The following is a 138815-nucleotide window of genomic DNA, read 5'->3' as shown; positions in this document are numbered from 1 at the left end:
GTTTAGCTCATATGCAGGGCCTATTATGTGGGAGTTTCCTTGTCTAATAGAACTGGGTTGTAGTACCTCACTTGGCCAGCAGGAGATGCTGTGGGTAAACGATACGGGACGTTGAGCCGTGCGGTGGTTTTTGGCTTTGGGTTTCCTCACCAGCTGCCTTGCCTGTGCGCTCGGGCCTTGTGGATGCTGCGTGTCATTTAATGTAATCGAGGTGCTGTGCTCTGCTGATTCTAACCAACGGTGAGAGGCAGGCAGTGGGGTTTGCGGGGCTCCCTTCTTCATGACGGGGGGGGAAAGTGCCCCAGAGGCAGGCTTTCTCTGCTGGCGGGCACGCGTAGCCTTCCGGCTTCTCTGCGGCTTTAGAGTGGGGTTTCTCCGGAAGACAGGCGGGACGTGGCTCCTGGGAAAGATCCCAGAGGCCCCGGGTTTTGGGGGCCCATCGCGTCCCCTCCCCCCGCTCTGCAGGAGCAGGTGTTTAAAAGCCTCGCCAGGGTGCGGTGGCGTGGGGGGCTGTGACCTGCTTGTCCTGCCAGCCCCTGGCGCCGCCTCCAATCTGGGGGCTCTCGGGCCCTCTGTCCCAGCTCTGCTGGTTTCACCAGAGGGTGTCGGGCGGGGTCCAGTCCCCCCCTCCCCCCGGGCCCTGGCGCTGGCTCGCACTCCTCTTCCTTCCTCCCGGCACGGGCTGGGAGGCCGGGCACGCCCAGGCAGGTCTGCGCAGGTGGAGGCGGCCCGCGCTCTGCAGAGAATGAAACGTAATGAGGTGGCCCAAAAGCCGACCGGGCTTTGGTGCCCACTCTACGCCCGCAGTTCTGGCCGCCTCCCTGGCCGTGTCCTCTCTCCTGCCAGGGCGGGCGCCCCCACCCCCTCCGCCCCCTGGCCCGCCGCACCCCTGGCTCCAGCCGACCCTGCCCCTTGGGTTCTGGAATATTGGGGCTGGAAGGCACCTTAGGGCCGTGAATCCAGTGGAGCCCAGGGAAGAGAAGGGTCTCCCGGGCCAGCATTCGGATCCCCCCAAAGCTGGCACTAGAGCTCTGGGAGTGGAGGGGTGGGCTGGGACGCTAGCCTCGCCTCTGCCCCCCAGGGGCGCCCCTTCCCAGCTGGGCTCCCCTCCCCTCCTTGGTATTTGGGAAGGGCCTTCTGTGGCCTCCACGCCCCCCCCCCCCGGGTTATCTGAGCAGAGGCCCGAGAGGACAAAGGGGAGGTTTGGCTGCGGCTCTGTCCCCAGGCCTGCCCAGGGGACGTCACCGTGCAGGGTGCTTGCCCACAGGCTCCGGTCCACGGTCTGTGCCCACTGGCCTGGAACGTGGAAAGGGGAGGTGAGCTGGGGGGGCCCCGGGCAGCCCCAGCTCAGCGAGCAGAGCAGCCAGAGGGGAGCACCGGAGAGTGTTAGAAACTCCCAGAGAGACGAGGAAACAGGGACTGGAGAGTCCCATCAACGGAGAAACCAGAAGGGAGCGCGCCACGGGCACAGCGAGAGCAGAGATCAAGTCCAAAGCCCAGTGTCCAGTTCTTCATCTGTTTGTTCAACAAACCTCTGCTGACCCCCTCCGGGGAGCCGAGCTCCGTCCTGGTGGCTGGGGGCGAGAGCGCGGCCCCCGGCAGACACCCGTCCTTCCAGGGGGCCGCTCAGCACCAGGCCAGCCAGGAAAGGAAGGTGCCAGGTAACGCCAGGGCCAGCGGGGCGAAGAGCACAGATGGGCCGACCTGGCCTGGGAAAGCCCTGGGAGGCGGCTGGGGCGGGCAGTCCCGGAAGGCTTCTGGGAGGAGGCGATTGTGGAGGAGAGGCCGAAGGATGGAGGAGCTGGCCGTGGGAGCTGTGCTAGTCAGCGTTCTCTAGGGAAACAAGCAACACGAGATACTCGTGAACAGGGGGAGATTCCACGAGTCCCTCGTGTGACCAAGGGGATGCACAAGTCCAGGTCCCGCGGGCAGGCTGCAGCCGGGGGCTCCAACGCCAGTGCAGCGAAGGTCCCCGACGAGTCCTGGGCGATGCTGGCTGTCCAGAGACGAGCCGGGACGTTCTCTCGACCCTGGCGCCACTTCGCCTTCGAGGCGTCCGGCTGATTGGGCTCAGCCCGCTCCTGCTGACGGCCCTTTCCCTGGTTGATGTCGTCAGCCGTCTATGCAGTGAAGTCACTGGTCACTAAAGTCCATACACGACCTTGGACTGCAGGGAGCCCGGTGCTGGCCCAGCCTGGGCACAGTTCCCCGGCGGAGGGGACGCGGCAGCCTGACCATCGCGGGCGGCGAGCGGCCGTGTCCCAGGCAGGGGTGCGGTCCGAGGCAGGGCAAGCGCAGCACCTCGGGCGTCAGAGGAAGCCAGAGCCGCTGGGGCGCGGGGGGAGGGCGGGGAGGGGAGGCGGGCTCGGGGGTCCCGGAGAGGCCGGCGCGGGTCGCCCTCGCTGCCCGGGCCCCCTCCCCCTTCCTCCGCCTCCGGGGAGAGTGTGCTGCGGCCAGCACTGGCCAAGGCCTGGCCCGTCCCCTCCCTCTCGGAGCGCGAAGTCCAGAAGGGGGGACGGGGCGAGGGGCCTGGCTCGCGCCGGCACAAGCCCTGAGGAGGGGGCTCGGGGGGCAGGGCCATTCCGTTACATGACAGGTCACCATGCCCCTGCCGCACCGGTCACGTCATCAGGGAAATCTGGGGGTGACTGGGGGGCTGTGACCAGCTCCTGCTGTGGGCCTCAGTTTCCCCCCTGAAATGTGAACCGCTACCCCGAAGGACCTTTGGGCTGGCCGGGTCTCAGTGGACGTCGTCCTCAGCTGGGGGTCCTGAGGGGCCCGGGCCGCCTGCAGGGCCAGCTCTGACCACTCTGGTAGCCCCAGGGGCGGCCAGACTGAGGCCCACACGGGAGCGGCACGTGGAGCAGCGGCGGACGGGACAACTCGGGCCCAGGGCTGCTGTGGGACAGGGACAGTCAGGGCCCGGCGGCCGGCTCGTCTGGGCTGGCCTCGGGCCGTCGGCAAGGACCTCGCGCCTTGGGGCCGCAGCCCTGCACGTCGCCAGCTCCAGGCCGCAGCGGTCCCCTGGCCAGGAGACCCACTCTTCCCATTCCGTGTCACACAGGCCCGTCCTGCTGCGCACGTCATCGGCCGCCTCTGACCTCCGGGTTTTTATCCGTGAAATGGGGAGAGCAGGCCCGTCTCCCCAGGCGCGCTGTCGGCGCGCTGGGTGAAGCAGATGCTTGGGAAGCGGCGGCTGGCTGCCACCGCCGCACGGTGACAGCTCCTGGCAGGACCCTGGGTGCCCCGGCTCCTTCTTTCCTTCTCTTCTGGGGCCCGTCCTTCAGAGCCCCCACTCCAGGTCAGGCTGCTGGGGCTCACCACAGCCTGGCAGGGCTCCCCCGGGGCCTTCACCCGCCCCGGCCCCCTGGAGATCCCGCGGCCCGGGCTCCCTCGCTGGACTCCAGCCCGCCGCTGCCCGCTCGACGCCCCCTGGGCCCGGCCGAGGTTTGTTGAGTGAATGGATGGGACGTTCCCACCTGAGAAGGCAGGTGGCAGAACAGGTGCCCGCGGCGCCCGTGGAGCCGACGGAGGAGCAGCCGCGTGCGAGGGCGGCCTTCCGGGAGCTGGGGGGCGGGGACACGGTGTTTGCAGGTGGAACGTTTTGTCGTCCACTGGGGTTATGTTTCTGAACTTTAAAATCCCGGCGCCCCCCTCCGTTGCCGGCCCTGGGGCCTCGTCCCTGCAAGTCGTGGCTTTTAAGCGATGACTGAGACCCAGAGCGGGCCTTGGGGGTGTGGGGTTTGCGGCCCCGAGGCCGAGCCCGGGCGGCCCCAGGGGGCTGGGCGCCCCTCGAGACACCCGCCCCAGGGGAGATGCGGGCGGTGCGAGCCGGGGCAGGTGACGGCCCGGGGCGGCCCAGCAAGGCGTCCCCGCCAGCGCCAGCGCCCTCCCCGGGGAGCGGGGCTATTTATCTGCCGGACGGTGACAGGCTGCCCTGAGCGTGTCAAGCCGCTGTCCAGAAATCAGCTGGCGGCAGCAAAGCAAACAGCCGGAGCTAATTAGCGAAAGGTCACGGCGGCTGCTGGAGCCCCCGCCTTTGAAGCGCCTCCCGCGGGCGGGCTGCCGGCACCTGGGGCTTTGAGTTAGTGCTCGGTTACCAGGCCAGCCTCCGAGGCCGGGCGCCCTGCCCCCAGCCCCCCGGGCCCTGCCTCCAGCCCCAGCCCCCCGGCCCCTGCCTCCAGCCCCCCGGGCCCTGCCCCCAGCCCCCCGGGCCCTGCCCCCAGCCCCAGCCCCCCGGGCCCTGCCCCCAGCCCCAGCCCCCCGGCCCCTGCCTCCAGCCCCCCAGGCCCTGCCCCCAGCCCCCCGGGCCCTGCCTCCAGCCCCCCGGGCCCTGCCTCCAGCCCCCCGGGCCCTGCCTCCAGCCCCAGCCTCCTGGGCCCTACCTCCAGCCCCCCGACCCCTGCCTCCAGCCCCCCCCGGGCCCTGCCTCCAGCCCCCCGACCCCTGCCTCCAGCCCCAGCCCCCTAGGCCCTACCTCCAGCCCCCCGGCCCCTGCCTCCAGGCCCCTGACCCCTGCCTCCAGCCCCCCAGCCCCTGCCTCCAGCCCCCCGACCCCTGCCTCCAGCCCCCCAGGCCCTGCCTCCAGCCCCCCGGGCCCTGCCTCCAGCCCCCCGGGCCCTGCCTCCAGCCCCAGCCTCCTGGGCCCTACCTCCAGCCCCCCGGCCCCTGCCTCCAGGCCCCCGACCCCTGCCTCCAAGCCCCCCCGGCCCCTGCCTCCAAGCCCGACGGCCCCTGCCTGCAGCCCCTCCCCGGCAGCAGGGGTCCCACCTCAGCCTCCCCCGCGGCCCCCGGCCCATCCCTGTGCCCCAGGTGGGGTCCTGGCGAGCCTCCCGCTGCCGTTTGCCACCTCGACTCCTATTTTTTTTACCACTTTCCTCTAAATCAATTCACTTTTTAGAAACTTAACTACATTTATTTAAAAGGGAAGCTTTATAGCTCTACTACAAATGGAAAACAAGCCTCACTTTGCCATAAATAGAATTCATAATCATAAAAATAAATTCAGTGGAAACAAAACAGTGTTATTAAATTCTGGTCGGGTGCCGTGGCCTGGGGGCGGCGCGAGCCCACGGCCGCGGGGGCTTTATTAGAAAGGGGAGCCGCACGCGGGCGAGGCGCTGGCCACTCACCAGCCCCAACCCGAGGCCGCCCTCGCGTGCCATCGGAAGCGTCGAGAAGAATCGGAATGAGGGTAGCTTTCTGATGACATGATTCAGCGTTATTTTATGCTGTGTCAGATGGAGATGGAGCCGGCTGAAGCGGAAACACGCCCTCGGCTGTGGTTTAGCCCTGTGTAGGGCTCGTTTTCCTCACGGTGCGCGGTCCGAGGATGTCGTCAGAGCGCGCTGGCCAGGAAGCGTCCCGTTCTCCGTAGCCCGCGGTGTGTCGTCACGGCCTCAGCATGGCTGCTGCCCCTCCAGCCATTGCGTCCACGTTTCAGGCCCCCCCAGCTGGCTTCACGCGTCTCCGGGGCCCACGGCACCCCCACGCCCTCTGGGCCTGCCCTTTGGGGCCCCCTCCCTGAGCCCTCCTGGCACTGGCGTGGGTGCGCCCGTGGGCGCAGAGGTGCCACGTGCCCGCCACCTGTGCTGGAGCGCGGGGCCCGCACGCCTGCCCGCCGGTGAGTGCCCGCGTCCCGCCGTGGGCACAGTGCCCGCGCCCTGTCCACGCGTGCCCTTGGCGTGTGCAGCTGTGCACGTGACCTGTGTCCGCCCCTCCCCTGCAGACTCGGCCCCAGAGATCCCTGCAAGCAGGGATCCAGCGGCCGGAGGGGGCCGGAGGGCCGCGGGCGGGGCCTGGGGAGAAGCGGGGCGCAGAGCGGGCCGGGCCGGAGCCGAGCGCTGCGCTGTGCTCTCGGCGATGTGGTGGGAGAGAAGGGCTGGGGCTCAGGCCAGGACACGCCGGCGGGAGGCGCGGGGAGAAGGGCGTTTACTGAGCGCCTGCTGTGTACTATCTGCGCAGTCCCTGCACGTGCCGAGCTCTGCAGCCGAGGGCGGAGGGGCAAGTGTCTTGCAGAGACCGTCCCTTGCAGCGTCGCTGCGCCAGCGGGGGACTGTGCGGGCAGAACGACTGCTGGACGGCTCTGCCTGTCCCCGGCCCCGCCCGGCCTGACCCCAGCCCAGCGCTGGGCCCTGAAACGCCACGAGCGCGCCGCAGGCTGGAGCGCTGGGCACGGGCCCCGCTCAGCAGAGCCCCCGAGGCCGGAGGGGGCGGGGGGGGCGGAGGCCACTGCAGGGGGAATGGCCGGTCGTGAGTGGCAAGGGTCCCTAGAGAGGGGGGGCTCTGTAACATAGCGACCAAACCGGAAGGCTCCGAGAGTCCAACGAGGAGGTGGAACAAGGCTCCCCCGGGGCTGGCTTGTCCCCTGGGCGGCTGGGGAAACCGAGGCCCACGGTGACTTTCCGGTTAGCAACGGAACCCAGACGTGTCTCCCTCCTCCGGCCCCTCCCCGGGCCTCGGCCGCCTGGACCGCCCCTTGCTGGCCGGAGGCCTCAGCTGGGCCCTGCCCGACGGCCCGCACCCTCCTGCGGCTAGCGCCCGCTGCCCCGGCCCCAGGGGCGCCTCGGGCCAGCCTGTTGCCGTCCAAGGTCGAGAGGCACTGAAGGATGCCTCCCCCCCAGGGTCACCCTCCCCGCCCACACGTGGTGCCCCCCCACCGGGGCGCCGCCTAGAGCCCCCCGAGCCCCTCCCCCACTCTCGCCCGCCCACCCCTGGCCTGGCCCCCTGTGGCTTTGCCTGTGGGTGGCTCGGCCCTCAGCCCCCGCCCCCAGCCCTCCGTTGTGCTCGGCGGCCAGCGGGGGCGACCCACGGAGAAGGGGCTGCGCAGGGGGTGGGGGTGGGGGGGCTGGCCCGCCGTGGGGTTGGAGGTCTAGGGTTTGATCCCAGTTTGTCTACAGAACCGGGATCCCGGTCATTGCGGCCCCCCTTAGCCTGTCCCACGGAGATGCTGCCAGTGTCCCCACGAGCCGGCTCGGGAGCCGCTGGACCCTCACGCCCTGCCCGGCCCCGGCCCGACGCCCCCACCTCGGGCGCTCAGCCCCCCGTGGGCTCTGCCTTCTCAGCCCCTGGAGGTGTCGGCTCACCCACGGTTTCTGTCCCTCCTCTCTCCCCGCCCTGCACCCAGGACCGCCCCCCGGCCCCGCGCGGCCGCCCACTTCCCTGTCATCGCATGGTCCCCCCTGCCAAGCTCCGGGCCAAGACCCAGCAGCTCCGCGGCGTCTGCCTTTGTCCTGCGTGGCGGGCACCCCCAGCTCGGCAGGGCTGCGCCCGAGCCGCCGTGCCCGCCCCCGCCCTGCTCCCCGGCGCTCCCAAGCCTGCCAGGCAGGGTCCCCCCGCCGGGCGCCCGATCAATTCCTCCTCTTTCTCCTCCCAGCAGCCCCTAAGTCGCCGATTGACAGCGATTTGACCTCTTTGGTGCCTTCTTCTCTTTGAGTTTTTTATTGGAGCGCGGCGCACGCAGCCAGGGCGCACAGCAGTCCAGCCCGACAGCCTTTCACGACACGGGCCCACCCACGTCGCCGGCACCAACGCCCGGGGCCCCCCGCCCCTCCCACTTACCGGCCCCGTCTTTGAGCGTTGGTTAGCGGTTTGCTCGCCGCGTCCGTGCCACGCGCCCGTGCTGCTGCGTCGTTACTGTTGGCTCGTGGCTGGGGCTGCAGTGCCACGAGTGGCCTGCGTGCTCCCGCCCACGCGCCTTTGCACGGTGGCCAGGCTGGGGCCCTCGTGGGGTGCTGCGGCCGTGGACGTCCTCGTCTTCCCCTCCATGCCCCGTGGCCCCACCCGCGTCTCCCCCTTTCCTTCCTCCTCGAGGACAAGTCCCCGCCTCCCCCCTCAGTGGCTCTTCTCGGCCCATTCGGCGGCGTCTCGCGGCAGCCCGTTCTCCAACCGCCCGGGCTAAACCCACTACAACCCACCATGGCTCCCCGTGGCCCCTGAGATGAGGCCCTCACAACTCACCCCTGCGCAGCCAGCCTGGCCCAGGCCCCGCGGCCCCCCCTGCCCTCCCCGCCGTCCAGTTCCAGCTCTCCCGTCCCACCACCGGCGTAGGCCAAGTTCTTTCTCTTGGGGAGGCCCCTGGACCTCCGGGTGAGCGTGGGTCCCCAGCCGCCCTCCTGCGCCACGTGCCCCCTGCTCGTCGACGATCCACGCCGCGCTCGTGGTTGTTGAAGCGCCGTCTTCCCCACCAGACTGGGAGCTCCAGAGGTGGGGGTCCTGCCAGTCTCATGCTCCCCTGCACCCCCAGTTAGTACGGCGTCCGTCTGTTCACTTCAAGTGGGTGGGCAGGGCAGGGTAACGCCCCCCACTCTGCAGGTGGGAAGCCAGTCACCCGTGCTCAAAGCCCCCACCCGGCGCCACCGCGCAGATGGGGCGTCTGGTGTCGTGGCCGCGCTGCCCCTCCCAGGAGCGCTGGCTTCCCGAGAGTCCCAGAGCCAGCCGGGCCGGGGCGCCCCGCAGGTGGGGTAGCGCTAGGAGCTGCGGCCAGGGGCACGCCAGGGCCTCCTGCGGCGCACCCCCGCCCGCTGCCCCCCGCCGTCCCCCGCTCCCGCCAGGTCCTGGGCTCCTCTCGTCCCTCAGCCCAGGCGTCCCCTCGGGAGGCCGAAGCCTGAGCTGCCCGGGTGGACGCCCCCCCCAGGTTTCCTGCTCGTGCCAGTCGGGGAGGCCGCTCGCCTCGTCCCCCCCCGTACCCCACCCGCTCCAGCGGTGAGGCCGTGAGCGCCAGGGTTTGTGACTCAGGAACCAGCCGGTCTCGCCAGGTGGCTGTGGACAGGCGGCCCCTGCCACGGTGCATGCCAGGGCCCCCCGCAGGCTGAGGGGCCCTGCGGCGTCCTGCTCCGGGCAGGGTGGCCCTGGAGACCGCCTGCCCCCCGCCCGCCGCTGCCTCGCCTCCCCCCGCCTGCCCCGGACCTCCCCCGCGCGCCCCCTGCTCCCTCCTCATTCTGCGGCCTGGAGCGCCATCGCCCTGGCAACGGCCAGAGCTGCCCGCGGTGAGCGCGCGGGGGGCTCGGACGCCGCCTGCTCAGGTGACAGAGCTGCCCAGCGGTCAGGAGCGCGGCCCGTGGCGTGCCGCTGGCCTCTCTGTGCCTCGGTTTCCTCACCTACGAGATGAGAGCGAAAGTGCACTTCTCTGCCGTGCGCTTCACCACGTTTCATAAGCGTGTGTCGGTGCTGAGAAAATGAGCAGCCAGTCGAGTCCCCCGCTGGTGTCACAGCTCCTTGCTCTCCGGCCCCGGGCAGTGGGGGGCAGCAGTGGCGGGCCCGGAAGCATCCTCCTTGCGAGCTGGGGGCTGCAGCCGGGCCCACGTCAGTGGGAAGGGCTCCCACCCCTGCAGGCCTGTGACTACGAGCGCAGAGGCCAGAGTCAGGGGTCTCCTGGGACCCTCAGGCTCACCGGGAGCAAGCACAGTGTGGCCAGGACTTCTGCCCGTTCCGCCCCTGGCTTCAAGGCTGGCGCACAGTAGGTGGTTTAAACTCTTGGCCAGAGTTGGGGGGTTCTCCTGGGACCCTCAGGCTACAGGGAGCAAGCACAGCGAGCATGGCCAGGGACCTTCTGCCCATTCCGCCCCGGCATTGCGGCTGGCGCACAGTAGGTAGTTTACGCTCTTTGTCGTGTTATACAAAAGGTCAGAAGCAGCAAAGCGTTCAGCCTTGAGAGACGAGGATTGTGCCGTGCGCGCCAAGCCCGCCTCGTCCAGCTCGTCCAGCGCAGCCTCGGTGCCCGGTGGACACCTGCCTGGCCGGGCAGCTCCGCTCAGGGGGCCCTCGAGGCAGGGCTGCCCCCCCTGCTCTGTCGTCCCCACCAGGGCTCTGGGGCACACGATTCCGCGAGGGCGGTCGTAGCTCTGCCCGCGATGGGGGCGCAGCGTAGGTTTCGAAAGGCTCGGCAGTGGCGCGAGGAGGCTGAGGCAAGGGTCCCCCCGCCCGCTGCCCCCGCCCGCGCCCCCGCCCGCTGCCCCCCCGCTCCCCCGCCCCCTGCCCCGCTCCCCCCCCCCGCTCCCCGCCTCCTTCCCCGCCCCCTTCTGCCCCGCTCGCACCCCCGCCCTCTGTGTCCTCCCCCCCGCCGCTGCCTCCCCCCCTGCCCCCCCCTCCCCGCCCGCTGGCCCCGGTGTTGCCGGCCGCGCAGGGTGGGCTTTGTCTCTGCGGTTTAGGGCCCCTTGTGCGCAGCCTCAGGAGCAGATCTCACCCTCTGGGCCCCGCTGAGCCGGTCGGGGGGCAAGTAGCCCCCGGGCCAGAGAAGCCGGGGTGTGGACCAGGGAGCCGCGCTAAGCGGGTCGGCGCGGGGCGCTTGGCGGAGCTGCTGGCTCGGCGCCGGGCTCGGCCCTGGAAGCCCGTCCGTCACAAGCCCGGGCCGTGCACGCGCCCAGCACGCGGGTGCCCTCTCGGACACCCCGCCTCCCGCGCCGGGGAGCTCCATCTCACGGGGCACCCGCTCGTTTTCAAAACGTTTTAAAATTCGCCATAAAATATTTAAGCCCTCTGAAATATTTAAGAAACCCTTGATAAATATTTCACTAATTATAAAATATTTAGCAGTGCCAAAGGTGTAAAGAATAATACGGCGGATACCTGGGCATTCACCCTCAGCCGGAACTCCCCGAACGCCGGCAGCCGTCCCCGTGCGCCGCCGGGACCCCGCCCCCCCGGGGGGCCCCCCGAGCCTTGTGATCGGTGTTCCCACGTTTTCACACCCTGACTCGTGGTCGCGGGTTCCGCCGTTGCGGACGTGCCCCCTCCCTGTCCTGCGTAGCCTGCGTCAGTCCCCGTGGCCCTTCTGCAGCCACGCGTGGCGCAGCACGAGATTTGGGTCTCGGCTCGTGCGCCCACCCGAGGTGGGACGGCCCCCCGCTGCCTCCTGGCCTCGGCTCTTGGGCCGTAAGCGCCTGTCCTCTCCGCGGCCCGCGCGCCACGTTTTTCACAGCTTTGCGTTCTGGGGCGTTTTCTGTGTTTGACGTGCCCCCGGCGCAGTGCCGGGGCGAGGCGCTTCCCCGGGGAAACGCGGCGCTCGAGCCTTCGGGTGAGCAGGCCCCCCGGCATGGCGTCGGTGGCGTGCCAAAGCCCGCGTGAAGCGGGGCCCATATCGGTCGGCTGGTGAAAGGTGGTGAGAGGCTGCAGGGACCGCGCCCGCCTCTCCGGGGACCGCATTCGGCAGGCCTGACCCCGGGTGTGCGGGGTCTGCACAGAGCAGGGCGGCGCGGAACCCCCGCGCAGGGCGGCCGTGCGGCTTCGGGGCGCAGCTGCCGCGGCTCGGCGTGGATCCAGCGCGTGCTCGGTGCCCGCCTCTCCACGGCCACGGGGTTTGCCCCGTGCGCCTCCACCCGGCTCTGGGCCCGCCCTGCCGGTGCACACGCGGTGTCGTCTCCCGCTGCCGCCAGCCGTGCTGTGTGTCCTTGCGAGATCTCCAGGCTTCTCCAGGGAAACATCCAGGCCTGGAACTCGGGGTCCGGTTAGGGGCTTCTGCCTGTCCGAGGGGCTGCGGATTGTTTTCCAGCTCAGCGGGAGGGTCCAAGAATTTCTCAATTAGGATGAAAGTCTTCCCTGCGTGGTGCCCCCCCCAAGGGCTTGGGGCGTCCCTGGGGCCGCTCTGCCCCCTCCTGCTCCTCGGGCACCCCCGTGCCCCCGCCCTCCCTCAGCTGGCTCCTAGGAGCAGAGGCTGGGGTCTCCAGAGGCGCGCTGTGGCCAGGGTTAGGGGGTGGAGCGCAGGGGTCCCCTGGCACCCAACACTGGGGTCCGCAGCGTGGCCGCAGCGGCGCAGGCAACAGGGCGGGCGCCGCATTGAGGATGGCGTAGCTCAAGGCAAGGCGGCGCCTGGCAGCCATCGGGCGCCCAGAGGGGGCCGCCTTGCCCGGAACCCCACCCGCCTCTGGTCTGGCGGTGACGGGAGCGGGGGCAGGGGGTGGCAGCAGGCCTGGCCGGGAGAAGGGCGTGGGGAGAGCGGCCGTGCCCCCCAGCCGCGCCCGGGGAGCGGCCCGCGCGGCGCAGGCGGGTGGCAGGTGCGTGTGGCCCGCGAGCTGGGTGCAGTCCTCGGGGAGACAGACGGGCGGGCGGCGGGCACCGAGGGAGAGGGCGGGCGGCTGCGGGGGAGGCGGTGTCAACCAAAACACAAGCCTCCCCCCGCGACGCGCAGGTGATTCACCCAGCCAGCGCCGAGCGCTCCCCGCGGGCGCGTCCTCGCACCCCACTTGGGCGGCGTCCAGCGCTGTCAGTTGCACCAAAAAATTGAGTGTCCTCCAGCTGCCTCTGCCCTCGACGTCCCCGCCGCGCCCGCGCCAGCGAGGCCCTCACGTGTGCGCGCGCGTGTGCGTTTGGAGTGGGCAGTGGGGGCTGGCGGGGGCCGCGGCTGGGGGCGCCGGGCCTGGGCCCTCGCCCGCCCCCCCTGCACACTCGTCGCACGCTCGTCCATGCGCACGCTCGCACGTGCCGCCCCCTCCCTCTGCCCTCCGTCCAGCAGGTGCTGGGGGCGGGCTGCGCTCAGCTGCCCGCATGCGCTGACCCCTGCCCGGCAGCGCCCCGGCCTCGCGCCGCCCGTCGCCTCGGCACAAGGACGCGGCCCCTGCCCCACCGCCCCCCTCGCCTCCCGCTCACCTTGGCCCGAAACTGAGGATCTATTTATAGCCACCGGCATATGGCTGCGGCGTCGCCTTCCTCAGCCCTGGCGCGGGAAGCGCAGCTGACAAGCCCCCCCCCCCCGCCTCCCGCAGCCTCACGCCGCGTCCCCGGGACCCCTGCGTCTCCTTGGTTTGGGTGAGGGGGCTGCTGAGGGGAGCTCAGCCTCTGGGGGATCCGGGGGGCCCCAAATTCCCTCTGTGCCCACAGAGCAGGGCTGATGGGAAGTGGTGCCCGAGGGGACGGGGCGTGTCTGTGTGGCCAGAGGCCTCCCCAGGGGGTGTGGACGGCGGCCCGCCCAGGCCTCAGCTGGCCGGGACCCCGAGCTGTGCCCTGAATGCCCCCCTCCAACGTGGAGTCCCCTCCCTCCCGACCCGGGCCTGTCACCCTGCAGCGGGCCTTGCTGTCCTCGTGAGGGACGTGCGCCACGGGCACCTACTCGAAGCTGGGCTGTGGCTGGTTTTACTCCTCATTGCACAGGTGCAGACACAGCTCAGAGTCGGAGAGTGACTTGCCTGGGGACACACAGCAAGACTTGCACCCAAGTTTGCGCCCCCTCCCAGGATGATGGCACTGAGGCGGGGACTCACCTGTCCCTCTGGTGCCACCAGGCACACACGGAGGCTGGCACAGAGGACACAGGGAGCCCGTGGAGGGGGGGGGTCAGAGGAGCTACAGAATGTTCACAGACGAGGGAACGAATGCGCGCCCTCGTTCATTCGTGGTGGCCTCGGCTTCGGGGCTGGGCTGGGGGTGGCCGCCAGCGGCACCAGCTCAGGTGTCCGGTCATGGGACCTCAGGAGGACGCAGCCCCAGGCCTCCCCTCTGGGCGGCTGAGGCGAGGGCTGCGCTGTGAGCACAGCGGCCCCAGCTTCCCTGGGGCTTCTTATTCTGGCGGGGAGCCTCCTTGGGCTCCGGCGTTTCTGGGGCGGAACCCTCGCTTGGCTCTCCTTCCTGGAGTCCCATGGTGACCGAGAGGCTCCCCCAGGACCGTCGGGCGGCCCCCCAACCCGATCCCTCCCTCCAGCGCCTGCTCCGGTCCAGTCGGGCTGTGGGTTCCGGTCTCCCCGCCAGCACCGTCCTGGCCCCGGCCCCCATTTGCAGGGGAGGGGTCCAGCATCCAGACAGCCCCCCACCCTCGAGTTCGTTTGGGCCGCAGAACCTGTGGGCGGGGGTGGGGCTAGGTGGGCGCCAGGCGCTCTGCCCCCAGCCCGGGGCCGCAGCCTCCTGCTCCCAGCCCTGGAGCGGCGAGGGGGCCTGAGAACGGGGCCCTCCTCGGCTGGGAGCCGGGCGCCTTCCCATCCCCCCAGGGCTGCTGGGTGACGCGCGGGCAGGCGCGGTGCCCCTGGACCGTCCCCACCTGCGCCTCTCGGCCGTCATCCGTGTGGCCGTGGCTAGGCCGGCCTGTCCCGACGCGGGCAGCGGGAGGATTTATGGTGCTGACGGGGCGCGCGGAGGGACAGCTGCAGGCGGCCCCAGGGCCCCCTCGGGTGGGGGTCCTGCCGAGAGGAGCCCCCCAACTCCCAGGCCCCCCTGGGACCCTCCCCCACGCTGCCTGCACTCCCCTTTGCACCCAGGTGCCGTCCTCCCTAGCCCGGCCCCCAGTGAACGTAGTCGTCCCCCGTTCCAGGAGCCGAGGCTGGACGGCTGAGCGCCGCGGCCTTCAGGGAAGCGGAAGCGGCGGGGGCCCTCTCCCACCCCCCAGACCAGCCTCCTGGTGAAGGGAGACGGGGGGTGGGAAAGGGTCCTCCTCGGCACACAGACATTGCCCACGCCCGTCACGCCCGACGCTCACGGCGGTCCTTTAGTGGGTGGGAACGGGGCCATTTTCCGGAAAAGTAACCCAAGGCTCAGGATGCTGCAAAACCGCCCACCTGGTCAACGGCAGGGCCGGGGGTCCGAGGCATTTGAAGCCCCCTCCCTTAGGCCGCCGCCTGGGGAAGCTGCATGGACCGGCCTGCGCCCCCCTAGGGCCCCGCAGGTGCCCCCTCCTCTGGCTCCCGCTCTTACTGCCAGCAGCACTCGCAGACCCTCCCCGTGGTTTGTGGGGGGTTGAGGAGGGAGGCTCAGGCAGGGCTGGGCCCACCCCACTCTGCTCTCTCTCTTGAAGGTGGCCTTGTTCCAGCTATCCATTGCTGCGTAACAAACAGCCCCAATCCCCGACTTTGCACCTGCCTCTCTGGGGCAGGAGCGCAGGAGGGGCTCGGCGGGGAGGTCACTGAGCTCGCGTGGCGTCCCCGCGGCACCCTCGCTTGGGCTCTGTGCGGCCCCTTCGCCCCTCTTTCTAGAAGGCCTCTCGTCCCGCCTGCTTGAGGCTCTCGTGGCGGGCGGTGTCAGGGAAGGACGCTGCCAGGCCAGCAGCGAAGGCTGTGCCCAGCGCGGACGCGGCGCCGCTTCCACCAGCCCGCCAGCGGCGCGGTCTCAGGCCGCCCGATGGAGGGTGTGTGAGGCAGACCCCTCCACAGGACCCAGGCCGCGCCGCAGAGGGCACGCGGGACGCGAGGTAGGGCCGCAGCCGTCCTGAGAAACAGCCGCCGGCCTCGCGAGCCCGTTGCTTCCCCGGGCGAGGGCGTTCGGCCTCTCCCCTAACTTGCCTAATGCGAGCTAGGCAAGGCCTGAGGCGGGGATTTTTACTCGTTTTATCTCCACTGTCCCCCAAGATTACCCTGCGAGCCTCTGTCCCCAGAGACACGGCTCAGAATGTGGAGGCTGGGGGGCTCGGGGGGTCTCAGCTCTGCCCCAGTGGCACAGAGCTGGCCTCTCCTACCCAGGCCCCCGCAGCATCCCCGGGGCCAGCGTTCTCGCCCCCTCCCGCGTCCCCTGCTATGCAGAAGCCGGCATGGAATTCACCGTGTGAGGCGTAAAGGGTCTGCTTCGGGCAGACCCCACGTCATCAAACCTGGATGGCCCAGAGACAAACTGGGGGCGACGTGCCTCTCAACAAAACGTCCACTCACTGCACAGAGCCGGCCGTGGTCTTGGCCCCGTGGCTCTCCAGGAGGGCGCCCTGCCCTCAGCTCACAGGCCCACGAGGCCGGCGTCGGAAACGGTCCTTGGCCAGTGTGTGGCCGGGTGCCGTTAGAACGCCCCGGGCCCCAAACCGGCACGGCCACCCAGGAAACAAAACCCTGCACCCCGTCTCGCCCGGGAAGTTTGCATCAGAAATCCTCAAGAAGACACAAGCAAATCCAATTCTGCAGAATATTCGAGAGATAATCTGCCGTGATTATGTAGGATTTATCCAAATAATTCAAAGATGGCTTAATATTAGAAAAAACCCATTAATACAATACATGTTATCAGCAGGCCTTTCATAATACCATGTTAAGAAATTCTAAAAGGCATCTGATAAAATGCAGGGCCAATGCCTGATTTTAAAGTAAGTGCTAAAAATAGGACTAAAAAAGATACTTTCTTATCGCAGTAAAGAGCTGTCTCAAGACAACAGCCAGTATCTTTCTAAATTAGGAAAGCCATTGAAACCACCACCACGGCCCCCATCGAAGTCCAGAAGGCCTGGACACAGCAATAAGACACGAAACAGAATTAAGCAGGCGTCTGTTGGAGAGGGTTGTAGTTATTTGAGGACAATAGGACTCCAGGTCCTAAGAACCCAAGAGAACCAACTCAAAAATCTGCTGGGTCAGATAGAAAGCAAACATACAAATCGGTATTTCCAACTGTACCAGCAGCAACTAGTTGAGATCATGATGAAACAAACAGTCGCGCCCACAAGGACAGCCGAATACCCCTCAGAATTCCCAGGAATAAAGTGACTCGAAGAACAGGAGGTCGTTGGGAAGAAGTCCGCCTCGTTTTCCCAGGAGAGGTGGAAGGAAGCCCCTCTGCAGTGTTAGAAACGCCGAAGTTCTGCCGAAATTACCGTACAGGCTAAGTGGAAGTCCATTGGCAAAACGGCCCTACAGTTCACGTGAAGAAGGGCCAGACAGAAAGAGCCGAGAAGCCGGGGGACAGAGGAAGGACAGAGGGTTTCCTTAGGAGACGTGGCGGCTTCTTGGCGCGTTGGGGTCATCTGCACGGAGTCGTGCTGGTGGGAGAGGGGAGGGGAGAACGTTTGCTCCTGCCGGGAGCGGCCTCAGCTTCTCACCCCCTGGGTGCTTGGAGGGTGACGGGGCCTGTTGCTAATTACGGGGTGCTGAGCACAGGTGGGGCTTTCCAGGAAAACGACAGCGTTGGGCCTCCGCCCTCACAGGTGACTGTGGATTGAACTTTCTTTCGTTCATCCGGCCTGCTCGGCACTGGAGGGGCGGCACGGAGAGCTTGGCGCCCGGGAGCCAGACGCTCCGTGCACTGGGCAAGGAGTCGGCTGGTCAGGGCCCCGGGGGGCAGAGAGCGGCAGCTTTGGGGTGACGGGCCAGAGGTGGAGCAGAGCCCAGCACCAGGAGGGGCGCGGCCAGGGCAGGCGAAGGACACGGCACCCTCGAGAAAGCACAGGGACCCTGGGAAGCGGATTTGGTTCAACGGATAGAGTGTCCACCTGCCACGTGGGAGGTCCGCAGTTCAAACCCCGGGCCTCCTTGACCCGTGTGCAGCTGGCCCATGAGCAGTGCTGATGCGCGCAAGGAGTGCCATGCCACGCAGGGGTGTCCCCCCGCGTAGGGGAGCCCCACGTGCAAGGAGTGCGCCCATAAGGAGAGCAGCCCAGCGCAAAAGAAAGTGCAGCCTGCCCAGGAATGGCGCTGCACACACGGAGAGCGGACACAGCAAGATGACACAACAAAAGAGACACAGATTCCTGGTGCCGCTGACAAGGATGCAAGCAGACACAGAAGAACATACAGTGAATGGACATAGAGAGCAGACAACAGGGGGTGGGGGTGGGAGAAGAAATATAAAATAAATAAATCTTTTTAAAAAACACAAAAAACGCAGGGACCCGGGGAGACCGTGGGTTTAGGGCCAGGTGGGGTGGGGGGTGGGCAGGGACCACACCCGGGGCCTGGCTGGCGTTTAAAACGCGGGCTTGGGGGGTGTTGTGGGGTTGTGGGGGGCAGCACCTCACAGAACAAGGAAGCAGGGAGGAGGCTGTCGTGCCCCGGGGGCAGTGGCTCCTCCACGCCTGTCGGATGCTTCCCAGGAGGACTGAAGAGCTGCCGCGGGACGTCAGACCTCAGGGTGGGTGGACGCGGGGTCTCGGGTGGGGTCCGGCGCCCCGCTCTTCAGGCAGCCTCGGGGGGCAGCATCGATGGTTCTGGTGACGTAAAGATTTGAAAAACAGCCTCTCTGCATCCAGGCCTGGCTGTGGTGTGGGCATCCTTCCGGAAACTTCCTTCTTGCGGGGCGGGTGAAGGCCACGGAGGAGACGGACTCCAAGCGCTTTGGGAAGGCTGTGGTTCTGCATTGTCGCCCGGGCGGCCCGGGCGACCCCAGCGTGCTCAGCGGCAGGACACCCGCGCCCACCCGAGCGCACGGCCGCCCCCGGCAGGCGTCCGAGGTTGCGGCCTGGCCTGGCCTCCCGCAGGGGCCGCCGCCGAGGGGGAGCAGGGCGGGCTGCAGCCACGACGGTAAGGGGCGACACAGGCACGTGCAGCGCCGAGGGAGAGCGGACCCCTGGCCGGGGCCGGGCCCCGCCTCGTGCCGTCGGGACGTGCTGGGCGACGGGGCAGTGAGCGCTGCCTCCCAGGTGGGACGTGGCGCGGCTGCCGCGGTGAGGCCCGAGGCCCCCGCCTCACGGGGCGGCCACCTCGACGGGGCACCGGGCGGTGTACGGCCCCGGACCGCGGCTCCTGCGCACGCGGGCTGTCCGGTGTTTTATTTCCCTTTAGCTCCTTCTGCACGCTCATCGCTCGTAATCGGCCGGGTCTTCAGTGGCACTGCTGGGAGAGGGCCACCAGTGCCGTCACCGTCGCGGTGTCCGAGCCGCCCGTGCGAGGCCGTCACCGTCCCGGTGCTGCCGGATCTGGCATGGGAGGATAACGGGGGGCGGTGGCCGACAGAACCCCTGGCTCGGGGTCATTGGTCAGCTTCCCAGAGTTCGGGGCGCTTGGGGGGACGATGGTTCACTAGGAAAAGCCGAACCAGCACATCTGTCTTCAGCCGCAAACCAGCCGTTCTCAGAACAACTAGAGAGATTCAGGCCAGACTGAAGATAGAACTTCCCTGCTGCCAGGGCCGAGAGGCTGCGATGGGGAAGAGTGCTAGGCATTCCCCGGCCGCCGAGACCCTTGCCGGGCCCCGACAGCGCGCTGCCCCACTGCCAGCACCGCGTCCCTGCCAGCCCCGAGCAGGGGACCGCTGCTGAGTGATTTCTCCCTCCGCCGCCCCGCTGTACGGCACGTGCTTTTAATTTAGAAAGACGCCTGCTGCAAGCACGGCCGCCAGTCCCCATCAGCGCCCGTCATCGGCCGCGGCGCAGCCTGGAGCCGCAGGCCCGGGGCGGGGGGGGGGGGGGGGGGGAGCCCGCGAGCTCGGCTGCCCCAGGAGGCAGGCCACCAGCCCCTGGCCCCACGCCGCTCGGGGAGGCGGGGAGGCGCTCAGCACCATCTCGCGCTCCACCCCAGGTTCTAGGGACCCCCGGGAGCTCCGAACGCCCGGCCCCCCGACCTCACTGCCTGGCGAAGCCTCCATCTCCCCATCCGTCTGCTTGGGGGGCGCCGGTGCCACTCTGCACCGGGGCAGGGCTTGGTATACAGTAGGCACTCGACATGGCCGGCAAGTGGCAACGTAAGAGGCCCCTGTGTTGGTGGAGCGCTCTGCCCCCCCAGGGAGGCCCCCACCTGCCACGGTCACGCCACCAGCACACAGGGGCGCAGCTTTCCTCCCACCCTCCCTGGCGCCCTCTCCGTCCTCGTGGGGCGGGCAAGAGAGCCCCCCGCCCCCTCCCAGCCCCGGCCTCTTGTGGGACGAGGTCAGGGCCGGCCGCGCAGCCAAGTCCCAGAGAGCCAGTGCCGCCGGCCCCCGGGCTGCCGGGCAGGTGGGGAGGGGCGGGCGGGAGGCGAGGGCAGGTGCCAGGTGGGCGGCGAGGAGCGCCTAGGCCCAGAGGGCGCCCGCGGGCCCTCCTCCGCTGCGGGCGCCAGGGCCAAGCGGCTGTGCCCACCCGGCGTCCCGCTCCCCGCCCACGGCGCCTGCACCGCCCACCCTCACCGTCTACCTGAGGGCACGGGGGTGGCCGGGGAGGAGCCCCTATTGCTCCCCCGTCCTCCGTCCTCACCGCAGCCCTGCGAGGGAGATGCGCCCCTCACCAGTGATGAGGGACAGAGGCCCAGAGAGGCAGAGCGACTCGCCCAGGGCACACAGCACGAGCGGCAGGGCCACACCCACCGCCAGCCTGGGCACCTGCTGCTCAAGCCCTCTCAGTGGCACCTGGCCTCACGCTTCGTGGCCCCCGTCGGCCCACCGAGGGCCCAGGGCTCTGCAGCAGGGCCGTGGCCAGGCGCGGGCGAGAGCCGGGCTGCGGAGGCTGTAAGGCGTCAGCAGTGAAAGCAGCAACGGGAAAAGCCTGGGAATGGGCGCGGCCGACCCGCAGCTCTCCGCCGCCCCCTCGCCCGGGCCTCACCCAGTGCCCCCGCAGGTGGAGGTCAAGTCCCTGGAGCAGCCCCGGCCGCCGCCAGCCCTGGCCTCACGGTGACGGGGAGACGGTGCTGCAGGCGGACCCGCCCCAACCTGGCGACTCAGGGCATCTGGCCGTGCGGCGTTTCAGAGCCCGGGCGCCGGGTTCTCGGTGCCGTTAGCGGCGCAGGCTGCAGAGTCGGTGACCGGACGAGCTCCGCCAGCCGCAGGCACTGCCCCGTCGTCCCCGCGCGGCAGGAGGGGGCGTGTGCGCGAGTATCGTGCGCGTCTGTGTGGGCACACGCAGAGGTATGAGCTCACGTGTGTGCACGTGTTTGTGTGAGTGCTGTGGGCATGCATGTGAGTGCATGAGTGTGCGTGAGTACACGTGAGTGCTGCATGAGTGTGCCCATGAGCATGCACTGGGGAGTGCATGTGAGCGTGCACGTGTGAGCACACACGAGTGGTGTGTGTGTACGTGTGAGCATGCACATGTATGAGTGTGTAAGCGTGCACACACACTGGGGCGGCAGGACGGAGAGGACACAGCTCCGCGCAGTGCTGTCCTCCGCGCACAGGTGAGAGCGCGGCGGCAGCGCCCGGGCCCTGCCCCTGCTCCCCTGGCGGGCGCGAGCCGCGCTGCTCTGGGGCAGGAGTGGGAGGCCCGGGACCGCGCCCCTGGTGGGGTCCACCCCCAGGGGCCAGAGGAGCCCAGGGAGAGATGAGGAGTGAAGAGAGGGCGGAGAGCGGCGGCCGGGACCTGCGGGGGGGTGGGGGCGGGGACACCCTCGGCCAGGGGAGGGGGCGGAGGGCGGGGGTGTCCCTGAGGCGGCTCCCCGTGCGCCGGCGTCCTGGGTGTGAACGGGCTCGACTTGGTCCCGGTGAGGAGGCGTGCCCGCCGTCGGGGGCTCAGCGGGTGTGGGGCTCGCAGCGCCCCGTTTTCAGCCATCGGAGCCCCTCCAGCCTTGAGGAGAGGTGCGCGGTGGGCTGGGAGGCGGGCTAGCACCGTGCCGGCGAGGAGACTGCAGTGGAGCAGTGGGGAGGAGAGCCCACCGCGGCCGTGGACAGGGAGCCGGGCGCTAGAAAGGGGGCGCGTGAGGGTGGCCGGCGTTGCGGGCGCGGCGGGGGGTGCGGCCCGAGAGGCCTTGGAGGCGGCTGCCAGCCGGCCGCGGAGCAGGACCCTGCCCCGGGCACTGAGCAGTGGTGGGAAGGACACGGGGACGGGCACGTGGCAACCCAGAAACCCAGGGCGGAAAGTGCTCCGGCAGGCGCCAAGCGGTGCCGAGGGAGGGTGGACAGGCCGTGACCCCCGGCTGGGCGCGCGGCTCGTGGGGTGTGGGTGCTGGGCCGAGGGGCTGAGAAGGGGCGCGGCGGGGGTGAGTGTGGCACACTGGCCACGGGGCTGAGCGGGGGGCGGCCCGGCCTGTGTGACGGGACCGGGGGCCTGCGCCGCCCATCAGCAGCACCCGCCCCGGCCTGGTGGTCGACAGCCGCAGTGGCGGGGGCCGCCACGCTGGGCGGAGGGGAGGAGGGGGCCGGCAGAGCCCCCGCCGGTCAGGCCGCCGCGGGCGCTTGTCTGCAGCAGGGGCGACGCTGCAGGTCAGGGGGTGGCCTTGCTGGAGAGCAGACCCTTGGCGGGTCTGGGGGGTGGCAGAGCTGGGGGGGCACGGGGGGCGCTGCCGGCTCCTCCCTTGGCGCCTGAGGCCAGCGCCCCAGGGCTGCAGGGGCTCGTTTCAGGCCCCGGGGGCCGCGCCCGCTGGGTGCCTGCCTCCCTGGGCCGCCGGGCAGGTGAGCAGGGCGCAGGGAGCTGGTCCTACAGGGTGCAGTGCCCCGTGCGGGCGCCTGCGGCAGTCAGGCTGGCAGCCTGCACCCACAGGCGCTCCCACAGGGCGGCGGGTGAGGCGGGCGCTCCGGGAGCGAATCTCTGAGCACGAGTGGGAGGGGCACGAGGACGCGAGGGCGAGGACGCGAGGCGAGGACGCGGGCTCCGTGACAGGGCGAGCAAGTGAATGAGTGAATCACAGAACAAGGGACTGAAGAAACGACTGAGTACAGAGGAGGGAGGGAAGTGCAGAATGCTCGAGCGAGTGGGTGACCGGGAGGATGAATGACAGTGAATGGATGGGAACAAATGAAAGGCAGAGGGAGAGAGCGAGTGAGGGAGTGAGGGAGGGACAGGGAATGAAAGGGATGAATAAGTGAGGAAGTGAATGAATGGCAGTGAATGAATGAATGAGGGAACCAGCGAGGGAGCGAGCGGGCGGGCACTGGAGGACGGGGTGGCCGTGGGCAGCGGCTGCCCGGAGCCTCTCGGGGTGGGAAGGGCCCGGCCTCGGGTTCCTGGACCTGTGGAGGGCCCCCAAACCCCGTCGAGGCCCCTGCGGGGACCTGGGACCCACGCGGGCACGCTGGGGCGGGGGCGCGGTGCCGACGGGGCAGGCGGCGCGGTGTGATGGCGACCGTCCGTCTCTCCCGGCTCAGCCTCGGCCTCTGCCAAGGGGGGCGGGGTGGCATGTTCGGGCCCTCCAGGGCCAGAGCCCCCAGGGGCCGCGCCCGTGTGCCCAGCAGACGCCTCCCTGCCCCACGCTCGCGCAGGCCTGTCCCCCGCTGGGCAGGGCCCCATGAGGTGGCGCGCTCGGAGCCGCACCCCTGTGCCACCCCCAACCCGCGCTCGGGCAGACCCTCCCGGCCAGCCTGCCGCGACCCCTGCCTTGCCTCCCGCCAGCACGCCTGTGCCCCGCACGCACGCGCACGCACTAGCACACAGCCAGAGCCGGGCATGCCTGCACGGACACCCATGTGCGCGCCGGGCGGTGGCTCGGGGCCCCAGGCAGGGGCGGGCGCCCCGCGGAGCCCCCCCCCTCGCTGCACTAAGGCTCTCTGGGACCGTAAGCCGCCTTGGCTGGACCGCGGGCTATTCTGAGCAAGAGCTTAAAGGCGTTCGGGGTCAGCAGCATGGACGGGGGGCAGTTCCGAAGGGCAGGCCGCGCGGACCGAGTGCCCAGGCAGGCGCACACGGCCATGATGGCGACGGGGGGAGCGCCGGGTAAGAGCTTGGCAGAAGGCAGCGCGCTCGCCCGCCCCCGAGCGCCTCACCCGCCGGCCGCACACGCCCCCGTTTTCCTCAGCGTCCCAGCAGGCCCCCCCACCCCCCCAGAGCTGCTCCTGATCGGGCCGAGGATGGGCACTGCTTGACGTGGCGCAGCGGCCCCCGCCCAAGCCCTGAGGTGGCCCCCTGTGGCCACAGGCCACTCTCCGCCCTCTATCCTCGCCCCATCTGCCCTCTCCAGCCACAGACTGCCCCGGGAGCCACGTTGAAACTGTCCACAGAGCTTCCGAGGGAAACGTTCACTGCACACGTCACCTTGTCCTCCTAACTCAAACTGCCCCAGTGCATTCGTCACAAAACATCCCGTCAGGGACCGAGGCTTGGCCAGCTGCCCGGCAGGCACGGCTCAGGACCGCTGTGCACCCACAGGGCCACAAGCAGACATTAGCCCACCCTCTGCCCACGGGGGACGGTCAGGGGCCGGCCTGCACCCCAGGGCCCCTGTGCCCAGGAGGGGCCTCAGGCAAGCTCTGTCCAGCAGCCGCCACTGTCCAGCGGGCCTGGCTGCAGCCGCCAAGTGCGCTCCGTGCCGCCCGAGGCCTCGCCCTGAGCCCGGCCCCCTGCTGGCGCGCACACGGGCGCAGGCGGTGAGGCTGAGGGGCAGCGGGCCGCTGCTGTGCCGTGGAGGGGTGGGGCCAGGAGGCGGTCAGTCCTCGCGGGGTGAGCCTGCGCCCTCGCTGAGGCCGAGGTGCAGGAACAGGGGCGCTCCTGCAGAGCTGGCCACGCCCCTTCCTCCCACGCCCTGCTGCCCCATCCCCAACACCAGCTGGGGAAACTGAGGCCCAGAAGGGCCACAACGTGCCTGGGGGCCAAGAATCTGGCATCCGACACCCTGCATGGCCCCTGGCCTGGGAGGAGCCTGGGAGCTCGGGAAGATTCTCTCCCACCTCGGGGCTGAGCACATGCAGGGGTGCTCGGAGCGCCCCTCCAGGCCACTGCCCAGACCCTCAGGCTTGACCCCAGGTCACTCCCTCACCGAGCAGGCGCTGGGGGGGGGGGGTCGAGGCCACCGGCAGGGCGGCCCACTCCACGTACAGGAGGCGCATGGTTCCAGTTTCCATGTGGTCAGTGACTCTGAGCCCCTCCAGGCGGCTGGTGTCTTTTGCACATGGGGAAACCGAGGCCCGGGCTTGGCGAGACCACATAACAGGGGCCGACGGGGCCTGAGCCTGGCCCCCTGTCCCTTTGCTTCTCCTCCCCTCCTTGGGACGTAGAGACGGTCTCGGAGAAGCTGCCACGGGCCTCCCCTCCGGCCGGGCCACCTCGCCTCACCTCTGCATCCCTGAGCCCCAGCGGGCACTCAGTTTCCTGCCCTGTTTTTCGAAGAGGCTCCGCCGAAGCCGGGCTTTGAGAGCAGGGACCGCGGCGGGCGCCCCGTGATCGCGTCTCTCCTCTTTTTCTTGCAGAACACGCGTCTGGCAGCAGGAGGCGCCGAAGTGCACCCAGGCCGATGGGAAGGCGGCCCCCGGGCGCCGGGCTCCGGCGGGAGACGAGAGGCCGCCGGCACTGAGGGAGGACAGCCGCCCCTGTGCCCCGCGAGCGGCCATGCTGTCGGGGACGGGACGCCTGTGAGCGCGCCGGCGCCCTCCACCCTCCCCACCGTCCCTCGGGGGGCCGCCGTCCAGCCCCCCGCCGTCCAATCCCGGGGTGCGGGCCGAGCGGGGCCCTCCGGCGGGGGCAGCCCAATGGCCGGGTGCGGGTGGGGCGCGCTGTGGGTGTGGGTGGCGGCGGCGCTGCTGCAGGCGGGCGGGCCGGCGCGCGGCGACTGCTGGCTGATCGAGGGTGACAAGGGCTTCGTGTGGCTGGCCATCTGCAGCAGAACCAGCCGCCCTACGAGGCCATCCCGCAGCAGATCAACAGCACCATTGTGGACCTGCGGCTCAACGAGAACCGCATCCGCAGCGTGCAGTACGCCGCGCTCAGCCGCTTCGGCAACCTGACGTACCTCAACCTCACCAAGAACGAGATCGGCTACATCGAGGACGGCGCCTTCTCGGGCCAGTTCAACCTGCAGGTGCTGCAGCTGGGCTACAACCGGCTGCGCAACCTGACAGAGGGCGTGCTGCGCGGCCTGAGCAAGCTGGAGTACCTGTACCTGCAGGCCAACCTCATCGAGGTGGTGACGGCCAGCGCCTTCTGGGAGTGCCCCAGCATCGTCAACATCGACCTGTCGATGAAACCGCATCCAGCAGCTGCACAGCGCCACCTTCGCCGGGCTCGCCAGGCTCTCGGTGTGCGAGCTGTACAGCAACCCCTTCTACTGCTCCTGCGACCTCCTGGGCTTCCTGCGCTGGCTGGCGGCCTTCACCAACGCCACGCAGGCCTACGACCGCATGCAGTGCGAGTCGCCGCCGCTCTACGCGGGCTACTTCCTCCTGGGCCAGGGCCGCCACGGCCACCGCAGCATTCTGGGCAAGCTGCAGTCCGTCTGCACCGACGGCTCGTCGGGCGCGGCCGCCCCCCGCCCGGGCCCGGGCCGCTCCCCGCCGCCGCCGCCGCCGCCGCCACCCCCCGAGCCCAGCGACGCGCCCTGCGCCGACGAGGAGTGCTTCTCGGGCGACGGCACCCACGCCGCTGGTGGCCCTGCCCACGCTGGCCCCCCAGGCAGAGGCCCGGCCGATCATCAAGGTCAAGCAGCTGACGCAGAACTCGGCCACGCTGACGGTGCAGCTGCCCAGCCCGTTTCACCCGCATGTACACGCTGGAGCGCTTCCACGACAGCCGCGCCTTCACCGTGTCCAAGCTGACCAAGCCGCAGGAGGAGATCCGCCTGACCGACCTGCTGGCGCTCACCAACTACACCTACTGCGTGGTGTCCAGCAGCGCCGGCCTGCACCACAACCACACCTGCTCTCACCATCTGCCTGCCGCGGCCGCCCGGGCCGCCGGGCCCCGTGCCCAGGCCCGTCACGGCCACGCACTACATCATGACCGTCCTCGGCTGCCTCTTCGCATGGTGCTCGTCCTCGGCGCCGTCTACTACGGCCTGCGCAAGCGCCGCGCCGCGAGGAGAAGCACAAGAAGGCGGCCTCGGCGGCGGCCGCCAGCCTGCACAAGTCCCATCATCGAGCTCAAGTACGGGCCCGAGATGGAGGCGGCCGGCCTGGCGCCGCTGGCGCAGGGCCCGCCGCTGGGCCCCGAGGCCGTGACCGCGCGTCCCCTACCTGCCGGCCGCCGGCGAGGCGGAGGAGTACCAGCGGCGGAGGGCGGCGACACACCCAAGGCCGTCAAGGGCCACTACATGGAGGTGCGCGCGGCCGAGCAGGCGCGGGACTGCGCGCTGGGCGCCGACGGCCGGGGCTCGGCCGCCGAGATCTCCACCATCGCCAGGGAGGTGGACAAGGTCAACCAGATCATCAACAACTGCATCGACGCGCTCAAGTCCGAGCCGCGCCTCTCCCGGGCGACCAGGGCCGCGGCCGAGGCCGCTCCGGCGCCGCTGTCCGAGCCGCCGGCGGCCCAAGCACGGCTTCCTGGCGCCCGGCCCCCGGCGGCACCCCGGCGGCGGCGACGTGGCCCCCGCGCGCAGCCCGCGCGCCCTCCGTGCCGAGCAGGCGGCCGCCGAGCCCCGGTACATCGAGAAGACCTCGCCCGTGGGCGCCGCCATCCTGACCGTGACGCCCGCGGCCGCCGCGCTGCGCGCCGAGGCCGAGAAGGCACGGCAGTGCGGGGAGCACCGGCACTCATACCCCGGCCCGCACCCCGGCGCACCGCCCGCTCCCCCGCCGCCGCCCCTCGCCGGCCCGGGCGGCCGCAAGCCGTCCCTCCTGGAGCCGCTGACCCGGCGCGGCCGCGCGACCTGGCCTACTCGCCGCTGTCCCCGCAGTACCGCCACCTGGGCTACTCCTCCAGCCCCGAGCACGGCGGCAGGGTGCCCCAGAGCATCTGGGGGCGCCTCAGACTGAGCCGCCGCCGCACAGGGACGACGGGGAGTTCGTGGCCGCCGGCACGCGCTGCGCAAGAAGGTCCAGTTTGCCAAAGACGAGGACCTGCACGACATCCTGGACTACTGGAAGGGCGTGTCGCCCAGCACAAGTCCTGAGCCGCGCCCGCGCCCTGGCCCGGGATCCTCCCACCCTGTCCAGCCCAGGGGCCCCCTCCCCAGCCCTCGGGGTCCTCCCACCCCGTCCAGCCCAGGGGCCCCCCCTCCCGGGCCCTCGGGGTCCTTCCACCCCGTCCAGCCCAGGGGCCCCCCTCCCAGTCCTTAGGGTCCTCCCAGTCCTGGGGCGTCCACACCGGCCCTGGGGGTCCTCCCTGGCCCTGGGGTCCTCCCCACTGCGTCTAGCCCTTGGGGTCCTCCTGGCCCTCGGGGTCCTCCCACCCCATCCAGCCCAGGGGCCCCCCCTCCCCAGCCCTCGGGGTCCTCCCACCCCGTCCAGCCCAGGGGTCCCCCCTCCCCGGCCCTCGGGGTCCTCCCACCCCATCCAGCCCAGGGGTCCCCCTCCCCAGCCCTCGGGGTCCTCCCAGCCCATCCAGCCCAGGGGTCCCCCTCCCCAGCCCTCGGGGTCCTCCCACCCCATCCAGCCCAGGGGCCCCCCCTCCCCGGCCCTCGGGTCCTCCACCCCATCCAGCCTGGGGCGCACCCCCTCCCCAGCCTTTGGGATCCTCCCAGCCCTGGGGTCCTCCCACCCCATCCAGCCCAGGGTCCCCCCCTCCCCAGCCTCAGGATCCTCCCACGCCATCCAGCCCTCGGGGTCCTCCTGACCCTCGGGGTCCTCCCACCCCGTCCAGCCAGGGGCCCCCCTCCCCGGCCCTCGGGTCCTCCCACCCCATCCAGCCCGGGGCACCCCCCCCCAGCCTTTGGGATCCTCCCAGCCCTGGGGTCCTCCCACCCCATCCAGCCTGGGGCCCCCCCTCCCCAGCCCTCAGGGTCCTCCCCACACTGTCCAGCCTGGGGGTCTCCCCCTCCCTGGCCCTTGGGGCCCTCCCCAGCCCTCAGATCCTCCCCACGCCATCTAGCCCTCGGGGTCCTCCTGGCCCTCGGGGTCCTCCCCACCCCGTCCAGCCTGGGCCCCCCTTCCCCCAGCCCTCCTGCCCACTGGACCAAAAAGGATACAAGATCCACAGCAGCTATCTGTAACCCAGAGATTCATCCCAAACTGGCGCGCACACACGCAGGCACACGCGCACTGAGTGTGGCTCCGGGCCCCCGGGATGGCGGAGGCGGGCTGGGAGCAGGGGCGACCAGCGGGAGGTGCAGGGCGGCGGGCTGGCTCCTGGGACTGGCTCTGAGGTGCCCCGGCTGGCGTGGGTGGCGCGCACACACACACTCATGCCGTGCGCACGCGCCGTGCACACACACACACTCATGCCGTGCGCACACGCCGCGCACAACACCACACACTCATGCCGTGCGCAAACACCGTGCAAACACACACTTGCACACTCATACCGTGCGTGCTCACGTGCACACACTCATGCCGTGCACACACACACACACAAGGGACTCGGAATACTGTGGCTTGGGAACGGGGGGTGGGGGGACTTCTTTGCTGTTCTGTTCTTTTCCTCTCTCGTTCTCTATTTTCTTCCTTTTAAAAAAATAATAATAAAATTAAGTTCCTTAAAGAGCTGTGCGTCGCGGCTGAGCGGGGCCACCTCGCGCCTGGCGTGATGGCCGCGGCCCGCGGGTCTCCGAGGAGCCTCTGTCCGGCCGTCCCCCCGTCGCCACCTCCAGGGACCACCCGGGGTCCGAGCGGGTGCAGGCGGCCGCGCGGCCTCGGGGCTGCCGGGGGCCCCGTGGGGTGGCGGGGGGCGGCGCTGGGCCAGGGGCTGCGAAGGACGCCCACCCGCCCCCGCTCGCTGTACACTGTAGTCGTTCTATTGTACAGAAAAAATATTTCTATATTTGCAAAGTTTGCTGTAAAACGAGAAAGAAAAAAAGACTATGTCTACTTAAAAAAATTCTGCAAAGATAAAAACCCAAATACTGGTCGCGTCTGGTTTTTCGTGCGTTTAGGGGCCGCGCCGGGCCCCCTGCTTTTCAGTGGGGGGCTGTATTGGGGGGGCCCGGGGGGGCCAGCACAGGGGCCCAGGGCTGCTGGGCGGGGCCGTCCCGGGCGTGACGTGGCGCGGGCTGGGGGTGCCCGGGGTGCACGGAGCTGAGGTGCCTGGCGTGGGTCTGACTGCGCGTGGGTCTGACTGTGTGCGGCTGCTCGGGGTGGGATGGGGTGAGGGGCCGGGGCGGGGGTTGGCGCTCATGCTGCTTGTGCATGGTGCGCTGGAGGCTTGGGGTGTGGCCCCCCTGTGGCGGCGGCAGCCCCTCCAGGAAGAGCGCCCCGCCGTCCCGCCCGAAGGCCCTGGAGTCCCCGGCGCCCGCGCCAGCCCCCAGCCGGGCTGCGGCCCCTCCACGGGCCATCTCGGCCGGCCCCTGCCTTAGGGGGCCGACTCTGGGGTGGCCCCAGTGCGCTGAGTCCTCCGAGGAGCTGTGCAGGCTTCCTCACATTTTCCAGAGACGTCCAGAACCTGAGCCCGGCCCAGAGAAGGCCCCTGCCTGCTGACCTGGGCGGTCCGGCTGCTCGCGGGCGCGCTCTCCGCCGCCTGGGAGCGGCCCTGCTGGCGCCACCTGCCGCGGGGTGGGCGCTGCCCTCCTGCACCCGGGGCCGGCCCGCCCTGTGCCCCTCCCTCAGGCTGGCTGTCCGCCGGCCCTCCGGCCTGGTGTTGGGGCGCCGGGACCCCGTCTTCCAGGGTCAGCCGCCCGCCTTCCCCTAACTGGCAGGGCGCCTCGCCTCTCCTAAGGGCCCCGGCTAGTGACCCCCAGGCCCACCCGTCCACCAGCCGAGCTTCTGGCAAAGACCCCGGAAGGCGGGAAGCCGGGGCGGGAGTGGGGAGCGGGGGCGCGGGACCAGGTGGGCCCGGCAGGGGGGCGGGGGCGGGGGGCTGGCAGCGTCTGCTCACGTCCGCTCTGCAGTGGGACGCTCGCCCCTTTCCTCGGTAGCCGCTCCCAGCTAGGCTCCTTCCTTCAACTTTCCAAGGACCCCATGGCTGGCTGGCCCTGTCCTGCCACCCATGCTCAGGTGGCCTGCCAGGTGGCCCCACCAGGTGACCCCGCCAGGTGGCCTGTCAGGTGGCCCACCAGGTGACCCCGCCAGGTGGACCATCAGGCGGCTCAGCGGCTCCTGCACCCCGGGGTCCCTGCTCTCCCAGGGCATCTGCTCTGCGCCCCCCGCTCAGCCGCCATCCCTGGTGGGGTCACCCGAGGATGGTTCACAGGGAGCCCGAGGGGCGTGGGAAGGGGCGTGGAAGGGGCGGAGGCAGAGGGGCTGCTGTGCCGCAGGCCACGCTGTGACATGGCGCCGGGCAGGGGGGCAGCTCCGGCCGTCGCTCCCCTTCGCCGAGGAGGTGGGGTCCGCCGTGGAGGGAGGCGGGCAGGACCGGCCGGCCCGGGCCCGATGGACGCCAGTGACGGCCGGGGACGGCTGCCGGCTCGCAAGCCCCCGAGGGGACAGCCAGGGCCCGGATGGGGAGCGGAAGAGGTGGAGGCCGGAGCCGGGGTCCCTGCAGCCCAGCGCGCCCGGCCCGAGCCCCCCTCCCGGACGCCCAGGGCCGGGTCAAGGTGGCTCTGACAACGGAGCGCCTGCTGTGTACCCGACACCTGTGCGTCCCACTGCCCGATGGGGAGGCGGTCCCAGTGGATCAGGCAGGGACAGGCCGCAGGCACCTACTGAGCACCTACTGCACGCGGGCCCTGCACTGAGCACTCCATGGGACCAGCGCAGGGAGCACCCCAGCCCTGCCCTCGAGGGGCTCCCAGGCCAGGCAGGACGTGCTGGGCGGGGCCCCGTCCCAGGACGGTGGGTAGAGGCACTGCAGGGGAGAGCCCAGAAGGCTTCCTGGAGGAGGCGGCATATGGTCAACCTCAGGGGAGACCGGGATGGACAGACAGGGGTGGAGGCTCCAGGTGGAGAGGTGTCGGCGGCCCCATGGCCACTGGCGCCTGCCCACCACGGGATCAGCAGGGCGAGGGCGGCCCTTGTCCGCCCGTGAGGCCTGGCTCTGCCGCTGGCCGCCGTGGCCACAGGTCCCCAGCCCCTCCGAGGCTCGGTGTCCTCACTCGCCCCTCCCCCACGGCCCTGGGGACCTGGAGGATCAAGTGGCACCTGTGGCAGGGGTGGTGGCAGTCCTGTGGCCATGGGAATGCTCGTCACGGACGCCCACGTGACAGGAGGGCGGCGCCGCCCGCGGGCGCACCTGCCACGGCGAGCCACATGGCCGAGTCGGCGCCAAGGCGGGCGGGGCTGCCCTGCCCACGGGCGTCGAGCACAGGGCATGGATTCAGGGAGGGCGAAGAATCGGCCATCAGTGCAGGGGTCCAGGGCCCAGCCGGGCCCCCTGCTCTTCCTCGGATGGTGGTGAGGAGGGCAGGAATTCCCAGATGGACGGCCCTGAGGTTTCTCTCCCTCGTCCACTTCTGGAGCACCTACTGTGTGCCAGACAGGCCGGAGACACAGTGGAACCCCGGCCCCGACAGGAAAAAGGTGACACCCCAAAGCAGGGCCACTAGGGCGGGTTTGTGGGTGGGCCCGGGGGCAGCAGCCAGGCTGGAGGCGCCTCAGGCAGGAGCTGGCAGGGGAGACGCCACAGGGGCCTCCTCGGGAGGCACAGCCCCTCCCACCCCGTGCAGAAGCTTCCAGAAGCCCAAAGGCAGTGAGCCCAGGGTGAGCCCCGTCCTGGCTCCTCCAGAGTGCGCGCAGGCCAGAAGGTGGGCAAGGCCCGGAGCAGCCTGGGGGGCGCCCGGCCGGGGCTTCGGGGGGGGCGGCCACGGCACAGGGGGCATTGCGGGAGTGGGGGGCTTTCCTGGGAGGGGGACCTGGAAGGACAGCAGGGGCTGGTGGAGGAGTCAGGGGGGGGCTCCCCAGAGCCCAGCAGAAGCCAAGAAAGAGCAGGTGGCCTCCCCCTGGCACCCCATAGGGTGCAGGCAGACCCCCACACCACGCCCCCCAGAGGGGTGCAGGCAGACCCCCCCACCCCCACAACCCCCAGAGGGGTGCAGGCAGACCCCCCCACCCACAACCCCCAGAGGGGTGCAGGCAGACCCCCCACACATCCCAGAGGGGTGCAGGTAGACCCCCCCATGCCCCCCAGAGGGGTGCAGGCAGACCCCCACCCCACGACCCCCAGAGGGGTGCAGGCAGACCCCCCCCCGCCCCCCAGAGGGGTGCAGGCAGACCCCCCCACCCACGAGGGTGCAGGTGCAGCTGGATGCCAGAAGCTGGGGCGCGGTGGGGCCGGGGTCCCGTGCCGGGCTGCGCCGGGCTGCTTACTAGTGTGAAGAAATTAAATTTAGGCTGCGGGCACAGGGGAGCCAGTGACAGTGTTTTATGGAATCGTAACTTTTATTGATTTCTCCCCTTGTTTCAAAAGTAATCCTTTTATTACATAAACTTTAGAAAACAGTTAAACATAAAGGGGAGAACAGAAATCCATCAGTCTCACCACCCCGAGATGACCACGCTTAACCCCTTGGTGTCTGGCCTTCCAGTCCTCTCCGTGAAGGCAGCAGGCCTGGAATTTCCCGCAAGGCCACACGTCAAGCTCCTCATTCCGCAGCCCCCGGGCCGCCACGGAGCCACCGGGCCGGAGCGCGCCGAGGGGGCGGAGAGGCCGCGCTGGCCAGGGCCGCGTTCTCGTCCACGCGCACGTGCTTCTGGCCGATTTCCTCCCTGGCGGCGGCGTGCCCGAAGGGCCCGGCCTCGCGGCTGTGGGCTGCAGACAGGGGCGCCCGTGGCTTCCTCCCGCGGCCCACTCCGTGGCGCTCACACTCATCTGCTAAGGAGGGGCCCTTTTGGGAGTGGCATTGCCTGGCGCTCACCACGTGGCCCAGTCAAGGGAGAGACACCCGCCACCTTGCGCGGTCCAGCAGGTAGAAGCAAGTTGCCAGTCCCGAGCGGGGGGTGTACAAAATCATGGCTTACGGGGACTCCCCGCTTTGTTGAGTCGGCTGCTCAAGCAAATTTTAAGAAATGGTTCAGCTTAAACGATGGAATTTACTTTATTTTTTTATTTTTTATTAAATTGTCTTTTTTTTTTTTTTTTAAAGATACATAGATCACAAAAAAATGTTACATTAAAAAATATAAGGGAAGTGGATTTGGTTCAACAGATAGAGCGTCTGCCTACCACATGGGAGGTCCAAGGTTCAAACCCAGGGCCTCCTGACCCGTGTGATGAGCTGGCCCATGCGCAGCGCTGATGTACGCAAGGAGTGCCGCGCCACGCAGGGGGGAGCCCCATGCACAAGGAGTGCGCCCAGTAAGGAGAGCCGCCCAGCACACACACACAAAAGTGCAGCCTGCCCAGGGTGGCGCCGCACACACAGAGAGCTGACACAGCAAGATGACGTAACAAAAAGAGACACAGATCCCCATGCCGCTGACACAAGCAGACACAGAAGAATACACAGCGAATGGACACAGAGAGCAGACAACTGGGGGGGGAGGAGGGGGAAGGGGAGAGAAACAAATAAAAAATACATCATATATATACATAAAAGAGGTTCCCACATACCCCACCCCCACCCCACTCCTCCCACATCATCAACCTCTTTCATCATTGTGGCACATTCATTGCATTTGATGAGTACATTTTGGAGCACTGCTGCACAGCATGGATTATAGTTTACATTGTAGTTTACACTCTCCCCCAGTCCATTCGGTGGGGTATGGCAGGATATATAACGTCCAGCATCTGTCCCTGCAATATCATTTAGGACAACTCCAAGTCCCAAAAATGTCCCCACATCTCATCTCTTCTTCCTTCTCCCTGCCCTCAGCAACTACCATGCCACTTTCTCCAGATCAATGCTACAGTTTCTTGCATTACTAGTCGCAATAGTCCTATAGTAGAATACTAGTAAGTTTACTCTAATCCATATTTTATTCCTCCATCCTGTGGCCCCTGGGTTGGTGATGCCCACTCCACCTCTAAACCAAGAGGGGGCTTAGATCCCGCGTGGCTGCTGTATGCACTTCTCCTGCTTAGAGTTCAGGCACTCTTGATTCCCTGGTGTGGTGGTGGACGGTCTTCACCATCCTGTTAGCCGACCTGCGCAAGTCCAACAAACTGGAGAGTAGGATTTGCAACTCTGCTGAGGCTCAGGGTCCAGCTGGCACATGGCCAGTCCAGAGATTGAAGTCTCCTGGATATACACCAACCTCAGTGCCAACCACAGGTTCAGTAAAAGTGACAGAAGAGGCTTGTGTAGAAAGTTCACATCTGAATATAACTCCATCACACTCAGAAAGACAAATTTCTAAGTAAGGCCCACTGAGAAGGCACTGAACTCCAGAGCCAACTGCCATGACCGCAGAACCTGTGTGTCTCCAGAGCCCTCAGGAGCACCACTACCTGGGGTTGTATCTATTTTGGCTGTCTCTGGGGTCCTGCTGAGGCGTGCGTAAGCACGACCCCTCTGATGACCTCCTGCCTCTTTTTCAAAGATTAGCCGTATAAACTCATTTGACTTTACCATTTCTCCCTTTTATTCAAGGTCTTTTTCTAGTTGCATCACTAGTTAGTGATTGGTAGTAATCCCCCTGGCGCCAGTGAGGCTCATCCCTGGGAGTTGTGTCCCATGCTGGGGGGAAGGTAGTGCATTTACATGCTGAGTTCGCTTAGAGAGTGGCCACCTTTGAGCAACAGGGAGGCTCTCAGGAGGTAACTCTTAGGCACCCTGCAGCTCTAGGTCTAGTTGAAATTGCAGGCACACAGGCTCATAAGCATAGTCATCAGTATCAAGAGCTCATCACTGGAGCATTCTCCTTCACCGGTCTTTGCCCTTGCACGTGGGGGATTGTTGCTGTTCCACTGGGGAATGTGACAGAGCTCCCCTGGCTAGGAACTCAGCACTCCCTCAGTTGTCGTTTGTAACTGTAACCACTATGAAAACACCCAACATATATCCAAACACTTTTATATACCCTATATACATGCCCTGGAGAACTCCCCCATCAATAACGCCCCACACCAGCACTCCTCCCCTGCCATAGCTGAACCCCTCTGTGGTCCAAAGGAGACTAATATCCTGCACCTGTAAAGAACTCCTATATCTCAAAAATAAAAAGACAAACAGCCCATTTTAAAAATGGGCAAGAGATTTGAACAGATGCTTCTCCAAAGGAGAAACACAAATTGCTTACAGTTTTGAGGCCAGGAAAATGTACAAATTGAGGCATCATCCCGTGATGCTTTCTCCCCAAAGACCGTGGCGTCTGGGGTGCTGTCGGCCATCCTCGGTGCCTCTGCCACACGGCAAGACACGTGGCTGCATCTGCCGCTCTCGCCCTTCTCTTCCTGGTTCCGTTTCAGCTTCTGGCTTCCGTGGCTCGCTGTCCTGTGGGTCTGAATTTCCTTCTCTTATAAAGGCCTCCAGGAGAGGATTAAGGCCGCTCTGACTGGGCCGGGCTGTGCCTTACCTGCAGCAGCCTCACGACAGGTCCTCCCTGCAGCGGGCTCACACCACAGGGACGAGCTGTGAGGACGTGTGTCTATGGGGCACACACAGCTGCAAACCACCACACCCTCTAATCCTAATCTGATGAAAGTTTTACAATTTTAATCATGAACACACGTTGAATTTTGTCAAATCCTTTTCTGGCATCATTGATATGGTCATGTGATTTTTTCTTTTGCTTATTACCATGGTACGTGGCATTGACTGACTTTCAAAGACTGAACCAAACTTGGAAGACACGCTGAATGAGGGGCAAGGCTAACAGAAGGGATGTTTGTCTAGCGCTCTCTTTGTTTTTGGTATCAAGGTAATATCAACTTCACAAAATAAATTAGGAAGGGTTCCCTCCTCTTCTTTTTTCTGGAAATAGAATCTGTGTTCATTCTTTTAAAATTCACTGGTAGAATTCTCTAGTGAAGCCATTTGGATCTGAAGATTTCTTTATTGGGGACTTTTTAAATTATGAATTCAATTTCCTTAGTAGTTAAAGGGCTGCTCAAATGCCCTATTTCATATTGGATGAGTTGTGATAGCTTGAGTTTTATCCTGAAGGATATTTTGCTGGATATTTCTTTCCACACTTGAAAATGCTTCTTTCTGGTGTACATGATTTCTAAATCCGTTCCCTGTAGGTAGCGTGTTATTTCTCTCTAGCTGCTTTTAAGATTTTTTTCTTTGTCTTTCATTTTCAGAAGTTTGATATTGATGTGTCTTGGTATGTGTGGCAGTTTGGTATTGTTTATGAATTCCAAAAATAGATCCTGGACTGTGTTTGTAAACTGGTCTGTTCCTCTGGGCGCATTAGATTGCACTGGACTCAGAGGTTTCACTTGTACTTTATTGAACCAAGGCTTTTTAAATTAGGGCTTTTATTTGACCATGTCATTAGGGCAACTCGGTTGGAGCCCTTGCCTGCAGCTGTGGGCTGTATAAACAGATGCTCAATCAAAGACAGGGGAGTAAATACACGGAGAAGGAGAGCACAGGAGCAGACACGCAGGACGAGAGAGTGCTCCGCAGACACAGCCCTGGAAGAGCCGAGGCCCACGGTCCACAGCTGACCTTGTGGAGAGACGAGAGCAGCCGAGCCCAGAAGGAGAGAGCCCCGGGGAGAGAGACAAGCCTTGTGGCAGCCTACAGCTGAGATTGGGAGGAGCTGGGACCACGGAGCCTAAAGAGAAAGGAGGAAGGCTGGGCCCTCGCAGATGTCACCCGCCATCTTGCATCAACACGTGGCACAGACCGTGGGTGAGGAAGTACCTCTTACGGTGCTCGAGTTGGACCCTTTAGGGCCTGGCAACTGTCAGCTTCTACCCCACATAAATACCCTTTATAAAAGCCAACAGATTTCTGGTACTTTGCATCAGCACCTCTTTGGCTGACTAATACAGCATGGATTTTTTTTTTTTTTCTGTTTGGGGTTCCTGCTGTTTCTTGAATATGTAGGTTTATGCCTTTTGCCAAATGTGGGAAATTTTTACCATTTAAATATTTTTTTTAACCCCACACTCTCTCTCCTCTCCTTCTGGGTTTCTGATGATACAAATGTTAGATCTTTTGTTATTGTCTCACAGATTCCTAAGGCTTTATTCATTTACTGGTAGTCTATTTTCTCTCTGTTGTTCAAGTGAGTAATTTCTATCGATCTGCCTTGAAATTTACTGATTCTTCCAAGTCCACTTGTCCAGTGAGGTTTTTATTTCAATTACTGCATTTTTAAGTTCTATGATTTCTATTTTACTCTTTTTTATATCATCTATTTCTTAATTGAGATTTTCTTTTTGTTTGTTTCAAGAGAATTCGTCATTGCTGAAGCATTCTTTGCTGCTCTGGAAAGCTTTCAGGTAATTCCATCATCTGAGTCGCCCTCGGGCTGGGGCCTGCTGGTTGCTTTTTCTCGGTCAGGCTGTGATTATTTCGGTTGTTGGCACGATGAGCCATTTTTTTGTTGTATCCTGGACATTTAGGGTATGGTGTGGTAAGACCTGTTTCCCCGCTCCTGGCTCCCTCATCTGTCCATTGTCTGATATGTGGTAAGACGTTCCATCCTATTTAGACTTTTTTTTTGCAGGTACCCGTTCTGTTTAGTGGCTCTGCTTTTGGTTGTGATTCCAAAGGCAGTTGAGTTTCCAGAACCTGTGCAGGGCTGAGCTCTGCTTCTCTTTTGTGCGATCTGGAAACGGGGCGTTTTCCCTCGGCCTCGTGCTGTGCTGGCCCGGGGCTCAACGGCTCAGCCCGGGGCTTCCCGGGGGGGCTCTGTGTCTCTGAATTCACCCCCTGCTCTCTGAGCGGGAAGGGGGGTGCTCCACCAGCCCCGGCCAGGAGGGGCGGTGGTCCTCAGCACCCCCAGCCCCGCTGACCTGGCCGCGGCAGGGGAGGGGAACGCTGGCTCCCCCAGCTCGCCGCCCCCACGGGCGCGTGTTCGGCTGACAGCGTCTGCGGGGCCGTGGTACTTGGCTAGAGCGGGGTACGTATTTTCAAAAAAGGTTTGTGTTTCCTCGACTGGTCCTTTGGCAGAGAGATCGGACTTTCGAGGGGCTTCTCTGGCCGTGCGCGTCGGCCTGGGCGTGTCCCCTCCAGGGTAGGTGGACGATGACAAGGGACCCCAGGGCGCTCACCACCGCGGTGTTCCCCGGGTTAGCCTCCTGCCTTCCGCCTTCCAGAACCTTCCGACGTGGCCTGTGTTACATCCTGGTTCTCAGCCTAAAAGGCAGAACTGAGGAGACAGGGGTCCGCTCCACCTTGTCCAGAACTGGAAGGCCCAGGGATTTTTATAGCGTTCTCTTCTAATTTCCTATGAAATCTTCCACTCTTGCTATTATATTTTTTATATTCTGAGAGTTCTGTTGTACTTGCTTTATGGATCCAGAGAGCGTGATGTTCAGAAAAACTTTAATGACCGATAGCCGGGGCATCGGCCAATCAAAACCTTTACAGCCCACTCAGGGCCCACGTTGGCTAAACAACCGGTCCCAGGGCCGGCCCGCGGCTCTCCAGAGAGCACCCGCGTCGTCGGAAACGAGCCCTTTTCCTTGTTTCTCTTAGTTGTTGTTGCTGTTGGGTTTGATAAGTCCCTTGGATGACGGGGGGTTGTGGCTAAGGGGGGGCCCCCCCGAGGGCCTCAGCAGGACCCCAGCTGGAGGCCCGCTTTGGCTTAAACAAATGCACAGTTGCAGAAGATATCGCTCTTTTTCTTTTGTAGATTCTATTTTTGATTTGCTAAAAACCTAGCCCGTGCCCAGTAGAGAACAACAGCCTCTTTCCTTCCAGGGTCCATGTAATGTCTGTTTTATCTTCCGTACCACACACATCTGGAGCTTACTTTGGCCCGGCCTGAGAAGTAGGGCCCTTCCGAAAGTCTCCGCACGTCACCGTGGAATGATCCAGCCTGTGCCCGACGTGAGGGGCTGCCCTGACTCGGTTCTCAGCCTGCGCGGCTCTCTCTGGAGCCGCCCTCCGTCGCTCTGTCCTGCCCGTGTAGCTGGTGCAGCTAGAGATGCATTTTAATAGCTGCTGGGCAAGCCCCCTGCACTCTTCTTTCATATCCTCCATTTTTCTTGGCTGTTCTCACATATATTTTTCCAGACAAACATTGGAATCATCGTATCATGTTCCAGAAGTCTTGCTGGGCTTTTGTACAAATTGCTTTGAATTTATAGACTAACTTGGAGGAAAATTACATCTTTAGCTCTTGACTCCAGTGCAGCCGCGCTGTAACTCTCTCTTTTATTTGGGCCTGACGGGGAAGACGTTTCTTCTGTTTTCTGTCCGTGTGTGTGGCATCAGCCCGCTGCATTTCCCACCCACCTTTTTGTGGTAAGAGAACCTCTCTTTCCTGGGAGAAATTCTCAGCAGTCCACCCCCCCCAAGCGGAGTTCACCAGTCAAAGAACCGCATTCCCGGCCGCAGGGGCGGTCCCCCCAAGTCAGCGCCGAGGCCCCCGTGCTGGGAGAGAAAGGGCTTCTCTCTGGGCTCAGCAGCTCTGAGGCGCCGAGCCGGGAGCACCCGCCTGTGAGAGGGAGCGAGCGAGGACGAGCGAGGCCACGGGCTGCCGGCCGGAGCCCCCCGCGCCCCCTCGCCAGCGCCCAGGGTTGGGGGTGCGTCTGCCCTGCGGGCTGGCACCAGCTGCCGTCAGCCCCGGGGGAGCTGCCACCGCCCCGCTTTGCAGACAAGGAAACTGAGGCACAGGGAGCGGAGTAGCTTGTCCCAGTCTTCCAGCTGGTCGGGGGTGGGGCCCGGCTTCCCCCCTAAATTTGGAAGGTGGTCTGGGAGGGGAGGGGCAGGCCTCGGCGCGCGGGGCGGCGGGGGCGGCCGGGGAGACGGAGGTCCCTGTTTGGTGTGGCGAGAGGGTTAACCGTCCCTTGCTGCCGGTGGGACTCGTGGCTCGGCCACAGAGCCTGGAACCTGGGGCGGGAAAGGTCCCGTGGGAGTCCGTGGCTTCTCCTGTGGCCCTCCAGAAGGCCCCGCGAGAAAGCCCCGACTCACCGCAGCGGGGACGCCGGGGGCCCGGGCGGCCGAACGCGGGCACAGGGGGGGGTCCGTGCCCGGGGGCGGCCAGGCGGGGGCCGGGACAGGGAGGTGCATGGGGCCCTCGGGAGTCCACGCCCTCCTGCCCCCGGCACCCCCGCGTCTTGGAGGAGGAGGCTTCCACGGAAGAGCCCCCGCGCGGAGACTGCCCTGCGCCCCGCGCCCCGCTGGCACTGCCCCGCACACAACCTGCCCCACGCCCCGCTGGCACTGCCCCGCGCCCCGCGCCCCGCTGGCACTGCCCCGCACACAGCCTGCCCCGCGCCCCGCTGGCACTGCCCCGCGCCCCGCGCCCCGCGCCCCGCTGGCACTGCCCCGCGCCCCACGCCCCGCTGGCACTGCCCCGCACACAGCCTGCCCCGCGCCCCGCTGGCACTGCCCCGCGCCCCGCGCCCCGCGCCCCGCTGGCACTGCCCCGCGCCCCACGCCCCGCGCCCTGCTGGCACTGCCCCGCGCCCCGCGCCCCGCTGGCACTGCCCCGCGCGGAGCCGGGAGGCTGAGCCGCCGAGGCCGGGAGGCGCTGAGGCCGGGCTGGCGAGCGGGCACTGAGGACCCCAGCGGGCACCGCCGGAAGCCATGGAGCAGCGGCCAGTGGGGGAGGACCCGGCCTGGGGCGCTGGGCACGCGCCACCCCACCGCGTCCACGCCACGGGGGAGCCTGCTGCGTGGGCGTTCTGAGGGTGAACGGACTCCTGGGCGCCCCCTCCTCCCGCTGTTCTGGGTGAAACTCTGCCCAGGTGTATCAGCTCCTCACGAGGGAATTTTATAAAACCACTTTGCCTTCATGAGGTACCATTTAGGCAACTTCTTAATTTTCTCGACTGATTTCTTTCATTTTAAAACAAAAATCCACAATTAAAAAAGAACAAACATCAATTTTAAAACGACTGTTGTTGAGTCCTCAGTGCTCGTTATTCTAATGCTGACCTGTTTTCCGGTGCATGCACGTGCACCCATGAATTTGCCTATTCAAAAAATATAAAAATTAAAAACCACTAGTCAAATTCAGTAAACTATTTCAGATATGAACTAAAGTTTACACTTAATAAAATGAAACATCACACTTGCAGTTCATACTGTGTCATTGTTTTAAGTTTTTTTCAAATTTTTATTAATTTTTTATTTATTCCCCTCTCTTCCCCCCTCCCCTGTTGTCTGCTCTCTGTGTCCATTCGTTGTTTGTTCTTCTTTGTCCACTTGCATTCTTGTCAATAGCATCAGGAATCTGTATCTCGTTTTGTGGCGTCATCTTGCTGCGTCAGCTCTCCGTGTGTGTGGCACCACTCCTGGGCAGGCTGCACCTTCTTTTGTGTGGGGTGGCTCTCCTTGAAGGGCGCTCTCCTTGAAGGGAGCACTCCTTGCACGTGGGGCTCCCCTACACGGGGGACACCCCTACATGGCACGGCACTCCTTGCATGCATCAGCACTGTGCGTGGGCCACACAGGTCAAGGAGGCCCAGGGTTTGAACCGTGGATCTCCCATGTGGTAGGCGGACGCCCCAACCACTGGGCCAAGTCCACTTCCCTGTTTTAAATTTAAAACACATATACAATGTCCACATGGTCACTGAGAGTGGAGGCTTGGAGTCACTCAAGCTGTCTCTTCCTCTTCTAGCCACTACGGCAAAAGCCTCTGACCCCAAATGTGTCCAGATCTAATTCCCAGAATCGGTGATTATGTCACCGACACGGCATAGAGGCCTTTGCAGGCTGAAGTTAAGGCCCTTGATGTGGGAAGATTGTCCTGGATTTTCCCCATGGGCCCAAGTCAATGACACGAATCCTTAGACGCTGTGGTCAGAGAAGGATATCTCATGAAGCAGGGCCAGAGAGATGGCCACGAGGGCTTGACCTGCTGCCACGCGCTTTGAAGATGCAGGAAGGACGCCGCGGCGTGAGCGGCCGCTGGAAGCTGGAAAAGGTGAGGAAACGGAGCCTTCCCTATACAAAGATCAGTTTGGGGAAATTTTATATCTTAACAACATTGGGTTTTCCAATCCATGAACATGGTATAATTCCTTTTAGCTCTTTGGTTTCTTTCATGAGTATTTTGTAGTTTTCCGCATACAGATCCTTCACATATTTTGTTAGATTTCTGCCTAAATATGTCAGTCTTTTGGTGCTACTGTGAATGGTTTTTAAAAATGTCTATTCCCTGTTGTTTGTTGCTGGTCTGTAGATGTTTGATTGATGTTTTTTATATTGACCTTGTTTCCTGTGAATGCGATATCTTATTATTTGTAGAAGCTTTTTGTCAAGTCCATGGGATTTTTTATGAAGACCATCGTGTCTCCTGCAAATGCAGTTTTCCCCACTTTCTGCATGCTTGTATTTCTTTTTTTCTTGTCTTAGTGCACTAGCTAGGATGCTGAATAAAATAGAGATAGTAAGCGTCCTCACCTTCTTCCGGATTTTAAGGGAAAACGTTCGGTTTCTCACCTCTGAACATGGTATTATCTGTAGACTCTATACATGCTCTTTTTCAAGGAGAGGAAGTTCCCTTCTATTCCTTTCTTGCTGAGAGTTTTGCTTTTGTTTTAGATCAAGAGTGGATGTTGAGTTTGAGCAAAAGCTTTTTCCTGCATCTATTGATATGGCCACATGGCCTTTCTTCTTTGATCTGTTCATATGATTAATTACATTGATTTTCAAATGTTGAAATAGGCATCTATCTCCAATATGAATCCAACTTAATCATACGCATTTTCCTTTCTAGATATTGGTGGATTTGATTTTCTAATATTTTGTTGAGGATTTTTGCATCTGTGTTCATGAGTTACTGGTCTGTAGTTTTTTGGTAATGTTTTTTCCTGACTTTGCTATAGGATCATGCTGGCCTCATAAACTAAGATGGGAAAGTATTCTCTCTTCTCCTATTTTCTGGAAGAGATCCTATATAATTTGTATTATTATGTCTTCCTTAACTATTTGGTAGAATTTTCCGGTAAAGATACCCAGGTCTAGGGTTTTCTATATTGGAAGATTTTTTTGAACTACAAGTTCTATTTATTTAATAGATAAAGGACTATGCAGAATATCCAGTTCTTCTTGTTTTGGTATTTTAGGTCTTTCAAGGAGTTGATCCATTTACTCTAAGTTGTCTAATTCATGGGCAGAGAATTGCTCATTACTATGTACAATTTTATATCCTTTATTAACATTTTGATGTCTGTGGGGCCTATAGTGACATTTCCTCTTTTTTTTTTTTCTTTCAGGAGGTACCAGTGATTGAACCCAAGACCTCATACATGGGAACCACTTGAGCTACACCTGCTCCCTGACATTTCCTCTTTTATTCCTGCCGTTGGTAATTTGTGTTTTCTCTTTTCTTTCTTGGTCAGTCTGACCTAGAGATTTCAAAATTTTATGCAAGTTTTCCAGAGAACCAGCTGTTGTTTTCAAGTGATATTAACTATTCTTTTTCTGTTTTCAATTCCAATGATTTTTACTCTAGTCTTTATAATTTCCTTTGGTTTCCTAGGGTTTCATTTGCACTGTTCTTTCTCATTTCTTAAGGTGGAAGCTTACATTACTGATATAAGATCTTTCTTCTTTTTTAAATATCAGTATTAATGCTAGAACTTTCACTCTAGACACTGCTCTAGCTGCACCTCACAAATTTTTATATGTTGTGTTTTTATTTTTACTCAGTTCAAAATATTTCCTAATTTTCTTTGAGACTTTGTCTTTGATCTGTGAGTTTTTTAAAGAAATGTGCTGTTTAATTTACAAATGTTTGGGGACTTTCCAAATATTTTTCTGTTTGGGAATTCTAGTTCAATGCTGTTATGGTAAGAGAACATATCGTATATGATTTCAATTCTTTTAAACATTATTAAAGCATTAATAAAACATTTTATGGACAAGAATATGTCTCCCTTGGCAGATGTACCGTGAGTTCTTAAAGGGCATGTGGATTTCCAAGTTGTTGGGTCGAGTGTACTCTAAATACCAATTAGGTCATGTTGGTTGATACGTGATGTTCGTGCTTCTATATCTGTGTTATTATTATCATCATTATTATTATTATTTGGTCTACTTGTTCTATCAATGGCTATGAGAGAAGTATTGAAAGATTCAAATAAGATTTTGGATTTATCTGGTTTTCCTTGCGCGCTCTCAGTTATTGCTCCACAGCGCTGTTATTGGGTGAATACACCTGGAGGATACTCTTTTTGGTGATATTGGTGAATTTAGTGAATTGAACTTTTTATTATTATGTAATTTTACTCTTTATCACTGGTAGTTTTCCTTATTTTGAAGTCTACTTCAGTGGATGTTAATATAGCCACTCCAGCTTTCTTTCTTTCCTTTTCTTTATTTTTAAATGTGTTAAAATATACATAACATAAATATAATTTTAACCATTTTAAGGGGACAATTCTTTGACAATGAGTACAGTGAAAATACTGTGCAATTTTCACCACTATTTCCAGACTGTTTTCATCATCCAAACCCAGAATGCATACCCATTTAACAAAAACTCCCCACCTCTGCCCTCCCACCCCTGGTAAACATTACGCTGCTTCCTGTCGCTAGGAATTTGCTACTTCTAAGTATTTCTTATAAGAAAACTCGAACAGTATTTGACCTTTTGTGTCTGGCTTATTTCACGCATCATCTCGCCTTCAAGGGTCACCCATATCGCAGCATGGTGCCAGCGTGTCATTCTTCTCAAAGGTGGCTAATATTCCATTGCACGCGTGGTTCGCATTTCGTCTATTCACTCATCTGCTAATGGACGCTTGGGTTGCTGCCGCCTTTTGGCTCTTGTGAATTATGCGGCAGTGAACATTGGTGTGCAGCCAACTGCCTGAGTCCTGATTTATTTCTCTAGTGTATATACCTAGGATTGCAATTGCCAGGTCATATGGTAATTCTGCATTTAACTTTCTGAGAAACTGCCCGTCTTTGTCTTTGGATTTGGCAGTTTTGCTAGAATGTGTCCTGGCGCGAGTCTCGGAGTCTGTCCTGCTTGAGTTGGCAGAGCTTCCTAGGTGTGTATATCATGTCTTTCACCAGATTTGGGAAGTTTTCAGCCATTATTTCCTCAAATATTCTCCTGCCCCCCTTTTGTCCTTCTGGTACCCCAACAGTGAGTACACTTGATGGTGTCCCAGTGGCCCCTCAGTCTCTGCTCATTTTTCTTCATGGTTTTTTCTTTTTTCTTTCTGTTCCTCACACTTAACAATGTCAATTTTCTTGTCTTAAAGTTCACTAATCATTCTTCTTCCTGTCCAAATTTGCTATTTAGTCCATCTCATGAGTTTTTCATTGCAATTACTGCACTTTGCAGCTCCAAAATTTCTGTTTGGTTCTTTTTTTAATATAAATTTGTCTTTGTTTTTGTTCAGACAAAGTTTTTCTAATTTCCTTTAGTTCTTTGCGCATGGACCCCTTTAGATCACTGAGCACATTTAAGAACATTGATTTAAAGTCTGACTAACAGTTCCAATGTATGCGCTTTCTCAGGGACGTTTTCTGGAAAATTCTCTTTTTTCCCTGTGAGTGGGCCATATTTTCCTGTTTGTGTGTTTTGTAATTTTTTTTTGAGAACTGGACCTTCTGAATATTATCTTCTTATAACTCTGGCAATCTAGGTCTCTCACTCTTCTCTGATTAATAGGTTTTTGTTGTTACTGTTTTTGTGGGCTGGAGCTGTCAGTTTGTGACTTTCTGAACAACTTTTGCTCCCAAAAGGGGAAGGGAAAAAGGAAAGAGAAGAAAAAGCCGGTACTGCCTCTTAAAGACTCTGCCACTTTTGCCCGAGTGGGGTGGAATCGGTGGTGGGCCCTCAGAGCTGGCCTCCCCAGTCATCTGAAATATCCGTCAAGAGCTGGGATCAGTGACCAGACCACACACACCCGGATTTGGGGGGCTAGGTCCTCAGAGCTCGTCCTGGGACCAGCAGGTCCACCAGGGGCCTGGACTGTGGATGGTGGTCGCTGTCCAGAGGGGGCACTCGGCCAGCATTTACCATAGTTTATCAGATTTTCCCTCCAGCTCTTCCCCGGATGATACACAGTGTTCCACTAGACTCCAGAGTTTGAAAATACTTGATTCTGATGGTTTCTGCCAGTTAAATAGTTACTTTGGTGGAGGGTGTGATTCCTGGAGCTTCTACTCCACCCTCTTCCCACAATCCTCCTCCCAGCTTTCCTTTAATTATTGTTTGTATGGTACCTTTTTCTCCATCCTATTATCATTTACCTTTAACATTATATTTAAAGCGAATTTCTTATAGACAGCATATTGTGGGTCTTGTTTGTGTCTTTGTTTTCATCCACTCTGACCATCTGTCTTTCAGTTGGTGTGTTTAGACCATTTACAGATAATGTAATTTTTAATATGGTTGGATTTAGGTCTTTTATTTTATTCTGATTTCTCTTTGTCATATCTTTTTCATTGTTCCCCTGTTGGATTATTTGAATATTATAGTATTCCATTTAAATTTATTTATTGTCATTCTTACTCTATCTGTTTGTACCATTTCTGTAGTGGTTGCGAAAAACAGTCTTCTTAGAGTCAGTATTTTACCACTTCAAGTAAAATGTAGGCTCCAACCAACTGTGTAGGTCTTTATATCTTCCCCTCTTTATGCTATTGTTTTATGTATTACATCTACCTAGATTGAAAACCACCAAGGCAATATTACAAATTTTGCTCTCAATTGCTGGATATATATATATATATATTTTCAATTAAAGGAAAGTGTTTATTTTGTTTTTTTTTATTTTTTTTATTTTTTAATTAATTATTTATTTTTTTAAATTATATTATGAAAAATATGAGGTCCCATTCAACCCCACCGCCCCTGCCCCCCACTCCCCCCACAGCAACACTCTCTCCCATCATCATGACACATCCATTGCACCTGGTAAGTTCATCTCTGAGCATCACTGCACCCCATAGCCCAGACTCTCTCACGTTCCATCCAGTGGGCCCTGGGGGGATCTATAATGTCCCGTAATTGTCCGTGAAGCACTATCCAGGACAACTCCACGTCCCGAAAACGCCTCCACATCTCATCTCTTCCTCCCATTCCCCACACCCAGCAGCCACCATGGCCACCCTTCCCACACCCATTCCACATTTTCTCTGTGGACATTGGATTGGTTGTGTCCATTGCACACCTATGTCAAGTGAGGGCTTAGATTCCACATGGGTACTGGATGCACTCTTCCCGCTTCTAGTTGTAGACACTCTAGGCTCCATGTTGTGGTGGTTGACCTTCTTCAACTCCATGTTAGCTGAGTGGAGTAAGTCCAATAAGTCAAAGTGTAGGAGCTGAAGTCTGTTGAGGCTCTGGGCCTGGGTGTCATATTATCAGTCCAGAGATTCAAATCCCCTACATATATCTTAAACCCAGCACCAACTACAATTCCAATAAAGTAGCATGCAAGTCTTATGAAAAGAGATCCCCTCTGAGTCCAATTCCATCACGCAGAAACACCAGGTGCTGGATATATTTTAATGCACTTCTGAGACCAGCAGTCTGTTATATATACCCAGATATTTATGCTCCTTTTGGTTTTCCTTCATGCCTGAAGTTCCATGTTTCCCTCTGGTATTATTTCCCTTCAGTCTGAAGAATTTCCTTTAGCATTTCTTTACCAGCAGGTCTGCTGGTAGCTAATTCTCTTAGTTTTCCTTCATCTGAGAATATCTGTATTACACTTTTGTTCCTGAAGGACATTTTTGCAGGATATAGAATTGTAGGTTGACTGGTCTTTTCTTTCAGCACTCTAAAATGTTGAATTTCCATGTTTTCTGAAGGGAAATCCATAGTTAAATCATTTTCTCACTAGGCATTGTCATTTTCCTCTGCTTTTAAGACTTTTCCTCTATCTTCGTTCTTCAGCATTTTGAACCCAAGCACGGTTTTCTCTGAGTTTATCCCATTTGGAGTCTGGAGTTTCTTGAAGCTTGTGAATTTATGTTTTTCACCAAATCTGGGAAGTCTGGGCCATGATTTCATCAAATATTTTTTTCTTGAATCAATTTGTCCTCTTCTGCGACTCCAGTGACATGAATGTTAGACCTTTTGATATTGGCCCGCAGGTCCTCAAGGCCCTGTCCATTTTTCTCCCAATCTTCTATTCCTTCTGTTCTTCAGAGTAGATTAGTTTTACTGATCTAGCTTCATGTTTTGTTTTGTTTTTTGTTTGTTTGTTTTTTACTGTTTCCTCATTCATCTCTGATCTGGTATTTTCCTACTGTAAAATTTCCATGTGGTTATATGGAGTAGTTTTCATTTCTCTTGAGAACTTCCACCCTTCCATTCATTTCAAGACTGTTTGTCTTAGCCTCATGAAGGATGGTGAGACCAGCTGCTTTAAATTCTTCCCCTGATAGTTACAACATCTGGGGCTTCTTGAGGATTGACAGCTGTTGTCTTTTCCTTGAGTATTGGTTGGATTTTCCCATTTCTTTCGTAAGTCAAGTAATTTCGGATTGGGTCCAGGGTATCTTGAATAGCGTGTTGTGAGACAGTTATCCGAATCCTGCTTAGGTACGCTGGAGACTGTTTCAGCAGGCACGCCACCTGGCTGCGCTCGACCCCAAGTTCTGTCTTTCCTTCTGGCGGCACTGGTTCCTAAGTCGGTTCAGTTTTCAAAGCCTTTTCCGTGATGTTTCGGTCTAACTCGCACCTGCTCCGGAGGGGTTGGTCTGGGACGTGGAAGTGGCTTCTCTGGTGATCAGGTCTTGACGCTCGAGCCGCTCAGGCATGAGCCGGGGGCCTCTCTTGGTTCATACACAGACTCAGGGAATGCCCTTCTCCAGCTTGCGCTTCTCCAGGGCTTCTCCCACACACCTCAGTTCCCAGGGGCCTTCTCCACGTCTTCTGGCTAGAAATGGTTTCCTCCTTCTCCCTGTTTTTTTCCCCTTCCCCATCAGTGCCTGCTGCATAGTTCTAAGCTTTGGTCCACTCTTGGGTGAGAACTGGGAGAAAATGGAGGGAAAACTGCAGAACTCACCCAAGTTTCAGGTCCTTTTTCGAGTTGTCACTGCCCCCCCCCCATCTCATGTACTCTTCGCAGTTGCCAGGTAGCTGCATTTTGTATTTCCAGTGTTCAGTGGAGTCGGTGGGTGCGATGGGCAGCGGTCAGCCTCCTTCAGCTCAGCTGGCGCCAGGAGCCTGTTGCTTGATTGGCCACCTTATCGGGTGCTCCTACGAGTTTTGGTATCTTGTCCTTGTTTTTGAATTAAAACAATTTGACACAGGTACAATAACATAACACAGATGTGCAGATCTTGACATTTGAGAACCAAGCAGACCCGCAGGGATCTGTGATGCTGCTTCTGTCCCTTTCCTGATACGGTCCCCAGTGACCACGGCGACCGCGAGCCCGAATCATTTTTTAATAATTATATTGCTTTTCCTACTTGTGTGTACCCGTAATTACATTGTTTGTTTTTCCACATCATTAAAAAAAAAATGGCATCACTGTAATGTAGATTCTGGGCCTAGTTTTTATATTTTGGGAAGATTCCTAAAATACTGATTAAATTTTTGTTGTTATTATAGTACATTTCAGGTGGACCCATTTGAATCTGTTTTGGTAATTTGTGTTTTCCTGGGACTTTGTCCATTTCATCTGGGTTTTTTAATTTATTGGCAAAAAGATGTTCATAATATTCCCTTAAAATGTCTTTTTTTTAATCCCTAATATTTTTTTTCCTATCTTTTACAAATTGATTAGTTTTAGTCTTTTCAAAGAACCAACTTAATCATTGTCATCCCCTCCCCCTTATCTCTGTGTGTGGGTTTTGGTTTTTTTAGGAGGCATTGGGGCTTCAACCAGGGACCTTGTACGTGCAAAATCAGCGAGCTACGCCCACTCTGACCCCTTGTGTCTTTATTTTCCATTTCATCAATATCTATTTTTATCTTTAGTCTTCCCCCTCCATTTTCTTTGGATTCATTTTGTTGTTCTTTTCCTAACTTCTGAAATGAGATACTTAACTCATTAATTTTTAGTTTTTCTTTTTCTTTGAACATATGTACATAAGGTTATAAATCATTCTCTAAGCACCATGTAGTATTATATTCATGATCAGATTGTGGTATTTCCATTACTGTTTAAAGTATTTTTAAAATTTCCATTCTGAGACTTTTCTACCCATGAGTAATTAGAAGTATGCTTTAAGATTTCCAGCTGTATTAAGGCTTTTAGGGTTTCTTTAATTGCTGGATTTCTAATCTAATGGTGGTGTGACCAGAGAATGCTGTTTCCGTGATAGTAATTCCCCAAAGTCTGTGGGGCGTTGATTAACGACCTAACATGTAGTCAATTTTGTAATTGTCTTTGGGCATGTGGAAAGGAAAGTCCATTCTCCAATTACCCGGTGCAGAGTTCTATAAACGCCCTACAGATCATGTTCGTTACTTTGTTGTACAAATTTTCTCAATCCTGCCTGATTTTGATCTACTTGTTCTGTCAATTACTGAGGGAGGTGTGCTACAGGCCCCGGGGTGCTGGTGGATTTGTCAGCTCCTGCGTATTGTTCTGTAATTTGCTTTCTTTATAAAATTTGAAGGTATGCTAATAGGTTCAGGCAAGTTCAGAATTATGACATCCTCCTACCAAACCAAAACCCGGGCGTCCCACGGTGACCCTTTTCATCTCTGGGGATGCTTCTGGAATTCTAATTGGAAGACCCTTTTCCCTCTTTCCCTTCAACCTCTCCCTGCCCTCAAGTTTTAGGTTTCTCTCCCTTAAACAGTGTATTATGAGATTGTGTGTATCTAATCTAACAAGGTCTTCTAACTACCAAGTTACACTTACTGTGCCTACTGATACATTTTTATTTATTACTGCCACTTTATTTTATGCTTTCTCTTTGCATCATGTATCTGTAGTTTCTGTTCTCCTCTCTTGTATACTTTGAATTGATAGCGGGTTTTTTTTTTTTTTAAAGATTTATTTATTTATTTAATTCCCCCCCTCCCCTGGTTGTCTGTTCTTGGTGTCTGTTTGCTGCGTCTTGTTTCTTTGTCTGCTTCTGTTGTCGTCGGCGGCACGGGAAGTGGGCGGCGCCATTCCTGGGCAGGCTGCTCTTTCTTTTCACGCTGGGTGGCTCTCCTCACGGGCGCACTCCTTGCGCGTGGGGCTCCCCCACGCGGGGGACACCCTTGCGTGGCACGGCACTCCTTGCGCGCATCAGCGCTGCGCATGGCCAGCTCCACACGGGTCAAGGAGGCCCGGGGTTTGAACCGCGGACCTCCCATATGGCAGACGGACGCCCTAACCACTGGGCCAAAGTCCGTTTCCCTGATAGAGGGTTTTTATTCTCTCATTTCATTTTCATTTCTTCACTATTGGTTTGCCCACTAATTACTACATTCTTTCAGTGGTGACTCTTGAAAATGCACACATAACTTAACAAAGCATAAAATTAATTAATATTTTTACCCTGCTCCAAAAAATATTCAAGCACCTTGGAATGCTTTAACTTAAGTCGCAGCCCCGCCGGCTCGCGTGCTCTCTGCCGGCTGGCGTGCAGCTTGCAGGCCTGGGTAACCACACACGAGACCCTCGTCCCTGTCCGTGGCTTTACAGCTGTGGCTGTACAGCTGCACGTTGGATGCAGCAGTGTCTGTTCAGACACGTCCTGATGTACTATTTTCCTTCAGTAGCTCAGATCTGCTTCTGGAATCACTTATCTTCCTCGTTTTGGTTATTTTTTATTATAAACTTAATTTTGAAATAATTTCAAATGTATAGGACAATGTAAAAATAATACAAAACCCACACAGAGAATTCCAGCATAGCCCCTCCCCTCCCAGATTGACCGGTTTCAGCATTTTGCCACATTTGCTGTATCCTTCTATCATTTATCTATCTGTATCGATCAATACCAATTTTCTGAACATTGGAGAGTAGGTTGTAGACATCGTGCTCCTTGAACACAAACTACTTCCACGTACGTTTCGTAAGAACAGGGACATTCACGTAAGTTAAGTGCAGTTACCAAGTTCAAGAGCTGTAACATTGAAATAAGCCCTGCAAGCTATGCTCTAATTTCTTAATATTTCCCAGTAATGTCCCTTTGGGCCTTTTCTCCTCTGTTAGGGCCAGACCAGGGTCTTATGTCCCATTTAACTGTCCTTGTCTCTTTAGTTGCCCTTTTGTGGAAACACACATGCAACAAAAACGCTCCCATTTCCACCGCTCCGAGCACCACCCGGGGGCACTTACCACGCCCGCGACACTTGCCCCTCACCAACACCCTCCGCGGAACGCCCCCTCGCCCCAAACCAACCTGCTTCCATTGCGCCTTAGCCCCCATTTCCCGTTCCTGGTGAGCTGCTCGACTCTGTCTCTATGTGTTTGCATTTTCCAGTTATTTCACCTAAGGGGCATCATACCACATCATCCTCGCTTTTGAAAGATAGCTTTCTTGGATATTCCTCACTGCTGTTCTGTGTCCCTTTTTGGCCACGAGGGGCCAGCCTTCCATCTTGGTTAGGGTGCAGGTGACTTGCCTTTTCTCCAGGGCTGCTCTCAAGATCCCTGCAGCTTCCCTGTGAGGAGTCCAGGGATGGATTTCTACGCATCCTACTTTGGGTTTGTTTGGGCTTCCTTAATTTGAGCACTGGCATCTTCCATCCACCCTGGGAAACTCTCAGCCACCACGTCACCTTTCCAGGGGGCCTCTCCCACTCCTTCTGTAACACTCATTGGTTCTATGTTGGACCTTCTCGCTTGCTCTCCCATGTCTCATTGCTTTTTATATTTTTCACTTTTTCACTCCTTTCTTTGTTCTTCATTCCTTGTAATTTCCTTGGGTCAACTTCTAGTTTGCTAATTCTTTCTTCAGCTATGTTCATCTGCACTCAGTCCTTCCATTGGAATGTGGTCTGTGTATTTTCTTCAGGCTTATTTTCTGGTGTGCAAATTTTTTAATTCTCTATTTAGCTGTGTTTATCTGCTGTTTACCCTTTCCAATGACTGGATATTTTTTTCACGACTATATTTGTCCTACCTTGTTCTTTTCCTGGCCATTTATATATTCTTTTGTTCTTACTCATGTTTTCATTTCCCTACTCATTTTATATCTGACTTTTGGTAGATCCATATCCAAAGTCTAGGTGCACCTGGATCTGCCTATTCTTTGGGCTAATCTTTTACATGTTGCCCTGTTTCTTTGTATGTGTTGAGATTTTCAAAAAGCATGTGTTTGAATTTCAGCATGGAAATTCTTTGAGGCCTGAATTTGTGTCTGATTCTGGCAGGTACCCAGAACACTAAAATCCAGGTACTTTCCATTTTAAAAAATTACGTGAAGAGTATAAATTGAGGTCCCAACCCCACGTCAGAGCAGCCCAGTGCTACAAATCCCCAAGGGGATTAAAAAAAAACAAAAACAAAATGTTTTTTTTCAGTACTAAGGCTGAGAACATTTCCTTGCTGCTAAAGTCAGCGTTTCCTAGTTCACCCTTCCTGAGTTCTGGCTTCAGCCTGGTGACTCTGATCTCCTTGGGGCCCCTGTCCCCACGCACAGGAACCTTGTTGGAGCCTGCAAGCCCCCGTTTTAGCCCCTCGCCTGCCTCTGGGCTCCTGCTCCTGCCACCTGTACAGTCACGTGGACGCTTCATGTAGGTCTTTGCAGGAGGTTCTCCCAAGCTCGCCGTCAGGGCTTCGCAGCCGGTGGCTCACGTCGGAACCCCCAGGGAGCTTGTTAGAGTCTTCCAGGGTTCACGCATCAGGGAAATGCAAATTAAAGCCACAGCGAGATACCACCGCATCCTCAGCAGCCTGGCTAAAATGACAAAGATGCAAAGTACCAAGTGCTGGTGTGGATGTGACTCCCACGTGAGGAAAGCCCAGCAGCGGCCCCTAAAGACAAAGCTTTGGACCCCTTAGACCAGTTGCCGCACTCCCGGGTGACTGCACACGCCACAGAGACGGGTGCACACACGGAGCCGCCGCTCGGGGCGATGGGCAGTTTTGCCGTGGACGGTGGTGAGGGCGGCACAGGGCGGGGGTCAGCACTGACTTTACAGTTGACGTGGCGCAAGGCCAGCTTGTGTGTGTTGCCAGAATAAAATAATTGAAGAACCTAGGAACGGGACCACAGGGCGAGCCCTGATGTAAACTGTGGCGACAGTTAATAGTGTAATTATGTTAACACTGTTTCTTCAGTTGGAACAAAGGTGCCACGGTAACGAGAGCGTGGTAGTGGGGTCTCCGCGTGACCAAGGCGGTCGGAGGGGACTCTGCGCTTCCTGCATGATTTTCTGTGAACTCACAGCAGAGGTAATGAACACAGGGAGATTAGAGCCATCGACGGGGCAGTTTGGTAATGACTGATAAATGCCAAAAAGAAATACGATGCTCGTGAACTGGTCTGTCCCCCTGGGCGTGTTCCCGTGGGATCGCAGTGAATTCAGAGGGTTCCCTTTTACCTGAGGAAATGGAGACCGGGCTTTGATTCAGCCTCGTCAGTAGGACTCAGAGAAGCAGACACGCAGGAGGAGAGAGGGCGCGTGGACACGGCCCGGGAGGGCAGAGCCGGATGCCTCCAGCGCCTGCGGAGAGAACAGCAGCCGAGCCCCGAGAGGAACGGGCCGGGGGGAGCCGAGGCTCGTGCCAGCCGGCGGCGGGGAGCGAGGAGGGGGCCCACGGAGCCCCAGGAGGGAGAGGAAGGCTGCGCCCCATCTTGCTCTGCCGCGTGGCAGCAGCGAGGGAATTAAATTAGTCTTTGTGGCTTGTGGCTGTCGCCTCTGCCCTCAATGAACACCCTCGTAAAAGCCCGCAGAACGCGGGTCCCTGGCGTCGGCACCGCTTGGGCTGACGGACACACTGACCCGGCCCAGCTCCAAAGTGTTCTAGGCGAGGAAGGGCAGCCTTGAAAGTGAGACGCTAACTCACCTGCCTGCGCAGGGAACGCCACCCGCTCCTGAGCGTGGCACGGGGCTGGCGGCTACACGACGGGAGCAGCCCCCTCCCCGGGGGAGCCACGCCGGGGGGAGGGCCCCGACACGCGGCCCCGCAGTCGCCGTAGTCCTCCGTGGACCTCCGGGGCTGGCTCTGCCGCGCCTCGGGGGTCGTTGGCGCCGTGAGCGCACGGCTCGGACAGCTCCTCCCGCTGTGCTGCAAGGTTTGGGGGAGCTGCCTGAGCAGAGCGGGTTCTCGGGAGGGGCAGCTCGTGCAGGACTCATCAGGGTGTGTTTTGAGAAGTGGGAGGAGACGTGAGAACAGAAAAAAGGAAAGAAATGCACACCTACATCCACGAGAAACACAGCAAGCGCGGTGGCGGCTGAGCTAGTCGCGAGGCCAGGACTGGCAGCCGCGTCTGGCGGGCGGCAGAACGCACAGGCCCTGCCCTGTTCCCGCAGCGGAACCCGCACGGGAGCCCCGGGAGCGAACCCCGCCATTCGCAGCCCGGGTGGGTGCCGCAAGCCGCCAAGAGAGGAAGGAGCGCACGCTCGAGGGCCTGTGCGTCAAGCTCACCACCGGGGGCCGCGATGGGAGGTCGCCGTCGCCGAGCGCAAGGGCACGAGGGGCTCCCCGGGCTCTGCTCGGGTTTCCCGTTCTGGGGCTGGAGAACGTGGAAACTCACTGAGCTGCCCCCTGAGGTCTGTTACACCTGAATAAAAATTTCGTGATAAAAACTGGTAGGAAGAACGGAAGAGACGGGAGTTTCCTTACCCAGAAGGAGGGCTCGGCCCGCCGCCCGCAGCCCCCAGCCGCGGTGCCAGGAGCGCTCCCTGCAAGAAGCAAGAGGGACCGGCCCGAACCACGCGCCCGGCCCAGGGTGCCCGGAAATTAAGAGCGCTTGGCACTGCTCCTGGGGTCGACGCGGGCGTGGAGGGAGGACCACAGAGCCCAGAGGCGGGCCTGCTCGGAAGGAGGACCTGATTGATGAGCGTGCAGGCGGTGGAGCCGGCGCCGGAGGAGGAGACTGCTTCACAAACGCTGCAGAGACAATTAGCTGTTCATGTGGAAAAAACGAAATTGAATTTCTATCTCACATCATCAATAAAAATCACTTGCAGAAGACATTGTAGGAGATTATCTTTATGACCTCACCATGTACGGAGAGTTTGCTTAAGCAAGACACAAAAAGTGCAAACCGGAAAATAAAAATTGATAAATTTATCTAAAATAGCATTGAGGACTTCTGTTGATCCAACAATAACACAGGGGAGTGGACGTAGCCCACGTGGTTCAGTGCCTGCGTCCCATGTATGAGGTCCTGGGTTCAATCGCGGGTACCTCCTAAAAAAAACAACAAAAATTAAAAAAAAAATTGGGAGAAGATACATACCACACAGAACCATCAAAGGATTAATACCAGAACATTAAAAAAAACTCCAAATAACCAATAAGAAAAAGATCCACAGCCCCCAGAGAACATCATGTCATCGGGGAGTTGCACATTAAAGCCGTGATGAGACGCCACTGCATACGTCCTGGGGCGGTAAATCCAGAGACCGACCCCGTTAACTGCTGGGGCCGACGGGGAGCCTCAGGAGCTCCCACTCTGCTGGCGGGAGTGCCAAACGGGACAGCCACTTGGGACGACAGCCCGGCGGTTTCTTAGCTAGACCCAGCACCCATGCTCCTGGGTATTTACCCAAAGGCACTGAAAGGCGATGCGCACACAAAAGTCGGCCCACGAATGCTCGTGGAAGATTCCGTCATCAGTGCCAAAACTCGGAAGCAACCAAGATGTCCAAACAGGTGAACGGCTAAACAGGCTGTGGCACTTCCCGACGACGGAGTCTCATTCACGCCCAAAAGCAACGAGCTCTTTAGGCCACAGAGAGGCTTGGCGCAGCCCGAGACGCCGATCACTGAGTGGGAGAAGCCCGTGTGAAGAGGGTGCAACCCGAACGGTCCCAACTACAGACGTTCTGGAAAAGGCAAAGCTGTAAAGCCGGTAAAAAGCTCAGCGGTTTCCACAGGCTCAGAGGCGGAGGCGGGGTGGGCAGGGGGAGCACGGGGCATTTTTAGGGCGGCGAAACCATCCTGTGCGACCCTGTGACGTGACTGGAGGTGACACATTTGTTCAAACCCACAGAAGGCACAACACGGAGAGGGACCCGATGTGGCCTATGGCCTTCAGACAGTGGTGCGTGACAGCACTGCCTCGTCACCTCTGCCAGTAACGGGGGAGCGGGGGCGGGGAGCACATGGGAACTCTCAGTTCCATTTGCTCAATTTTTCAGAAAACCTAAAACCGCCAAAGAAATAGACTTCTTGGTTTTTGAAAATTAATAAGGACCACCAGCCACAGACAAGCGGGCCCTAGACTTGAAGAAGCACAAGGCACACGACCAGACCTACGAGGCGCTCAGCCTCTTGGCAGTCGAGGAAACACAGCCAAGAGGGGAAGTGCAAAGGCTGGCGATGACGTGGGGCCACGAGAGCTGCGCGCCGTCCCTGGACAGCGATCGGCCGAGGCCGCGGGGAATGACAGGCTCTGCCTGGAGCAGCTGAGCCCGCACGTGCCGTGCCCTGGCAAACCTCCCCCCAGCTGAACGCTCAGGAAACCCGTCCAGGAGCGGGAGGAGGCGTAGCCTGGAAAGCTTACAGCACGTTGTCCGTGGCAGCAAAACTCTGGAAACAGCCCAAATGTCCACTGACATTTGGTGGGTGATAAATACATTTCGGCATGCTCTGCAGTGGAGTTTTCTATGGCAATGAAAACGAGTGACCAGTGACACACGCACACAACATGGGTCAATCTTAGAGGCACACTGAGTGAGGAAAGTGAGGTGCATAGGGTTACACAGAGTACGCTGAAAAGCCAGCGAGATTATACCACCATTGTTTAGCACAATGTATGTGTAGGACAAGTATGAAAAAAAGTACGTAAATAGCCAGTACCAGATTTAGGGTGGGGGAGCCCGGCAGGGGGAGGGGAGGGGGCGGTGGGCAGTGGGGCCACCGTGTCGCCACACCTCGCAACACGAGCAGGCGACACGCTGTCTCTGCGCGTCACTGGGAGGCTTGGGCTCTGCACCCCGGAAGGACGTGCTGTCCCTCCAACACCTTCCGGCGGGGGCCCCTGCTGTAATCAGTCCTCGGGGCTGCGCGGCCCCCCTGACCCAGGATGGGATCGACTCGACCTTTAGAAGCAGACGGAGAGAGAAAGCCTCGGCGAGCAGCTGCGGTCGGGGAGACGCCGGGAGAGGCCGCCGCCGGCGTCGCGCGTGACGGAAAAGCCAAGCGCCAAGGCCGCCGGCAGCCGGGCCCAGAGCGCCGCCGTCTCCGGGTGAAAGCGTCGCCTTACGGACGCCCTGATTTTGGGTGTGTGGCCTCAGAACGGAGAGCCAATGACTTCCTGTCGTTTGAGCCAACTCACCGCACGGCATTGCTTCAGCAGCTGGAAAACTGAGACAGGCGCAAACCGCGTGACGGAAAAGAACGGCGGACAGGAGCGTCACACCCCCTGTGCCCATAATCCCTGCCCGATACTTGCATTTTCTCTTTCAGGAATAATCACTAACGTTTTCGTTCAGTTTAGTGAACAGATTTAGAAAGGCCTTCTGCTAGTTCCGTGCCCCCGGGCCTCGCGCTAACCGCTGCACCGCCGGGCCCTGAGGTCCCGACTTCTTCACTTCCAGGGGAGGGAACGTGGCAGCTCAGCCGGGCACGCGTTTCCTGAGCCCCGTGTCCCTGAGGACGTCCTCGCCGCACTTTGATACAGGACACCGGCCGCCCCCAACGGTGAGAGCCCAGCTCACGGCCACCCTGCCCGGAGGCCCTGGATGCAGCTTGCTGGGCAGAGCCCCGAAGCTCGGTCCCTCGTCCTTCGTGGGAGCCCGTCGCGTCCAGCCTCGATGCTTAAGAGACTTCCTGTGGATCCTTCTGGAATGCAGGAGCCCTTCTCGGCACACGCAGGCCTCCTTTGGGATGTCACCCTGCCGGGTGCGTCCCCCCTCCTGCCGCGCCGTGAGTCCCGGCCCGGCCCCTCGTTTCCCGCAGTCGCCGCCACCTTGGCGTCGTCCTCTCCGGGCGCCACGCGGCTTCCCCGGCTGGCTCTGCTGGTCGCCGCCCCAGCGGGCATTTCCAGCTGCTCTTGCTCTTCAGTTTCCTGAGATCCGTGCCCCTCCGGCCCCCGCCCCTCTCGCCCGGGCCCTGGAGTGAAGACCGCGTTGTCGGAGAGCGGCCCTCCCGCGACGGGGACGTTTTCCTGACGCCCGAGTCCCTGAGCTGGAAACGAGCTGCGGGCCGGGGTCCCCTGTGTCCGGGGCCTGGGGTGGAGACGAGTTCAGGGCGGCAGAGAAGGAGGGCGAGGGGCCGAGAAACGCGCCCCCCGCCCAGGGTGCGGCCAGCGGGGGGCGGCGGTGGAGAGGCGGGGCTCCTGCTCGCGTCCGCGGCCCGGGGCTCACGCGTGGGGCTCTCCCGCCCCTCGGGGCGCCTGTTCAGTGACTGGAGCCCCGCAGCTCACAAACCCAGGAGGGGTGTTTCCTTAAATATTTAATCACGCTTACGCAATTAATGAATCCAAGCTGAAAAAATTAACTGATCAGAATTTCCCAGATACTTAGATATTGATTACAAGCCTTAGCTAATCAAGTTCTTTTAAACATTTCATTAAAATCACAAGCCTAATTGATCAGATTCGCTTCAATTGCTTCAAACACATTTGAGCGCAGGCAAACACGCGATCACAAGGACCGAGGACTTAATACTAGAGGGATGGGGACTGGGGAGGGAGACACGGGGGTCGTGATCGTGTGTTTTTGTGAAAACGTACAGAACCGTGCATTGGCGGGGGTGAGTTGTACGGTACGTCAAGTGCAGCTCAACAAGAAGGAAAGGAAAACCGAGGTTTCCCGACGGCGACGCCGCCACCCGGCGCCCGGGGGACCTGCACGTCCCGTGACCTCTGTGCTCTCCTTGCCTGCCCGAGGCCCCTTTCCCGGCCACAGCGACCTTCCAGAACGAAAGAGGAGCCGTCCTCAGGTCAGCGGCCACCACCTGTCCTCGGGCCCCTCCCGGCGTCCACCGGGGGCGGTTTGGTGTGTTCACGGATCCTGGAAGTGGCCGTGGCGGCGGTGGGCACCGGCCTGCCCCTCTGGCCTGTTAGACGGTTTTAGACTCAGAGATTTCCCTTTTACTGGGTGAAATCAAGATCGGGGCTTTTGCTCAACCACGTCGCTGGGGTGTGCCGGGCCGAAACAGACCCTCCCACGGAAGGGATCTGGCGGAGGAGGGGGACGCAGGGTTGAGTTCTGACCCTGGAGGGCGCTGAGCCCGCCGCCTGGCCGTCTGCAGCTGGCCCGTGCAGAGAGCGGAGCAGCCGAGCCCGAGCGAGGCGAACCCCAGGAAGAGAGCCGGGCCTGGGGCCAGCCGACGGCCGAGAGCGGCGCGGACCGCGAGCCTCAGGGAAGAGGAGCGCTGGGCCTGCGCGACGCGGCCATCCCGCCCCGACGCGCGGCGACAGGCTTTGGTGGGGACGTAACTTAGGCTGGAAGCCTGGTGACCCTAAGCCCCTACCCCAAACAAACACCCTTTACAAAACCCAGCAGGCGCCTGGCTCCCCTGTGGCTAACACGCTCCCCAGCCACCCCAGCACGGGGCGGGCCCCCGGGCCCCTCCTACATCGGGGGATGTCGTGTCCTGGACCGCGGCCTCTCGCCCCGGCTGCACGCGGTCCCACATCCAAAGACCCACAGCACGGCAGCGGGCCTGGGCCGCCGGCGCCGCCGCGAGGACCAGCACGGGGCCAGGGAGAAGTTGGCGCGCGCGGGGGGCCCTCCCCGGGCGCCGTGGTGGGCGGCCACCCCGAGCCTCGGGCGCGAGCACAGGGCGCCTCGTCCTCCTCGCTCTGGGACCCCGTCCTTCCTGCCTGGCGTCCTCGGCCCGCCCAGCGCGCCGGCGCCCCTTCCTTGCCTGCTCAGACACGCCCGCAGCAGCGCCAGCGCCGCGGAGGGCCCCGCGTGCCCGCGTGGGCTGGCCCCCCGCGAGAAGTCAGCTGGAGAGCCAGCGGAGCCTCTCGGGCTCGCCCCTGCGCCGCAGCAGCGGACGCCTTCGCGCTGACCTCCCGGTCGCCGGCTGCCCGCGGGCGCCCTTAGGCTGGCGCCGGCCCTCCCCGGCGGGCTCGCTCGCCCCTGCGCGCTGCTCTGCCCTGGCTCCTCGCGCCTCCCGCAGGGCGGCCCCGGGGAGGGTGGGGGGTGGGGGAGGGCCGCGTGCGGGGGGCAGGCCGGGGGGGCAGGCCGCGTGCGGGGGGCAGGCCGGGGGGGCAGGCCGGGGGGGCAGGCTGCGTGAGGGGGGCAGGCCGGGGGGCAGGCCGGGGGGGCAGGCCGCGTGCGGGGGGCAGGCCGGGGGGGCAGGCCGGGGGGGGCAGGCCGCGTGAGGGGGGCAGGCCGGAGGGGCAGGCCGGGGGGGCAGGCCGCGTGCGGGGGGCAGGCCGGGGGGGCAGGCTGCGTGAGGGGGGCAGGCTGGAGGGGCAGGCCGGGGGGGCAGGCCGCGTGCGGGGGGCAGGCGGGGGGGGCAGGCCGGGGGGGCAGGCTGCGTGAGGGGGGCAGGCCGGGGGGGCAGGCCGCGTGCGGGGGGGCAGGCCGCGTGATGGGGGCAGGCCGGAGGGGCAGGCCGGGGGGGCAGGCTGCGTGAGGGGGGCAGGCCGGGGGGCAGGCCGGGGGGGCAGGCCGCGTGCGGGGGGGCAGGCCGCGTGAGGGGGGGCAGGCCGGGGGGCAGGCCGCGTGCGGGGGGGGAAGGCCGAGGGTCTCCCGCCGTGTCCGGCTCGGCAGCAAGGCCCCGTCAGCGTGCACGCGCAGGCTCCACGCCCTGCTCGGCCGAGACCGCGCACAGCTCGCCGCCAGCCCCCTGCAGCTGCTGCACCGCGTCCCCGTGCCTCGTTCTCGCCCGCGCCGTGGGAATGCCCCCTTCTGAGTGAAACCTGGGAAAACCTGGCAAGTAATTTGGCCACAAGGACCAAGAAGTGCAAACGCTCTTACCCCGTGGCCCGGCGGGGGCCCCGGGAGTGGACACGCGGGGGCCTGGGGAAGCAGCTCAGGGCGGCTGTAGCGGTGGTTGCTGGAAAAGAACAGACTTCCCAACAAGGGGATCCCTGAAAAAAGCACGCACTGGGGCGCTGCGTAAAACCGTGCCTGAAGCAAGGTCACCACGTGGGAAGGTGACTACGGGAATTCTCACCGGAAGCAGGAACAGTGCAAAGCGGCAGCGCCGGCCCTACCCCAGCGCCTCGAGGTAGCCGTTTATGGCCTCGTGGATGTTGTAGCAGTTTGATATGGTTATGAATTCCAAAAATAGATATTGGATTATGTTTGTTATTTAGTCTGTGCCTGGACGGGATTAAATTATGATCAGGGCTTTGCTTGGGCCACGTCATTAGGGCGTTGAGTCCCCGTCCCTTTGGTGGGTGGGGCTCACAGATAAAAGACACGGCAAGGAACAGACTTGGGGGTTTTTGATGGTGGAGTTTGATGCTGAAGCCTTAGGCTGGAACCCCAGGAAGGAAGGAATGAGGAGCCATCCCCTGGAAGAGAGGAGCCCTGAGCCCAGAGAGAAGCCAGACCCTGGAAGGAGGAACCCAGGAAGCCCGAGCCCTCGCAGCTGTTGGCAGCCATCTTGCTCCCACACGTGAGAATAGACTTTGGTGAGGGAAGTAATTTATGCTTTATGGCCTGGTATCTGTAAGCTCCCACCCCAAATAAATATCCTTTATAAAAACCCACCAGTTTCTGGTATTTTGCATCAGCACCCCTTTGGCTGACTAATACAGATGTATTTGAATAAATTGTATGTTTTCCACATTCATTTAAAACGTATGTGCAGATGTACCTGTTTCCTGATGTGCATTTCTCTGTGGACTTACTGTATGTGTAGACTCGTATGTATGCTGTATGTATAATGACGCGTGTACAGCCTCATGTGCGCAGGTGTCGTGTATGTGGCGGCGTGTGCGTGTGCCCCTGTGCCGCAGGTGTGGTCTGCCATGTGCAGGAGGATGTGCTGAGGGAAGCGGGGGGTACCGAGGTTGCACCTTGCGGAGGGGGTGGAGGGCGTGCCCCACTCAGGACCCAGGGAGTCCAGACGTGGGTGTGGAGCTGGGCAGAGGCAGGGCTCCTTCTAGATTGCGGTAGGGGGCCTGGGTTGGGGGCTGGAGCCAGGAAGGGGCCGCGAGGGTCTGGGGTGGCCCAGCTGATGCTGAGGTGGGTGCCAGGAGCCTGAGCCGCGACCCTTCTGTTTGCCAGCTCCAGGGGCCACGGGGTGCCTCCTGCTTGCACAGTGGCGGCCGCAGGCGACCCTGCCATGAGCCCCTCGGCCGTGCCAGGCCTGTGGCAGGGGCCCTTTCCTCACGGGGCAGAGCCAGCCCCTGCAAGCAGCCCCTGCCCAGAAGGGTCTTGAAGAGGAGACGGAGGGTAAGGGCGGTTGTCCCTCAGCAGTGGGATGCTAAGTGGCTCCGTTGCCTACATTTTCCAAAGTACCTGGCCGCGCTGGCCGTGAACGGTGGCTGGTACGGGCAGGAAACACCCAGCACGCAGCTCAGCTTTTCCAGTGACACGTCCTCCACACTCCCCTCCCCTGGCAGGGCTGCTGGGGCATCGGCCAGGTGAGGGGCCAGGGGAGGGGCCAGGTGAGGCGAGGGAGGGAAGGGCGGGGTGGTGCAGCCAAATCGGGGTGAGCCGCGCAGCTGTGGGCAGAGGCGGCCGGGCCGGCAAGGACCCGCCGCCAGGTAGGGCGCGAGCTCAGCCGCTGCCCAGCCTGTGTTTAGCCCGCAGGGCCCCAGCGCCCACTTACTCTGTGGCCAGCGCGGAAGGGGTTAAGATGCTCCACCAATGCAGATTAGATTTAATTAATCCTTTTCATCAGTTGCAAATATACCTTCTGAACCCTATTAAAAACATGAATATGCAAATACAGACCTTTTTTAATTCTCATTTTCAAGGACTTGGTGTTGGGGTTTGATTAGTGAATTCCGTTAACAGCCTGTAAACCTGGTGCAAAATTCAATTTCCATTTTAAGTTTTAAAAAAAAGGAACTGGGGGGGCGGGGAGGCACGAAGGCTGTTGGTAATTAGGCTAATTACTGTGTTCCCCTGAGGAGGCCTTCCACCGAGCCCGGGGCCAGGAAGGGGCAGGTGGGGGGCCCTGGCCGGGACCCCGAGCCCTCGCAGGGCCCCAGCTGCTCTTTGTGACCCTCCTGGCGGGTGGTGCCAACGCAGCCACTGAGGCCTGAGCGGGGGCCCCGCTCTCAGGGAGGGCAGCGGCTCTGCCCGGCCCCCGCCTCAGGTGGCCTGGTGGCGGGCGCTGTCCTCTCTGGCTTTGTTTTGTTGTTATTAAATTCTAGACGATCCTACCTTGGCTATTAAAATGCAGAACGAATTCCGGCAGCAAACACAGAGCTGTCGGACTGTTCTAGGCTGTTCTAGTCTGCTGGGCTGCCAAAGGCAGGCGCCGGGGGACAGATTGGCTTCTACCACCGGGATTTATTAGCTCATACGCCCACAGCTACGAGCCTAGGAAAACGTCCAAGTCAAGGCACCGAGGGTGAGGTTTTCTCCCCGAAACCGGCTGCCAGCGGCCCAGGGCCCTCTGCCTCGTGCCGAGGCGCGTGGCGGCGCCCGCCGGCCGCCTTCTCCTGCCCGGGCTTGGCTGCCTCCGGCCTGCTGCGCGCGCGGCTTCCTCTGCTGTCTCTGCGCTGCCTTCTCTCCTCCGAGGGCCAGGGGAGGTGGCGACGCACCACAGGCCCCACGCACAGCAGGTGCACACGTCCAGGAATGGGCCAGCTTCAAGGACACGCCTTCCCGGGCCCACCCAGCTTCAGGCCGCCACACGCGCTGGGGACGCGGACGAGCAGGCGAGTCCTGCCTGGCAACGCCGCGGACCCGGGGCCGGCCGTCCACCGTGCTGCCCCCGGCCACCCAGGCCATCCCGTGTGGAGAAGGGCTTGGAAAATGGACACCGGATTTCAAAGACTTGGTACTACAAAAGGATGGTAAAAAATCTAATATTTAATATTGATTGCATGTTGAAATAATAAAAAACATTACTATTTGGGTAAGTAAAATATATTTACCAACATTAATTTTGCCTGTGTTTTTTTTTTTAAAGTGTGGCTCCTAAAAATTACATACTGCCATTTGAAACGTGGTTGCGAGTGCCACATGCTTCTGTTGCCAGCAGCGTCCTGTGGGTGAGACCTCAACGCGAAGGCGCGCACTGCGTGTCTGTAATAAACAATGCGCGGATTGGAAGTGAAGCCTGCGTGAACGAGACGCCGCTGCCACTAGGCAGGACGGCGGGGGCCCGTGGTGCCAGGCTGGGGCCAGTCTGGGCTTGGGCACCGTGGCCGGGGACAGGCCCGAGGCGGGGCGGGCTGGTGGTCAAGGATGCCGAGGACCCCACCCTGCCGCGCTGCCGAAAGGCGCCCTGGCGGGGGGCCCTGGCGGGGCCGGGCGTCGGGCCGGGTGCCGGGGCTGGAGCCGGCGCCTGCGCGCTTGGCGGGGGCCCTCCTCGAGCAGGGGCGGGCAGGGCGGGAAGTCCCGGGCGGCGCGGGCACCGGGCCTGCGCAGGCGCGCTTTCTCGGGGATTGAGGAGGAGGCAGCGGAGCCCAGGGCGGGCACGCCGGGCCTGTCTGCTTTAAAGGAAATTTCCAGGACAAGGAGAGTGTGAAAACCAGGCTGCAGACACCGAGAGCAAACAGCCCGTCAGACCTGGAGGGCCGGGATGGCCCAGTGGGGCTCGCACTCAGCATTCCCTTTTATTCACGGATTTTTTTTTAGTTAAAAAAGCACCAAAACTGCGGTTAAAGGCAAACAAGAAAGGAAAACCAGACACGGGACAGGCGGGTCAGGCTTGGGGACATATGGGGTCCTAGCGCCTGTCTCTTGGGCCCCTTGCCACGTGACGCAGGGCCGGGCGCCCGCTCGCTGTGCACACGTGTGCACACACAGATGTACGTGGCCTCACCTGTACACGGTCTTGCACACACAGGGCCTCCAGGTACACACGTGTGTGTGCGGCCCGATACGCACACATGGACCCACAGGTACGCGGTCTCACACGAGCTGCACGGCCTCGCGCACCCACACGGGCTCCTGCCCGCACGGCCTGGCGCGCACACGCAGCCTCATGCCCACACGGGCTCCTGCCCGCACGGCCTGGCGCGCACACGCGGCCTCGTGCCCACACGGGCTCCTGCCCGCACGGCCTGGCGCGCACACGCGGCCTCGTGCCCACAAGGGCTCCTGCCCGCACGGCCTGGCGCGCACACGCGGCCCCAGCTCGAGCCTTCTCGTGGGCCCCGCGTCCTGCAGGGGTGACCCAGCTGGCTGGGAAGCTGGGCCGAGAAGGGCCGCTGGGCTCGAGAAGGGACGCGCATGTGTGCCCTCCTGAAGGCGTGCCCTCCTGAAGCAGCCTGACTCGGGGGGCGTGAAGGGGGCTCAGGAATCGCCTGCAGGTGTCGATGCGGATTCTGGCTGGGCAGGGCCGGGCCTGGGAACCTGCACTTGGAATCAGCTCCAGGCGGAGCCAACGCTGCCGGCCCGGGAGCTGGCGTCCGGCCGTGAGGAGCCGCGGTGCTGCGCTTCACCGTGTCCCGCTTCCAGGACACAAACGGGACTCGTGTGAGAGGCACCACCAGAGCTGCGAGTCCTCGGCCTGCAGCCCGAGCGAGCGGTCGGCCTGGCCATGTCCCAGGCCGGGTCCTGGGCCGGCCCGGCGGGCAGGGCGGGCAGGGGCCGCGGGGCTGACACGGGTCTAGCACCCCCCGCCCACTTCCATCCTGCGCCACGGCTGGTCGCCTGGCGCTCATCCTAAAAGCTGGTCGTTGGTGGCCTGAGACCACTCAGCAGTCAGCGCTGGCGCCAACGAGGCGCTGCTGGGGTGGGGGTGTGCCGGGCCCAGAATGTTCCGCCGCCCAGCCCGCCCCGCGCGGTGCCCTCCACGCGGTGCTCCTCGGGGGGCCTCCTTTCAGGAAGGGGAGCCCCGCGCGGCCTTGGCGCCAGGCGTGGCCTCTGGCTCGGAGGGTGCCGGTGGGGGAGGAGGGCGGGGCTGAGGCAGGAGGGCCGCCGGGCTGCTGGGCGGCTGGTCCTAACTGGAAGGGCAGCGGGCCTCACGCCGCCCCAGGGACCTGCAGGACGCTGGCCGGCCTGCAGCACTGTCGTCCTCCCGGGACCCTCCGCCCAAAGCTGCTGCATCTAAGGACGGGGGAGGGGGCAGGAGGGAGGCCGAAGGGGCCCCTTGGGTCTGCGGCTTCTGTCAGGAGGTGGTGGGAAAGCTTGCCCTCTGCTGGGGTCCACTTGGACCACGGGACTTCCTGTCGGCTGAGGCCTGGAGGCAAGTCACCTCCTGCGGGCAGCACAGCAAGGCCCTCGGCTGCCGGCTGCCCGGGTGGTACAGCCAGAGCCCCCGTGTCCCCGGGCTGCCAGCCCAGACGGTGGGGCCCACCTCCGGACCCCGGCTCTCAGGGCGCTGGGTCTGGAAGGCGTGAGGGGCAGGCCAGGCTCCCTGCTCACCTGCTCTGGGCTCTGCCCCGAGAGGGCAGCACCCCTGCTCAGGGCCGCGCCCCTGGTCAGGCTCAGAGAGAAGCTGGCTGCGGACAGGCCAATTCCACGGCGCTCCGCGGGCAGCCTGCCAGCCACGGGCGTCACCGGCGTCACCACTCGCCTTCCCCACAGCTGGGCACTGGGTGGGCGCCGCGCCGAGTGGGGGGACGTCCTCCGTTGCACAGGTGATGTCTTTGCTGAGGGTGAGGCCACCGCCCTGCAGCTGCCAGCAGCTCCCCAGGCCCTGGGCCCCCCCGGCTGGCTCAGGTGTCGGCCACCCTCAGCCCCTCCGGCTCCCACCTGCACCCCCGTGTGGCTGCCAGCTGCCAGCGCACCCCTCTCCCAACCTCTCTGCACCCCCCAGAGCCCTGGCCCCAGAGGGTGGGGGTCAGTGAGAGGGGGACTCTGCTCTCGTGCCCGCGCCGTGCCTTGCTGAACCCCAGGACCCCCTCGCGAGCCCAGCATTGGGGACGAAGCCTCCGCGGGTGCTCGCGGGGACGGTGGCCTTGCCTCGTCTATGGGGGACCAGCTCCTCAAGGGGGGTGGGGCTGTGGGACCCCCAGCCCGAGGACAACCACGGCGCTCATGTCCCCAGGCCCCTGCTGTCCTGGGGGAGGGGTCTCGGCACGGAGGCCACAGTCTTGGTGAGGCCGCGTGGTCGCAGGGGCAGCGGTGAGGCCCACGGGGCGTGGCTGCCATAGGCTGCTGGCCGGGGCCGGGCAGCTGTGGAGCCCGTGCTGCCGCAGGCCGCCTGCTCCCCCTGTGGGCACGGCACCGCCAGGCTTAGACCTGGCTTCCAGTCCCAGGCCCACCCCCGTCTCCCCGGGGGGCATAGCTCCCCGCACCCCAAGGACTCGAGGCGGGAGTGTGGGCCCTCGGCTCGGGGCCTGGACAGATGCGGCAGGCGGCGGGCGGCAGAGGAGCTTTATTTGCAGGAGCGAGGGCCTGGGGCTGCAGCTCCCTGGACGGGCAGGGCTTTGTCTGCCAGGGCCTGGCCCCAAGGCCACCCCGGGCTACCCGCCAAGGGCAGGGCGGGCAGGGGGCCGAGCAGCAGGCCGGGGCCAGGCAGGGCCAGCGCGGCAAGCTGAGGGGACAGGAGGTGGGGCCGGATGCGCCGAGGAGCTTGGGGCTGCGGCCGGGGGACCCTGATGGGCTGGGTGCGCGGCTGGGCCTGGGGAGTCGGCCACCTAGATGGCGGGGATGGGTGGTGCTGAGGGTCCCATGATGATGGACGCCACCAGGCAGAAGACGAGGCCGGCTGTGGCCACATGGCCTGCGGGCTCTGGTGGGACAGGGCCTGCTGGGGGCGGGCAGGCCAGGAGGGGCGGGGCTGGCCGAGAGGCAGGCGGGCTAGAGGCGGGGCCTGCCAGGGGCGGGGCTAGCTGGCTGGGGCGGGGCCTGTGGCTGGGGCGAGGCCTGTTGGTGGGGGCGGGGCCTGTGGCTGGGGCGGGGCCTGTGGCTGGGGTGGGGCCTGTGGCTGGGGCAGGGCCTTGGCTGGGGTGAGGCCTGTTGGTGGGGGCGGGGCCTGTGGCTGGGGCGAGGCCTGTTGGCGGGGGCGGGGCCTGTGGCTGGGGCGGGGCCTTGGCTGGGGCGAGGCCTGTTGGCGGGGGTGGGGCCTGTGGCTGGGGCGGGGCCTGTGGCTGGGGCGGGGCCTTGGCTGGGGCGAGGCCTGTTGGTGGGGGCGGGGCCTGTGGCTGGGGCGGGGCCTTGGCGAGGCCTGTTGGCGGGGGCGGGGCCTGTGGCTGGGGCGAGGCCTGTTGGTGGGGGTGGGGCCTGTGGCTGGGGCGGGGCCTTGGCTGGGGCGAGGCCTGTTGGCGGGGGCGAGGCCTGTTGGTGGGGGCGGGGCCTGTGGCTGGGGCGGGGCCTGGGCCGCTGAGTCCCCCGGCAGGCCGTGTGTCCAGGCGAGCGCTAGGCCAGGGTCTGGCGGCTGAAGAGGTCGAGCGTGAGCGCGCTGAGGAAGGCGGGGATGCTGTCCTGCCCCAGCAGGTGCAGCTGGATGAGCTCGCCCACCGAGCGCGAGAACTCCGTCTCCAGCAGCTGCATCTTGGCCCCCGAGGGTCCTGTGGCCTGCAGAAGAGGCAGGAAGGGGGGTTAGGCGGGGAGGGGTGGGCCAGGTGGGCCCCCGAGGCCGGCATGTCTGGCCCTGGGGGTGGAGGGCTGCACTGGGGCCTGGGGCGGCCTTGGCATTGAGGAGACGGCCCTCCTGGAGGCCCCGGGGCCCAGGGCGCAGCCGACTCCCCACTCCTCTGCAGTGTGGGGCCCCACCTGCCCACTTGGGCCTGCATCCTCTGGCAGGTGTGGACTGCCCTGCTCGAGACTCGGCCAGGAGGGTGCCCGGGGCCTGCCCGCCCTCCCCTGAGGCACCTCCCCTGGGGCCCCCGCCGGCTGGCTCGGCCACGCCCACGGCACAGCCCCCGCGTGCCACTGGCAGGCAGCGGTCACCTGTCCGGTCTCTGCGCGTGCTCTCCGTTTTCCGTCTGGGCCACTCTGCACCCCCTAGGGGCCCTCCCGCCCCCACGGAGCCTACACATTTAGCTTTGTCATAGTTCAACACAAACCGTTTTTAAACAAAAATGCGAGAAACCACTCTGACCTTTTACCAAGAAAATCCTTTCATTTCTGCCTTCTGCTCCTGACTCTGAATGTTTCCCCCTAAATGTCAGCAGGGGCTGCCGCTCCTGCAGCTGTCGGGAGGCGGCGGGGACTCAGTGGTACCGGCGGGGGTGGCGGCCACGCAGGGAGGGCGCGTGCGGCCAGCTGCCTGTGGTCCGGCTGCGGGCGTCACGCCGGCCAGCGAGGGACAGCGGCCTCCTCCGTGGATTCGGGCCGACGCCCCTCGCTGCGTCCTCTCTGCCTGGGCCCCGCCCTGAGCCGTGTCTCCTTCTGACTTGAAGGCTCCGCCCTGCCAGGCCCCCTCCCCAAATCTCAGCAGGGCCTGGGGGCCCGGTCGGTCCTGGTTTGGAATAAACACTGTCGTCGGGCGGTCGCTGCAACCGGCAGATGACCGAGCGCCTCCGGGGCACAGCTGTGGGGATGGCAGGGGAGGTGGGGGGACCAGTGCCACTCTCTCATCACCAGCCCCCGGTAAAGCAAGTCCAGTGCTGGCAAAACGCCAGTCTTGGCCGACAAGGTGCATCGGCCCCCCATGCGGCGCAGGTGGGCACAGGGGTCCCGCAGCCGGGCCCAAGCCACCCTTCTCCCCACCCGTCTCCCTCTGCGTGCTGGCAGCTGGAGGCCCAGAGCCTCTCCTGGACGGGGCTCCCCGCCTCGTCATGCGGACCGGCCCCCGCCACCGCGGTATCCTCAGGACGTGCCGGCTGCGTGACGCCGTGCCCATCAATCTCTGCCTGGCGCTCTGCCACGCTCAAATATCACTCGGTCCCCAGGTGCCTTATAAATCACTGTAATTAGGGGCTGTTCACTTAAAATTAGAGCACAATTTTTTAAAAAGCAAATTGCCCAGTAAGACGCTGGATGCGGCTGGCAATATTTATGGGGTGGCCGCGCTCTCGCTCAGGCTGGGAAGTGGCGCGCAGTAGTGGGCTGCAGGTGCTGGCGGGAGGGCGAGACACTCCATCTTAAGGAAAACACTTTGCTGCCCGTCTGTCCAGCTGTGGCTCCAGGGCCCGTGCCCACCCGGCTCTGGCCAGGCCCTAGAAGGCCACAGAGAGGCCGGGAGGGGCGCAGCCCTGGGTTCTCCCCATGCCAGCTTGGCCACTGCAAGCTGCTCTCGGGACACGTGGCTGCCGTGGCTGTCCGGCGCTCTTTCTGGCAAACGCCCCCGAGGGCAGCCAAGAGGCCCCCATGCCCCCTCCCTGCTGGGTTCCCCCTCCTCCGCCAGCTGAGGCAAGGGCGGGTGGCCATCTGCCGAGACTGCTGCAGGAAACCCCAGGAGCGCAGTGGTGCTGGACGCAGAGCCGACCAAAAAGCCCAGTGAAGTGACGCCTGAAGTCCCAGGGCCTTGGGGAAAGTGGAACCGGGCAGCTACTTAAACACTGTCCAGATGTGCTGGTGGACTGTGGTCATGTTAAAAAGAAGCTCCTGCTGCTGCGTGAAGAAGCGGCGGGTCCAGGCTGGGGCTGTGAAATACAAGAGCAGCTGCGGAGTCGTGTGGTACCAGGAAGTGGAGACGCGCTCAAAGCCGACGAGGACACGCCAAAGGCCACAGGCCACAAGGGAGAGAGACAACACAGCAGAGGTAAGCAGCACAATTCCAGAGAGTCCGCGGGTCAGAGGAAAACGAAAATACAACATGTCAAAATGTGGGGGGCTGCACCTAAGGCCGTGCTGAGAGGGCAATGTATAGTACTGAATGTTTGTGTTAGGAAAAGAAGAAAGTCATCTAAGTTCCTATTGCAAGACACTAGAAAAAGAAGAGCAAAATAAACCCAGAGCCTGCCAAAGGCAGGAAGCAATAAAGTAAGAGAAGGAAGAAATGAAATCGAAAACAAGACAACACTGGGAAAATTACTAAAGTGAAAGCTGGTCCTTTGAAAAATATCAATTAGGTTGATAAACCTTAGCAAAACTAAAACAAGATAAAGAAAGAGAAGATAGAAATTACCAATATCAGGAATGAAACAGGGCATTATAACAGACCTTTAGCGACTAAGAGAATAACAAGAAAAGAATACGAAAAATCTTTATGCTCATACATTTGACAATTTAGAAGATGGACCAATTGCTCAAAACCCACAAACTACAAGAACTGAGCCAGGATGAAACAGAGGACCCGAGCAGCCTACAATTATTAAAGAAATTGATTTTGTAATTAAAAAGCTCCTCAAAAAGAAATCTCCAGTCCCAGGTGGTTTCACCAGAGATTTTTATCAAGCATTGAGACAAGAATTTTATTTCACCCAATCTCTCCCAGACAATAGAGGAGGGAAGCACACTCCCTCATCAGTTTAACCAGATGGGAGCCCGACAGAGATGGAGCAGAAAAGAAAACTGCAGACCAATATCCCTCGTGCACTTAAGAGGCAAAAATCCTCCACGAAGCATTAGCAAATTGAGCCCAGCAAGAAGAACACACTGCCCAAGTGGGGCTCGTGCTAGGCATGGAAGCTGGTTCAATATTCAAAAATCAATCTGTGTAATGCGCCATACCAAAGGGCTAAAGAAGAGACTCACAGGATCCAATCAATTGGCACCGAAACAGCATGTGACAAAATTCATCATCCATTCGTGTAAAAACTCTTGCCAAAAGAGGAAAAGAGGCGAACTTCCTCAACCTGACAAGAAGCTTCCACAAATAACCCACAGCTAAAGCCTACTAAACGGAAAAGACGGGAAGCTTCCCCCTTAGCCGGAGCGCCACCACCAGCACGTCTCCAGTTCCCCTGTGGATCCAAGCCAGGGCATTCAGACGGAAGGAAACCCAAGGCAGGCGGGCTGCAAGGGCAGGGGTAAAACTCTCCCTGGACGGAAGGAAACCCAAGGCAGGCGGGCTGCAAGGGCAGGGGTAAAACTCTCCCTGTTAGCAGGTGACGCGACGGTCTATGTAGAAAAGCGCAAGGACACTAGAAGGAAACCTCCTGGAATAAGAGAGTTCAGTGAGGAGGCAGGAGGGCAGAGCAATACACACTAACAGCAAACAAGCAAAACGAGCACGGCAAGACCACGTACACCTACTCAAAAAGCTGTAAATACTTAGAGGCATAATCTAGCAAAATGTGTGCAGGACCTGTCTGCTGAAAATTATAAACTGCTAATGAATGAAGTCAAAAGAGCATTTAAATAAACAGAGAGGTACCATGCTCACAGATTGAAGGACTCAGCAGAGTAAAGTGTTAATTTTCCCCAAACTGATTGGCAGGTTTGATGCAATTCCTGCCAACATTTCAGCAAGATTTTATCGATATAGACAAGCTTGTTCTGAAATTTATATGGAATGGAAGGCTCTAGAATAGCCAGAACAGTGTGGAAAGGAAGGAGGAGGAGTCTGATCCCTGCCCACGCCTGGGCACGACCAGCTAAGTGTCGAAAGACGAGCGACGCCGGGGGGTTCCAGGGAGAGGCGAGCATGTCAATGGGCCACAGAACCCAGACCCACAGCCAAGCTCCGACACAGCGTGGAAGCCACCAAAGAGAAGGGACTGCCTTCCCACCAACGGCGCTGGAGCGACTGTGGGCCCACCAGAAGCAGGGACCCATTTACCTCAGCCACACACCATACTTAACTCAAAGTGGCTCTGGACTTAGGTGTTAAACGTAAAACCAGAAAACTTTTCAAAAATTGAGAAAATATCTGGGACTTAGGACTAGACAAAGAGTTCTCAGACTTGACAAAAAAGAGAAAAGTGAATAAATTGGACATCATTAAACAACTTTTGCTCTGAGAAAGATCTTTCTAAGAGGATACAAAGACAAATTACAGACCAGGGGAAAATGTTTGCAAACCACGTATCAACAAAGGACTAGTATCTAGGATGTATAAAGAACCCTAAAACTCACAGAAAACAAATCCAATTAGAAAACGGACAAAATACACGTGCAGACATTTCACCGAAAATGATCCCAGATGGCAAATAAGCACTTCATTAGCCACGAGGGAAATGAAAATGAAAATTACAATGAGAGAGCGTTATGCATCCCTCAGAAAGGTGGAATAAAAAGCAGTGGGATTTCCAGTGCTGGTGAGACGCATGGAAACCAGATGTGCAGACACGGCTGGTGGAGGGGGCTGTGGGAGCCGCTCTGGAAGGCAGTTTCACTGTTTCTTTTAAACTGGAGAGTGGCTGTGGCTCAAGCAGTTGAGCTCCTGCCTCGCACATGGGAGGTCCTGGGTTTGGTTCCCGGTGCCTCCTGAAAAAAACAAAAACAAACAAGCAGAACAAATGATAAAACCACCTTGGGAGCCGATGTGGCTGAGTGGCTGAGTGTCAGCTTTCCACAGATGAGGTCCCGGTTCCATCCCCAGCCCCTGGCACCTCGAAAACAAAACAAACAAAACCCACACGATCTGGAAATTGTATGCTTGGACATTTATTCCAGAGCAACAGAGAGCTGTTTTCATGCAGAAACTCTTGTGCAGATGCTCACGGCAGCTTTATTTCTAATAGTCCCGAACGGAAACCCCCAAGATGCCCTTCAATGGGTGACTGATGGAACAGTGGTCGTCTGGACGTGGATAATAATACGCGGCAGCGAGTTGCTGAGAACCACGGCAATCCAGGTGGGCCACAAAGCAGTTAGGTTGAGTGAAGGAAGTCACTCTTGACAGACACACACTTGACAACTCCATTTATAAACGTTCACGTAACAGCAACATTAGAGACGAGGAGCACACGGCAGTGGCCAGGAGATAGGGGTGGGGCGAGGGGGTGGCCGCGAAGGGGGCCCTGGAGTGACGGCTAAGTATCATGCTAAAAACACACAGAGCTGCACACACGAGCTGCACACACACACGAGCTGCACACACACGGGTTATACACACGAGCTGCACACACACATGGGCTACACACACGAGCTGCACACACACAGGCTATACACACACGAGCTGCACACACACAGGCTATACACACACGAGCTGCACACACACGAGCTGCACACACACAGGCTATACACACACGAGCTGCACACACACGGGTTACACACACAAGCTGCACACACACATGGGCTACACACACGAGCTGCACACACACGGGTTACACACATGAGCTACACACACAGGCTATACACACACGAGCTGCACACACACGGGTTACACACACGAGTGCACACACACATGGGCTACACACACAAGCTGCACACACACAGGCTATACACACACGAGCTGCACACACACATGGGCTACACACACAAGCTGCACACACACAGGCTATACACACACGAGCTGCACACACACAGGTTATACACACACGAGCTACACACATGGGTTACACACACGAGCTACACACACAAGTTGCACACACACAGGCTATACACACACAAGCTGCACACACACGGGTTACACATACGAGCTGCACACACACGAGCTGCACACACACATGGGCTACACACACGAGCTGCACACACACGGGTTACACACACGAGCTACACACACAGGCTATACACACATGAGCTGCACACACGGGTTACACACACGAGCTGCACACACACAGGCTATACACACACGAGTTGCACACACACGGGTTACACACACGAGTGCACACACACATGGGCTACACACACACAGGCTATACACACACGAGTGCACACACACATGGGCTACACACATGAGCTGCACACACACAGGCTATACACACACGAGCTGCACACACACGGGTTACACACACGAGTGCACACACACATGGGCTATACAGACGAGCTGCACACACACAGGCTATACACACACGAGCTGCACACACAAGGGTTACACACACGAGCTGCACACACGGGTTACACACACGAGCTGCACACACACAGGCTATACACACACGGGCTGCACACACACGAGCTGCACGCACTCGAGTACACACGTAAGGTGGACGCGTGTCTGCCTGGAGAATCTGCGCCAGCACTGAGGGCTGCACTGAGGGCTGTGCTGGTTCTGCCATACCGCAGCGGGGCTAGAAGTTAACAGAGGGGAGGCTGGGGGGACGGCACACCTCCCTGTACTTTTCTTTACAACTTCTTGTGAATCTGAAATTATTTTGAAATAAAAGGTTAAGAACAAGCACACAAGTACCAACAGAAGGAACTCGCGAGGGCCAGAGCTGCTGAGCAGTGACGTGCAGTGACGGTACCACCTAGGGAGAGGAGACACTGTCCTGGGTCCTACAAACTAGGTGGACAAATCCCACGTGGAGGAGTCGAATTCCAGTGAACAGAGCAGGAGGGACGACGGAGCCGGAGGACACGGCTTGGCAAACGCCCTTGGAGTGAGCGCTGCGGGCAAGGAGCCTGGTGGGCGAGCGAGTGAGCACGAGGGCGGCAGCACCCGCGGCGCCGGTGTCACGCTGGAACACTGAGTAACTCTCGGGAGAACCCTGGGCACGCCCCTCACCCAAGCAACAGGTGCGCCATCAGTGACACGGGGCGCCCTGGCCGGGGCGCGCTGACGCACGCCGTGTGCTCTGGCCAAGAGGGCGTTGCCCCACCTAAGGCCCGGAAAGCGGAGGGCGCTCTACAGAGCACCCGGAGACAAGGAGAGGCCGCAGGCTGCGGAGCAGGAGCCGGGCAGGCCTGCGAGGGCACAGCGGGGGGCCCGGGCAGCGTCCTGGAGCGCAGAGGCAACCGAGGAGCCTGGCAAGAACGGACAGGGTCTCCGGACAAATCACCAGCGTGGATGCAAGTTGATTCCCTATTTGGACAACCGGACCCACCCGTACGAGACGTCACCAGCTGCTCCTGGAGAAAACCGTGTGAGGTGTCTCCTGGGACCCTCTGAAAACTTGAACTATTTCAAAATAATACAGAGTAGGGGGTGGGAGCAGGGGCCGGGGGGGGGGATCAAGACTGGCCAAAAGCAGGTACCGATGGAAGCAGGGCAGCTGGGCTCCTTGCAGCGTTTCCTCCGTCACGTGCGCTTGAGGTTTTCCGTGGCAGGAGGTTTAAAGTACGGGGTCCCGGCGCTTTGCAGGGATTCACAGCAGGCCGACTACCCCTCCGTGGACTGGGATTTTCTTCTCCATGTGCATGTATTATATTTAGAAAATAATCTACTCTTTAAAAGTGGACTGCGCAGAAGATTTTAATAGCTTGGAGGTAGGAAAGGCCTGCTGTGCTTGGGAGCTAAGGCACGTCGAGCCTCGGTGGGGGGCACCCTCCTTCCCACACGTCCACCCAGCCACCAGTCCCCCTTTTCTCCAGCTGTCCTTCCGCTGTCCGTCCACCCCCCTCCTCCCCATGCCGAGTCCCGTCCAGGCTGCAGCAGAAGCCAAGGAGCCGGGTGAGGAAGCCAGGCCCACCGTGGGGGCAGGAGGGGGCAGGCCGAGGCCGCCGTGGGTCTCACCCCACACCTGGAGGGACGGCGCTGCCCGGGAGCGCGGTGTCTGCTGAGTGGCGGGCGGGACACAGCCAGGGAGGCTGTGACCTCCCGGCAGGGCCGGCAGGAGGGGGCAGGGAACACAGCAGCAGTTGGAGATGAGGTGTGAGGGGTGGGCTGTGGTAGCCGTGCAGGCTCTGGAGGAGGCCCCCACAAGGCTGGGGGTCGGCAGGGCAGGGGGCTGCTTAGCTCCCAGCAGAGTTCCTGGCACGAGGGTGGGCCTGGCACGCAGGGTCCCGTGTGTCAGCGCTGCCCAGGACACGCCCACTGGCTTCTGGCAACTGGGTGCAAAAGCTGTGGGGCAGCCCTGCAGCCAGGCGGGCAGGACCCGTGAGCTGCCTCCTGTCCAGGGGCGCGTGGCCCCCCCCAGGCCCCTGCCTGTGGCCTGGCAGCCACCTCTGGGCCGCAGTTCGACCGTGCCACCGCCCAGCGCTGCCGCCTGGGCGCGCCACCCCGGGCCCTTGCCCCTCTCCACTTGGCCAGGCCTCCCGCCCTCGAGACGCCCTGCTGGGGCACCCCACCTGCCCCTGCCCCCAGGCAGGCCCCACGGCCGCCACCTTGCTGCCCCTTTGCCGCCAACATGCCCGCCTGGGCCGAGGCCAGGCAAGGGGGGACCCCTGGGGAGCCCCTCCTCGCCCGCTCGGCCTCCCGCTCGCCGGAGGCCTCAGGTTGGCGGCACAGCTGTGCGGCTGTGAGCGATGTGGGCCCAGAGGTCTTGGGCCAGCCCTGGCGTGGAGTCCTCGGCCACGGAGGCGGGCAGGAGCCCTGGGCTGGGCCTGCCCAGCACAGAGCGCCCTGCTCAGGGGAGGTGACAGAGGGCTGTGGGCAGTGCCCTCCCACGGCCCCATGCACCCTCAGACCTGGCCGCCCGTGCCAGGAGTGCATGCCAGGAGGCGCTGCAGCACCAGGCAGGAGGGCCGGGGCGTGCAGGCAGCTGCCACCGCTCAGGAGGACACGCTCCGAGGATGGCCGGGTGGCGGGGAAGCCCCGAGGCTGTGCCGAGGGCGGGGGCATGGTGCCCCTGACACAGCGTCCTCCTCGCTGCCTGAGGGGACGTGAGGGACAGGGGTGCGGCCGGCATGCACGTGGAGACTCCGAGCAGCCGGGGCTGGGGTCGCAGCCTCCCTGGGACCCCCGAGTAGCCTTGGAGACGGGGTGCAGTCTGTGGGTTCCTGCGGTGCTCGTCCGGGCGTGAGGGTGCCCCCGGCTGCCCACCACTTCCCCATGTGAGCCCGCGTGCCCACTGCTGCCAGGACAGGGGCAGTGCACGGCAGCTCTGCCCGGGTGCTCCTGTCACCCAGGCCCGTGGGGGCCTGTGAGACGCGCGAAAGCACTGAGCCAGTGCCCGCCGTGAGGACGGGGGACTGTAGCGGCCGGACCCTTCCTGCGGCCAGACGCTTGACCGCAGGCCCCAGTCCTCAGCTCCGCCAGGGGCTCCCAAGGGGGCGTGTGGCCAGCGCCCCGGGTGCGGGGCCCTGACGGACTCCACGGGGGTGGCCCCGCCCACCTGGCCTGCTTGAGGCTTGGTCCCCGTGACGCTGGGTCCCCTCTGTCCTGTGCGCCCCTCCTCGCCCCAGGCCCGGGCGGGTGTGGCCCTCGGAGCCTGTGCTGACCCCCCGCACGTGCTCCCGGAGGGGCCTCAGGCCTGGCGCCGTGCCTCTGCCATCCAACCACAGCCTCCGCCATCCAACCACGGCTCACCCACCTCCGCCCCCCTCGCCACGGGGCGGGTCCCTGAGGGCGCATGATGGGAATGAGCGGGATCCCGAAACCGGAAGGGCCACCCGGGCCGACGCTGGTAAGGCCGCAGGGTCCCTAGACCCTCCTTTGCCAGGTCAGCCTGGAAGGACTGCCCCGGGGCAGCAGCCATCGCGCCCCCGCCAACGCGGCCCTTCTTCTCTGCACTGTGCTCAGCGTAGGCCTGACCCGCAGGTGGCCTTGGCAAACGCGGGCCCTGTGAGCGGACGGCAGAGGGACACAGCGGCCACTGGATCGGGACAACTCGGGCAGAATGCTGAGCGCAAACGTCCCCGCATGAAACTCCAAAGCGGATGCTGGCAAAAAAAGCGTGTCCAGCATGGGGGGAAAATAGCTCGCCCAATTATCCCTGCTTAATTGTACTGAGGAGAAAACATCTAAATAGTGCGTGTTCTAATTATATCGGCGTTGCTGGGGCCTCTCGTCCCTGGCTAGGGGTGACCTTTTCCCTCAAGAGTGATGAGCGCAAGGCCAGGCACCCCCAACTGTCGCAGATAAACCTCAAACCCGCAATTATTATTATTATTTTTCTATTTATACAGCTCTCCATCTTTGCCCTCGCGCTCCGTTTTAGATCCACACGCAGCTGTTCTGCAGCCTTGGGGAGAGGGGGGTGGCGGGGGGAGAGGAGGGAGGGGGGAGAGCGGAGGACGTGGTGGGCGGCCCAGAGCCCGCGTGGCCACTCCAGCAAGCCCCTCCCGCCAGCCACGGCCCGCGGGGTGCACCCTGGCCGCACGGCTGTCAAGGTCAGGGCCGCGTCCAGGTGCAGCATTCTGGGGACAGCGAGGGGCAGCGAGGAGACGGGGGCCCCGGGCTGACGACGGGAAAGTGACGAGGGGAGAAAGGGGTGCGGGGGGCGTGAGCGTTAACAGTGGGAGCTTCTGGGGCAGGGCCCCAAGGCTGGGAGGCCCCAGGGATGCAGAGAAAGGGTAGGGACGCGCCGCAGGGCCATGGGAGGTGAGGGACACGCGGGAGTGGGCGGCAGGGTCGGCGCAGGGCCCGGTGGAGGACTGTGGAGGGACCCCTGCCCATCGCCCCGTGAGGGAGGCAGGGCAGGAAGTGGGAACAGCCGGCTACTCATGAGCCGGCGCCAGCGCGTGGCGTGGGGGCAGTAAAGTGGGTTAGACGGCCCTCCAGCTCCACAAAGAAGAGGACAGAGTGTTCTGAAGGCCTCCACTTTCTCTCTGGGCGAGAGGCACCAGCTCTCAGAGTGACCTTTGTTTGAGGTTTCGTGTGTCTGGGGCAGGGAGAAAGGCAGTGGCCGAGCCAGAAGGCCCGGGCTCAAAGCTGGGCTGTCCCTGTCGGCTGTGTGATCCTGGGCACGTCGTTCCACCTCTCTGAGTTGGAGTTCCTCATTGTAAAATGGGTTAAAAAATTCCTGTTCTTAGCAATATATAGAGCTTCGCTTTTCAAGAAGTTTTGGATCACAGAGAGGTTCAATGATGGCAGGGGAGGAATACTGGTGTGGGGTGTTATTGACAGGGGACACATGGTTGGCAGGGAGTTCTCCAGAGCATATATCCAGAGTACATAAAAATGTTTGGATATTTTCATAGTGGATACAATTAAAAACAACAACTGAGGGAGCGCTGAGTTCCTAGCCAGGGGAGCTCTATCACAGTCCCTAAAGGAACGGCAACAATCCCCCAAGTGCAACCGCAAAGACCAAAAAAGAAGGAAGATCCAACAATGAGCCCCTGATACTAATGACTATGCTTGTGAGCCTGTGCACCTGAATTAAGAACAAGGCCTAGAGCAGCAGTGTGCCTAAGAATTACCTCCTGAGAGCCTCCGTGTTGCTCAAATGTGGCCAGTCTCGAAGCCAAACTCAGCATAGTAAATGAGCTGCCTTCCCCCCAGCGTGGGACACGACTCCCATGGATGAACCTCCCTGGCGCTGAGGGATCACTACCAAGTACCAGCTGATGATGTAACTAGAAAATGACCTTGAATAAAGGGTCAACTCGGACCAGCAGAATATCTCAATCTACATATAATACCAAGAGTTAAAAATGCTTTTTAATCTGAATCAAAGGGGGAAATGGAAAGGACAAATGAGTTTATATGGCTATGAGTCTCCAAAAAGAGCCAGGAGGTTATCCAAGGGGTTGCCCTTATGCACACCTCAGCAGAATCCCAGAGACAGATAAAGCAGATACAACCGCAGGTATTGGTTCTTCTGAGGGCTAAAGAGACCCACAGGTTCTATGGTCATGGCAGATGGAGTTCAGTGCCATGTCAGTTGGCCCTACTTTGGAGTTTGTGTTTCTGTGTGATGGAGCTGGACTCAGATGTGATCTTTGTTCACAAGCCTCTCCTGTTACTTTTACTGGATCTATAGTTGGCGCTGGGATTTAGTGTATACCCAGGGGACCTGAATCTCTGGACTGACCATGTGATAGCCAGGCCCTGAGCCTCAACAGACTTCAGCTCCTACACTCTGGTTTATTGGACTTACCCCACTCAGCTAAAATGGAGTTGAAGAAGGTCAACCACCACACCAGGGAGCCAAGAGTGCCTACAGCTGACAGCAGGAGGATTGCATCCAGCATCCATGTGGAATGTAAGCCCCCTCTTGATATAGATGTGGAGTGGACACAACCATTCCAAGGTCCACAGTATGGAGGAATAGAGTACAGATTAGAGTGGACTTACTGATAATCTATTCATGAACTACTGTGATTAGTAATAGAAGAAAATGTGGCATTGGTGTGGAGAAAGTGGCCATGGTGGCTGCTGGGTGTAGGGATTGGGAGGAAGAGATGAGATGTGGGGGCATTTTCGGGACTTGGAGTTGCCCTGGGTGGTGCTGCAGGGATAGTTACTGGACATTGTATGTCCTCCCATGGCCCACTGGGTGGACTGTGGGAGAGTGTGGGCTACGATGGGTACCATGAGGTGCAGCGGTACTCGGAGATGTATTCACCAAATGCAGTGAATGTCTCATGATGATGGAGGAGATTGTTGTTACAGGGGGAGGAGTGGGGGGAGGGGGATGGGAGGTATATGGGGACCTCATATTTTTTTAATGTAATATTAAAAAAAAATAAAGAAAAAAAAAAGTAAAAAAAAAATTCCTGTTTTCCGACCTCACGGGTTGTGGAACTCTCAGATGAACTAACATCTGTCCATATGCTGGACGGGCTCACAGCCAAGCTGGAGTCGGGGAGAGTTGTGCCCACCCAGCTCAAACAGCCAAAGCTGAAGCACGGCACCCGACAGAAGGAGCAAAGGGCGTGGCCCCCGGGGGATGGAAAGCCCAGCAGGCAGGATGGCCACAGGCCAGCGACAGGGGCCTGGGCAGAAACTGGGGGACGCCCTGAGTCGAGGCTGAGAGTCTGGGGACACCCAGGTGGCGAGAGGTCACAGGACAGAGCAGCACAGGGAAGACCTGCACGGAGCGCCCCTGGGCATCTGGGAGGAAACTGCTCAGCGTCTGAGTGAGGCCGGGGGAAAACACCCGCAGGGGTGGAGGAGAAAAGGGACCTGTGCTCCCACGGGGCTGAGCAGTGTCGGCTCCACCGCCACACCGGAAAGTCTAATTTGTGGGGCAGCGGCAGCAGTGGTAGGAAGGGCCTTCCCTCCAGCAGGGGACACGCTGGAGCTCAATGTTGCTCTGGCCCTGCCGAACAAATCTTAAACACAGGCGTGAAAGGCTCAAACTGCTTCTGAGAAACTTAGCTGTATCCTTGTACGAAACTGAAGACATGTTCAGAGGAATACAAAAATACCCGGCACCTAACAAGGTAAAGTCCACAATGTCTACTATCCAATCGAAGATTACTAGGCAAGCAAAGATGCAGGGAAATGTGACCTTCCATGAGGAGAAAACCTACCCCAAACTCACACCGATGTTAGAATTAGCAGACAAGGGCATCGCGTCAGTCAGGTGTAACGTCCAAAAAGTTAAGTGGAGGGAGTGGATGTAGCTCAAGTGGTTATCGCCTGCTTCCCCTGCTCTAGGTCCCGGGTTTGAGCTCCACCACCTCCTAAAAACAAAGGCATGGAAAAACCCACTCTCAATGGGGAGTGGATGTAGCTCAGTGGTTGAGCACCTGAGATCCTGGGGTCAATCCCTGGCCCTTTATTAAAGAAAAAAAAAGTTAGTAGAGACATAAAAGGTACAAGAAAAAAAAAGCTAAATTGAACTTCTAGAGATGAAAATGACAGTGTATAAGATGAAAAGTCTACTGTGTAGAATTAATGTCAGAATAGATACTGTGGATAAAGATTACCAAACCTAAAGACATGCAATAGAAATCATACGAAATGAAACACGGAAGAAAAAAAAGAAAAGAAGAAAAAAACATCAATGACCTCCAGGATCCTTCTAGTGGCCGGCGATACGTGCACCTGGAGGCCCCGAAGGCAGGGACAGGAGGGGCGGTGGGGCAGGCAGCTCCTGAAATGGCTCCTGGCGACCCGCCTCCTGATGAGAAGAGCGAGCCATCTGCGAGGCGAGGCTACAATATTCCTCCCCCAGCCACGTGAGTGGGCTTGGACGCTCTTCCTCCCCCAGTCGAGCCTGAGATGACCTCAGCTCTGGCCGACGCCTGTCAGAGACACATTCAGATTCCTGAGCCACAAAAACTGTGAGCCACAAAGTTTTGGGGTAATTTGTTATCCAGTGATACATAGCCCAATACAAAGGGCCAGAAAAAATATTTGAAAAAAGGAATGATTCCAAAACTTTTGAAATTTGGTAGACACTATAAAGTTCAATGAACCCCAAGCTCAAGAAACATAAAGAAAACTATCAAAGCAGATCATAACCAAATTGCACAAAACTAAAGATAAAAATCTTAAAAACAGTGGGGATGGGGGAAAGGAACGTTATCCACAGAGGAACAAAGATGAGGTGATGGCAGACTTCTCACTGGAATTGATGCAAGCCAGAAGACAGTGGAGCATCAGCTGGAAAGCACTGGAATAAAAAATCCAGCTATCCAGCTACAGCCAGGGGAGAGTCCTTCAAAAATAAAGGTGAGGTAAGGACTTCTTCAGACATGCAAAAGCTCAGAAAATGTCCCCTTCATGACAAGAAATGTTAAATGAAGTCTTCAAACTGATGGAAAGCAATGCCTGATAGAAATATGTGTCTACACAGAAGAATGAGCAACACCAGAAGTGGAAGATGCACATGTAGATAAAAGAGTTTTAAAATTACTATTTATATTCCCTTAAAAGGTAATTGGCTATTTACACAAAAAGAAAAAATATTGTTGGATTTATAATACTTGCAAAATAAAACTTACAGAGAACTGGAAGAATGTGACCGTAAAGTTCTTATACTACACATAAAGTGGTATAGTATCCCTTGAAGTTGACTGTGTTAAGTTAGAGATGCACATTATAAATCCTAATACACCCCTAAAATAACAAAACTAAAAAGCTGTAGCTAGTAAATCAAGGAGATAAAAAGAATTTGTAAAAAAGAAATTCTATTACTCCAAGAAAAGGCAGAAAAAGAGGGGAAAAGGAAAAACACATGGGACAAAGAAAACAAACAGGAAGATAATATTTAACCTAATCAAACCAGTAATCAACAAATGTAAATGTTCAAAATATCCCACTAAAAATGCAGAGTATTATTATCTTGAATACAAAAACAAGACTCAACTATTTGCTGCCTACAAGAAATAAATTTTAATTATAAAGACACAAATAAATTAAAAGTAAAAGGGTAAACCAAGTGGTGTTTGCTCCAGGAATGCACGGATGGCTCAACATAAGAAAATTGATGTAATACCCCACTCATCAATAGAATGAAGGAGAACAAACCCAGATGATCATTTTAATTGATGCAGAAAAGGCATTTGACAAAATCCATCACCTATTCTTCATAAAAACACCCAGAAGATTGGGATTAGAAAAGAAATTGCTCAACAATAAAGGACATATGGGAAAACCCACGTCTAACCCAACACTCACTGGTGAGACTGAAGGCTTCCCCAGCCCCCTCCTCCGCCCCGTCCCCAGGAGCGTGCTGGACTCTGCCTCTGATTCAGCTCCTGAATCTGCACTGGCAGGCGAGCTGCCCGCTGCCCTCCATCCCTGCTGCCCTGGTCCCCAGGACAGAGCTGGACTCAGCGGGCACTCAGCCAAGGGGGGTGATGGACGAAAGTGCACGACCCTCTCTCCTGCTTTAACCCGCTCCTCGGCACAGGTTCCCAGAGGTGTCGGGGGACCCTCTGTGAAGCCCGCCTGCCCCTCAGCGCCGCCTGTGCCCGTGATGTGGGGCAGCTCCTCACCCCAGGGCCTGGGGTCGCGAGCTCACTGTTTACACCCGCGGCAGCCCCCGAGCCCCGGACAGCCCTGGCTGCTGAGGGCTGAGGCTCGGGCCGCCTCACCCTGCAGCGCTGGCGTGACCAGAGGGCGGGGGGCTCGCAGCCCTGCCTCTCATCTCTGCGAGACGGCCACGCCTGCTCAGGCCCCTGCCCCAAACGGTCCAGAAGGCATTTGCTGGTGATGCCAAGTCCAGGCCGTTCAAGCGTCTGTCCTGACACCTGGTGCACGAGGCGATGCGGCCGACAGCCTCCTGGCAGGCCCCTGCCCTCCTGCCCCCCTGGCAGCAGTGACGGCTCAGGGTGAGCAGTCCCTCCCACTAATGCCATAACCCATTTTCCCCCGAGGACCTGGTTTCTGGTAGGTTCTCAGCCTGGACTGACCGGCAGGGCCGAATGAGGCTACAAGAGGCCTGGTGTGCTGTGCGCTGCCCTGCCACCCCCAGCAGACTCCTCACCGAGGGTGGGGGCGCCCAGAGGGCCCGAGCACGGGCCTTTCACACCCAGGGCCCTTCGCCTGCCCTGCCCCCTCCCCAGGCTGCTCCCGGAAGCCTCTCAGGGACCCACCAGCGGCTGCCCCTGCCGCCCCAGCCCAGAGCACGGGGCACTGCCTGTGCCTCGAGAAAGAAGCCGCACTCGTTCCGGCCCTCTCTGGCTGTGTGGGCGCGCCTCCTGCTGGAAGTGCCGGCCTTCTTGGTGTGGGACGTGGGGGCATCGTGCGCCCTTGCAACCTGCCCCCTCGCCGCCATCTTGGCGCACGCGGCCCTGCCTGCGCCTCCGGCCACGGGGCCACCTGCAGATTGTCTTGTTCCCCGTCTCCGGCAGGGCTGAAAACCCGACCGTGGAAGGGAACGTTCTCTTCATTTTTAATTAGTGCTTGATAGTATCGCCAAGCTGTGCGTCTATGGCTGTGTAGATCTTGTGCTTCTGACGCTAACTGCGCACAGAGGACTTAAAGCCGCGTCTCCGCTCCGCAAGGCCGCGCCAGGCTGAGCAGAGGAGGCAGCCCGGGCCTGCTGCAGCCAGCCTTTCCCACCGGCTCCCCGAGGCCCAGGTGGGCCCTGACACTTCGGGGCTTAGACCCCAGGACCGAATCACAGACCCGGGTGGGAGAGGGCGCTGGAGCCAGCTTTCTTCTCGAGCGTCCCTGCCCGAGCCCACACGCCTGGGCGCCCCACACGCGTCTCGTCCACTGCCTCTCCCGGCCACGTGGGCACTCGGGGCCCCCCGGTCCTGGGCCCCCAGCAGCTGCAGCCTCTGCCACTCTCCCGCCCGGGGGAGCTGTGAGTGGGGAGGCCTCCAGACACAGTGGGCCGGGGCGCTGGGGGCCCTCCTGTCTGCCTGCCCCCAGGAGCTGCCTTGGCGAGGGCACAGGCGCAGGCCTCCAGCCCGGCTCGCCAGCAGCACTTGCGGCCGTTCTTGCCCATCCAGGGGTCTCCAGTAAAACGCACCTCGAGCTCCCCGCAGCGAGGCCCGGGTACACGCTGGCAGCCCTGTTCTCCCATGAGCAGCTGGCCTCTGCGCCGCCTCCCAGAGCCGCTGGCCGGCTTCACGGGCCTCCCTCCTCCCCTGGTTTAGAGACCAGCAGAGGCCGGGGGGTGGGGGCCGCAGCGGGGCCGAGGCCGACTGGAGGCCCGGGCGGGCCGAGGGCTCCCGACGGGCCGAGCCTGGCCGAGAAGCTTTCCTCCAGCACAGCCGGTTAGTCACGGTCCAGCGCTCTTTATCACAATCCTATTTTAAGATGCAATTAAAGCCTCTCGTTGCCAAAGTGCACGGTTCCTACTGAGAGTTTCTCTGCTAATAAGGGGGAGCAAAGAACAATGGTGGGGGCGGCCGGGTGGCACGGCCTGGCTCAGCAGACCCCGCCCTCGGACGCTGCCCTCGGGCAAACCCTGGCGGGCTGTGGCGCGCGCCACCGCGGCAGGCCCCAGGTGGCCACGCGGCTGTGCCGCCCGCCTGTCCAGCCAAGCCGCAGCCCCGTGCGGCCTCGGCCCCGCCTCTGCTCTGGGGGAGGGGAGACCCGCCCACGGTCCCCGGGAGCTGGGCTCTGGGGTCCCAGCAGTGGACGGGCAGGTGCTCCCAACTCAGGCACATGGGCCGTGCTGGCAGCAAGCGGCGCCCACTGCTGTCCACCCATGCCGACCGGAGCGTGTCCACGATGGCTCAAAGGTGGTTGTAAGGCTGGCGACAGTAGGTGCGTCTCGGCCTCGTGGGCAGCACGGAACGGTCAGCTCTCGTAGCCTCGGATGCTGTCCCATGCAGCCCCACGCCACGGCAGCTCCCACGGCGGCCACCATCCCGCCTGCGTGGCTGCCACAGCACGCTCTGCCTGGCTGCATTGCTCATCCCTGACGACGTGCACCCCACCACCAGCAGCAACAGTGGGGGGACCCCAAGATACCCAGGGGCACATTGGGAGTGAAGATGCTGGGGCAGTGGATGGGGGGTCCACAGAGCCGGGCAGAGCAGAGCCTGCGGCAGCCTTGGGGCTGCGAAGGGCAGGCAGGGGCCAGGGCTGCTCCCTTGCCCCCGGAAGGGATGGAGGGAGGGACGGAGGAAGGGACGGAGGGAGGCGACTGGGAGACACCTGGAGCCAGGCCCAGGCCCTCCAGGGACCACCACGTGCAGGCAGCACTGCACCGGGAGTGGGTGGTGCAGCAGGCGGGGCTGGCAGGCGGAGGGCACCGTGCTGAAGCCAGGGCTTGCCGCGGAGGGAGGCAGCTCCAGGGCCTGCGGGCAGGGGAGGCCGCACGGCGGGGGGAGGCCGCACGGGGTGGGGGGAGGCCGCACGGTGGGGGGGGGAGGCCGCACGGTGCGGGGGAAGGCCGCACAGGGGGGAGGTCGCACGGGGGGGGGAGGCCGCACGGTGCGGGGGAGGCCGCATAGGGGGGAGGCCACACGGCCCTGGTTGCAGCTTCAGGACTGGCCTGGCAGAGGGGCCCGAGGGGCGGCGGGCACAGTGGGGTGTGCGCTCCCTCTTGGCACTGAGGCTGGACTGGGGTGTGGCGCTGCCCCCCGCTACTGACGCCCAGGCAGGGACGTGGCCTCCAGAGTGGGTCTCGGTCCCCCAAGGTGGCACCACAGGGTGCTACAGGGGGAGGCGAAGGGCACCCTGGCCCCGGCCAGTTGATGTGCACCTGCGCTACTGCCAGCTGTCCTGATGGCCCCAGGTCAGCAAACCAGAGCGTGCCCGCCTGGACCGTGCTCGAGCCACGGAGCTCCCGGCCCGGACAGGGCGGTGGCCAGGCCAGCCAGCCCGCATGCATCCTGGGACTCGAGGTCAGGGCACGAGCTGATGAGCACCCCGAATCCAGCCCGGGGTGTGCCTGCACCCCACTCGCTGCCTAGGAACAAGACCGGGGGTGCAAAGTGCGCCGGGAGGGGGCTGTGCAGCCAGCAGCTCCCTGGCACGCTCGCTCCATCGCCGACCACGGCGCAGGCGGAAACCGCTGAGCCCCTGGACTGTGCCGCAGTGTGGGCAGCGAGCTGCCCGGGCCAGCCAATTGCCCTCGGGCCTCTGAAGCGAGTCCGTCGTGACGATGGCCTGGGACAGAAGGTCGCTGGGCCCAGGGGCTGCCAGCACCAAGGGCGGCCCAGAACCAGCGCGCCCCACCCGCGATTGTGGCCTGCGGGAGCCAGCCGCTAGCTGAGCACAGAGGTGCCGTGAAGGCCGGGTCCCCAGTTGTGCTCTCAGGACACTGGTATGGTCAGTGGACTTGGCCGACTCCCGGAGTGCCCAGAGGAGCTGGCGCGACGCTCCCCGGCCCCACTGCTGCCCTCAGCAGCGACGAAGAGCGGGACGGCTGCATTCTTATAGAAAACGCCGCGGCCGACGCCACCTGCGTGTGAAGAGTGCCAAGTGCGTTTCCGTCCGGTCAGCGCGCTTGCCCTGCATCAGGCTGCTTGCTTTCAGACCTGTTTCAGGGGACGCGGGTTCCATTACGGGGTTTTCCTTATCTTGCGACGGGAGACCCCGCGTCCTGCTGCCAGCTCTGCATCTTCACTGCCGCGTTCACTACGAGAAATCTCAGAGTGGGTTCTGCAGGAGCCCTGCTCCGCGGCCCGAGAACGGGGCGCAAGCCTCCCCCGTGCGGCGGGGCGCGTCGGCGATGTGGTTTCCAGAGCGGTTTTTAAAGGACTCTCCGCTCCCACCTGCCCCGGGAAAGGCCACCTGCTTCAGGCGCGCGAGGAGCACGTCGCTCCAGGCCTACCCTTCTCCTCGTGAGCTCACGCCCAGATGTGCCGGGAGCCGCCAGCAGCGTCCGTCTCCAGCGCAGGAGAAGCCATCGGGGCACGAGGGGCTCTGCGGCAGCACAGCTCAGGACGACCACGGCGCGGGCCATGGTGCGGGCCATGGGCACGACCCAAGAGTGGCGCCAGGCTCCACGAAACCTTTTGCGGCCGGCTGCTCTGTAAACGCAAAGCTTGCTGAGCAGTGCCGTGTGCACGGCGCCTGGGGAAGCAGTGTGGCCGGAGGCTCTAGAGGGTTCCGTGCACCGCAGGCCAGGAATGCACTAGGCGTCGGCCCCCGCAGCAGCACAGCCTGTCCCCCAGATGCTCGTGGCCCACGGCGCAGGTTGTGTCCAGCCAGGCCACGGGCGGGACCCAGGCCCTCGCTGGCCTCGGTTTCCCCGCCTGTCAGACGGAGGTGGTGTCCTCTTCCAAGTCCCGGAGTCCAGTCCAGATGTGCTGGGCTGTCGCGCAGTGTTGGCTCTTACAGTGCCCAGGCCTCCGGCCGGCCGTGGGTCTCAGTGGTCCCCACCTCAGCGGAGCAGGGCCCAGGGGGGAGGGGGGAGGGGGTGGGCCACCTGGGCCGGGGGCGGCTGGGCTCTGCATGGACAGCGCCTACCGGCTTCCCCGATGCTCGCGCGCCCTCGCCCAGCCACCCCGGGTTGAGCTGAGCAGGGACAGAGACGGGATGAGAGCCTGGAGGACGGTGTCCTCTGCCTCGGCAGGAGGGGGCCCGGGAACCCCAGGCGGGCACGCGGCAAAACCTCCCTGGCAGCAGCTGGGGTGCCTTGAGGGGCCGTGTCCCCAGGAAGACCCTGCCTGTCTGCCCACCTGCCCGCCGGGGCCCACTGCCCCGGGGGAGGCTCAGGGGTGCCGGAGCAGCACAGGCGTCCAGCGGGAGGGTTGCCGCCCGCCCCGGCTCCAGCTCCGCAGGGCCAGCCCCTGGCCAGGCTCTGACGCCCGCAGCCACCTGGTGGGGACATGCTGGGGACACTTCCCAGGGACGGGCAGGGGCAGAGCCCGGGGCTGTGGGGTACGGGCTCGGCCTGGACCCTGAGCCTGGGGTCCCGCTCCTACGCCTCAGGTCCCGCACACCCACCTGTCCCTCTCCTCGGGGCCCCGTTCTTCGCCTTCACGTCCTTGAGCCAGCGCTGGGGAGCCCCCTTCCCTGGCCCCGCCTCACAGGGGGCGACGACCCTCGGGAGCTGCGAGTCTGCGCCTGGGGGGCCGCCCCACAGAGCGCGGGCATCTGAGAGGACCACGGGCATCCGAGAGGACCGCAGACAGCGTGTGATTTAAACGTTAATTACACGGCGCGCTGTACAGTACGATGCCCTCAGGTGTTTATTTCCAAAGAGCATTTGGGAGGAAAAAGGGAGAATCTAATAAAGCAGCTTTGTGAGGCATTGCATTAAGGAGTAATCACGCCACTAAATCACCAGGCCGGGAGCGGGCCTGCTGCCCCAGCGCTCCAGGCTCCCGGCCCGCCGAGCTGCTCCTCCTTCCCAGGGCCCCGGGCTGCCCCCATATGGCCCCTGGAGAGTGTCCACGCAGCAGGGCTGGGAACGGGGCCTCTGAGGGGCACAGCTGCCGCCACTGCCGCCCTGGAAACGCTGCGGACCTGGCAGGCTGGGCACCTGTGCCACCACGCATCTACCTGCCACCCCCTACTCGCCTGTCCACCCACCCGCTCGCTCACCTGTCCATCCACCCGTCCCCTCACTCGTCCATCTGCCCGCCTGCCTGCTCACCTGTCTGTCCACTCATCTTCTCACTTGTCTGTCCATGCGCCCGCCTGCTCATCTGTCCATCCACTCGTCTGTCCACCTGCCCACACACTCATCTGTCCGCCCGCTCACCCCCCCCCCATCAGCTTGCCCGTCTGCCTGCCCCACGGTCACATGGCACACGCTGAGCCCCGCCGGGTGCCTGCCCCACGGTCACATGGCACACGCTGAGCCCCGCCGGGTGCCTGCCCCACGGTCACATGGCACACGCTGAGCCCCGCCGGGTGCCTGCCCCACGGTCACATGGCACACGCGGAGCCCCGCCGGGTGCCTGCCCCACGGTCACATGGCACACGCTGAGCCCCGCCGGGTGCCTGCCCCACGGTCACATGGCACACGCTGAGCCCCGCCGGGTGCCTGCCCCACGGTCACATGGCACACGCTGAGCCCCGCCGGGTGCCTGCCCCACGGTCACATGGCACACGCTGAGCCCCGCCGGGTGCCTGCCCCACGGTCACATGGCACACGCTGAGCCCCGCCGGGTGCCTGCCCCACGGTCACATGGCACATGCTGAGCCCCGCCGGGTGCCTGCCCCACGGTCACATGGCACACGCTGAGCCCCGCCGGGTGCCTGTGGGCCAGGCCTGGCCTGGGGAGAAGAGAGGACAAGTGGTCCCTGAGCTCACGGGCGTGGGAGCTGGACGGGGGGAGCCCCAGGGGTCGGGGAGCCTGCGGAGGGGCCCGGAGCAGTGACAGCCTTGGTGCCCAGGCTCAGCCTTTCGAGACGCGAGAAGGGAGGGGAGATGCCCGGCTGGCAGGGGCACGCAGCCGGGCAGGCGTGGCTGTGGCAGGCCTGGCCAGGTCGGCCGGCACGTTGAGGGCAGGTGAGTGTGCAGGTGGGGACGCGCAGCTCCTGTCCACGTGGCTGTGATCAGTGCGGGGTGCGCAACCCGGGTCCCGCCTGTGGGCTCGGGCTGGAGGGCGAGGCCTCGGCCTGTCCAGAGCTGGGTCGCAGGGTCGGCGGTGCAGCACCCCCGTGCCTGGGCACGGCCTCCAGCTGCGGGAGAGCCGGGGGCTATGGGGGGCTCAGTGCCTGGCTGCACAGCGGAACCCGCGGGCCAAGGGTGCCAGAGGCCAGGTGCGGCGCTGGCCGCGGCCAAACGGGCCGGCTTGCCGGCTCAACGCTGCGGGCCACAGTGCTGACCCAGGACCACTCCGTGGGCCTCTCAGGACCCGGCCAGGACCTGACTGTCCTTCTCCAGAGGGCGCTGACTCGGGACGGGGCAGTAAGGTCCTGCCGGCCACCCGCCTTCCCAGTGTCCCCAGAGACAGCCGGGTGCCGGCACGAGCCCATGACGCCCCGCGACCAGGGCCGCCGAGGTGCGGGCGTGCTCGGGGCCGCCCATCTTTTTAGGGGTGCTCTTCTTCTTGTTTTATTTTATCATCTTTTATTTATTTCTCTCCCCTTCCCTGCTCGCCCCCAGTTGTCTGCTCTCTCTGCCCATTTGCTGTGTGTTCTTCTGTGACAGCTTCTATTCATATCAGTAGTACTGGGAATCTGTGTCTCTTTTTGTCACATCATTTTGCTGCATCAGCTCTCTGTATGTGCGGCGCCATTCCTGGGCAGGCTGCACTTTCTTTCGTGCTGGGCAGTTCTCCTTCCTTGTGCGTGGGGCTCCCCTACCTGGGGACACCGCTGCGTGGTACGGCACTCCTTGCGCGCATCAGCACTGCGCATGGGCCAACTCCACATGGGTCAAGGAGGCCTGGGGTTTGAACCGCGGACCTCCCATGTGGTAGACGGGCGCCCTAACCACTGGGCCAAGTCCGCTTCCCTAGAGGCGCTCTTCTTAAAGCAGCGGCGTGTCCATGTGACTGTGGGGTGGCACCTGCTGGCGCTGGGCTCCTGCCATCTGTCTGGCTGTAGCATTCTCCCGAGGATGCTCCCTCGTTAACCTGCAAACCGACGTGCCGTGCGTGGGCAGGGCAGGAGGAGGGCTCGGCCCTGTTCACTGGCCCTCAGGGCAGCGCAGGGTTCCCACACCTGGGGGGGGGAGGGCGGAGTCTGCATCCTCGAGACGCACCTGAGGCCTGGGAGCCTGTAGCCGCCACAGGCGTCCCTTGCTCGTATGCTCAGCAGCTCCGACCTGAGGTCACCTGCTCGCCCTTCCAGCCCTGCCCCGACATCTCCGGGGACCCTGCCCTCCGTCCCCTCAGCCGTCTGGGCGCACCGTGTGCCTTTCGCGTTCCATCTCCATGGAGTCCTGCTTGTTCCAGAGGAAAATGGCATTTGCAGACCAGCTGGCGCTGTCACCTCAGGCGTTGGGTTGTGTGGCCTCGAGGGACGGTGCCTGGACAGGACCTGACCGCTGCAAGGGGGGCAGGGACAGAGGCTCGGCAAGAGCAGAACCCCTTAGCGCCCCGCCCTTCAGGGGGCAGGAGGACGCACCCCAGAACCCGAAGGCCGGGGGCCCGGCGCCAGGGGAGGGGTCTGAGCACCCAGAGAGGCTGTGGCTGCGCTGCCTCTCCAGGGCTCGTCAAGCCCGCGCCATTTATCCGGCCCACCATTCCCGGCCAGCCCCCCAGAGCGCCAGGACGCGTGGGGCTAGGGCTGTCCGTGAGCCTGAGGGGGACAGGTGGGCACAAACGCAGGCTGGGTGCCCCCAGCAGGGGCCCAGGGCCCAGGGGGGCCCTTTCTGGACACTGCTCTCGAGGCTGGTGCCTGCGGCACAGGGGCTGGTGCCCACCCCTCCCAGCTGGGGCCCGCTGGCCCGGCCTTCTGGCTGGAGGCGCAGGGCTGTGAACCAGCATCCTTCAAGGTCCCTTCCCCTTCAAAAGGGCACGGCACATCACACGTTGTCCAGCTCGCCGTCCCAGGAGTCCGGAAGCTTCTTCCACAGAAGGCTGGGTGGTCCCGACTGCCCGGGCATGGGGGTTTCAGCCTTGCCGCCCTGCAGACGCAGCCCTGCTGGTCCCCCGCTCCTGTCCCCTCCCTCGGCCGGGCCGTGAGCCCAGAGCCACCCTCGACGTTCACGGGCCTGCATGCGAGGCGCAGCGCAGACCCATCCAGAGCCTCTGCCTCCGGCTCGCGGCGTCACCCTGGCGCTCCCGAGCGAGCCGGGCATCCACCAGGATTGTCTAGCGCAGCTGCCCTCCCGACCGCCAGGCCCCTCCTGCTCCGCAGCCCGGGAGCCTGCGGCTCTGCCCCGGCTGGCGCCGACAGAGGAGCTGCAGCTGTTCCGTTCCACTGAAGGCCTCCATGAGGAGACACGTCTCCACCCAAACCCACGCCGGCGGCTCGGTCGTGGCCGCGTCTCCTGGGCGCACGGCGCCTGGGCCAGGCGCTCCCTGCGGCAGCCCCCACGAGGCCCTGTGGCTCGCACTGACCCCCGGGCAGACTGCACCTCTGCCGCACTTCAGTCCAGAGAAGCCGGGAGGTCTGGAAACGTGCTGCGAGCTCTTGGGGCCCCAGAGCGTGGGGTGCCGCCGCGCCTCGTCTTAGAGGAGGAGGGCGCGCTGGCCTGTGTTTTCTCTGTTCTGGGAGCAGGAGGTGCTCGCCCCAACAAGCCCTGCACTCCGTCGCCCGACTTCCTCAGGAGCAGCTGCTCCCACCCCCAGGCACAGGCTGACATGCAGACGCACCCTCGGACGCAGCGGACGCCACTGCTCTCTGCACCTCGCCCCCTCGGCCTCGACGTGCGGGGCTGGCACCGATGACGCCTGCCGCCCCCCGTGCTCGACCAGCCTCTGAGGACCCACGGGAAGCGACAGGCTCTGGTGGGGGCGGCAGGGAGCCCCCAGGTCTGCCGCCTGCTGTCAGGGGCCTGATGCCAGGCGCGGGCTGGCGGTGACATGGTCACTGGGGCAGGAACGCCTGTGACATGTGGACGGTGCGTTCCAGAAGGCGGCCTGCGGGCACCTGCGCTGGGACGGTGTCCTCAGGCCCCCGAGGGCCGTGCCCTGCCCGGCCCAGCCACCCTCTGCCAGCAACGCTCGGGGCGGAGCTGCCCGCGGGCTTCTGCCCTCAACCTGCCCCAGCTGAGCTGGGAGAAGTGGAGGATGCCAGGGCCATGGAGGTGGGGCCCGGAGGTGCATACTGGGTGGTCCAGGTGCTGACCGCAGCTACATCCCAGGACCGCGCAGGCTGAGCGCGGCACTCGGCAGGGGCTGGGCGCCGGGGGAGGTGCTGGCCCAGGGTCCGAGGATCCTGGCGCTCCTGTGGGGGCGGGGAGGCCGCTGTGGGCCCTCCCAGCTGTTCCCGCCTGCAGAGCGCCCGGCTGCACCGTCCGCGCCACCTGGGGGGATGGGATGCTCCTAGCTCCCTAATCCCTGTTGCCATGGCAACCCAGGAACCCACCCGCCCCATGACAGCTGCTCCAGTCCAGCTCTGCTCTGGCAGAGATGAGGGTCCAGAGGGTTCCGACAATGCAAAGGAGACCTCTACAGTGGGCATCGGCCCTTCCTGGCCCCGCCCCTGTGCTGGGTGGGGGGTACAGCACAGGGGCAGAGGGGCTCTGCGGCCATGCTGGCCTGGTCCCCTGCCATGTCCACACCGAGGGCAGTGCTGGCCCCAGGGGGCCGCAAACGTGCCTGCAGCCTGGCTCCCTGCGAGGCTAGGAGGGCCAGGGGGCCTGGTGGGCAGTGCAGGAGCTGCCGTCCATGGCACGGCCGAGCCCATCTGCAGGCTGCGAGCGCCTGCCCGTCCCTGGAGCCGTGGCACGGCGCATTCCCTTAACTCCAGGCTTGTGCCTCTGCAGATGCACGTGGCTGCCTCCCTCGTCCGTGGCCACCTCAATGCGGTGCCGCCACTCCCGTCTCACAGACCAGGGGACCTGCCCTGAGGCCACACGCAGCCAGCGGCCGAGCCGGACGCGATGCCCCCTCATCTGCCGCCGGCCTCCAGCCGCCCCACAGGCCACGGGCTGACAGGTCCCAAGATGGCCGCAGCGCAGCTGGGGCCGCAGCGCCAACTCCTTGCTGGCGTACTTGGGCTCGTGGGCCACGGGGAGGGCGAGCAGAGGGGGCGTCCTTGAGAATAGCAGGCGCGCACGCGGAAACGGGTGGGGGGGGAAGCGGGAGCCGGCCCTGCCCACGTGCGGCCAGCAGGGGCTGCCGCCTGCGGAGTGGGGAACGGGTGGGCAGGGGATTTGGAGCTGAGGTTCCTTCGCTTCCCCCGAACGGCAGGGCAGCCCCGGGGCAGGCGTTCTCCACCCACGCTGGCAGCGAGGGGCAGGTCCGGCGGCGGGAGACTTCCCCTCGCGCACAGCGCCGTGGGCCGGCGCCAAGCCCTCAATTACCAGCGCACATCTGCAGAACCCGCTCGCCTGGAAACCAGGCGCAGCTATTTCTAACTCTGCCTTCAGCCCCTTCCTGCCTGCAGGACCATTTTGGGGAAAATAAAATAAGCTCAAGTACCCAGGAGGCTCGGTGTGGCGTGACCCCGTCCCAGCCTGATGCGGTCGACGCCGTGGTGGGGTGGCAGGGGAATTGGACGCCTCCCTGACGCGGCCACCCCCCCACCACCTCCCTGGACTGGACAGGCTCCCACTTGGCAGCTGGAGAGCCTACCAGGGCCCAGCAGTTCCAGACAAGCTCCACTACAGCTGGGGACACTGAGCCCACGGAGTGAGGAGACCTGGCGAGGCCGTGGCAGAGGCAGGTGCTGCACGGAGCAGGACGACCCTGCAGCCCCTGCGACGCCCTGTTGTGTCGGACCCGAGGGGCAAGATGGGGACGCCGGGTGCACGGGCCAGGAGGGCCCAGGGCCGTGCTCACATGCGTGGCGGGCAGGAGCTGGTGTCAGGGAACCAGAGGCGCCTGCCGCTCCCTGCATGGCCCGGGCAGCCTCCAGGCCAGCCGTGCAGGCACCCATGGCCTGGCCCCACGGCTGTAACGGACACTGGCGCGTGTCCTGCCTGGGAGGCGCTGGAGGCCGCAGTGCTGCACCCGAGCGCAACCCACGCCCACCTCCTTCCGCTCTTGCTCGTTTCCGCCGGTCCACACGCACCGGGGTCTCAAGGGACAGGGCTCTCGAGGGTCCCCTGCGCTGGGGCCCCACAAGGCTCCACGGAGAGCTGTGCCTCCCAGCCTGCGAGTGCTGACGGCACAAGCGGGGGGCGATGCCACAGGCTGCACGCGCTCGCCACCCACTGCTCTTCACAAGCCCTGCAAACTCCCGGGAAGATGAACGCGGTTAGGTGCCGGCTGCTCTGGGTCCACGGGACCTGACGCGAAGCGCACACGCTCAGTGTCTCGGGAGTGCGGCGGTGGGCGAATGAGGAAGAACTCTGGAGAACCCTGGAGAGACGCTGTGGCGCCGCAGGGGACAGCAGGCCGTGCGCCCGAGGTGCCGCTCTGCTCACAGAGACGCTGGCGAACACAGAGCCGCAGGCCGGACGTCGCGAGCGGGAAGCCTTGGGGTACGGCAGGGAGACGGCGAGAACATTCCGCAAGCTGCCCTCCCTGCCCGGCACGCTGCGCTGCACCACCTCCTCCGGGCAGCGGGAGAAGCCATGCCCTGCGCTTGGCCCTTCTGGGGCTCCCTGAGCCGCGTCGGGCCTGGCAGCGTGGCCACCGCCCTGAAGCGCTGCGCCAGGGTTCCCGCTGAGACGGGAGGGGCAACTGCGTTCGCAACGACCAACGAAGAGACACGACGTTTTGTTTGCTGTTGTTTGGCTCGCAACACAGGGGTCACTCTCTTTTGTGATAAAAAAACTCAAAGTTACTCTTGGCTTCTACAAAGACATCCATAGTCAGGCAGGCTGGCCGCTGCCAGGCTGGACGCCCATTCCCAGCGGTGGCCCTAGCTCCTGCCCGGCCCTGCCCTGTCTCCTGCACTGGGCCAAGCACCACTGCATGTCTCGGTGGAGAGGGACGGCCCCTTTCCCCAGCACACAGCGCTGGCTGCTGCCACTCACGGCACATGCTGTGGGGCCACTGCCTCGCCAGCCTGGCCTCGCGCCTGCACGGAGCAGACCTGTGGCCAGCCTGGAGACCCTCCTCCAGGAGCCCCTGGCCCGCCCTGGCCCATGACCTGCCAGGGCACCAGCAGCTGCAGAGGGGAGGGGGCAAACGCAGGCCGACGCCTTCGTGTCCTTGCCACAGCACGGTCTGGCTCGCAGGAGCAGCCAGGGCGTGTCCAAGCGTAGACCCGAGACCTGGGCCGCACAGGCACGCGAACACTGCCTGCAGGGCCCGAGCTACGCCCGCTTCCTCCGTCACTCCCTTCTGTTGGTGTCACGCGCACCTGACCACTGTCTACCACGTGTCTCGGCAGCACCCAGGGGCTATGCCCCACCAAGCCTGAAACGGCGTCCAGCGTCTTCTGGGCACCATGGACTTGGAAACTCAGCCCAGGCTCCGGCCACCGCCCCAGGCACAGGTGCCCGCTCAGGGGTAGGCACTGCAAGGGGCGGGCGGAGGGCACGGCACGTGGGGCCAGGGCTGAGGCCGGGAAACGTGGGCGGAGGGCACGGCGCGTGGGGCCGGGGCTGAGGCCGGGAAACGTGGGCGGAGGGCTCACCTTGAAGAGCAGGCAGTCGGCCTGGCGCTCGGCGTACATGGAGGTCAGCCGGTACTGGCTCTCCGTGGTGACGTCCACCTGGTAGCCCGTCAGCGCGTAGCACACCTTCCGGAACTCCTGGATCTTGGCCTGGAAGACCTCCTTGAGCCGCTGGTTCTTCAGCTCGGCACTTTCCACCTGCTTCTTCAGCTCTGCAGGGGCGGAGGGAGGCAAGGAGCTCGTGGGGGGCGCCAAGCATGACCCCGCCCCCATGCCCACGCAGCAAGCGCGTGAGCGTGGGGGCCAGGCCAGGACCGGCTCGGCTGTCCCCTCGGCGAGCCCGTGGCGCTCACAGCCACGACCGAGACCCGCCCTTAGGCGCAGTGGCGACAGAGGGCCACCGTGACAGCTCCCGAAGCCGAGGCCGAGGCGGGCGCCCCCGCGCTGAGCCCGGCCCCACCCTGGCCGCTCCCACAGGAGCCACTCTCGGCCGCCAGGGGCCAGACTGCGGCGCCCGGGGACAAGGGATGGGCCTGCCCTGCTCACAGGCCACCTCTGGAGAATGTTCTGGGGAGATGCGCCGACTGGGACTGAACCCGGGACCCCGGGACCCCGGGACCCCGGGACCTGGGCCAGGGTCCCATGCCCGAGTCCGTGTCTGTGTCCTCACGGGGCCAGGAGGGTCCAGACCACGGGCCAGGAGCCCCACCCACTGCCTCCTGGAGGGTGACAGGCACGGAGCAGGCGCCTGTGGGTTGCGCAGGCTCCTGGCCGAGCACGGGGACGGCACCCGCCCCCCACCGCGTGGCTCCGCTGACTGTTCAGGGCCCAGAGGACCCCAGGGCATGCTGGGAGATGCCGCTGTGCCAGTCACCAAGGGTGCATGGAGGATTCTGACGGCGTCTTCCGGTCCTTAGCCCGGGTGCACCTCGCTGACCAGGGGCCTGGCTCTCCCCAACCCAGGCACGACGGACACAGGGACGCCCTCCCTCCCTCCAGGGCCCGGCCCGCCCCTTGCCAGCTGGACGCCCCCTTGTCCAGAAGCCGTCCTCACGGTGGTGAGGGGATGGGGCCTGAGAGGGGGCAGACAAGGTGACGTCAGGGCCCACGTGGCAGAAACAGAGTCGTGCTTGTCCACGCCACAGACAGGCGCCCCGGGCCCGGGCCCTGCTGAAGAGGGTGCACAAACCCCGGCCGGCCAGCGGGACCGCGGCTCCAGCCAGGCGGCCAGGGAGCCCCTGGGGCGCGATGCTGGAAGAGAGGCCGCGTCAGGGCCCCATCCGCCAGCTCCTCGGAGAGCGGAAAGAGCAACGGCGTCGGAGAGCGGAAAGAGCAACGGCGTCAGAGAGCAAGTGGGAGCTGGGGCGGCAGGGTGGGCATGGAGGGGCGGCAGGGTGGGCACGGGGGGGGGGGGGCGCCGAGAGGCCAGGGACAGAGCCCGGGTTCTTGGGGGCTGCTGCGGGGACGAGGGGAGGTGCTGGAGGCTGCGAGGGCCACGGCCGCCCTCCACGCTGGCAAGCACCCAGGGCCATCTCACTTGCGCAAGCCCTCTCAGGGTCACAGCACCCCCGGGAGGCGGGAGCGCTGCCCTCCCCGACCCACGCTGGGGGACCTAGGCCCAGGGAGCTCCAGCGTCAGGCCACGGCCGCGGGACGCAGGGGCAGCGCTGGGCCGCCTCGGCGTCTAGGCCTGAGGGGCAGGGCAGAGCAGGCGACGAGCCCAGATGTGCCCCTGGTAGGCAGATGGGCCACCTGCCGGGGAGCACACAGCTGCCCAGGAGCACACCTGCTGTGCGCACACACCTGCCCGGGAGCAGCACACACCTGCCCGGGAGCAGCACACACCTGCCCGGGAGCAGCACACACCTGCCCAGGAGCAGCACACCTGCCCAGGAGCACACACCTGCCCAGGAGCACACACCTGCCTGGGAGCAGCACACACCTGCCCAGTAGCACACACCTGCCCAGGAGCAGCACACACCTGCCCAGGAGCACACACCTGCCCAGGAGCACACACCTGCCTGGGAGCAGCACACACCTGCCCAGGAGCACACACCTGCCCAGGAGCACACACCTGCCCGGGAGCAGCACACACCTGCCCAGGAGCACACACCTGCCCGGGAGCAGCACACACCTGCCTGGGAGCAGCACACACCTGCCTGGGAGCACACACCTGCCCAGTAGCAGCACACACCTGCCTGGGAGCAGCACACACCTGCCCAGGAGCACACACCTGCCCGGGAGCAGCACACACCTGCCCAGGAGCACACACCTGCCCGGGAGCAGCACACACCTGCCCGGGAGCAGCATACACTTGCCCAGGAGCACACACCTGCCCAGTAGCACACACCTGCCTGGGAGCAGCACACACCTGCCCAGTAGCACACACCTGCCCAGGAGCAGCACACACCTGCCCGGGAGCAGCACACACCTGCCCGGGAGCACAGCCAGGAGGGCGTGCACAGCGGTGGGGGCACTGCTCTACAGGCGCTGAGCACGCTGCCCCACGTCCCCCAGCTCACCGGGGAGGAGATGGCTTTCGCCCTCTCCCCCCGCCCCTAATCTCCATTTCAGCAGCTTCCTGAGAACCTGAAGCTGTCCAGGTGTGTTGAGGAGTGGTCACCTGGGCTGGTCACCTGGGCGGGGGGGTGCCCAGCCCTTCCTGGGTGAGGACAGCATGCGAGCCCTGTGCTGGCACGGGGGGGACATGCACCCCGGGACGCTGACGGCCGGGGACACTTGCCAGCCGCCTCCGTGAGGGCACAGCGTGGCGCTGGGACCACCGTGGCTGGCAATGCTGAGAGCAGAGCTGGGCCCTGCCGCATCGCCGCGGGAGACCCCGCCAGCCGGTCCAGGCACCCATGGGAGCAGCCCTCGGTGCTAAGCAGGATAGAGAACAGGACTGCCAGGGAGCGGAAGCCTCCAGGAGGAGAGGCGGACATGGAACAAAGGGCAGCTTGGAGGAAAGGCCGGTGCAGGAAACGGAAGGACTTAGAGAGCAGCAGCAGCAGGCGCCGGAAGGAGAGAGCACAGAGCACTCGGGGAACGAGAGGAGTTTCTGGAAGCTAAAAATACAGTTGTAGTCGTAAGAAGCACCCCTCCAAGCAGCAGAGATGAAACAGGAGAGCCCGGGAACCCCGACATCCAGCTGGCGGAATTCCAGGAGGGGAGATTAAAGAGTGCAGACAGGAAGAAGCCGCCGGTGACATCAGACAGGAGAACGCCTGGGGAGAGGCCGGTCGGGGCGCTGTGCACACGGGCAGGCTGGACACTGGAGCACTGCGGGCGAGGGGAAGAGGCCGAAGCTTCCAGAGGCGAGGAACCCCCAGTGTCGCACGCCTGGGCACCCGACTTCTCAGGAAGGAGCGGGGGGCCAGGAGTGCCGGGCTCAGCCGGGCGCTGTCAGGCAGGAGGCGGGGGCACCGCAGAGCCCCAGGAGCTGGCCTGGCCCCTTCCCCTAAGACACGAGGCGACAGCTGAGCAGGACGGGAGGAGCTCAGGGCCCCCGCGGGGGCGGCGGGCTGGCTGGGCTGGGAGGCCGCACCCCTGCCCTGGCCCCGGCACGGGCAGGCGGCTGTGGTGAGCGGCGTTGAGGAGCACGAGGACGAGGGCGGGAATGGCACGCGGAGAGGGAGGCGGCCCCGCCGGGCACAGGGCAGACCCCTAGAACAAGCCCGGAAGATGACCTCCCACCACCGCCAAGCCCGCCAGCGCCGCACAGCAGCGCAGCACGGCCTGACACCCGCGCGCCAGCTGGGCCTGCAACGCACGGAGCTGCCAACGCCGAGCACGGGCTTAACGGCGCGTTGGGACACGGCCGTGTGCAGAGGTGGCAGGGGCTCAGGCGTGCATCAGCGTGTGTGCACACGTGTTAGCGTGTGGTAGCATGTTAGCACCTCTGTGCCAGCGCTACCATGCACTGGCGTGTGCAGCAGTGTGTTCGTGTGCTTGCACTGGGCATGTATTTGCAGGTACCAGCGCATCAGTGCTCGTGACGGATGTGTGCCAGCGGGTTAGTATGCATCTGCCTGCCTGGCTCAGGCCTGGCTTCTGCTGCGAGGGCAGGCGCCCGGCAGCCGAGAGCAGCGAGAAGGCCGGGCCCCAGCCCCGGAGCCTCACGTGTCTCCTCAGCCCCACGGCGGCCAGGGAAGAAGCCTCCAGACTTGCAGGTGGGCAGAGGCAGGGCAGGAGGTCTGCTGCTGACCGGCGCCTGCCCTGCCTTCCCCTGGACGCAGCGCTGCACCCCACCCTTCGGGCGCCGAGACTTGGTCCTCAGGACGATGGCGCTGCTTCTTGGCTGTGCTCTCTGGAGGCTGAGGCCTGGCTCTCAGGTTGGCTAAGGCGCTGTCCGCTCTCTAGGGCCGCTGCTGCCCCTGAGTCTTCAGGGCTTCGTGCCTAAACAACGGCCTCTTCCACAGACGGGGTGGCCTCCGTGTGCTGCTAAACCAGCGACGTTCCCTGGAGCCACCTGCGGCGTCATTTAGCCTCAAGCGGTGCCCGTGCGTCCAGGAGCCGAGCCTGGAGGCGCAGCCGCCTGGCCCCGTGGCTGCTGACAGATGGGGTCACGGGGCCTGAGCGTGTGCTCCCTGAACCACCCTCCAGAGGGGTGCCGGACACGGGGCGCCCAGTTCCCCGGGGCGGCTCAGGACGACGGGCGCGCGCTCCCCAGTCCCGGGCCAGGAGCCTGGACCCTGGGGTTTGGAGGTCACGCTGTCCGCAGGCACAGGGGAGGCTCCTTTCGGCCTCCCCCGGCCTCAGGCTTGCCGGGGACCCGTGGCCCTCCCCATCGTGGCCGCGGCCTCGTCCCTGTGTGCCTGCTGGGCCTCTTCCCTGGTCAGGACCCCAGCCCCATCGGCGCAGGCCCCCTCCAGTGCGCCCTCGTCTCACCCGACCGCGCCTGCAAAGGCCCGACTTCCAAATAACAGCCCGTTCCCAGGGGCAGAGTTAGGACATGGACACACCTTTTGGGGGGACACAGTTCACCCCAAAGGAGGGCCTGAGAGAAAAGCCAGGATGAGACAAGGTCTCGGCCCGAGCTGCCAGGAGGACGGTGCCCCGTGCCCTGGACAGGGAGTCCTGGGAGCAGCAGTTTGGGGTCCTGTGATCCAGCTGGGGACCCGCCTAGCCCGGCTGGACTCAGAGGAGCAGTGGCCGTAGCGGTGGCCTCAGGTCAAGGCAGGGGGAAGCAAAGGATCCCACGCCGGGCACGTGGGAAGAGCCGCGGAGACCGAGTGCCTGGTCTGGATGGCGGCGGGAGGGAGCGGGCGCGGGGCTCGGGGCGCGGCCGGCGTGTTCCGGTCAGCCCCCTCAGCTGCACGAAGCCCAGGTGGGCTAACGAACGAGTCCCGCGGAGGGGCAGGACCCAAGACCCCCCAGGAGGCAGCGGGCTCCCAGACGCCAGCGGTGGGCCACCAGAGGCAAGGAGGGGAGCAGCATCCACAGGACAAGGCACCCAGGGCCGCCCTGGCTAGGGACACAAGGGCCTCGCGCGCTGGAAATCACAGGGCGCTGAAAGAAACGAGAGACAACCTAAAAAAACGGCCAGACACGCCACGTTCCCGGGCTGGAGGAGTCAATCCTGTTAACGTGTGAGCGTTACCCGAAGTCAAGGCCGCCCAGCCCACTAAGGTCCCGGCTGCCGTGTGTGCGTGTGGAGAAAGGGAGGAGCCCATCCTCCAATTCATATGGAACTGCAAGGGGCCCCCTTAGTAAAGAGGAGCAGGGCTGGAGGACTCCCAGTTCCCGATTTCAAATTGTATGACAAAGCAACAGTCATCAAAACAGCATGGAAAAAAAAAACAAAGAAAAAAAACTGTGGAGTCCAGGAGCAGATGTGGCTCAAGTGGCTGAGTACCTGCCTTCCACATGGAAGGTTCTGGGCTTAGTTTCTGGTGCTTCCTGGAAAAAAAACAAACAAACAAAAATACACAAGCGAAACAAATGAAGAAAACCAACTCAGGGGAGCTGATGTGGCTCACTGGTTGAGCACTGGCTTCCCACATACGAGGTCCTGGGTTCAATCCCAGTACCTGTAAAACAAGACAAAACAAAAAAAAAACCCAGAATTGGGTGGAACAGGAATGAAAGTCCACAAATGGACCATGCATCTGTGGCCCACTGATTTTTCCTTTTAAAGAGATACCGGGGACAGAACCCAGGACCTCGTGTGTGCGAAGCAGGCACTCAACCACGGAGCCCCACCTGCTCCTCTCCAGTGATTTTTGACAAGAGCGCTGGGTCCATGCAGGGGGGAAGAATAGTCATTTCAACACATTGTGTCAGGAAACCTTGATATCAAGCCGAAGAATGAAGAGAGACCCCTACCTCACACCACGTACAAAAACCAAACAAGAAAGGATGCAGTCTTATAAAAGTCTTAGGGGTAAGATACGGACACAGGTCTGTGATCTGGGATTCAGCAGTGATGACACTGAAAGCACAAGCAGTGGAAGAAATCACAGGTAAGGCTGACTTCATCAAAATTAAAACCTTCGTCATCAAAGGAAATAACCAAGGGAACGGAAATAAAAAGACGACCTACAGAACAGGAGGTAACAGTTCCAAAAAAGTCAAAGGACTTGAACAGACACTTCTCCAAAGAAGATAAACAAATAGCCAACAAACACAAAACGGTGCTCAACATCATCAGCCATCAGAGAAACGTGAGTCAAAGCCACGAGCTACGACTTCACCCATGAGGACAGCTATTATTTAAAAGGTAAACAATAAGGGCTGGCGAGGATGCGGAGAAACTGGAACTCCAGCGCCATCGGGGGTGGAGGACAGTGCAGCGCGGGGAGAGCAACGCGGCGCCTCTAAATGGAGGGCAGCCCCGGAGCCCGGCAGCCCACCAGTTACATGGACCCCAAGGCTTTCAGAGTAAAACCCACACGGCCAAAACGTGGGAGCGCCCAAGTGTGCACCGAAAAGCGAACAGAAACATGAGACGCAACGTGACTTGGCTGCAGGGAAGTGCGCAGCTCCAAGATGAGCTGCCGTGTGGATGAGCTTGGCCATTCGCTGGTCCCCGGGCAGGGGCTGCTGGTGTCACCCAGGACAACGACTGCAAAGAGCGAAGTCGCAGTGCTCGAGAGCAGATCAGAGGTTCTGGGGTGGGGGGGAGAAGCACCCCCAGACCCGGAAGGTGTCAACCCCTGCATGTGGCGGCACAGGCTGGTGGCCCGGGCAGACGGGTCAGTCCCAGCAGGGGACCCAGGGCTCGGCCTCGGGTGCAAGAAGCCCCGCTGGAGGGCGCCGCCCGGGGCCGGGGGGTGCTGGGGTGCTGGGTCCCCTTCCTGCCCAGGACCCGGCGAGCCTGGATGTGCTCCCAGCGGGAGCCGCTCGGGCCTCGGGCCTGGCCGAGGAGCCAGGGCGCCGGCAGGCGGGGCGGGCTCCCAGAGGCTGAGCGGGCCTGTCCAGGTCCAGGCCGCGGATACTGATGCAATCGTGTAGGTGACCAGAAGCTGGGCGGCGCTTCATCCTGGCCGGCTGTGCGGGGGGCGATGCTGCCAGGCAGCCCCCCAGGGACAGCTCGGGCCAAGGGGCCAGCGCCCTGTTCTGACTTCGCACAGATGGGCTGTGGCCAGTCGGCCAAGACGCACCAGCGCCAAGGGACAGCGTGCGCCTGGGGGCCTCCCCGGTGGGGGGGCTGGGGTAGGGTCCCTGAGGGCCGGCTGCGGGCAGAGGCCCCCGGCAGGGCCTTCTGCAGCCGAGTGTGGCACCCCTCGCCGCTGCCTCGCGCTGGCGGCCCCCTGCTGGGGCAGAAATTGCACGTTTCCCCACGGGAGGAGACGCCAGCCCTGGAATTACACACAGACGGGCAGCTCTGGGGTGCACGCGCCCACCGCGCCGCCTGCCAGCCGCGCCCGTGAGGCCGCGCCGCCCTCAGCCAGGGCCTCCCTGTGCTATTAGCTCCTCACCCGGGCGAGCGCCTGTCACCTCCACACAGGCGGCTCGAGAGACACTGGCAATTACGGCCCACCAGATCACGGGGTGGAGCGTCGCGGGGCGGAGGCGGCGCTGACGGGAGATCCTATCTGGAGGAGATGCCCTCCCCACCACCAGCCCAGGGGTGCCGGCTCCAGCCAGGCCTCGGGTCCGCAGGCGGCACTGAGCCTGGGCCGGGCACAGGCGCCCCTTGCTTTCAGAGCCGCCGGCAGGCTGCGCGGCGGCCACTCGGGCTGGGACGGGCCCGGGGCCGCTGAGCTGGACGCGGCTGCCGCTCCCAGCAGGGCCGCAGGGGGGCCGGCAGCCTGACCGAGACCTGCCTGGGCCCCGCCTGGAGCCCCGGGGGCAGGGCTGGGGCCCCGCTCGAAAGGCCTTCCTGGGTGCCCTCCGTGCTCCTCCGGGGGCCCCGGCGCTGCCCTCTGGCCTCGTTTGCGTCATCTGAGCAGAGCCCACACTCGGGGTGTGGCTGGGGGCACGGGCGAGCCGTCGGCCCGTTTTCCTCCAACTAACGCCGGGAGTGGGAAACCCGGGGTAGGGCCGGGCCGGGTGGGGCCAGGACTGTGCCGCTGACTCCGCCCCCGGGAGCGGCCCTGCCCCAGGCGGGCGCCGTGCCGCGTGCCAGTCAGGGAGCCTGGCAGCCAAGCTCGGGGCCTGGGGAGCCGCTCGGGGCAGGGCGTCGCCTGGTCCAGGACGGGCCGAGGGACGCAGGGAGAAGCCGGGCTCAGGCGCCTGCCGCGGGACCTGGAGCACACAGGCGCCGCGCAGCCCGGCCCTCCTGGCCTGGGCCAACTTCAGGGTGTCCTTCCGGCTGAGGATGGCGTCTCCCGGGGCCTCGCAGTGGCACTGCCTGGGCGAGGCGCGGCCAGCGTCGCGGCAGGCCTGGGCAGCAGCACGCAGCTGGGGCACGGGCACTGGGAGGGGTGGGCTGCTGGCGCTGCCCCCTGGCGTGGAGGGGTGTGGGGCTCACCCAGGCCAGCCGGCCGCGGGGCTGCGCACGGGGCTTGACTGTGCCTGCCACCTGAGCCCCGGTCCTCAGACGCCAGCCCGCCAGTGCCCGAGGCGCCCCGGACGCCAGGCGCATGCGCTGCCCTCCGGGACCCTGACACACAGGCATGCACACACGCCCATGCACACCCACACCCACCCGCCGCCCCCACCCCCAGCTGGAGAGAAGGTCACCGCGGGTCAGAGAGAGCCCATGCCCGGCCGCAATCCCTCGGGCAGCCGGAGGTCAGGCCGGCCCAGGAGGCGGGGGAGGGGCCTGCGACGCGCTCACCAAGGCAAGGGCACGTTTGTGCAAGCCCGCAGCCCGCGGCCCGCTGCACGCTGCCTCGTTATTAAGTCCCGACAGCAGCTCACAGAGCCTGCGTCCCTGCGCGGCGCTCCCCTGGAGAAGAGGGAGCTTTTCAGAGCTCATCTTCTATTGACTGAGCCGTTTTCGAGTCAATCTGTCTGCTTTCGGCAAGACAAGGGCTTTCAATCTTCTCTTTCCTCCTCCTTCCTGAGATGTAGGAGTCTATCACAGCCCGTGACGCTGCAGCCAGGCCACGCGCTGGAGATGGAAGGAGCCTTCAGGCAGAGTAGATCAGGGAGGAGACGCTACAGGGGGTTCAGCCATCAGAGTAGCCTGAAGAGGGAAGGTTCCGGAAGGAGGGAAAGGCCAAGGAGCAGGGGGGGTGCGGCAAAGCTGCTGCTCTGGGTGTCAGAGGGAAGCCTGGCCGGAGCGGGACGAGGCGGAGAACCCGAGGGCGGCCCCGGGGCTGCCGGTGCCCCTCGACCTGCGGGTGGAGCCCGGCATGTGCCCGCCCGAGAAGGAGCGCGCCAGGAAGCGGCCGGCGGAGGACGGGCGCGCTCTCCTCAGGCGCCGCTCTCAGGGCGAGAACGCTGGCTTTCTGGGGGGACTGAAGGCCCCTGCTCTCGGGCCCAGAGCGTCCTGGGAGGCGCTGGTCAGGGCCAGCACTGGGGGCCGCACGGGCGCTCTGGGCTCGCGGTGGGCGGAGGGGTGGGGGGCTTTCCTGGTCCCACAGCATGAGCCCGTGGGTGGCTGTGGCCCCTGGAGTCGGGAGGCCGCCCTGGGTTACCCGGGGGGCTGGGGGGACCGCTGTTGCCCCGAGGGTCCTTATGAGTGACCCAGCAGGGCAGGCGGGCAGAGGGGCGGCCCCGCTGCTGGCCGTGGAGAGAGGAGGGCATGAGCCGAGGACAGCGGGCGGCACACGGAGGCTGGGGAAGGCCTGGAAATGGGACCTCCCTGGAGGCTCGCGGGCGCCCCTGCAGCACCCCACTTTTGGCCCGGGGAGTCCCAATTTGGACTCCTGCGCACCAGGGCTGGGGAGAGCACGAAGCCGCTGGGCCCGGGTCGCTGCGGCAGTGGCTACGGGGGGGCACAGGCGGCTGGCCTGCGGGGACGGGTAGGGCCTGAGGCCTGCGCGCACGCCTGCCCCGCCCACTGTGCAGCCCAGCGGCTTCAGAGACGCCGCTCGCTCCACGAATGCCCCCGGGCGCGTCCACCAGCATCTAGGCTGGGGGTGCGGTGGGCAGAGAAAACTATCCCTGCGCAGGCAAAAAGAAGCCATGAAGCGAGCCGCGTGGGATCCAAGGGGGCGGGCGTGGGGGCCGAGCAGGGAAGGCGCGGGGCTAGGTGTGGGGGCTGGTCGGGAAGGGGCGCTGCAGACCCGCGGGGGCAGCGGCTGTTGGGGCAGGCCCGGGCCTGTGCGCAGGCGAAGGAGAAGCTGCAGGCCAGGCTCAGGCCCAGCAGGTGCGTGCACCGGACTGTCGCCCCAAAGCCACACACGGCGGGCCCAGGCGGGCTGGGTCAGAGCCTCAGAGGAGGGAAGATGTCGAGCATAGAGAGCGTGTGGAATCGGCCCAGGGTGGGAGAACGCATCCGGGGAGACCGACACACCCCAGTTGTGTCTCAGGAACGCCGCGAAGGCGGTTCAACGGGAGAGGAAGGACTTCTCAACAAACGCCACCCAACAGCTGGCGATCCGTGTGCCAACAAATGGGCCTCGACACCTTCACGCCACATGCAGACGTGAACTTTAGGGCTCATCAATCTGATTGCAAAGGCTTCTAGCAGACGGCAACGCGCAGCGAGCGAGGGCTTGCCAGGACAGGAAGAACTGAGACGCAATCGATAAATTAGACATCAAAACAAAAACTTGGGTTATCAAAACACATCATTAAAAAAACTGGAGGAAGACAAACAACCCAATTAAAAACTGGGCAAAAGGCTTAGGTGTTTCACCAGTGAAGATGGATGCCCAGCCGATAAGCAGGTGAAGAGATGCTCAACGCCATTAGCCACTAGGGAACCGGGGGGACTCAGCCCCCAGGGCCACTCACGGCCGTCACGACACAGGACCAACTGTTCTGCTGGCAGGGGCACGATGCACAGTGCCTGCGCGGGAGGGCACAACACAGCCCCTGCGAGACCCGGGCGGTTCTCAGACAGTCCACGCCGACTGACCACGTCCTGGGCCCCTCCCAGCCCAAGGTCGCCAAAGACGCCCGTCACCCGAATGGCAGTGGCAGCACGGTGGCCGAAGGCGGATGTGACCCAGCACCGCCTGTGGAGGAAGGGGCCGCCCAGCATGGCTGAGCGCGCTGCGGCATCTCCCCTGGCCCCACGCTGACCCACGTGGATGAAACACGAGGCAGGGAGGGGCCAGACCTGAGGCCCCATGCTGTATGACCCCAGATAGGCCACCCCACAGCAAACGGACCGAGCGGGGGTCACAGCCGCCGGGGCCCGGGCAGGGGCGGGGCCGACCGCGGATGGCACGAGGCACAGCTCGGGTGAGGCTGTGTCTACACTAAGCTGTGGTGATGACGCACAGCGCTCAACCTGCTGAGTGGGGGAGCTGCACGCGCACAGCGGGGCGGGGAGCTCTGCTGCCCCTGGGAACAGCGAGCCTGCGGCCAGGGGAGGTGGCAAGAGGGGCTGGACGGGCCTCGGGGGCCCTGGGTGGCCTGCTGCTCTGACCCGCAGAGAAATCGTCCGAGGCAGGGCAAGGGGAGCTGGCACCACCCACCCATGCCCACCAGGGCGGTCCCTTGAGGGCTGGACACCAGGAACCCCCAGTCATGGTGTTTCCAGAGCTGGAAGGAGCTTGGGGCGCAGGCAAGGTCCACGGCACCTAGAGTGGGGTGCTCGGCTGGGCGCCCTGGGCCTTATGGGGAGCTTCTGGCAATCTGGCCAGTTTCCGGGCTCTGACCACCGTGTGCCTGTGGACACCAGCACTCATGGCTGGGGCCCGAGCGCTGGGCACAGCTGCTGCCGAGTGGGCATCTGAGCTGCGCTGAGCTGACGCCGCCAAAATGCTGCCCATGTGCTGATCCCACGGGGGACGGGACAGGTGTGGAGGTGCGGGCGTGTCGGCGTGCTCGCGGGATTGCCCAGAGAAGGCTGGAGAGCAAGACGGGAGACCTGCCGGGGCCGAGGCTTCCACGGCTGAGCAGGAGCTCTCAGCTCTCGAGGGGGCGGTCGGGGGCGGGCGCGGGTGGAGGCCTGTGGGCCACGAGCGTCCTCTGGTGGGAGGCTTGCACGCGCCTGGGATACGCATGCACGGCGGTGAGGCGTGGAGGGTGCAGGCTCACGAGGACACGCTCACGTGTGGACATGCTCACGTGTGGTCCCGCTCGTGCAGACACTCACATGTAGACATGCTCACGTGCAGACACGTGTGCCGCCTACATGCAGGTGCTGCAGCTCAGATTGGCTCACGTGGCTGAGCGTGGAACACGTGTGTCTGCAGGTGTTCTCTGTGCACACTCTCCCCACACCCAGCGGCCCCTGCTGGGCCTGCTCTCGGCACACGCCCAGGTGGCAAAGCGTCACCATGGCATGCCAGGCAGAGGGCCTCGGGGTGGGGCACTGCGGGGCCGGGGCTGCTTCTGGCGGGAGAGGACCCAGGGCCCAGCCCCCCGGGGGAGACACCCGTGGGCGGGAGCATGGCCCCCCCAGAGGAGAGGCCCGCGGGCGGGAGCACGGGCCCCCAGAGGACATGCCCGTGGGCAGGAGCACGGTCCCCCGGAGGACATGCCCGCGAGAAGGAGCACAGCTGCCCCGGGCCCATGGGAGGGACCCCAGCTTGAGAAGCCAGAGCTCCCCGTTCTCGGCCGTGGGCGTGCTACAAGGATGGGGCTCCAGGGGCCGCGGTGGCAGGAAGGGAGGCTGGAGGGGCCAGCACGAGGCCATGCCAGACGCTGCGCTGCGTGCCCACCGCCCGAGAGGGAGGACGTGGCTCCCGGCTCTGAGGGTCTGGGGGGGAGGGCTGGGATCCCACCGGGCCACAGGGGCCTAGCACAAGCCAGCGCTAACCTGGGAGGGTGGGCAAACGCTGCGGCCGCGCGGGAGGGAGGCGCCACGAGTCGGGGGCTCTGCAGCGGCTGGGCAGGACGGGGGTGGGGCTGCACCTTCTCGACCTTCGCTGCCTCGCGTCCCTTCTCCATGACAAACCCCTCACCTCCCCTTGCAGGTCCCCACGGCGCTGGCGGGCAGCGCGCTCGTGCTTTCTGGGCTCCATGTGGTACTTTGGGCCCCGTTTCCTTCTAGGTGTGAGGGGCCAGCAGGCCGACCTGGCCCGGGGCACGCGCAGGCACTTGCGCCTTCCACTGCGCCCCCAGCCCAGCTGCCCCGAGGCCTGTGCTGCAGCAGAGGTGCATGAGCTGGGACGAGGCGCAGGACCCAGCCCCGCTCCTCCTGGGCCACGGGCCGCCGTACCTGCCCTGAGGGAGGCTCCTGGGGAAGCGCTTCTCCAAGCTCCTGCGTGAAGGTGGCGACGCCCCTGCCAGGAGCACCTCGGGGAGGTCGTCTGGACGCACAGCCGGGCAGGAGGTGCGTGCAGCACCGGGAGCCGAGCGGAGGCCCTGCTACTGCCACCTCGCGGGCCCAGCCTGCTGCCCCACGGCTGCGTTTTTGGCCTCTCTACAGCCCAAACGCCGGGCCACCGGGCTGCTCCCCTGACCTGGCACATGGACAGGCAAATGGCAGAGAGAGAGGAGCCGGGCACGCAGTAATTACAGCTCAGCCTGCACCAAAGAGCCACGCCAGGGAGCGTGGCGAGGCTGGACTCTGGCGTCTGGGCGCCAGGGCGGGGTGTGGGGGACGGGGCGCAGGACTGTGGGGGAGCCTGGTCCAGAGGGCTCGGTCCAAGGCGTGGGACGCTGCGGCTGCTCCTGGCTCCGCTGCCGGCCGGTGGGTGACTTGGCGGCTGTCCCTGCCCCAGCGGCCCCGTGCTGATGGGTGCAGCCTGGCACAGCCAGACGAGCAGGCGCAGGCGCGTGGGGCCTGGGCGTGCTGCCCCCTCCTGAGGCCTGCCTGACCCCGGGAGCCTCGGGCCCTGAGCAGATCTCAGTGGCAACAGCGCCCACAGCACCCACAGGGCTCCACCTGGCCGGCCGGGGGTGACTTCGACGCTCCCCCGCTCTCGGGAGTTGGCATGGATAACTGGCCACACCCCAAGCTCGTGGAGGGCTTGCACACTCCCCGACTGTGGCTCACAACTGCCGTGCACACTCACAAAGGGGAAACTGAGGCTCAGATGGGGATGGGCTGTGGGCCCTGCAGCAGCTCGGGTGCCTCTCGAGCTCCCTGGCCCCATCTCCACTGCCAGGCCGTGTGGCTGGAGCTTTGGGCCCCTCAGGCTCCCCTGAGGCACGAGGCTGAAGAGCCTGACGGGGCGCTGGGGCGGCTGTGGGAGAGCCCCGGCCCGCTGTGCCTCAGGTCCTGAGCAGCCCAGGCAACGGCTGACGGTTAACAGGTGCCACTGACACTGCTGCGGCTGGCGTCATAGCGCCCGTGGAGGTCACGGGCCACGAAGTTCGTCCAAGGCCACGCAGCTGGGGCATGCGGAGCTGGGGGCTGCGAGGGCAGCCTGGCACCGACGCTCACGCGCTCACAGGCCCCAAGGACTGCTGTGACAGGCCGGCGCAGGAAGCTGAGCGCAGAGGGGCACGGCTCTTCCTCCCCTGCTCGGGGCGTTTCCTTTGGCACCAAACGTCAGCTCAGACAAGAAGCCGGGGCCCAGAGGGCGAAGCGGGGAGGAAGCACGTCTCTCACGCTCTGGGGCTGGGGCCATGAGAGCCGCTCGCAGGCTCCCTGGCACGGCGCCCGAGGAGGCTGAGTCCAGCCGGGCAGCACCCTCGGGCCGCCTGCCCCAGCACGCAGCCTGCCACACGCCGTCGAGCGGGGACTGGCGCCGAGGAGCACGTGGGAGGGCGTGGGGTGCGTGGAGTCGGAGGTGCGACGCACGGCCTCGGGCACGGCCCGGCGCCACGAGTGGAGATCAGAACGGGAGCACGAGCTCAGCTTGGTCGTGGCCGGGGCCCAGGCGGGTGGAGGAGGCGCATTCTCCCTGGCGTGAACCTCGCGGATAAGGCAAGAGGCAGCCAGGGGCCCGGCGGGCGGCCAGGGACGGCGGCGTGGGCATGGCTGCGGGACGGGAGGGCGGCAAGTCACAGCCCCGCCCCACCCAGCAGGAGGGAGGAGGGCCGAGCTTGAGCTCGAGGCCAAGGCTCCTCGGGATGCAGGGCAGCCCTGCCGACCCCACAGGCGAGCGCGGGCAGCGCTGGCCGGAGGGGTTTGGGGACCCCCTCTCCTTCCCCGCCAGCCGGCCAGGGACTCCGTGCACAGGTGCCACACCTGAGAGCCGTGGCCCCTCCCCAGAAACACACAGGTGAGAAAGCTGAAAATGTGCCTACCAAATTAACTTACAGCTTCAGTGCAATTTCAATAAAAATAAAATATCAGTATGTTTCTTTCCAACCTGACAAAGTAATTTCAAAATCCATTTAGAATGACAAACTGGTAAGAAAATCTTTATATAAAAGAATAATGCTTTTTTATAACATATAAAGATATTAAAACATTTTGGATTTATTTTTGGACCAAGACGGCATAATACACCCCAGGGCGCCGTTTCCCCTCAGAATCTGCCAACAGCTAACAAAACCTGGCAGCGCCGTCTTCTTCGGAGCGCCAGGAAACAGCGACAGGGCCGCAGCAGCCTTAACTGTGCTGAATCAGGACAACCCAGCGTCAGGCGCCAGAGGAGAGGCCAGCGGCGGCCCTGCCGGCGCCCGAGGCACGCGTGGGAGCCTCTACGGGGGGCGGGCCGAGGCTGGACCAGGAGCTCCCTCGGCGCGCCTCCCAAAACGGGCCCTGCAGGCAGACGCAGCCTGTGGACAGTGGAAGCAAGGAAAAGACACGGAGGCAAAGTGGCCTGGGGCAGAGGACGCTCTCCTCTACATCTAACAGAACACCTGGGGGAGCACAGGGGCAGCCCGAGCTGTAAAAGGACAATCCCAGGGCAAGGCTCAGGTCAGCGGGACGGCGAGCAACCTGCGCTTCCCACCTGCCTCGGGCCGATCTTGGCGGGAGGCTGAACCCCGAGGACAGCACCGGCCAGCGCAGAGCCAGCCACCAAGGATGTCACAGGGGATGTGCTAGCCTGAGTTGCTGGTTTTTGTCAGCTGCCTGCACTCAGGAAATGCCTGCCATATCACTGGCTGGGTACAAACTTCAGGAACAGACAACTTAGGGACTAAACCCAAAACTAACACTCCAAGATATTAAGATGTATACCACACAATAAAAGATAAGGTAAAGAAACAGGAATTGATGGCCCCAGGTACAAGATAAAAGTCCAAAAACCATCAACAAAGATGACCAGACCTTAAACATCCAAAGAAGTTAAAAAGATGACCCTTAATATGCTCAAGTAGATAAAGGAAAAGAGAAAAGAGCCAAAGGATATCAGGGAAACAATGAATGAACATATGAGAACCTTGATAAATGGCAGAAAATTTTAAAAAGGAACCAAGAGAAATCCTGGAGTGAAGACCACAATAATGGAGTTAATAAAAAAATCAGTAGTGGGTTGAATCAGCAGATTGGCGTTGGCAGAAGAAATAGTCAGTGAAATAGAAGACAAGACGGTAGGAATGACTCAGGCTGAGGACCAAGAAGAAAAAAAGAATTACAAAGGTGGACAGAGCCCAAAAACCTGCGCCGGTATATCCACGATGGGAGCCATGGAGCGGGGAAAGCGAGGAAGGGGCAGAGCAATACTCACAGAAAACTTCCCAAATTTACTGAGACAAACATGCACGTTCAAGAAGCCTAATGAATCCCAGAGAGGACAAACTCGAAGAGAACCACGCCCAGCCACAGTCAACCGTCCAAGCTGAGGACACGCAGGGAGTTCAGAAAGCTGCAGGAGGAAAGCGACGAGTCACGTGCAAGGGAACCCAGCAACACAGTGCCGACTTCTCATCAGAAGCCACGGGGCCAGAAGGCAACGGGATGAAATATTTAAAGTGCTGGAAGAACACAACTGCCAACAGAGAATTTTGCTTGTGATAAGACCTTTCAAAAATGACGCAGAGACTAAGATATTCCCAGATAAACAGAAGCTGAGGGAGGGAGTAGATGTGGCTCAACCAGATGGGTGCCCACCTTCCACATGGGAGATGCTGGGTTGGGTCCTGGTGCCTCCTAAAAGATGAGCAGGCGCTGCCGCCTGCCGCAACAAGCGAGACGCCGCCCAGCCCGCGATGCGCAGAGGCCACAAGCCAGCGGAGGCCGCACGCGGGGCGCAGGTGGGGCTCAGGCCCACTGCAGCAGTTTAACACGGCTATGAATTCCAAAATTAGATACTGGATTATGCTTGTAATCTGGTCTGTACCTGGGCGTGATTGAATTTTGATTAGGGCTTTAACTGGGCCATGTCATTAGGGTGCTGTGTCTCTGCCCCTTGGTGGGTGGGGCTCCCAGATAAAGGCATGGCAAGGACAGAGCTGGGGGTTCCTGACGTCGGAGTGTGACGCAGACGCCTTAAGCTGGAGTTCCGGGGAAAAAGGCAGCCTGGCGCCGCCCCACCCTCCTCACTTGATGCTGGACTCGAATGCCCACCTGGTGTGACTGTCCACGAGGGGCCGTGCCTGCAGCGCTGTTTATCTGAACGGTCCCGTGTTGGACAGCCAGAGGGGTGCTGATGCAAAGCATCAGAAATCGGTTGGCTTTTACAAAGGGTATTTATCTGGGGTAGGAGCTTACAGACACCAGGCCATAAAGCATAGGTTACTTCCTTCACCAAAGTCTTTTTCCACGAGTTGGAGCAAGATGGCTGCCGACAGCTGTGAGGGTTCAGGCTTCCTGGGTTCCTCCCTTCCAGGGTCTTGCCTCTCTCTGGGTTTAGGGTTCCTCTCTTACCAGGTCTTGCTTCTTCCTGGGCTCAGGGTTCCTCTCTTCCTGGGGCTTGCTTCTTCCTGGGCTTAGGGCTCCTCTCTTCCTGGGGCTGGCTTCTCTTTCCTCTGTGAGCTGACTTTCTGGGGCTCCAGCTTAAGGCTTCAGCATCAAACTCCAACATCAAAAACCCTCACGTCTGTCCCTTGCCATGCCTTTTAGCTATGGTCCCCACCCACCAAGGGGTGGGGACTCAACGCCCTCCCGGCCCAAAAGACTTATATAATTAATCAAGTAAACTTATGAGTCAAATATAATCTAATATGCCCAGAGGAAAAGATCAGTTTACAAACACAATCCATTACTTCTTTTTGGAATTCATCAATAGCATTAAACTGCTACAGGCCCCATCTGCTTTTCTACCACCATGAAACGGATTGAGGAATGTTCTTTCCTGTGTTTCCTAGATGAGAGAGCGTACTCATACTTCAATTACGTCTTGTTGCACTGGTCCCTCTACCAGCGTATTCGCCCCATGACGTTTCTTCACTTGAAGTGTATTTTGTTAGTATCGTACTTCACACGATACTAGTCAGTGACGACGGACATCTGCGTGTCTGGTTCTGTCCATCTGTAAGGACCCACGGGCCCTCGCGCACAGAGGAAGGCGTCTCCCTCATGGGACAGCGGCCGTGAAGAGCCTGTGGGGGGCTCCAGGGCCCAGCCCCTCGGCCCCTGGCCCGGCCTCTCGTTTCCCGGCCCCCTTTCCTCCGGGTTTCTGACTCATCGCCTTTCAGTCCTAGTTCGAGATAAACTTCCTCATTTTATCTTCTACTGAGATTTTCATTTAACTGCAACGTCCAAGAGCTTTCCCCCTCGCTGAACTGCTCTTGAAGGAGCGCGTTCTCTCATGGTTGACACGCCCCCTCCTGTATCTGAGGGCACCCACGTGTGCCCTCTCCCCGGTGCTCTGCTCCCTGGCCGCTGACCTGCTCAGCCCGTGTACTTTGCTGCTTATCTTCCACGCCACAGGCCGATTTTGCTTCCCCTGACGTCTACAATCCTGTATCTGCAGAAAATCAGGAGTGGGGAGAGGTGCGTCGGCTGCAGGCCTCACCACGAGGGCGCGGCGCACCAGCTCCTGGCTGGGGCCTTCGCATCCGTCCTCCTGGGCTGCAGGTTCCCCAGAGAAGTGCCTTCTAGCTGCGCCTGGAGGGCAGAGGCCTGGGTGCCCGCAAGCCAGGGGACGAGCGGAGGGAGCGTGGGGTGGGGGCCCTGGCAGGTGCCGAGCCCCTCCGTGCTGTCCGGAGCAGGGCCCTGGACGGTGCCCCCCCCGGGTGCTCTCGGGGGCAGCGGCTCACACCGCAGGGAGCAGTGGAGCACGGCGGGCCCCCCCGGCTTGAGCGCCCGGAGCACGGGAGGCCTTGAGGACACAGGCGCAGGCCGGCGTGGGGCCGAGGGGAGCGCCTGGCTTCCTAACGGGCTCCGGCGCTGCCGCCAGCCCGGCGTACTGGAGAGGCGCTGTGCCAACAGAACCACCCGCTGGTGCTCAGGTTTCACTCTAACTTTTTGCTGGGGTGGCAGCTGCCCATTGCACGGAGTTGGGAGAAAACCTCGGCTCTGTCTCTTCATCCCACAGACAACTTCCTTAACTCCCCTCACTCGGCTGTTTGTCCGCCTTTCCCGGAGTGACCTGCTGCCAATTCCTGGGTCTTTGGGGAGCTTTGAAGCATAAATCAGATTGGTCTTGGCACGACCCGCTGCCAGCTTGGAATTCGGTTTTCCAGATCTGCTCAGTCATTTAACAACTCACCCCTCTCCCTGCCAGCTTCCAGGAGTTTTGCTGCTGGGTTTTCTGTATCTTAGTGGGCACAGGCCTCTAAAATCCCTCTCCTGTTCGTTGGGGGTCTCAGGGTGGAGGCTGAGGAGACTTGGGGTTCAAGAGCCCCCTTCTGCAGACACCGTGTCCCGCCCTTCCCCTGCCGCCCTCCCCGCCCAGCACCCGGTCTTGGAGCCCCTCAGCCCTGCCCGGCACGGCGCAGCACCTGTGCCCACGTCCGGCCTCGCCGTCCCGCCGCTCCGGCTGTCACTCTCGCCAGGCTGAGCCCTCGGGGCCGACAGGAGCTCCAAGACTCTCAGGGACGAGTGAACAAACGAGCACAGGAGCAGACCAACAAGGGACGCCTCCCCGAGACCTGCCAGCTGGGCCGGGGCGCCGCGTTCGCTCACGGCGGGCGATGGCCGAGGAGCCAACTTCGGGCCTGGGGAGGACTGGGGGTGCCCGGGCGATGGCAGGACAGCCCCGCCTCCTGCTTGCCGAGGTCCTGCACGACAGCCCCGAGACCGTGGCGGCCACCACGGTGGCCTCTGCTCCTGAGCCTGCTGTGGGCTTGCGGCTGGGCCCAGCCCCAGGCAGTGAGGCGGTCAGCGGCCGGCACAGGGTGGCGGTCAGGGCAGCCCAGCCGCGCAGATGTCGCCACTATCCACATGTGCTGTGTGGTGGCCTTAAGCAGCAGACACTGCCAATGACCAAGAGGCCTCCCGGGTGCCGGACACTGCGTAGCATCCCCCCCCCGCCGTGGTCTTGGCACCTGCAGCTCCGTCCACGGGGTCTGCGAGAAAACCTTCAAGACAGGAGGGTGGAAGGCAGCCCGCCCTGCGTGGGGGCCCCACAGACACGGCCCCCGTAGTCCGCCAACTGAAGCCCACGAGGGGGGCTGCCCTGCCCCGGTGGGAGTCGACACACACACGAGAAAAGGAAGCAGAAGGCCGCACAGCACGGAGAGCCAGGCAGCGCACGGCGCGGCAGGAGGAAGCAGCGGCCTGTGCCGCCGCCAGGGTGAGGCACAGAGCTGGAGCAGGCCTGGAGGGGCCAGCGCGTGCCTCTGGGTCCACTGCGGTGTCCTGCACGTGTGGACGCGCGAGGCCAGCGGCTGTGCTCCTGCAGGCTGCCTCCACCACGATGCACGGCTCTCTGAAGCGGCAGGCAGGATGCGCCCAGGCAGGGGCCTGCCATGGTGAAACGTCCAGGGCCCTGGGCCGGGAGGGACCCAGCGGGCACCTTCTGTGCAGGAGGCGACAGGCGCGTGCCCGAGCTTGCTGCTGGCGTTAGACCTGGAGGCCCGAGCGGGCAGCACCGGCCTTCCGGCTGCGCGTTACAAACAGCAGCTGCGTCGTGGCCTCCCTCGTCCCTGAGACGCTGCGGCCGCGCAGCCAAGGGCTCCCATGTTTCTGTGAAGTGTGCTGAGGCCAGTGAAGACGGGCCTTCTCCACGGGTACCGGATTTGCTTGTGAGTAATGGGGCCATATAAACTGATAAGCGGTGCTCATTTGTTTTCAGAGTCGGAAAACACGTCAGCCACTTGTCCCCCACCGCCGCCCGCGGCATTGGCCTCGCAGGGGAGGCCAGGGCACCCCATGCCCCCCGCGGCACCATCGCGCCACTGTCCACAGTGACAGGCAGGCCGCAGGCCCACGCCGGGAGGCCACGGGGGCCGGCACACCTACCTGCCACCTCCTTGGCGGACGGCAGCCCCGCGGCCCCCTCGAGGTTGGCCGGGACAGCGCCTCCTTGCTCCAGTGCGTGCACAAGCTCCCGCAGCCGCTCGCACTCCTGCTGCAGCTGCGCCTGCTCCTCGAGGAGCCGCTGCCTCGCGGCGCTGGCCGGATTCATGCTCAGGTGCAGTACCTTGGTCCGGCTCCGGTCGTAGTCGCCCTGCGGGAGCCAGACACGGTGTGGGGTCAGGCGGGCCCACCGAGGGCCGTCACCCGTCACCCGCACCAGGGCCCGACAGAGATGCGGGACAGGGCAGGGCCGGTGGTCTCGGCCGGGATGTGGCTGGGGCAGGGCCAGTGCCCCTTCGGTCTCCCGAGGTACCAACTTGAAACACCAATTGCCACAGACCTCTCTGGAAAAGGGCTGCACTCTAGAAACACTCCGACGGCAAGGACACCAGGCCCGGCCACCTGCACCGCAGTGTGGCTGTGTCCCCAGCGTGCCTGCTGGCCCTGCGCTCCGCGGACGGCCCCGTGAGTGTGGGCGTTGTGTTTTTTGAGCACGTCCCACTTTCTGGCATGAGAAGACACTCCTGGCTCATCTCGTACAGCCCCTGCCCCAGTGCCAGGCTTGGCCACTGCTGCAGGGCGCCCGCTCCTCGCAGAGGCCCCTCTGGGCGCCGGGCGTGCTTCCTGCCCCAGGGTGCTGCTGCGTCTAGGCCGTCTCAGCTGGCGGGGAAAAAACAGTGCGCACACGAGCCCACGCCGGCCCCGCTCCAGCAGCGTTTCCACGTGCAGCCGCTGGCACCTGCGCTAAGTTCCACACGCGCTCACCCCCGTCTCCAGCACGCCGAGGGAGACGCTATCACCCACTGCAGGCCGGCGCTGAGTGTGGCCGCTCTGCCTTCAGCTTCACAGCCTCGTGCATCTCTGATGCGACAGGACAGCAGCCCCGCCCCTGTGAGGCTGTATCACGCGCCTGTGGTGCGGGGGCCCCTGCCACACTGTCGTCGCGCCCGCGGGCGCCAACCTCCCACCTCAGCTTCTAAGGCCTGCGGCTCTCAGGTCCATGCCTCCTGCTGTGAAGTCCAGTGGGTCTCGACAGAAGCACGGGGAAATGCACCCACCGTGGGGTCACATGCCCGCTCTGCGGCCCTCAGAGCCCCCAGCTGCGCCCCTCACACCCTGGCTCTGGGCCCTTGTCGGTCTCGACAGTGTCTTCTTTCCCCAAACATCACACAGCTGGGGTCTGACAGCACAGAACGTTCCGGGCTGGCTCCCTTTCCGGAGCAAATGCACTCAAGTGCCCGAACGTCTTTTTCTCGCCTGGCAGCTCGTTTCTGTCCCCTGCTGAGCAACGCCCTGTCGTGCAGACATACCACACTCTGTGCATCCCCTCGCTGCTGAAGGCCGTCTGGGTTTTTACCAGTTTTGGGGGTTTATGAATAAAGCTGCTGGGGCAGTGACCTGCAGGGTTTTGTGGGGACGGAGAGTGCACCTGCCCCAACAGGGCCCCTGCTCAGGCCCTGTGTCCTGGGCACGTCCACCCGACGAGCTCCTGCTCAACCACCACGGCCCAGACCAAAGGCTCCTCTGTGTTGGTCCTGCCCGGCAGCCGCCCCTCCTTGATAGAAGAGCCCTTCCCCAGGCCTATGCACACGGCCAGCCCATCACCGAACCCTCCTTCCAACCACGGGGATCAGGCTGGGAGGACGTGGCCGCGCCAGGCCGCTCACAGAGTCTCCCTGAGGATTCATCTCTGGTGCCGGGAGGAGCAGCCTTCTCTTTCCTCCAGCTGGGACAGTGGGAAACCACTAGGGGCCAGCCCTGCCCCTGCACCCCCAGCCTGGAAGGAACCCACCCACCACGGGGAAAAACAAGGTCAGCCAGAGCGAGCCTGCGAGCAAGGGAGGCCGACGCCATCCTGGGCAGCTGCGGAGGCGTGCTGGATGCCTGAGATTCACGTGGCACGCAGGGCCAGGACCAGTGCGGCCATGGGAAGGAGAGAAACAAGCTCCCGGTTCACGGCGGGCCCCCACCTACAGCAGCTAAGACAGTGCGGTACTGGAGCAGGGACAGACAAACTGACCGATGGACTCAGAGCCCAGAGACAGGCATGTGCGGGTCAGCAGCAAGTGACGAATGAGATACGGCGGAGCAGTGGGTGGGGGCGTCTCAGGAGCTCGATCCCGACCTCACGCCGCACACGGAGGCCAACTCCAGAGACTGCCCACCTAAAGCCGGAAGGTGAAGCATGGAAACTGCAAGGGGAGACCAAGAGAACATCCTGTGAGCACAGAGCAGAAAGAGACTTGTAAAGATTCGGAAAGGGCTCACCATAAAAGCAAAGAAAAAAATAAACTGGGTGGTACAAATACTGAGATTCTATTCATCATCAAATTGGTGAAAAGGCAACCAACAGAGCGGGACAAGATATTTGACACACATGTATCTGACCAAAAACTCACATCCAGAATATCTAAGGAATGTGTAAGAACTATTTTAAGGAGTCAGGTGATTTAATTAAAACACGGACCAAAGAATAACTTGAACAAACGCTTCATGAAAGATACCTAAAGACCTAACAAACACGTGGAAACGTGGCCGGCGCATTAAACATCAGGGAAATGAAACCCAGAACCACAGTGAGCGCCCGCCCCTCGCCAGGAGGGCCGCGACGGAGGACGGGAAATACCAGGCCCCGAGTGGGGCGCAGAGCACGTGGGACACTCGGGCTGGTGGGAAAGTGGACAGGCACACACGCCCGAAGAGATCGCGAAGCGCCACGAGAGGCGGACACGCGCAGACCCACGGCCATCATTCAGACACACACGTGCTCCCCGAGGGTGGGCGCCTGGCCTCACGCCTCGCCTCAGCGTCGCCCCAGCTGTAACCTTCACACTGCCCCCCTAAACGGCGGCACAGTTCCTCGACGGGCGGGCGTGTGCCAGTAAGACTCACCAGCGAGGGGCTGTGTGGCCGTGTCCACCCACAGGGGCACCGCTGCACTGACAGGCAGAGCCACCTGCGCCGAGGGGCTGGGGCGGGCAGGAGGCAGCGGCGGGGGGCGTCCGAGGCTGCTGGAACGCTCTGCCCCGCGTGGCTGCCCGAGCTCCGTCGGGAAGATTCCCAATCGCAGTGCGCAATTCCCTGTGTGTACATTATCCAACCAAAAGCTTTGCAAAACACTGAGTGGAGCGAGGCCTTGGATCTGTGGAGCCCAAGGCCAGTTCTGCCCTCGACTTCCCAAATGCACGAGCCACGCCGCCCTCGGACCTCGCCAGCACGGCCTGGTTCTGGAGACCGGCCACCGGGAGCCACGCTGACACACCGGGCTGGGCTGCACCACAGGCTCGAGACGCAGGCTGCAGCAGCCTGATATAGTTATACATTAAAAAACAGGTATTGCATTATGTTTGTAATCTGGTCTGCACCTGGGCGTGAGTGAGTTATGATGAGGGCTTTGACTGGGCCACGTTGTTAGCGTGTTGAGTCCCGCCCCTTGGTGGGTGGGGACCACAGATAAAAGGCAGCAAAGGACAGAGGTGAGGGCTTCTGATGCTGGAGTTTTGATGGTGGAGTTTGATGCTGAAGCCTTAAGCTGGAGCCCTGGGAAGTAAGGAAAGAGGAGCCAGCCCCAGGAAGAGAGGAGCCCAGAGCCCAGAGAGAAGCAAGACCCTGGAAGGAGGAACCCAGGAAGCCTGAGCCCTCGCAGACGTCGGCAGCCATCTTGCTCCACACGTGAGAATAGACTTTGGTGAGGGAAGTAACTTATGCTTATGGCCTGGCATCTGTAAGATCTTGCCCCAAATAAACACTCTTTATAAAAGCCCACAGGCTTCTGGCACCTGGCATCAGTACCCCTTTTGGTTAACACACGGGCATCGGCGGGTCAGTTGGGGAGAAGGCACGGGGCTCCTGGCCCTGCGTCAGGGCCACTCGGGGCGGCTGGCCAGGGGCCGTCCACACCTGGGCCCCTGGCCAGCCGCCGTGCTCCTCCCGCAGCTCGGCGGTCCTCCCCGCCCGGGAGAGTGCTCCTGGCTGTCACCGGCCACTCGCTCATCTGTTTTCCATCTGCTAACTCTGATCACCCCGACTGAGAGACAGACAGAAACCTCCGGGGCAGGGCCTGACGGACACAAGCCTCCCACGAGCCTTCACGGGCGCGGGACGCAGCTGTGGCTCCCAGCGCGCTGGCTGAGGAGATCCCTCCCCACGTGGACGTCAGGCCTGGAGCGCCCTCGGAAGGGAGTGGACGGGTCAGGTGCCCTGAGGACCAACGCCCTAGGCGAGGCGACGCGGCTCGGCCAGGCTGTGCGCTCCCTCGGCTTGCCCCACGAGGCTGTTGCTCTGGCAAAAGCTTAAAAAAGCGCTGCAGCCTGAAGAGGGTCTGCAGGTTCAGACCCCGCCAAGGCCAGGCTGGCCCCGGAGCCACTGGTGGAGCCCCAGCTGTCCACAGGCTCCTCCGACGCCGCGGAGGTGGGCCGCAGGCGAGGCGGCCTCCCACACACCGAGAGGGCATGAGCCCCTGGCAGCAGCTCTCTAAAATCCCCGAGGACGTACCAGCTTCTGTGACCGCAACAAAGCACTTTCCCACCCTCAGGGCCTTGGATTTCCACAGGGAGCCAACGGGACAGGAAGGAAGCATGGCACCACTCCTGAGGAGGAGAGCCTTGTGCTCACCAAGGCGGGGGCCGGCCGGGACCCCACAGCCGGAGGGCAGCAGGCCAGGCCGCGGCTCGGGGGCCTCCGACACAGGTGGACGGCCCCCCACAGAGGCGAGCATGGCGGAGGCCCTCAAGGTCCCTGTGTGGCCATGAAAAGGACAGTGACGTGCCTGGCAGGAGCCACGCAAGGCGCCCCTGAAGATCGACAACGAGGCTGTAAGCGCCGCAGTGCCCGCAGTGCGCGGGAGCTGAGCCCTGGCACAGCAGTGCCGGCTGAAGGGGCGGGCGGCAGCCTGGGCGGTGCGGGGGCAGCGCTGGGGATGCCGCGACGCCACGGCTTGCTTCTCTGAACTGACCCAGAAAACCCTTTCTCATGGGACCACCCGCCCACCCGCACCTTGTGAGGGTCAAGGAGCCGGGAGACACAGCCTGCAGGTGCTGGAGCCCACCCCACAGTGAGGGTCAAAGCCGGGAGGCACAGCCTGCGGGTGCTGGAGCCCACCCCACAGTGAGGGTCAAAGCCGGAAGGCACAGCCTGTGGGCACTGGAGCCCACCCCGTGGCATGGCCTCGTCTCCCACTGCGCTGAACAGTCATGGAGGCCCTGAGCAGGGAGTGGGCTGCCCCTCTGCCGCCCCCCTCCCCACACCCCTGGGACACCCCATAGGCCAGGCCTGAGGCTTGGAGCTCAAGGCCTGGGGACGTTGAGGCAGGCACACGTGGCAGAGGCCACTGGGACCCCCGCCCTGCCCCAGCTCAGGGGCCGCAGGGAGCCAGACCCCGGCCCACAGCCCAGCGCAGAAGCTGCCTCTGGGACCCGCGCAGGCCGCGCTCTCAGGGCCGGGGTGAGGCGGCCGCGTGCATGTGGACATGGGGTCCTGCCTCCCACAGAGTGCGCCGAGTGCCCACCTGGCCTCCAGGGCTGCGGGCAGCATGGGGCTGGGCACCGGGCCCGGGGCGACGGCTGTGCTCGAGGGGAGGGTGTGCAGGGATGGGGATGGGGACGCCTCGGACAGCCCCGTGGGCAGGGCCACCCACACCGCTCGCCCAGCCGCGCCTCCTGCAGGGACTCAGTTGTGGGGTGTCGGGGAAGCCCAGCCCGCCAAGGCCAAGCGGAGAGGTGAGGCTGGGCCTGGGCAGGGCAGCGGAGGATGCGGGGGACCTGTGGGGCTTCTGAGGAGGGGGCACCGGCGGCGCAGGGCAGCGGCATCCAGCTCTGGGTCCGCTGGCGCCCAGTGCACCAGCAGCAGCTCCTCCAGGGCCTCTGCGGTGGGAGCGGACGGGGCCCCGGGGCAAGGGGAGGAGGCAGGTCCAGCAGGGGAGCTGACGCGCCCTGAGGGGGCTGCCTGGCCAGCACGCGGGGCCACGCAGGCCACGAGGCCTCGACCACGCCTGCTCGGTCTGCCACAGAGGCAACACGCGTGGGAGCGAGCGCGGCCGTCACGGGAGCGAGCGCGGCCGTCACGGGAGCGAGCCCGGCCGTCACGGGAGCGAGCGCGGCCGTCACGGGAGCGAGCCCGGCCGTCACGGGAGCGAGCGCGGCCGTCACGGGAGCGAGCCCGGCCGTCACGGGAGCGAGCGCGGCCGTCACGGGAGCGAGCGCGGCTGTCAAATGAGCGAATGCGGCCATCACGGGAGCGAGCCTGACTGAGAGTGCACATGGCTGTCAAATGAGCGCGCACGGCTGTCACGGGTGCGAATGCAGCTGTGTTCTGAGGGGATGATGCTATATGACAGAGATCTGGTTTCACGCAGTTTTCTCACATCGCAGAAGGTGGTTCTTGTTTTTCCCGAGCACTTAAGCACCCACATGACCTGGCTCAGGGCTGTAGGGCAGCACGTGGGCAGCTACATCTGCCTGGCGGCCGTGGCCCCTTCCTCTCACCTCTGACCCTCTCTTTCCCGTTGGGCTCTGGGTCCTGTGGACTGGGCCTTGCTGCAGCCACTGGCTCCATCCCTGTCCCCCCAAACCTGAAGCTGCCGAGGGGCCTGGGGCAGCATGGGGGGCTGGGGCGAGGAAAGCACGAGCAGCCTCGGTTTCTCCCCCTGGGAAGCAGGCTGGCAGGCGCCGTGGTGCCTGGACAGAGCGTGCGTGAGGCATGGCGCTTGCTGGGCAGGAACGAGCCACCTGCCCCCAGGCTCAGGACCGCCGGCATTCTGAGATGCTGCTGCTCTCTCGAGGCGGCTGCGGGTGGAGAGGCCCGTCGGAGCGCGGGAGTTACCCAACGAGGACCGGCAGCTGAACCAAACCGCACCAAGACGGCAGGCGGACCCGCGACACCCCAGCATCCGACGAGCTGGAAGCAGAGGCTGTGCGCTCCTGGGGCGATGGAGCCCCAGTTTCCACCCAAGTGGCCTGTGCACAGCAGAGTCCACCGTGGCGCGGGGGCCACGGGAGGAGGGCCCAGGTGTCCGCCCACGGGGAGGGAGCACACGTGGCCCAGACACGCAGGGGCAGGTTTCAGCCACAACGGGCAAAACGTGGTCCACACTGCCACACCCAGGCACCCCGAGGACACGGGCTGAGCGAGCTAAGCTGGACAGAGGGACAAACGCCGCACGAGCCTCCCACACGAAGGATCCGGCGAGGTGAACTCAGAGGTAGGAGATGGGCAAGGGGCGGCGGGGCCAGGGAGCAGGAGCGACCCCGGGGGGCGGGCGTCTGTGGGGGGTGGAAGGGTTTTGGAGATGGATGGCGGCGACGGGCACAGCGCTGTGAATGGAGTTTGCGCCACCGAGTTACGCACATAGAGCGGCTGCCACGGCAGACGCTGCCACGCGAGCGCCACGTGAGCACTTCCTGACGCGAGGGGACAAGGCTGGGGAGGCCCGGCCCACGGGGGCAGACGGGTGCTGCCTCTGGATGCTGGGCGGCGCTTGGGCCCTCAGCTGGAGGGAGCAGCAGGGCCGCGCGGCGGGGCCCGTGGGCAGCCAGGGTCCATGCAGGGAACAGAGTGCGACCTTGTCCCTATCAGCCCACTCCACCCCTGGGCTTCCCGGAGAGCGCGGGAGCGCGCGCACAGCGCAGGGCACAGCCTCCCTGCACCTGCCCTCCCCCTCGGGGGCACAGCGCAGGGCTGGGAACGCGCCCCAGGGTGGGCACTCGCAGGCCAGGCCCCAACAAACCCACCACTGCCCACCCAGCAGGCCTGCCACCGACTGCCCACTGCCCACGGGACAGGGCCAGGCCAGGCCCGCCGCTGACCGCCCACTGCTCAAGGGCGCCCTCGGGGCGCTGCGGACACGAGGCTGGCCTTCAGGGCCCTTCCGTCTCCCCGTGGGCCTGGAGGCTCCCTGCGGTCAGAGGCAGCGCCTCCCTGCCCTGCACGCAGAGGCCCGGACCGAGCCCACAGCAGGGCGAGATGTGCGGGCACTCACAGGGTGGGGAGGCGGGGGGGACGTTGGGGGGAGGTGGGGGAGATGGGGGAGACGGGGAGGAGGCAGGGGGAGGCCGGGGGAGGCAGGGGAGGAGGCTGGGGGAGGCGCGGAGAGGCGGGGGGGAGGCGGCCCCGGGCCCGGGCAGGGAGCCCTGTGCCCCGTCCCGTGATCCTGTGAGAAGCCCGCGGGGCGGCCGGGCTGGGGTGGAGGAGGCAGGCGGAGGCCGAGAGCCCTGCAGCCCGTCCCGGCCATGCCGGCCAGCAGCCCATGCCTGGGGCGGGCAGTCCCCAGTGGCCAGCCCTGAGGAAAGGGTGGCCACGGCGTTTGGGCCCAGGGTGCAGCAGCGGCCAGCAGCCCCAGGCGCCGCCTCGACAGCGGGGTCCTCGCGCCCTTCTTCTGGGGCCGGCACGACCTCAGGTGCGATTCGAGAAAGAAGCCGGGCTGGGCATGGGCCCGTGGAGTGCCGACGACCGAGACCGCGGCTCCCACCCCGCCCGGGGCGCCGCCTGCTCCTCCACCGCGGGGCCTGCGCGGGGCCTGCGCGTCCGACGGCCACCCCTGCAGCAGCCCTGCCATGCCCCCTGCCCCTGGAACTGCGACCACAGCCAGAGCCTGCCCGCCCCGGAGCTGCGCCGCCACCGGCCCCTCTCTGGGCCCGCGCTCTTGCCCTCCTGTGGCCACGCACCTAGTGGCCCCTTCCCGGGCTGCCCGCTGGCCCTCCCCCTCCTCAGGCCTGGGCGACTGCTGGCCGCACCTGCAGCTGGGGCCTGTGCCCGCGGGCCCCTCCCTGTCAGCGGCCGGTGGGCTCTGGGGGACCGTGGTCCTGGAGAGCTTTGGGGGCCAGAGGGAGTGGCAGATGGGGGTGGGATCAAAGGGATCGCAACGAGCTGGGCCGGCCTGAGGGGGACCCCAACCAGGACCCAGCAGAGGCCCCAGGGGCAGCCGCCAGAGAAGGCCCGGGCGCTGCCAGCCCTCCCCGGCAGCCCAGCTCCCAGCGCCAGCACGGGAGGGCTCAGGCGCCCCAGCCACGTCCCTGCTTCTCGCTGAGGAGGGAAGGGCCGGGGGGGGCAGGCTGAGGGGGACCCCGCCTCGGGTGCCGCACGTCCCCCCCGCCCTGGGCCCCCCGCTGCGGGCAGGCAGGGGCTCGTGCAGCAGGCAGGGAAGCCTCCCAGGCCGCGTGGGGGACGCCGCGAGGGGCTGGCGCCGCGACAAGGCGCGGTGGGCGGAGCGCGTGGGGCCGCTGGCATCTGCTGTGAGGTGACAGCTTTGAGGAAGAGGGGGAAACGGCTATCGCCCGCCGCTAGGAACCGTGGCCTTGTTTGATTCACAGCTGAGGAAACTGCGGAGACGTTGACAGAAGCTAAAAGGAAATGCCTGGAGCCCGGCTCTGCCCTGGTGGTGCGGTGCGGCCTGAGCAGAGCTGCACTCGCCGAGGACAGGGGTGCTGCCTGTTGAAGGCCGCCACCGGGGGTGGGTGGGCGTCCGTTTGTCCTCTGCCTGGCTGCCCACACGCCGAGCGGGGCCGGGCTGGGGGCCGGCAGAGCCTGGCCACCCTGGAGGACCCCCGGGGAGCAAGCAGGAAGGGGCGTGGGGCCCAGAGAGCACCAGTGAGCCCTGCGTGGGGCGGGGGGCCACACAGTGGAAGGACCAGCGCGACAGGGCCCGGGATCAGGAGCCCTGTGAGGCGGGGGTCGGAAGCACAGAGAGGGCAGTGGCGCGCCTGCGGTCACACAGCACGAGGGGCAGGGCAGGTCTCCAGGCCGAGGCAGGCCCTCCAGGGCTGCTCCCCTCGCTGGGGGCACGCTGGCTCAGCACTGCCCCAGAGCCGTGCCGGGGCCCACGCCCCTCAGAGGCTGGCGGCGCCGTCCTGCGGCCGCCCCGTGGCCGCCCCGTGGCGCTCCTGCTTCCAACGCCCTGTAAGCACAGACGCGCCAGGAAAACTGCCAGCCGCCGCCAGCTCCGCTGGCCTTTCTGCCATCCTGCACTGCTCCGGGGCCGTGGGCACGCCCGGGCCTGAGCTGGGCCCTGCTGCTCGCCTGCTGTGCCCTTGAGCGGCCGCCTCCCGCCAGGCCTCAGTTTCCCATCAGTGAAAGGTGCGTGGCCGGCACCCCTGACCTCCGAAGCCGCTGGGCCCCAGGGCAAAGGACAGGGCGCGCGGTGGGACCCTGGGCGAGGCAGAGCCCCTGGGCCCGGCCGCCCCGAGGGTCCCGGGCAGCGAGCAGGGCAGGGAGGCCTCGGGAGCAGGCGAGGATGGAAAGGCCTCGTGCAAGGTCATGAGCCCCGCGGCCTAGGACTGCGCAGCCCCCTGCCCGCCCCTTGGTGCTGGGGCGCCCCTGGCGCTGCAGCTCGGGCCTCAGCAGGCCTGGAGCGCGCGTGGCCAGGGCTCTGCTCTGGGGCACCGGGCCTGGCCATCCACGAGGGTCAGAGTGTGGGTGGAGCAAGGACACGGCCCAGTGGGGGGTTGAGGCAGGGCCCCAGCGGGCGGGGGCGGGGCATGAGGCCGATGGGCGGCCCTGCCCTCCCCTCCCCCCGCTGCTGGCCCTGCCGCCCCAGCTCCTGCAGGGAAGGACACGAGCCCCACGCTCTCCGGCCCCCCGGCCCGTGCCGCCTCGTGCCTGTCCTGGTGCCGGCCCTGGCCCTGCCTGGCCCAGGCTGGTGCAGTACGAGACCCCCTGCCCCCGCCCTCTTGCGTCACAGCCTGGTGGGAGGCGCAGGGTCAGCTGGTGCACACAGCCCCCGAGGGCCGGGGCCTCCCACCCTGGGATGGTCAGGAGACCTGGGTCCAGTCCTCCCCCCAGGGGTGGCCCCTAAAGTCCAGGAAGCATGTGACCTGAGGACCAGGGGTGTGGAGGCTGCGTGCCATGGCCCACTACTGTGCGGCAGGCCCTGGGCTGGGGTCCAGATGGGGCCGGGGGTGCGGGGGCCAGGGCAGGGGTGCAAGATGCCTGCTGGGGGCCGGGGGTGCGGGGGCCAGGGCAGGGGTGCAAGATGCCTGCTGGGGGCCGGGGGTGCAGGGGGCCAGGGCAGGGGTGCAGGAGGTCAGCTGGGGGCCGGGAGTGCGGGGTGTCAGGGCGGGGATGCAGGAGGTCAGCTGGGGCCCTGGGGTGCGGGGGGCCAGGGCAGGAGTGCAGGAGGTCAGCTGGGGCCCTGGGGTGTGGGGGGCCAGGGCAGGGGTGCAGGAGGCCAGCTGGGGCCCTGGGGTGCGGGGGGTCAGGGCGGGGGTGCAGGAGGCCAGCCGGGGGCTGGGGGTGCAGCAAGCTGGCTGGGGCCCTGGGGTGCGGGGGGGTCAGGGCGGGGGTGCAGGAGGCCAGCCGGGGGCCAGGGGTGCGGCGAGCTGGCTGGGGCCCTGGGGTGCGGGGTACTGGGGCACACTCCTGTCTAAACTGAAGAAACGAAAGCCTACGAGGAGGTTCACAAGCTTAACATGCAGAATTTATCGTCCTTGTCCGCAGGCAGCATAAGGAGACGTAATTAAAGAACGACTGATTTACAATAATAACGAGAAAAACAGTACCTTCAAGTAAATGCAACGTGAAATGTGCAACATCTTAGACACATCTCTAAAATGTGTCTGTGGGAATCAAAAGAAGACAAACAGAAATACACATCAATGTTCTCGTATAGGGAGAAAAAAGCTGTTTCCTGTAATCCTAGTAAAACTTCTACCTTGATTGGGGAGGGGAAGAGCTGGACAAGTTGATTCTAAAATTTACATAAAAAATAAACAAAACCTACTGGGAAAATCCTGCCAGAGGAGAGCCATGGGGTGGGAAGACAGACACCAAACACTCCAAGGAGAACAGTCTGGAGCTGGGCCTTGAGCTGACGTGGACTAATAAAGAAGACAGAAAATAAACACAGACGTAGTTACGGATGAGGTCCCAGTATATGAGGAGGGGACATCGCAAGGCAGGGCGGAGAGGACAGGCCTTCAAGAAAAGCTTTGGGGGTAATGGGTAGCTAGTTGTGAAAATATAGGTTGAACCTATGCCTCATTTGTTATGCAAAAGAAAATTCAAATCAATCAAAGACTTCAATGTAAACAATGGAACTATAAGAGGACTAAAAGGCCAAAACATGACACAAACTCTCAAAGTCAAAAAGAAAAAAGATGAATATATTTAACTATACCAACATTAAGTAATCAAAAACTTTCACTTACTTGGAAAAAAAAAGGTAAAACAAAAAAAAAATGCACTTCAAGTGAAGTCAAGTGACAAATGTAAAGTTGTGAGAAAATATTCACAACTTGCAACAAAAAGAGCTAAACTCCTTCATATACAAAGAGCGCCTAGAAATCAACAAGAAAAGACCAGCAATCCATCGGAACCCACACGAACATGAAAAGGGGCTACCTTGTGACATAGAACGGCAGGAGCCCAGGTGACCGCACGTCGGGGCCTTCCCCGTGCCTCTGGGGCCACGGGTGCCGAGCTCAGCGGCGTGGCTGGGGCTGACACCCCACTGCTCACGGCCCAGCGCGCCAGCGCAGAGAGGGCCCTCACAGCCTCTGCCGGTGCCCTCAGGGAGGGCCCCAAAGGCCAGTCCGCCCACTGGAGGGCAAGGCGAGCTGGCCTTCCTGCCTCGTCTGCTGCTCAGCGTCCTGAGAGCCACCGAGGGCTCTCGGCCACAGGGCCTTGCAGGAACTGGGGATGGCCGTGGACAACCGCCAGGGCCTGCTGCCCTGTCGCTGGGAGGCCCACAACCTTGGGCAGTGCTGGGCTAAATGCCCCGAAGGACGCCAAACGCCGCCAAACTGCACGGGTGGGCAGCCCGGCTCCTCTCCCACTTCAGGGTGCAGAGGGCGGCCCTGGAAGCAGACGCCCCATCACGGCACGCAGCCCCCGCGGTCCCAGGGGCCACCCTCCTGCTCTGGGAATTGGTAGTAAGAAAAGAGATTTGATTTGCCAGCAGGTGCCAAGAGAAAGCCAAAGGCCTCTCCAAAACCTGGGTAATTTCTCGCCACAGAACAATTCAGACATGAGGACAAAGCCGGAAAATGAGGTGGACTGAAACAGGAGCCACGGCGCAGCTCCACGAGGGCACTGGCGGCGGCGCAGGGCAGGGCTGGGACACGCGCCCAAACCCACACCCAGGAGCCGCGGCGCAGCTCCACGAGGGCACTGGTGGCGGCGCAGGGCAGGGCTGGGACACGCGCCCAAACCCACACCCAGGAGGCCCCTTTGGCGTCTCCAGCCACGCGCTCCCCGCAGGGCGCAGGCCCCCAGAGGGAGGACACAGCTAGCGGGGGCAGTCCAGGGCGGGGGAAGCTGGGGCTGAAGGCCTCGTGTCCGACAGCGCAGCCCTGGGCAGCCCCGCGCCCTGCTTCACGTGGCCCTGGCCCCGCGTCCTCAGCCAGGCCGGGCGGGGGGCCTGGGCAGGGGCCCCAGCTTCCTTTACCCTGATGAGCAGAAAGTGAGAAGTTCTGTGGCTGCTCAAGTCTGGGGAGAAACCCAAGGTTGGGGATGTCGGCGGGAGAGGGGCCGAGGGGCTGGGGCGAGCCTGGACCGCCCAGCACGCCGCAGCGGCTACCTGCAGGGTGAGCCTCTCGAGCTGCGCGGCCAGCGTCTTCTTCTCCTCCTCCAGACGGCTCCGCTCCCCTTCCAGCTCCTCGATCTTCAACCTGCGAGGAGGGGGGCAGGCGTTAGCTGCAGAGCGGCCCTTGGGCTGCGTTGTGCCCTGGGGCCAACACGACAGGGTCTGAGAAGCCAAGGACGGCAACGCGACATGACACGCAGTGGGCAGGGAGGGCCTGCGCGGGGCTCCTCGCAGCGGGGCTCCTCGCAGCGGGGCCGGGTTTGCAGGGGTGGGGGCAGGGCAGGGAGCACTGAAGAAATCGAGCGATGGGCAGGACGCGGGGACCTGGGGGCCCTGCATGCCAAGAAGCCAGCACCACCAACAATGAAGAGGACACGGGAGGCCCCCAGGGAGGGCGCGAGGCAGCTGACGGGGCCGCGGAGAGGACGAGCCGGAGCCGAGCCCGCAGAGGGGCCTGCGCAGGGGCCCCACCGCCTGGGCCCGGAGCGCGAGCAAAGGCCAGCGGCCAAGACGGCAGCGCAGGGTCCAGCTTGGCATGGGACACCTTGGCTTAGGTTTTCAAATTTGAACTTGGAACAAGGAACACATGGCTTATGGTTTAAAAATCAACAAGTTCACCAAGGTCTAGAGGAAGCCTCCACAGCCATCGCCGCCGTTGGCCTTGCAACGACTCACGAGCTGTTCCTTACGTACCTGCGCACACGCTCTCTCCTGCCCCCAAGTAGGAGTGTGCTGTAGGCGCTGCTTTTCAAATACATGCCTTAGAGAGCCTTTTATATCAACATACACAAATCCCACTCATTTCAGATTTACTGAGATGTATTTCATATACAACGAAATTTACCCACTTAAGACGTACAGCTCAGTTGTTTTTCAGTCTATTCAGGGATGTGCAGCCACCATCAGTCAACTTTAGCACTTTTAAACCATTCCCCAAAAGACCCCATCCTCGTGAGCACTCACTCCCCCCGCCTGGAAGTAAAATGGCATCATAAAAATGACTCAATCCAAAAGAAGGCAGAAAAACAGGAGGAAGGGAACAAAGGAGAGATGGGACAAGTAGGAAAAAACAGATGATAAGTCAAACCTAATCATATCAACAATCACATTAAATATAAATGGTCTAAATAGCCCATCTATCAAATGGGATTACAAAGAAATAGCAAAATAAATGTTACCTATAAAAAAAGCACTTTAAATATGAAGGCACAAAAAAGATATGATATGCTAACACAAAGGAAACAAACAAAACAAAACTGGAGAGGTTGTTAATATCAAACAAAGTAAATTTCAGAGCAAAGAATATAGCCAGGGATAAAGAAGGTAATTTCATAATGACAAAGGGGTCAGTAATCAAAAGAGCATAAAAATCATAAACATTTATTCAATAAACTGATAGAACTGAAAAAGAGAAATAGGTTGGTCAGAGATTTCAAAATCACTCCCTTAACAAGTATAAAACTGCAAAAAAAATCAGGAATGATAAAGGAGATTTGACTAATACCGAATTGACCTAATAGATCTTTACAGAATGCACCACTACAAAAGTAGAACACGTTCTTTCAAGTGTGCATGCAGTATTTAGCAGATCGTACACTGGGCCATAAAAAGAGTCTCAATATATTTAAAAAGATTCTAGTAATATACAAGACATGTTCAGAAGCCATAATGGAGTTAAATTAGAAATCAGTAACAGAAAGCTACCTGGAAAGCATCACCTACAAGAGCATCCAAAACATGAAAGAACTGGGGATGAAGCTGACAAGGACGTGAAAGCCCTGCAGACTGACAACTAAGAACACAGCTGAGTGACACAAGACCTCAGCAAATGGAGAGACGCCACCGTGTTCATACGCGGGAAGACTTGGTACAGTTAAGGCGGCAATTCTCCCCAAATTTATCTAGAGAATCAAAGCAATCCCAATCCAAATCCCACAGGTTTGTACAAACTGGCAAGCTGATCCTAAAATTCCTACGGACATGTCAGAAACCTAAACAATCAAAACATTGAAAAAGAACAAGGCGGACTTGGCCCAGTGGTTAGGGCGTCCGTCTACCACATGGGAGGTCCACGGTTCAAACCCCGGGCCTCCTTGACCTGTGTGGAGCTGGCCCATGCACAGTGCTGATGCGTGCAAGGAGTGCCGTGCCAAGCAGGGGTGTCCCCCCCGTAGGGGAGCCCCACGCGCAAGGAGTGCACCCCATAAGGAGAGCTGCCCAGCGCGAAAGAAAGTGCAGCCTGCCCAGGAATGGCGCCACACACACGGAGAGCTGACACAAGAGGATGCAACAGAAGGAAACACAGATTCCCCTGCCTCTGACAAGCGGACAAAGAAGACGCAGTGAATGGACACAGAGAACAGACAACCGGGGGGGGGGGGGAGGGGAGAGAAATAAATAAATAAATCTTAAAAAAAAAAAAAAAGAACAAGCTGGAGGGCAAACACTATCTAATTTCAGGCACTATTAAAAAGCTCTAGTAATGAAAACAGGATAGATCAACGAAACAGAGACTTGACACAGACACAGATGCATGGATAGATTTTTTTTTTTGAGGTAGCAGGGATTGGACCCAGGACTTGTACCTGGGAAGCAGGTGCCCAACCCCTGAGCTGCATCTGCTCCCCAAGCAGAGCTGGTCTTATTGCTTGTTTTCAGGAGGCACCGGGGTCACATCTGGGAGGCAGGCACTCAACCACTTGAGCTACATCCGCTCCCCTAGGAGATTTCTGATAAAGATCTAAAGATAATTCATTGCAGGAAAGGATGATTTCTTCAATAAATGGGGCTGAAACAATTGGATATTCAGAGGTGAAAAAGAAAACAAAACAAACTAAACACAAAAATTAAAATCTAAACCTCAAGTGGTATAAAAAATGGATCATACCTACATATGAAAACCAAAATTTTTTAAATTTCTGAAAGAAAATAGAGGAGAAAAATTTTGAGAATCTGGGATAGCCAAAGATATTTTAGTTAGACATCAAGAACATAACATATAAAAGAAAAAATTTGATAAATTGGGCTTTATCATGAAACTTCCGTTCAAGACACTCTTAAAAGAATGGAAAGCTAGGCCACAAACCAGGAGAAAATATTTGCAAAGCAAATATCTGATAAAGGACTTGTATCCTGAATATGTAAAGAGCTCTCCAAACTCAAGAATAAGAAAAAGAACTCTTTAAAAAGGCAAAAGATTTAAGCAAACACTTTTCCAAAGAAGATATACGGATAACAAGCTCAAGAACAGACATTCAACGTCATTATCCACTAGGGAAATGCCAAATAAAACCACAAGCCACTACTGACTATCTATTAGAACGGTTACAACTAAAAAGACTGACCATGCCAAATATTAGAAAGGAGAAACTGGAACTCTAACACACGTTAGTGGGAATATAAAATGGTATAACCACTCTGGGAAACAGTTTGGTAGTTTAAAAAAAAATTAACATAGCAAACTACAGCCAATCCACTCACAGGTATTTGTCCAAAAGAAAGAATATATATTTCCCTACAAGGAATTTATTTGCAGTATAAAGCGGCTTTATTTGTAATAGTCAAAAACTGTGTGGGGGCGGCGCTCAATGCTCATCAGCGAATGGAGGTATAAAGAAACTGATGTACCCATACACGGGAATACGACCCAGCAGTAAGCAGTAAGCATCGTGTGCGCGCAGTGGCGCGCCGCTGAGGGGAAGCAGCGCGACAGGAGCAGGGAGCCCCAACCCTGCACAGCTCCAGGAAGCGCCAGTGGTGTGTGGGGCTGAGGGCAGGTCAGGAAGGAAACTCGGGGTGGGGAGGGTCCAGGCCCACGGGCCGCGCGCTCCCGCTGCGTGCCCTCCCAGAGCTGTGGAGACCCGCGCGGCCGGCAGCCTTCTCGCCTCCGGCCCCACACACGGACGAGGAGCGCTTCCCAGGCGGGGGCCGCTCGGAGGGCGGCCAGTGCCGCCCCCGGGGCTCCCGCACCCTTTCCAGCGCCAGCAGCTGCACGGGGCCTGCGGTGGCGGGCGAGGATGGCCACCCCCGCTCCAGGTGACAGCTGGCATCTCCCTGGCAGGGCTCCTGGCACCTGGGCACCGAGTGCGCCGTGGCAGCCGCTCGCCCTGGCCTGCCGGGCAGGCGCCGAGAGGCCAAGGGGCAGCCCTGCCACGCACGGCTGGTGCCCCAGCAGACGGTTCTCGGGGCAGCCCGGGGTCGCCTGGCCAGGCCTCCAGCCACCCCTGAGAGGCTCCCTTCGGCCCGTGGCCCCTCGAGGCGCGCGCTGTTCAGGCCTCGGGCCTGTGAGCGCGTGTTCCCGCGGCTAGACCACATGAGGCCCCGCCGGCGCGGCAGCGCACTAACAGAGCAGTGCTCGCAGCCGTCCTGCTGTTGGGAAGAAACCCACGGAATCAGGCTCGTTTGTGCATTTTAAAGGATGCTTTCGTCTGCTTGTCCTCCTTTTCACCAGAGAGG

At 62.4% G+C, this 138815-nt stretch overlaps 2 protein-coding genes across 2 annotated transcripts; one reads left to right on the top strand and one right to left on the bottom strand.

Annotated features, from left to right (window-relative positions):
• Positions 1-24906: 24906 nt before the first annotated feature.
• Positions 24907-27432, top strand: ELFN1 (extracellular leucine rich repeat and fibronectin type III domain containing 1). The gene is given in 15 exon segments (XM_058292475.1): positions 24907-25033; positions 25036-25397; positions 25399-25788; positions 25790-25909; positions 25911-26072; positions 26074-26170; positions 26173-26217; positions 26220-26281; positions 26283-26372; positions 26374-26416; positions 26419-26681; positions 26683-27004; positions 27007-27132; positions 27135-27164; positions 27167-27432. Coding segments are annotated over 15 exon segments (2502 nt in total). The 3' UTR covers positions 27430-27432.
• Positions 27433-68586: 41154 nt separating this feature from the next.
• Positions 68587-134441, bottom strand: LOC131277447 (mitotic spindle assembly checkpoint protein MAD1-like). The gene is made up of 4 exons (XM_058292473.2): positions 134355-134441; positions 120791-120998; positions 99170-99360; positions 68587-69744 (listed from the first exon to the last, which is right to left on the bottom strand). The coding sequence occupies exons 2-4, from the start codon at positions 120954-120956 to the stop codon at positions 69586-69588; spliced, it is 516 nt and encodes a 171-aa protein (XP_058148456.2). The 5' UTR covers positions 120957-120998; positions 134355-134441; the 3' UTR covers positions 68587-69585.
• Between the last annotated feature and the right edge of the window lie 4374 nt (positions 134442-138815).

This window comes from Dasypus novemcinctus, assembly GCF_030445035.2.
Source record: "Dasypus novemcinctus isolate mDasNov1 chromosome 23 unlocalized genomic scaffold, mDasNov1.1.hap2 SUPER_23_unloc_1, whole genome shotgun sequence".
Classification (NCBI taxonomy): Eukaryota; Metazoa; Chordata; class Mammalia; order Cingulata; family Dasypodidae; genus Dasypus; species Dasypus novemcinctus.
Note: the sequence above shows the minus strand (reverse complement) of the source record. Positions and strands in the feature narration are given on the sequence as shown.

Excerpts from the sequence above, each read along its gene's own strand:
- LOC131277447 (XM_058292473.2), bottom strand. The coding sequence starts at position 120,956 with ATGAATCCGGCCAGCGCCGCGAGGCAGCGGCTCCTCGAGGAGCAGGCG. Across the intron at positions 99,361-120,790 it reads GTCCGCCAAGGAGGTGGCAG|AGCTGAAGAAGCAGGTGGAA; the intron begins GTAGGTGTGCCG and ends CCGCCCCTGCAG. Across the intron at positions 69,745-99,169 it reads CCGACTGCCTGCTCTTCAAG|GCCACAGGACCCTCGGGGGC; the intron begins GTGAGCCCTCCG and ends CCTCTTCTGCAG.